Source organism: Leiobunum rupestre, chromosome 4 (genome assembly GCF_980474605.1).
Source record: "Leiobunum rupestre chromosome 4, qqLeiRupe1.1.hap1, whole genome shotgun sequence".
NCBI lineage: Eukaryota > Metazoa > Arthropoda > Arachnida > Opiliones > Sclerosomatidae > Leiobunum > Leiobunum rupestre.
Genome location: NC_143387.1, coordinates 53,704,366 through 53,848,544, shown reverse-complemented (window position 1 = coordinate 53,848,544; position 144,179 = coordinate 53,704,366). Strand labels below are relative to the sequence as shown.

The following is a 144,179-nucleotide window of genomic DNA, read 5'->3' as shown; positions in this document are numbered from 1 at the left end:
GGGTTTCCCCGAGCATCAATCACTTCGAACTAGAGAGAGAGAGTCCGTCAAGGTCATTTGTACCACGCATAGAGATAGACCCCCCCCCCCGCAAGTTATCTGGAAATCTGGCCGACCGAAAGACACGCGCTTTAGTTTTTTTTTATGACCTTGAACGACTCCCGTCAGCCTGATCGGTGAACGGGGCGTAATATACCTTGGGAATACCGGTCCTCTAAAATTTACAGTCCGTGCTTATACCAAAGAGTATAAAAACTACGTAACCTAGAGATATAATGACGGTCGAAAGCAGTAAAGGAAGTTGTAGCAACCGGGGGGGGGGGGGAGGGAGGCACTCAGTGAATTTGCACTTCAAATTTCGGTACCGCAGCGCCACTACGGCAGTTTTTAGTACAATAAATAATAATACCGGAGAAAAATGGCAGTTACGGTGTTGCGGAGGTGCTAAATTTGGCATTTTGGATATTTAATTGTCTAATATCTGTCAATTCAAAAAAGTGACAGTAATTGGTTACTGTTTCGTGATTTTTTTAGTTAGAATTTGTGGATTCGTTGTTTCGGTGTTTATTTTCAAAAATTGAAGAATAAGGCGTTTGTTTTCTAACCTTGCCAAGTCCTAAAGGTAGCCAAGTCCTTAAGGAATTTTCAAGAATGTTGAACTAAATCAAAATGATTGCCACTTAAAACTGCCGTAGTGGCGCTGCGGTACCGAAATTTGAAGTGCAAATTCACTGAGTGCCTTCCCCCCGGTTGCTACAACTTCCTTTACTGCTTTCGGCCGTCATTATATCTCTAGGTTACGTAGTTTTTATACTCTTTGCTTATACTATAAGCATAACCTCGAAACACACAGACGGGTTAGAGAAAGGACAAGATTTTCGTTGAAAACCCCAAAAAGTGCGTGGCAGCATTTTAGACAGATTTAATCGGCGTCGCGCTGGAAAATAATCGGTGCGTACTTCGGCGGCGTCGGGGTCTAGCTTATAGACGCAAGAAACGCAAACACAAAAGTACCGTCACTGCGCACAACGTGATGCGCTTCAAAATTTCCTCCGTAACCATGGCGACAATGTTTAACTCGCTTGTCAGATGGCGCGGATAGCCCGATTCCACTCTAATGGCAGCCTTCTAGCTTGCCCGTTTCCCTTGGGATTGGCGCAAAGCGCAATGGTTCTAGTCTCATTTGTATTTCTATGGTTGTGGGAGACTCCTGTCACGAGCCAGGTAGGAGCCATTGAATTGGGAATAGTACCGCTAGAATGGCAATTTCAATCTGCCTTCCGCGAAACAAATTTTTCAAATTAGAGAACTTTATAATTTGTCGGTAGCGCCATCCACTGTTAGAGGCGGGAACTATATCCCATACAATTGAATTAATAGTACTAGTGTACTTTGAAAGTGATAGATGGCCCCACCCGTATAATGATAGAGATGATTGAATGCGCCGACTCGAAATTTCAGAATTTGTTTTGCGAAACCACGGCTCCCGAACGCGCCTTTGTCATTCTAGCGGTACTATTCCCAATTCAATGGTAGGAGCTCGCCTCAACATTTCGTATCCTCTCTTGTATTGTCCTTGCTAGCAGACTCCAAAAAAAAACAACCCAACTGAATGCTAGGTGACATAGGCGACCACTGCACGATAACGCCATCTATCATTATTACACTTCATTAAAACTTAAGTAATAATTTAATGCGTAGAATTTTCAGTTTATTTTATTTAAAAACCAAGTAAGACAATTTATATTGCAAAAAAATCAATTAAACGGCACCATTTTAACCTCCTCCAGCAGCGGCTGCTATTATGGTCATTAAAATGATTGGTCCAACAGCTTCAATACCACACTAAAAATAAGGTAATTTACCATTAAATGTTTGTTAAATATAAATATAAATTTTAACATGAACATAAATTAACATTTACCACCATCATATCTCGAATACACAGTTGCTGTTCAATACTCAAGGTCTAGGAACATTCAAAAAGTAATAATTAAAATTATAATAGTTTTATTTGAATGTTTACTATTTAAAAAGAAAACCGCACCGAATTATCAGAAGATGGTTCAGCAGTTTCCAAACAGGGCGTCATTTCCATAAAACACTAAAGGTTTAAAACATTTCTAAATTTTATACAAAGAAACCATCAACTAAGAAACGTGTCTATGACGAAACCCAAGCCTGGTAGCTAGCTTATCCCTGCACATCGGTGTTGCGCGTATGAAACACTTCTACAGGCGTTAGTAGGTCAAACATAGACATTCTTTAGGGAGCGTACACACCTCAATGGTAGATTTTATAGCGGAAGGCGGAGTAGTGTGGCTCATAAAATGCTTAATTCTTTCAGCCATGGCACCGTAAATCCCTTCAATTTGCATATTTGGATAATCCGAATTTCCACCTAGATCTAATTTTTAAAAATCAACGAATTAAAGAAATTAAAATATTTTTTATCCTAAGAAAATTAATTTTAAGCACACGCCAGCCTCTATACAATTTCGGATAATTTGAAGACCACCTGGATCAAAAAATTTACATAATTCTTACCGAGTGGCGAGGATTGGCTCGAAACTAAAAATGATAAAATATTATATTTAATTTAGGCTAATTTTCTAAATTTACATGTCCATTGAGAGCGGCGTTTTTCTTACCGAAGCCTTTACTTCCAAAAATTCCGAAGCAAATAGCCATAAAGAAGGGTGTTAAGATTGCAAATATTTGATGGCTACTTAACTCCATGGCTGTTAAGGTATTATCTGAATTTATTTCCGTTTGGTAGCTCCCGATTACAAGCATCAAGTAAAAAAAAACAATGCTGGTGGCTAACGATTTTTGAAATGGGGGTTCCCATATTTATAAAGGTAAATGAGATATTTATGTAATTACTCTTATTAGGTTTGAAGCGCCCCTGCTATAAAGAGTAATTTACGAGAGGGCTGTGGGTAATCATACCTGAATTTTATATTTATGGATTACGCTTATCTCAGGCGTGTACTATATTTTAGATATAACATCCTCATAACCATTGTGGAAAAGTTAAGATAATCTTTATTTAAATTGACTTAAATTATCTTTTAATATTGGCTAAAATTGGTTAAATGATACTGATGTTACGTTTAAATTTTATTTCTTACGGTAGAATTATAGAAATAGGATAAATCAAGAATGAATTTAAGTACCTAACAATAGAGTGTTGTCGTCTGATACGATTTTGAAAACTTGTAACTTCACAGCTGTAGTGTTAATAGTGGCCGCTATGACAGTTACCGTTTTTCATCAATAGGCAAATTACAATGGTGACGTCGCAGGGTTTCAGACGACAACACTCTATATGGGGCAATAAGTATTAGCCCGAAGGGTCCTACATTTTAAAATTTTGCGTACGGGATTTTTAATCTCAAAGTTATTTTTAGGCTGATTTCGATAATTTGGAACTGATTGCCGTTCAGATATTGAAATTTTCAAGTGTATTTCAAAATGACTAAACGCATTTTTTCTTTAGAGTGTACGGGATTTGTACGAATGTTGGACTCCTGATTAGCCACTTTGTACCTAGGAGGATGGAAATACAGGAGGGGAAATATGGGATTCATAGGCCTGGCAATGTGGGGAATTCGGACATAAGATACTAGAGACACCTAGCCGACACCGTAGTCAAAATTGCGTACGCGTGTTCGTTGGGACTTGGTTAGAAATGCGTGCCGGTTTTAAAATCATGTTAAAGATTTATTTATTTTGTCTTCAAATTAAATAAACATCTCCGAAATTAGTTTCGTAGAATCCAGGTAGAATATTCGTGTTTCAACTTGTACAAAAAATGAAAAGTAGGCAAAATTTATAGAGACAAAAAATTCCGCCTATTTTTACGATGGCGCTACGCTCGTATGTCCGAAATTGTATAGCTCTCGCGTTGCCGAAGCTAAAATAGCGAGTCCGTGATGGAGGAATACAAATTTCTGTTCCAGGTACGCAGTATTATATTCCTAGTTTGTACCTCCCTAGTAGCATTCTTCGTATTGAAAGTTCGTCTGCTCTTTAATCACGGAACATAAACATAGATGGAGATTGCCTGTGCGAAAGAGCGTTACCAAAATTAATAGCAGACGAACTTTCGCTATAAAGTATAAGAGGGTTGGATTTAGAATTTCTACATAAATGCATTCTTGAACAAATATATAAGAACCTAACAAAGGTAACCAAATTTTTTAGACATTATGATAATAGTTGTGTGAAACATTGTAATCACTCAGTTAATAATTTACAGAGGAATATTTATCAAGAGTATATTGATTTATACTTATTGAGTAGAAACGACACCAGCGTACACGTCAACCGCGTCAGAAGAGTTTTAAGGAACCAATGAGCAGTGCTGCCAATATTCGAAAGTTGTAATTCCCAGTGCTAGATAGTAAATTTCCCACACCCCTATTTAGCCCCGCCCCTAACGAAAACTCAACGGAAAACATGCCATAATTTTCAAAATATTTGGAAAATTAACTTTTTTAAATAAAATTTTATTGAAATTACCATTTTTAAACATTTTGGGTGTTAGGCCTATGTATTGATTGATTGCAGTTTTAGGAGGCGCCTCCTTTATATTATCAGGAAACTATATAGGTATACACTTGGAATGTCTAAGGAAGATTATTACGGCCGTGATGAAGCTCGTAGAAATGGGCGTGTCTTAAAGCGGGAAAACTCACGAGAAAAACTCTCGCGCCTCGCTACCCTAAAATTCGACGAAAACTCGTCATTAAGCCTAGTCATGGTTATTATATTATTAGCTTACCTGATTATCTCTTTTATAACCATACAAATACCTGAAATTAGGTATCACTACACTTCTTTCGCGAAGAACATTATAATTACTTCAAAATATTAAGTACGATAACAAATTGAGGTTTTTAAATCCATTGATTTTAAGCCTATTTTGCGCAGGAAGATCGCCTATTTGTTACCATGACGACGCATTATTTTCGCGTCAAACCTCGAGCCAATGAATTTGAAATGTCGTGTTACGTCTTACACTTGACGTAGTTAAGCCCCGCCTTTTTCTCGACGCGCTTTCGTATCACCGTCCCAATGGAACCTTAGACATTCCAAGTGTATACTTCTATAGTTTCCCGATATTATTTATAAAATCACAAAATTCATGAAAATACACTGCTCTAGATAATTTTGGGCTTTCTATTGATAGTCAAATTAAAAAAAAAACATAACATAAATACCCGCAGACATGAAAATCCCCACAAAATCAACGTTTTTGAAAAAATTTACCTTTTTCCCACAGAGCCAAAATGGACCCCAAAAATTCCCACAATATGGGAAATTTCCCACAATCCGACAACACTGCATAATCGTTCTTCCAAAGTATATAAATAAATATATTCTTGATTTTATCATAAGTTTGTGGAGATTATATTTTGGATCCAAATTTCTGAGGTCCAAGTGTATTCAATTTCAATTTGACATTTATAAACTCAACCTCTTGTTCGATTACCGCGGGATTTATTCTAATCAAACTACAAACTTGCAAATACTCCATAATTGCATCGACATTTATTTAGTTACAATTCTTTTGGCTCGTTGCCAGTGTGCCATGATCCGTAAAATGCAAAGCCGCAAAAAATATGAATATATCTTTCCGGTGGTATATCGGTACGGTAATCAATCAATGACAAAACGGGGCAAGCTCCGAATAACATAATAATAATGGCGGTGGGTGCATCATTTAGAATTTATTCATCCGTTCAGGAATCTATTCTAATTCTTCTATAAATCATTATCCTTTCCCTAAAAGGTACGTTGATCTAGACAGAATTGTCTGTTCGTAAGCAGTTCGGAAGCTATTCGTTTATCTACGTTACCGAAAAGCTATCCGAATAGTATTTGTCTTGATCCATATGGTTTGGTTCGACTTCCAAGGAGCCGGATTACACATGCGGTTATAGTTCCGGCAATCTAGTGTTACGAACCTCAGGATTTCTATAGAAATTGGGGTGATCTATCACGTCGTGCAATGTCTCCCCCAATCAGCCGCTAGAAGTAAATCCGCCATCTTGGAAAATGGACAGTCAAATAGCTAAGAAGCGTGTAACACATGATGACGCCATTCAATTGCTTTTAAAAAAACATTGAATACAACTTTCCATCGTGGTTAAAAGTATTTTTTTATACAGATAATGATAAAAATTTTACATTCATACAATATGCACGTCAGTTTCGCCTTCAACCAATATACCGTGGTTATTATAGGTACAAGCATAAATAACATAAACACGTATTAGTATGCCTTTGTATAATATCTCGATATAAATATCGCGTACGGGATTTCGAAATTTCTGTGATTTCGCGATTTCGTCAAAGATTTCGCGATTTCGTTGGAGATTTCGCGGTTTCGTCGGAGATTTCGCGATTTCGTCAAAGATTTCGCGATTTCGTCAGAGATTTCGCGATTTTACTAGAGATTTCGCGATTTCATAAGATTTCGCGACTTCGTCAGAGATTTTGCGATTTCGTCAAAGATTTCGCGATTTCGTCAAAGATTTTCCGATTTCGTCAAAGATTTTGCGATTTCGTCAGAGATTTCGTGATTTCGTCAGAGATTTTGCGATTTCGGCAGGGATTTCTTCTGAAGTGTACGGGATTTTGTACAAATGTCCGACCCCTCGCTTTCAGACGTTAATAGACCTTTCTATAAAATAAGCTGTATGCTGATCTTGTTATTATGTAGCTCATTCGTCACGAAATACGTAGAAGTTCAGTTCAGTTTATGCTTAAAAACGGAGTGCCTCATCGAAATTACTCTTATGTCCAGGACAATTCGTACTAAAACGTCATCGACACGTCACCCGTGACACAGCAGCAACATAAAACAAGTTGACAAGCTTGCCAAAATATACCTCTCCTCGGAAGAATTTGCCCTTGGGCGTATTAACTATTGGACACGGCACTCAACGATATTTCGCCATATTCAAAGCGTCCTCCAGAAAAACCCAATCCCCGTTCTATCCCAACCAGTATATTTTTTTATTATAATTATAATAAATCTTACAAATGTTATTGCCTTAAACAAATTTCCAATATCAATAGAACAAAAACCAACTTTAGACCGAAAACGTTAATAAATTAACAAAGCAACAAAATGATAAATATAAAATACAAAATTTTAAATTATTAGAACGCTAACGAAACGAAAAATATACTATTTTATAGACAAAAACCAACCCATTGTATTATAGGTCTTAAACAATCCAATGTATATGGAAAACAAAAGTTAAAGTGAAAACCAAAACTATAAGTGAAAGCACTAATAAAAACTGCGTGGGCTCATGACGACAACCCAACGAAGCCGATAAAAATCAATGCAAATAAAAAATGGTAGACATGAATTCTTCCCCACATTATCAACACTTTCGATAGACGAAATAAAACAAGAAAAATAACCAATAGAAAAATATATAATAATAACCCAACCAAGTAACAAGTTAATTAAAATACTTAGGAATCAATAAAATGTCAATCTAAATACCCACAGTACAATAAACCTTGTATTAACAGAAATATGCAATAACAAATATATAATAATAACAAAATCAAACAACAAGGTAATTCAAATACTTAGAAATCCAGATGATGACAATTCATATACATCAACATGGAAGACACCGTTCTAGTCTATTTTGTTGCGTATCCTCGAGCAAGCGTCAGAGGTGCAAGCGACGTTCTCGGATTATCGACGAGCTACGTGTGGACCACTCTTCACAATCACAACTTCCATCCGTATCGAGTGACCCTCCACCAAGCTCTGCACGAAGGAGATATGGAACGTAGATTTGATTTCTGCACCTGGCTAATAACCATGTCTGATGAGAAACCAAATTTCATCAATCAAATGCTGGTGACCGACGAGTGTTCCTTTGGGAGAGATGGGCCTTTCAACCATCAAAACACCAACATGAGGTGTGACGAAAACCCTCACTGGGGTTTTCCTCACCACCATCAACAATAACTCCGACTGAATGTTTTGCAGAACGAAATAACAGACGCTTTAGAAGATATTCCGCTGGAAGCTTACAGACAGATGTGGTACCAACATGACGGCGCATCACCCCACGTAGTGGAGCATCTTAACAACGAGTTCCCTCAGCGTTGGGTTGGCAGGAACAGTCACGTTCGATGGCCTGCGAGGTCTCCAGACCTAACTCCGGTGGACATTTTCTTGTGGGGGTTCATCAAAGCGCAAGTTTACGTGACGCCCGTTGAGAACATCGAAGATTTGCGTCACCGAATCATTGCAGCCTTCGAACTTGTCACTCCTGATATGATCAGACGCTGGTTTCAAAACATACTTCATCGTGCCTAAACATGTATCGCGGCAAACGGAGGTATCATAGAACCTCACTTGTAAAATTCTTATGTTTATCTCTTTACCATCGCTCCCTGCGGAGCGTCTGACACACCGAATTTCTACCCAGCCTTCTTGCGGTCTACCCTACCTTCACTGGAGATTATCGAGGACCGTTTCCCACCGGGCCAACTTACCTTTTTCCTTCGAGCGTGGCGCCTGGCCCAGGAATACAATCTCATATGACTTTTTCATTACTCCAGGGAACATCTCCCTCGTCTGCGAACACCGTTGTGGGAACCACCAGCGGCCACCATCATTCCCCGTTGGCTTTCTTCTACCAAGGGAGACCTAGCATCTGACGCGCTTCGCCAACTCTTTCTTGCGACCCTCGAACCTTACGCCAAGGAAGCTATGGTCATCTATACGGACGGCTCGCTCTCCCCGGACTGGCACTGGACTCGGGTGTTGCTGGTGCGGCTTTCGCCATTCCCGCCCTCAGCGTCGGCGCGAGGTCCTTCGTGGACTCCGGGCATCCTATCAACCTTGTCGAGCTCCTCGCTATCCAGATGGCTCTCTCCTACGCGGTGGCAAGGGTGCGAGGTGCGTTGGTCGTCTGTTCCGACTCCCGGAGTGCCCTCACCGAACTTATGACGTGCTCTACTGATCCGGTGGTCAGCATTATCCATGACCTATGTGACAATTTTTCCAGCCCCGTCACTTTCCTGCGGTGCTCAGCTCACGTAGGAGTGCCAAGCAACGAAACGGCGGACAAACTTGCCGGGGTCACCCAGCTTCCACGCCCTCGTTCCCTCGACACCCTTGGAGCTAAAGAGTGTCTGTGGGCGGGCGATCACCACTTCGTGGACTCGCACCTGGCGGTCTCTCTCAGACCAGTGGCTCCTCCTAGCAGCGAAGCCGAACCCTGACTCTCGCACTGTTCTGGCCTTTCGATTTTCCCGGCTTGAGGACACCCTTCTCGCGCGGCTTGGTTGTGGCAGACTTCCCACTAAGGCGACTCTTCATCATTTCGGGCTTCGGCAATCCGACTCCTGCCCTAGGTGTGCAGTGCGGGAAGACGACGCGCATGTCCTGTTCGTTTGTGCCTCCTTCGCGGAACCGCGGCGGTATCTTCAACTTTCGCTCCGAGCGCGGGGTCTCCCAGCCACTGTGGTGGGCGTTCTTACCGCTGTACACGCGAGTTGGCAAGATGCGATTTCGGACACTTGTCAACTTCTTCGTAAAGCTTTTCCGCGCTAATTAATCCTCTTTTTGTATATATCTTATGTGTTTGTCTTTTTTTTTAATTTTTGTGTGTTTTTTTATTTTTTTTGGTTGGGTAATTTTTCTCCCTGTGCGCCTGGTGTAAAGGTCTTGTTGCCATGTACACCAATCCCCGCTTTTTGTTATTCTGTCCCTGTCCCCCCCCCCCTGTGCCCATTGTCTTCTAGTTGTATACTTTAGGCATACTTTTTAGGGTTTGTTATACAGATGCTATGTTTTGCTATTTTAACTATTGTTAGATAAGATGTGGGCTAGTATTGCTATACAGGTTTTGTCAATGTTTTATTGGGTACTTTCGGAGTTTATTTTTATAGGCGCCAATTTTCTTATACAGGGGTAGTTTTTTTCTTACGCCAGTGAAGCAGTTCATTGATAAAGCTAATTTTTCACTGATCGAATGACAAGGTGATTAGGGTCGTAATTAATGAACTAGGTTGTTGCAAAAGTGTTTTGATTATGTTAAATGGTAGGGTGATTGAGTTATTGTACAGGACGGTTTATCATTTTCTAAACATTCCTTTTCGATTGTTATACATAGTTTGCATCCCTACGTCATCAATAACGCAGTTCCAAGTATAGATATATGGGTATTTTCCCATTGCGCCGAATCCCATTAGACCGAATTCCGCCAATGTTTTTGATGAAATTAGCCCAAAGGCGGGTTTTGTATTTTTCTAATCGACCGACGCAATATTCACAATTGAGCGACCGCAAAAAAAAATTGTTTTTCTTTCTACTCCTTTTGATTTTTTAGGTTAGGTTAGGTAACACTGCATGCTGTTCTGACAGATGCTGAAACGGACAAAACCGAATCCTAAAACTGGAGAAGTGCGGGTTTTTCGGTCGAGTCGAATGGGACAATCCCATTAGACCGAATCCTAAATCCGCTGAAGTGCGGCTTTTTCGGTCGAATGGGATTGGGTTCGGTCGAATGGGATTCGGCGCAATGGAACAGATTCGATACATGCACCAAGAATAAATATGTAATATTTGTAATTTGAGTAAGAATGAACCGTACAATAACGCCATTTAGCTGGTGTAGATTTCTTACTAATATGCGAGGGATAACAGTTTCAATCGTCTGTTTGCGGATTTTAATTATTTTAAAATGATTAAGAATTAAGTTTCACGTTAAAAATGGTTACCTGCCTTGTTAAAAATTGTTCGATTAGTTCAATTAGAAAGAGAGACCGAATATTGTCATTTTATTCGATACCGAAGGTAATTGTACAAGGGATCACCACAAAGGCCTAATTTGATCAACTTGGCCATCTTCTTCCTGTCGTCATTTGCTATTTATTTAAATAGCCCGGGTTTAAAATCTTATCTGGTTTTGCTTAAGGCCCATAACGATATTATTTAAAAAACTTTAAAGTGTATAAATCTAATTTTCGTCAGTTTTGTCGCTTCAATGAGATATCCAACAAAATGGATACCTATTTAGTAGCTATCGGCGAAATGTGTTGAGTTTTTGAGCCCCCTCCCGGTTTCCATGGAGACCATAGGCCCCTCCCTTCGGTGCAAACTATGTATAGTGATAGAAATATTGTTCCATATGAACAGGGTGATTGATATAGCGTTGTAATTAATTTTGTGTGGTAAGGTTACTCTTCGGTTGTCAATAATTAGTTCCCGGTTTATGTTAAAGGACAGAGTGATAGAGTTATTGTACAGGGCAGTTGATATTTTGGTGAATTTTACACTTATGTTGCTATAGTGCGCTTATTAATTTAATGTACGGAGTGATTGAAATACTGTTTATAAGCAATGGACAGGATAATTAATAAAGCGTGGTCTTGGTTTTTATGTGAGTTAAAATTACTCTTTGGTTGTTAAATGACTGGGTTATTGAGATAATGTTTTTAATGTACAGGTAGGTTAGATTGATATAGTGCGCTTATTAATTTAATGTACACGGTGATTTAAAATTGGTTCAAATTTAAATTTAATATTAAAAACATATTTAATACATCGGGGGGGATTGTGTATACTCAAATGTCAGTGACATCTTGTTTGACCTAGATTTCCTTTACTATAGAAAAAGACAAGGAATAATTCTTATGGAAAACGAAGATTACCCCATCTATTGGTAGAACATCGAAGTTCTAGATAATATTATTATTATACGATTAAATGAGCAACTTTTATAAGCAGCGTATTCCTTTGTATGAGCAAAGGTTCATAATAGCAAACTTCAAGTGGGCAAGTGTCCGACTACCCATTCCACCTAAGTTAATAACGTGTATACATCCTTCTTACAGCAATGACTAAATAAATTACGTCATGATAACGGTCTGATCAATTTTACCCGATTTTACCTCAAAAGTAGTATATTGTTCCAAAGTATTTGTTAGGGGGTCAGACTATGTAAAAGCCCAGGGGGGGGGGGGGGTTAAATTTATTAACAGTCAAATTTCAATTTGAAATACAGACAGTATAAATGTTAAAATGTGTATTCCAAAGGTTTTAATTAATTTAAAGTTAAAATAATTCCACTTCCTTAGGACTTGTGAAGCTAATTGCCGGTGGCCGGCTTAAATTGCGTAGGAGGGTGGTGGAAAGTCCTTCAAGCCACGCGAGCCAACTGTTCCCTACACTTACTATTACCGTTAACCCCAGTAAGTTTTTTGTTAATAGTCAAGTTAAATAATTAAATATTAAACTGCACTGTAATTTACAAACTTTAATACACGATTTTTGAAAAAATATCCTAAATTAAAATGGAATTTACTTTAAATGTTTTTTGAAAACGCTTCAAATGTCAACTATTCAAAAAATAGTCTAAATTTTCTTAATATTAATATGATAAATTAATATGATAAAATCTTTAATATCCACTTGATAGGGTTTATTACTCTTATATACGATTATAAGCATGACCTCTTACAAGAACGCTAATAATTTGTTCGTCCTGTAAATGAATTAAGTCTTGTGGCTAACTATAATATCCACCAAACGACTCCGGTCTATTTTTAACCCTTAACAGATGGATCAATGTTTTCCCAAATTGAAAGAGTAAGAAGAGCACGAGTATATATAAATGTATCCTAAGCCAAATTATAGTAGTTAATAGGAAATTGAAATCTATTTCCTAGTAAACGCGTTACTACCAAAATATACAACCTTCAAAACAAGGCGAGCAATAATAAAAAAAGGTTTTTTAGGGAGCATTTAAATCTATCTCATTTCCGGATAAAACTCATTTGGAAGCTACGAAATATCGCCCTACTCTTTCCGAGAATCCAAATTTAATAGATTCGTTCGCTAATGAAACCTTGTATCATTCTCTGTCTCATTTGCGTGTCCCTGTCGCGGCGAAAATGATCGCGCGAGATACGGACCATCATCTGGAACCCCTGACCCAAATTAAGCCTTAGCTGGCCAAACTAATAGTTCGAATAGAAACGCGTCAATCTTTTAAAATATGATAAAAATTACGTTTAGAAAACCAAGGAAAAAGTATTCATAAATTGTAAATACCCTAATCACCATTTAGTTTTTATAAAATATCCGTTAATTTTACTTTTACCAGCAATTTTAGATTACCACGTAAGCCTTGGCGCCATTAGTTTCCCGATATTTCGTAACGCGGGAAATATCCTTTACAGTTAACATACCACTGACGAATAAATAAGTAGCAGGGCGCGTCCCGAAGTTGCGAGCATCGTACTAGTAGCGTCGTCTGCTCATCGCGTAATTGATTATTACGAAAAATGAACGAGCGCGGTCCAGCCCTCGCAATCTTCGGGAGACGCGTAATTGCATTAGTCGGATGGCGTCTAGATCCTTATCCGTCCGGCTCGGCTCGTTGCTGGGCTCCTTTCAAGAATAGCTATCTATCTCGGCTCGTTAGGGACGTTTGATTAATGGGGTTCACGACGTCATCTTCCACGTTTATTTATCGAGATAATTACCGCTTAAATAGCCTCTTTTGTAAACGGAGACTCTTTTGTTGGGACGAAACTTAGTCAAGTCCTCGAGATTACCGACCATGCATCACGTTTCCGACGTTGAGTTTTTTCATTTTACAAGATTTTAGTCGGTTTACATCGCTATAGCCGTCTTCCGAGAATTACGCGAGAATAATTAAATTAAGGGGAAAATTTAAAAGTATAATTCGTTTAGTGGTGCTATCCGCGACGCGTGTTAATTGGCGTTTTACCTCGATGAACGTTATCTCGCGTTATAACGACAAAAGTATGTTCAGTCAGATATATATGCTGTTGAGGTTGAAACTTGACATTTTGTATTATAAGCGTTGTTTGAACTCGGCTTGTCAAAAGCTTACAATGTAGTGGATAATTTCAGAAACGCGTCCTATCCAATACAACTTAATTATTGTGTGACTTAAATTATTTATTTCAAATTCTTTATTTATCCGGCACGTTCTCAACATGTTTTGTCCTGTTTGTATTATTTCTTTTAAAAATGGTGAAATGGATTTTCCTAATTTTTGACATATTGTTGATAATGATAAGTTTTTTATAGAACCTTTCGCGTAATAAAGTTTAATTTTTTTGTTGATTTGACTTATGTTTTTAAATTTGTAATTGGCTATTATTTGTTTTGATTTGAAGCAACTATTTATAATTTGTAGCTCAGTTGAAAAAATAATGCATTTTGCGATTCTAATGCGTGATAAGATAATTTGACATTTGCAAGTAGAACTAGAACATTTACTTTTCTAGAGTTGTTTCTAAAGAACTAGCAATTTTAAAATATTGAATTATTTTTTTTAATTTAAAAAAAAGTTAAATCGCAGTAGGGCTTAGAAAAAGGCGTAAATCACTGACTTAAGAATGGGCGTATGACTTTAGTAGCTATGGAATTGTGCCAGTAGCCGGTCTTTTTGAACTAAAGAAACCCATCTCAAATAAGTGTAACACCTATACCATATTTGAACCCTAAAATGCCTTCACAAATGCCTATAAAACGACCGCCAAAGATTTGGCTATATCATAACAACGGGCTTAACCCATAGCTACGATAATAATATTATTAACATAAGCCAATTTAAGATAATTGATGTTTCGAAAGTGTTGTTCTTCCACGACGGTTTTTCAAAGACCATGTCATACCGCAACTGAAACAATCTTTCAGAGAAGCTCTAATTTTTCCTTTTCACGCGTCTAAGCCTTCTATTTAAAAATCTAGTCAATCTAATATGAGAACCGAAATCAAACCATTTGTTATTAACTTTAATTAAATAGCTTAGCAGACCGTTTTAAATAGACTGACTAACATATTTATGACGTAAAAATGCAGTTATTGTCGTTTCATTACAATCTGGTTGTGGTTTTCTGAACTTTGTCCGTCTCTTAAAGGGGCTTTAAACCAAAGACAGGAATCCATACCTCTACTTGGAATGCTTATGCTGCCGTATCGCGTAAGGTAAGATCACTCTGAAAACTTTGGCCCCGCCTACGAGAAAAAAAATCTCCTTTGCGCGCACTCCTCTCTCACGTAGTTGTTTGTTATGTTAACATAGTGACGTCAAAAAAAAATCGTCAGCCACATCGAGACAAAAATCTGCCGCGATAAGCATTCCAAGTAGAGGTATGAATTCCTGCCAAAGAGTATATAGGACTACGTGAACTAGAGATAAAATCCCGGAGTGGGGTGTAACTTATGATGAGGAGCCTTAGAGCGAGCTTAGAGGAAATGACTATGACACCAAATCGCCGTACCGCAGCGCCACAATCGGATCCTACAGTAATGTTTACGATTATTAAAATCTTTTCGTTCGTGAATATTTACCTCCTTTAGTTTTCTTTCATTTTTCCTGGTTTGGTTTGGAATATTTGTGATCTAAATCCATCTTTCAAATCTTTCTCAATAACTATAACGTGTCGACGTGTTTCTTAATTTAAATGACGAGCGCGCGTCTCCGAAGGCTCCCGTAGTGGCGCTGCGGTACCGTGATTTGGGGTTTTAAACATCGGAGTTCCATCCCCCTCTAAGGCTCTGTCATCTTTAACCGAATCCATCCGATCATTTTATCTCTAGTTCACGTAGTCCTATTTACGTTTTGTTTAAACTGCGTATACATGAAAACTAACCGAGAACAAGCTCGTAATGTAGTTCTCTTTATTAGCAGAATGACCACCAGGCTACACTGATGGAGATAACCCGTTTCTGATCTCAATAATTGATGATCGTTTCGCAGTGGCGTAACTAGGAAACTCCCGTGCCCCCCCGCGAAAAACGACTCGGGACCCTTTCAAATAGCACAGATTTTAATCATAAACGTTTGGGGCCCCCTAGTTCTCGGGGGCGCTATTTACGCCACTGTCGATTCGCCTCAGTATCCAATCTAAGGGAGTATGAAATAAATTTTAAAAAATAGTCTGCTAACAAGCGATACGACTATAGCTTTTTAAATTAACTAGCACCAATCAATTCTAGTATCTGTTCAAACTCCCTTAAATTATCAATAGCCCTTGGTGTCAAGCAAAAAATCTATCTGACGATTGAGATTCTTCGTCATCCTTTCGAGGAAGCTAGCTCGTATGTGTGAACTTTTATTAGGGGTCAGGTGGGTTCATTGGCCTTCAACGCTCAACTTGTTTTAAAATATGGGCTGCGTTCAGTAACTCTAAAAAAGCTTAGCGCTGAGCTCAACGGTCAACCGGGAGTAGTGGCGTACTCCTGTAATCCCAAGCGTCTGGGAGGCAGAGTTTGTGTATGACTGTGTGAGGACGACTGGTGGTTGGAATACTTCCGCCACGTACTCCCACCAGTCACAATCACTATTAATAAAAAAAAAGCTCAACGGTCAGCCGTTTTTTGACTTCCGGTTTTGACGACACGTTGCCCGTCCTTTGAGCTGGTTTTTCCGTTTCTCAACGGTCACGTGACGTCGCAGCACGGAGTAAGGCTAGTTGCAGACGCCGCAACAGACGATATTCTACAAAATTTACAACAAGCGTAAAAAGCGACGGTCTCAACGAAAATAATTTTTCAGACACTTCGTTGAGAGTAACTGAACGCAGCCATGGATTGTTTGTACTCGTTCAAAAGCGCGCGCGAAGGCGAGTTTAACGGCTGGAAGTAAAATAAGATTTCTGTCGAAATTGAATTTGTACGTACTTTACTTCGACGCACCAGTCAATATGAAAATGCCTCAAGATGGAATAAAGAGTTACGGCGAAGCTTTCCGAATTAATTAACAAATGAGCGCTAGAGCTTTCTCGAAAAGAGCTTAAAATTCTTCGTTCTTGGAATAATTATCGGTCGGAGTGAAAAGGGAGGCTGAGTGTAGCCTGACAGCTTTCTGAATTAATCGGGCCAGCGAGGGTTCCGGGCGGACGCTAAATCAAAAGCGATTCGTCCTCGGGAGCCCCGTAACAAATAGTCAACACAGATGTTACACACTAGTATATATACCACCTCATTTTCAACAAAGGCCCTTCGAAACTTATATTTACGAAAGAACGAGGCTCGAACGAGGCCCGACAGCTAATGGCAAAAGCGGAACGCGGCTTAAAGGAATGACGGCGGTTCCGCGAATAAAACCGGCACGAGCATTACTGCCAAGTGACGTAACGAACAACGGCAGGTCGTTTCGGACGTCTCTCGAAAGTGCGCCTAAAACTTCTCAAAATGTCCGATTCCGCGCCGAGCAAAAAGAGCGGAACGTTCCATCAATCAGAGATGCGGAACACCTGGTGCCATCTTGCCCTCATATTCCTCAATCTTGGGACTGAAATCCCGGGATTTATCAGGGTTTATCGGCGTTCGCTTCCAAAGAAGGCGGCTTTAAATTAATTAATAATTGTATAATCGACGCGTTCTCAATTGGAGTCAGTGTTCATCAATAATTTTCGATAATTCCTCGCGTTAAAGGAAATACTATTTTTTAAAGTCAGCTTACCCGTTTAAAGGGCCTCAGAATCTTTTGAAAATTTCGACCCTAATTTCCTCCCTTTCTATGACTCCCATCTTATTCTGGAATTTTTGCAGTCCTATTTCGGGAACCTAGCGGGAGGAGTTACCCAAATTCAATTGATTTCGTGCACCGGGATTTTTGGGATAGGTAGGTCGAGCTAGGAGGATGGAAATACGAAGTATTATATTCCTAGGGTCGAGTATAGAAGAGCCCCCCTATTTTATTTCTTAGAAGCATTTTGAAAGCCTTTTTGTTTTCTAAAACTAGCAAAATATGGAGATTCACAATCAAGCTATGCTACTTTAATATTTTTCTGTACAATTTTAAGGAATTTAAAAGTTTTCGCTTATTTTTTGGAGTCCCTTTTAAAATTTCGTGGTATACCTGGCCTACTCTATGGCGCCGCCACTAATTCTGTGGCCCTTTAAGGCCCCGTCAAAGATAAATAGTTTCGAAATTCCTCCGTTTGGGGGTTTCGAAAGGAAATAGTGTATCGTTTTCCAAAAATTTGCGTTTTCAGTTATCTCAATGTGAAATTACACTGGCCAAAGTTTCGTATCTTTTGAAACCGCATTTTTCGAATTTTATCTTAACTACCGACGCTTAATGGTTCACCTACGCAACTAAAATTCGAGTCTTTCTCACAAAGGCTTAAAAAGCTTGATTGCCGTCCGAGAGAAGAAAGGCATTTCTCTTGGCTCGCTTTACAGTCGCATCAATAAAACGGGGGGGGGGGGGGCGTCAGTGCCATTGAGGGCCGAGCAGGTACGCGACGGTGTGGCGGGACCCGGGGAGAGGGCGGCGTTTGGGAGTGAGTGCTTTAATCTTGGCGACGGACATAAATCTGGCCGCCAAAATAAAGAATGTTTACTCAACGCGGACGGATTCGTCCCGTTGCAGAGACTCGAAATGGTTCTCCTTGTTCTCCCTCTCTTGTTTCTCGGCTCGAAGTGAGACAAAAGCATTTATATTTCCGCGGCGGAAAATAAATGACGGAACCTTCGCGTCATTTGATACACGCGAGCCTCTTTTACCTCCGCGCGATTACAAAACTTCAAAGCCCAACTGCGATCAAATCAATACGTGGGCTGATGCTTAAAGTCAGATGAAAGAGAGATTTAGAATTTAAATTTTCGTATTTAGGTTACTGAGAACGTACTAGTTTATCCCCCAGGCGCGCTAACATGATCTACTACCTAAGCTCCTCCCTAGAAGGGAAAACTTATTTTCCCCCGAGGGGCAGATCACTAGCATGATTATAAGGTCGCCATCAAATGATTAAATCGGCTTTAATCATGATTGAAATTATTAGATCGGATTAAATCACGATTGAAATTATTAGATCGGATTAAATCATGATTGCAATTATTAGATCGGATTAAATCATGATTGAAATTATTAAATCGTGATTGAAAGGATTAACTCTCGATTAAAATGATTATAATGATTAATTCTCGATTCAAATTATTAAACTTATTAAATTGTGAAAAAAGTGATAAAATCGTGCTTAAAATGATTAAATCGTGATTAAAATGATTGTATATTTACATGATATAGTATTTTACGAGGTATTTTATTAAGTTCATTGATAATATTTTTCGGTCCATAATTTTTCATTAAGCCGTGATAAAAATTGTATATTTACTCGATATTTACCTGAAAAACTATTATTAAAATAATTGATATTAAAATTTAGACTACTAATTAAGTAAAATATGAAATTGAGATTGAAAAGATTAAATCGTGATTAAATTGATGAAATCAAGATTAAATTGATTAAATAGTGATTAAATTGAATAAATCGTGATTATATTGATTAAATCGTGATTATATTAATTAAATCGTGATTATATTAATTAAATCGTGATTATATTATTAAATCGTGATTCTATTGATTAAATCGTGATTATATGGATTAAATCGTGATTAAAATGATTTAATAATAAATAAATGTTTAATCATTTAATCATGATTGTTAGGCCACTCTAAAGCTTATAGTGATCTGCCCCTCTATTTTTCTCAATTGTATAGCACCATCTATTATCGATCGTAACAACGTTTTCATTTCTATTTTTGGAAAAAAACTAAATTAGTTACGGAAAAGGTCGATTCGACTTCGAATTCCTGCTACTTTAATTAAAGCTGAATTTAATTATTGAATTAACATAATTCATTATAAATATCAAAATAGTTGGTATATTATTATGTCTAAAATATTCTACAGGGCAGGCTGAGAAATAAGGAATTTTTTAAACTGGACCTGTGGCCAAAGAGCCTATTTAGTTTAATGAAAAAACTGGCTACCATTTTTAACCTTCAAAATCAGGCTTTCACAATTTATCTACTCTTGACAATATGTGCTTCGTAGGTTAGTTATTTCAAAATTTTGGAGTGTTAAATAAAGAACTATAAATCTGCTTAAGCAATAAGTAGAAACATCTTTACCTCCAGGTTATCTTCCCATAGACGCTAATACAGTCAAAGACAGCAAGCTGCCGTTTCCCTATCGACCCGACCCGAACAAGCCTACTGAGAGAGAGACTGTTTATATTTCTTTTTGCTAACTGCCGAATTCGCTTCTTCTATTCTGTGTATAGAGTGTAGAGTAGACAGACTCACGACACCTAGTCACCCACCCATACACACAATAGTCAACATAAAAGCCAAGACCAAACAAATTTAGGGATTAATATTGTATTTTTTTAATGAACTAAAATCTTGAAGGGAAAAAACTTTGAATTAATTAAGTGGTCACCAGGGCCACTAACATCCCAAGCATTTAATTTTGAAACTGGCCCAGCTAATTTTTAAACTGGCGATTGGCCTGTGATAGTGCCTTATTTCTCTCATTGCTTAAAATTGTTCCGACTCTCCGTAAAGAGCGCGCTAAGGGTCATATTTCCTTTAAAAACAAGTCTCCGGTTACTGTTTCAATTTGAATTTCAATTTTCAGTCGTGCCTAGCTACATTCTCAGTAACCTAAGTACGTTCTTGATCACGTACGATAGGCAATATATGGCGCGAGTAATTTGACTAGAGAGAAGACGATCGCCGTTGGCGAGGTCAGGCGGAAGATCAACGATAAAAAAACAGGAGCGCTTCAATTGCGCGTCAGCCGGAAATCGAAAAGCGAAATTTGAATGAATATCCTTTCCAAATTGTGAGCGTCGCAATCCGCTTCCTCCGCGCACCTCCTGTTTCCGGAAACATTGCCGCCCTAATTGGACACCCCAAACTTTTATCATACCAAACAAGTCTCTTCGGTCGGCTCAAACTGATATTTGATAATATTTTGGCTTGTGGAGTCGAATTTGTAAAATGAGAGAAGGATGGTCACGAATTTGAAGAGCCGTTTTTAACTGTATAAAAGTTTCGAAAATGAAATGTTATCATTTTCAATTCTTACATTATCATTTTCAATTTTTACATTATCATTTTCAATTCTTACATTATCATTTTCTATTTTTACATTATCATTTTCAATTCTTACATTATCATTTTCAATTCTTACATTATCATTTTCAATTCTGATATTATCATTTCCAATTCATATATTATCATTTTCAATTCTTATATTATCATTTTCAATTCTTATATTATCATTTTCAATTCTGATATTATCATTTTCAATTCTGATATTATCATTTTCAATTCTGATATTATCATTTTCAATTCTGATATTATCATTTTCAATTCTGATATTATCATTTCCAATTCATATATTATCATTTCCAATTATTACATTATCATTTTCAATTCTGATATTATCATTTCCAATTCACATATTATCATTTCCAATTCATATATTATCATTTCCAATTATTACATTATCATTTTCAATTTTGATATTATCATTTCCAATTCATATATTATCATTTCCAATTATTACATTATCATTTTTAATTCTTATATTATCATTTTCAATTCTGATATTATCATTTTCAATTCTTATATTATCATTTTCAATTCTTATATTATCATTTTCAATTCTTATATTATCATTTTCAATTCTGATATTATCATTTTCAATTCTGATATTATCATTTTCAATTCTGATATTATCATTTTCAATTCTGATATTATCATTTCCAATTCTGATATTATCATTTCCAATTCATATATTATCATTTCCAATTATTACATTATCATTTTCAATTCTGATATTATCATTTCCAATTCATATATTTTCATTTCCAATTATTACATTATCATTTTCAATTCTGATATTATCATTTTCAATTCTTATATTATCATTTTCAATTCTTATATTATCATTTTCAATTCTTATATTATCATTTTCAATTCTGATATTATCATTTTCAATTCTTATATTATCATTTTCAATTCTGATATTATCATTTTCAATTCTTATATTATCATTTTCAATTCTGATATTATCATTTTCAATTCTTATATTATCATTTTCATTTCTTATATTATCATTTTCATTTCTTATATTATCATTTTCAATTCTTATATTATCAATTTCAATTCTTATATTTACATTATATCAAAATAGGTTTGAGTTCTTTTTTCTTTTTTTTATTTCTTTTTTTAGGCCTAAGTCATCAAGCGACTTTTGAAGCCTTTAATTCAGGTGGCCAGGCTACAATGCGTTCAATAGAACTCTAACCTAAATGAATATGTTCATGAAATTTAAACAAAAGTTTATAGTTCCAGTGATCAACTTGTTATTCTTTAGTGGTTAACACCAGGAAGTGTTCATAACTGACACACGTTTTACTCTCCGTAACACTTTCGTCCCCTCAAGTTCTAATAATGTTCAAGTTAACTAATTCAACTTATTAGGTTATTTTATACCTAATAACGTGTTAGTGAAATGGTTTTTGTATGGTTTCTCTTAACAGGGTCATCGCGATTGCTGCCTGGGAGCTCGCGAAACCTAGCGCAGGGCATGGCTACACTTCAATATATATACAACGTACCGGCGCAAAATCATCAAACGGCTTAAATTGTACAAGATTGTTCAGCTGTCCCCGAGAAAACAGTTGAAATGGATGTATATGCAATTATGCAGTTGATACGTTTATTCGTAATACATTTATTGATTAGTGTTTAAAGTTTGAAAACGTATATTATTCAACGAAGATAAGAATTTTTATTTAGAATTAATACGGTTTAGAACCTTTAAAACTTGAATGAATCCAAAAATAGTTACACCGGTGGAAAATATATACAACGACATAAATATTAAAATTATATATTGGATCCATGGAAAATCCGCGAAGAATAAAATTTTAAAGGAGGAAACTCATATTCATTTAAATAGTTTTAAATTTATTTTAAAAATGCAGCAAATTTTCAGCCCGGGGGTCTCAATCAAAGTTATATAAAGACGCCTGAAAGCAAAAAACACGTAACAAGAATTACATAGTTTTGGCTTTAAAGAGGTAAGATATTTGATATGGTATTAATTCAAACTGTCTGGAGATCAAATATGCGCATTCAAAAAAAATTCGAGATGGCCGACAAGTTTCATCCGGTACCGCCTATTTTTGATACTGGCTCATGGACAAAGTTTTGATTGACCAAATTGTAAAAACAATTCATTTTTATCCAAATGTGTAAACCTAATAATTTTCATACACATAACCTTTTGAACAAAACTTAATAATATTAATATTAAAAGCCTTAATAATATAAATTGTCAAATTTTATCGCAGTTGCAATGGCGGATTAGCTACCACACAGGCCACAAGTTGGGAAGCTGGTGAAGGTCAAGCCGATGGGCGCAATCGTACCCCTGAAAAGCGTGTTTGTGGGTATTTTTCCGTGGGGCCCAGGGGATTTTGCGCCACCTACCCCCTCTAAACGGCCCTAGGTTCATCTCATGCCCCAATACCTTGTGGCACGTTCCGTGCCCCTAGGCCTAAGTGATTCCGTGAGTATTGGCCTAGCTGATTATTATTATTATTATCTGTGCAGATGCTAAGAACATACGTATTTTTCCTTTTGGGAGAATACGGGCCTCTCTCGGCCTTCGCAATAGAAAATTCATGGCGTAGTAGTCTTTTTAAATTGCAATTTTCCGGGGAAGCTTCAAATTGGGGCCAGCGTATAAGCCATGACAATAAACGCCATCGAGCGTCCAAATTGAGAATCCGAAACTGAAAAAAAAAATTCTTCGGCTGGATTCACCGTATCTCGAAACATCGCTTTCCAACTAATCCGCATCTTCACCTTGAAAGATGGAAGCACCAATAAGGGGTCAACACGAAAGGTGGATTCAAAAATTATACATTTTTCGATCACGGCTACAAAATTTACCACGACAATTACGTCGTTTGAGGATGTGTTAACCAGAAGTATTGAATAATTAATAGTTACGTTTTAATACATCTGTTCAAAGAGTTCGCTCCGTGCTTTAGTAATTTCACTTCTCCTTGAACACCGGAGTGCTGAGAGTAGAACACTTGTACAGGCGCTAATAGGTCAAAAATAGACATAGCTTTCAAGAAATTTAGTAATTTTAACACGGTTAACGAAATAATCTTCTATTCGCGACCGAAACGAGTTTAGGTGGCGTAACGGAGCTAGCATCTCCAAGGTAGCGCCTATGATCTAACGTCTGCTACAGACAAATTAAAAAGCCAAAAGAACAGTTTTTTCTTAAATAAACTTATCAAAATATATGCAAACGATGCAAAAATTATATTAAAATGCAAGTATCATTATTTTAAAAGTCAAATTTGCGAATAAAGATGAGGAAAAACTAATAGCGTCTGCTTTAGCCGCAACCTATCTAGCTCTCAATGGCGAACCAAAGGGGGCCTAGCGATAATTTTCGTTGGCGAATAGCTTAATCATACCTGAATCCAGAACAATGTATGGAAATTATAAAGTATTTTTTTAATTAATTTTTCACAGATGCTTAAAACACACAAAAATATTTATATCTATTAACTAAACACATTTAAAATATTCACGTAAAGTACACTACTATAACAAAACAAAACAAAACAATATCTTTGTAAGTTCCCGCTGATTTTCCAAATAATTGTTTTGGAAGATTTAAAAGTGAACAACAGTGAAAAATACATTGTTATAGTGATTTAAAATTATCGACTACATCTTGCGCCGTGATGCGGTCATTAGCGTGCCAAAGGGGGGGGGGTAGAGGGATTAACGCCAATATCAATTGTGTACTTACCCTTGAACCAAAATCCTGTATGCGGATTAGCTTCCACGGAGTGGCAAGAAGTATGTCAGATTCAATGAGGATGATAATTTACCGTTAAATATACGACACTGATGTTTGTTACTTTAAAAGCCGATAGATGGCGGTCTGGTTATTCAAACTAGCTGATTGGCGACCACTGAAATCTGCTCTAGTTGGATACTGAACGCGCTTACTGGAACCCGCGACATTTACACTCTAGTTGGATACTTCAATATGAACATTTTTAAAGTCCATGGTATTAAGATAATTAAAAAGAAGCACATGGATTTTAAAATTAAAATGCATTTAAGAATACCCAGGTTGACGGTATTTTTGGCGCCGTAAGGCCTTTATCAATCTAATATAAATTTTAGGAGAGCATGTAACTAAAATGAAAAAAAAAAAGAATCAATATTTGGTAAAAACGTTGCAACAGACTTATTTTTCCTCCAAACGGTCTTCGACTAAATTTATTTGCTTAGTATGTTTTTAATATATAATCCTAGATAAAATTTTCTTATAAGCCAGTTTTTATCCTAGTCCACGATTTCCACCCCATTCCAATCTATTTTGTGATCATATTCCACCCGAAATTTCACATAAACCATTTTGAATATTACCACTTCATTTTAGTTTTATCATTTTGCCTCGTTTTATTTTTGCGAACGGGGGGGGGGGGGGGGAAGTTAAAACGTTACCGGCGTGCGCTTCAATCGTTTGGAAAGACGTCAGTTTTAGGGAGCCAACGGGATGACTGGCTTATTTTATTTTTTCAGGGGGGAGGAGCTTATTGCTAGACCGTGAAAATCTTCTCAAGATAGTCATTCTCAGTAAGTAGAGATTAATGTAAGTAGACTTAATGGCTTTAAAAATAAGTCGCTCGATGACTTAGGCCTAAGGTGGTACCTTAATTGGGTATTAGCCTAGATGATTATTAAATACATTCTGGGTTATACTTAATTTTTATCCCTAACACAATATAAAACTACAGACCGCTGTTAAAGTTAATTTTGCGCGTGAAAATGCACCCCCTTGTGAGAGCAAAAAAGGAGGTAAATAAGCCTGCTATACCTCACATTGTAAAGGTACTGTCACGCGCCAAAACGTAATTTTTAAATCGGTCAATAGGTGTTTCTATAAAATACGGAAGGTCACGTGTAAATGTTTTTTCTACTTCACTAGCTATAATTATTGAAGATGGAGAGCACGCGCAAGAGTCGATAAAGATTTTGGAATTTGAAGTCCACGTGCGAAACGCGCGTGCCAATAAAGTACTAAAAACCTTAAGCTCGTGACGCGGAGAAAAACATTTTTATGGTTTAATTTTTTATTTGTTTTATTTTATAGAAACACCTATTAAAAATATTAGCTATACTTTCTTCCGGATAGTTGGAGTAAAAAAATTGTTGCTTAAGTTTAGCTTTATCGACTGTGGTATTTTAAACCTTTAACTAAACCTAATATTACTATGGGTAGAACTTGGACTAATTTATACAGTGACGTTTCATGCCACTCAATTTCTTTAGATAGCCGCTTTCTAAAGAAATTGAGTGGCATGAAACGTGAAAACTCTTCTAACTATCCCTCTAGCGGGAAAAATAAGCGTAATAGCAACTGCGCAAGTGCAAAGGTATCACAAGGAGAGGCCAGTAGATGCTAATCCTGTTTTTTTTTTTTTTTTAAACATGGCTGCTTCTTGTGATACCTTCGCACAAGCGCAGAGTGAATTACTCATTTTTTAGTCTAATGATTTTGGGGACTCTATCTACCTATGATGGCATACTAAAGAGAGCATTTCAAGCAGAAAAAAATTCCATTCCTCCTTTTCCCTTGAAATATTTGTCTTCCAACCATTCCCATTCCATTTAACATAGTTTTATCATTCCCGCCCATTCCCGAAATCCACATCCTCGATTTAAAGTATCGAAAAACTATTCCCGATCATTTCCGAACTCAAAATTACCGTTTTCTTACCAAACAGAAGATATCAATAGTTGATTTTATAAAATGTCTTTACGCTTGCCCAACTTGTTGAAATGTTGCCCTGGAATAGTTCAGCCAATGCCTAAGAATGAGTTCATAAACACTTTAGTGAGAGAGAAAACGGATCCACAGCTGAAGCGGGGAGGCAACATTTCAACAAGATGGCCAAGGTTATTTTATAAGAAGAACTATAGGATTCCCGCCCATTTCCACGGTTACCGTGGTAAATGGAAAAGAAACCGTTTTCACGTAGCTCTCTAATGGATACTTCTTTCTCAAGAAATATATTATATACTTCTGTTAAAATTCCATACCACCCTCACATATTTTTACACGTTCGCTCAACCTTTGACCCCGCAGTTTACCGGAGTCACAGCGTAAACCGGCTGGTCTTATAATACATCCTTCAACCGCCCCATCTAGCGAGACGTTCTAACAAAGAAAAGCTGACGATTAAACAGTCACTCAGCGGACAAACTACAAACCCCGGCAACATTTTCCACCCGTCAGAGAGGGTCCGCGTTGACAAACCTTCCACGTTAACAGCTCTGTCTACAGGCCGGGGAATGCTCCCGAATTTCCGCCCATCGCCCCCCTGACAACGAGCCGTGTCAAAGAGACGATCGCCTCCTTTTAAAAAACCGGCAAAAAAGCAGCGTAGTTAAGCCTAAAAACGCGTTGCTTCCCGCTAGAGTGTCCCATTGAATATGATCAAATGTTTCCTTCTGTAAAGCAAGCAGCTGTCATGTTTAAGTTGGCAACACCAGCAAGAACGTCTCTCTTCCGTTCTAATGCTTTTGGCGCGAATTCTTCGAGACGCGAAAAAAACCGCCAGGGGGAGATGGAGGCGTTGAGATGGAACACGCGCCGCGTCTCGAAAAATGCCGCGTCACAGCGCCTACTAGCGGTCGATTTTTACGAAACTCGTAAAGCGAAGGCGCGAACGAACAAAAAAAAACCACAATGAAATATGGCCATTCTTCTTCAACTTTCTAAAGGAATCTTTCTCGCTTATTAGAGTGGAATTTTTCTCGTTCGCGTTTCTTTCATTTTTGCTTTTGAAAAGCTTATTGGCGGAGGGTGACTTTTTCATTAGGCTCTTATTGATTGTATGGCGTCATTGATATAATAATTATAGCGTAATTAACTCCGGAGGGTTGTCTGAACAATTTTAAAGGGTCTTTTATTTTCGTAGGATTGAATGGAATTACTTTCGGTCTGGTGGTAATTTTATTTCTAATTTTCGCATGGGTCCACCTGTTTTATTTCTTTTCATCAAGAGGCGTGTAGGTGGGTGGATCTAATTAAGTCCATTATGGTTTTGAACGGATATTAATGTTGCTTCTTTTATCGAATTGAAGAAATATCCCAGCTTGAGGCACTGGGTGAAAACTCGGAACAGCTCCTTCCGCGTTGAGTTTGCCAGTTCTCTCTCCACTGGCTTAAGGGGTTTTCCGCCGAGCTCTTCGGTTTCCTTTTCCATAAAAACTTGTTGAGGTTAACGGTAATAGTTTAGTGTAGGAAGCTGTTGGCTATCGTGGCATGAAGGGCTCGCCACCACCCTCCTACTCATTGTAACCCGGCCACCTGAATTAATGGCTTTAAAAGTCGCTTGATGACTTAGGCCTAAGGTGGTGCCTTGGGTATTAGCCTAGCTGATTATTATTATTATTATTATTATTATATGTGATAATATTAAATCTTAATTGTGAAATTTGTTAGAAATATAACTAATCAAATTGTCTCGGATTTATTACCAATAACGTTTTTATTTATACTTATAGGTACAATAACTACATTGAGACAATTTTTAGAGTTTATCGCAATCCACCCCTGGGGTCTGTCAGTATATTACTCGATTAACTTATTGTTTTTATTATTTGACGTAATTTCAAATTTTAGTCTCGTTATTTTTGGAAATACAAGCAATTGTTAAGCCACGGTCACACTAGTGCTTAAAACCCAGTTTACGTCAGTTTGAATGTCAGTTTTGACGTGCGAAATAGCTTCACTCCCGTTTTCTTATAGCCAAGGCTTAGCGTAATTTCCAATTATGACAAGAATTTTGAAAATACTAAAATGTATCCCAAAAAAAAAAATAGTTAATCGTGTTTACTATACATACAGTAATATTATTTGACATAATTTAGAATTTTATTCCCATTATTTTTGAAAATACGAGCAATTTTACTTCCCCGCCTCGTCGTTTTGAAAGCGATTCTAAGCGAACCGACTTGTACGAGTTGCTTCCCGAACCAACACGAAGCGATTTCTCACGCTGGTTTTGAAAACTAGTTATCTAAAACTAAGCGCTTTTAGGGGTAAGTGTGATCCTGGTTTAACATTTATCTGGGAGTTTCAATACCGCGAATAATTAAAGACTTCGTCGCTCCATACCCTTTTCACGAGAAAGAGAAAGATACTTTTATGTAATAGATCCAGACAAAACATTAAAAAAAAAGGAGCGTTCGACAAAAAATGAACTCGAACCGCCGTGCTGCCACCTAGGAGCAAGAAACACAGCACCTCACACAAGGAGTACGCAACCAGTCAAAAGTCGCTCATTTTCTTGTGTACAATTTTCACTGGCTAGACGCTTCAGCGCCTGCTGCCGTCGGAAGGGGATAATTGTCTTCCCCCTTTCCGTAAAACGTGTAAAGGCTCGTCCAATGAAATTTGTACACAACACTGCGTTAGCGTGTTTAAAGGCTAGCGGCGTTCTCCTTGCGTGGGGTGCTGTGTTTGTTGCTCCTAGCTGTCACTAACCCAATCGACCAACGAAAATAAACACGACTCGAAAATAACCAGGGATCCCCTAGTAAATAAAAAAAGAAACAAAACTATAGTTAACAAAGTGAGGTAAGGTAGGAGAAGAGGTATAGGCTAAAGAACAACCGTTAGAACCGCAAGGGTCGACGACGTGAGCCATCTATAAAAGATTTTGTTGACAGAACCCGGGATTCTCCCGGAGTTAAAAGCCGAACTGACTTTGAGGGGCGTTCTAACTTCTACAGAAATCCTTTTATTTTCGAGATACGATGTTTTTTTTTTATATTTATCGCTTTGGGAGACTGTTTGCTAATAGTTTCAAGTACCGAGAAACTTTGCCATTATCCGCCTTTGGCCGGCTGACGGAAAGAACTATTTCGATCGCGGCGGGGATGATCGGCCCAGAAGAAGAAGCTAGCCGAACAACGCGTCGGACTTCGATTTATTTCGCGTTCCCCCATTTTTTTTCATTCGCTACCGGATTTTTTTTATATTTCTGTGGAAAAAGGGGCAACAGCTGAAAGTGAACTTCCACACCCGAATAGCCACGATTCGACAAATCCCGTCTTAACAGTTCTCCAAGGTGATTCTAATCCCATCGAACCCGCCAACCTAGGTCCTTGATTCGGACTTACCATCAAAATGAAATTGGTATTTGGCGCGTTTACGCATCTGCTCCTGGCTTTTTATTCGTAAGTGTGAAACAAAACTGGAAAAAACTGCAATTAGAAGAAGCGCGAAAAGAAATTAATATTTTAACCAAGAATATATTAAAGTTAACGGACAGTATGAAAGATTCTGTTTTTGCGATAATCTCCTTTTACAGAGAAAGTGCCCTCGATCTTCCCGGAAAAAAGATTAGGCGGGGAAAGGCGTGGTTTTCTTTGTAAAAATCGCGAGGCGAACATACTTTCTTGTCTTAAAACATCTGTTCAATTTAGCGGATTTATTAGCGAAATCATAATTAAAAGAGCTTTTCTTTAATTATACTCAGAGGCAGGTTAAGAACTTGAGGCAAAATATCTAGTACAGTTGGCGGGAAGATACTAGCACAGTTGGCGGGAAGATACGAATTCCCTTTAAATCGGCGGACGGAATTTCGAATTTAACGTATTTTCTGTTGAATTCCTAGAGGTTATATTAATCCATTTTAGAAATGTCTATAGCGTAAATTTCAAAGTTATCAATAAATATTTAATGTAGATTATTATTTTTAAGCCTCAATATAGCGTATTTTCAACCACTAAACTCATCAAATCGCACGTTTATGTAAGTCAACGTGGTAATCTCGGCTTTGCCTGTTCTATACTTACCCTGGACTCACCAAACAGATTTATTTAGGTATGCCTTACTTGTAGTACTAAAAATTAATTATTAAAATTGTTTTTAAATCTTATCTATGTTAATTAATTAATTATCACTTGGAAATACAGTATAACGCAATAGACGGTATTTTCCAAAATTATATAACGCGCGCGCGGGTATACTTAGAAATTCAACCATAAACAGGCCAAATACTAAATTTCGGCCGCTAATTTACCGGAAATTCCTGCTAGTATCTTTCCGGCAAATGTACTTGATATGTTACCTTTCTTAATAACTTGCAACTATGCAGGGGCGTACCGAAGAGAGTACTTTGGGGGGGAGGTAAGTGAAATTTGCCAAAAAAAAAAGTTTGTCAAGTCGTCTAAGTTTGGATTGTTACGGTAGATTTCAATTTAAATGTTTTATTAAAATTAGTATATTTTATATTTCGCGAAACCACGACTACCGAACGCGCCTATGTCATTCTAGTGGTACTATTCCCAATTCAATGGCGAAAACGGTTCGGCGTCTGGTTATACACTCTTTTACGAAGTCGGCCATTTCATTACAGGCCTAATTTAAAATAGTACAGGCAAGGGCGCCTGCACGTGCTCATCAGCTCGAGACGTCGCGTGCACTTGACCGCGTGAAGCGGCCTTGCATGCACTATTTGAAATCAGACCTGTGATAAAATGGCAGCTCTCACAAATAAGGATATAAAAGATTGTATAGTGAGTGAAGCATTTGCGTACTCTCTTTATGTATAAAGCGAGATACACGAAGAAGAAAAAAGAGATTGAACGTTGCTACAGCAATTTAAAAATTCCATGAAACCCGCTTACTATTTTCTCGTCGTGTATCCCGCTGTAGTAAAAAAAGATACATTTCTTCCTGACGAATACTATAGTTGTTGTTTAACTGAACTGCTTTGAATAACTGGAATTTTTCATACCCAAATATAACATAAACAATTCAAACACTTATTACTGAAATATTAACGTAAGATCGACCGACACTGTATCACACGTTATCTTTACCCAACGCAACTTTAGGAATATTGGCTTGTAAAATTTTCACTTTCCTAAAGAATATTACTATAATATTCACGACTTACTTAATTTACCCTAAGTAAAAAAAACTGTAACATCTCCTATAGAAATTAAAACTAGGTATTTTTATAAATTTTATACAGATTGCCAAATTTAACGTAGAAAATTAACACTGAAATAATAACGAACAGCCCACCGATATGCTCTATCACGGGTCTATCTGCCTTTGAATTTTATAAGGTGCTGTAGGAAAAAATCTTTTACCACAAGACTGAATTTAAGTTCCGACACACTAGCTGCCGAGCATAGAAATCAGGTCTTGTAAGTTATACATAAGGAGAAGCAACTACAGAGAAATCTCAAACATAGTTAATGACTTTAGGGAAGTAAATTGCTGGGAAATCTAAATGATTGGTTGCAACATCGTTTACAATCGATTTAGTAGCTTTTTAATTAACAAACATGTTTCATAATTTTCACCTCGATTTGCCAACTCTACAAAGTTTTGGGTTGGGAGCCTCCCACAGCCCCCCCCCCCCCCCCCCCCCAAAAGGTACGTCCCTGCTTGAGAGTATCCGAGGTGTTTATTGCCGATTTTGTTCAAGGTCGGCCGTAATGTAGAACTATATGAGATATGAAATTTCCCAAAACCATTTTCGGTTGCCACGGCAAATCGAATGGGTAACGCAACGTCTCCTTTTGGGAAATTTCATATCTCATATAGGTCTACATTACGGCCGACCTTGAACACAATCGGCAATAAACACCTCGGGTACTCTCCTTGTGAGTATAAGAGAAATACCGTAACAACGTGTGGGGTTTTATAAGGTATATACGCTGGGATGCTCGTCCAAACGAATTTAATTAAGATATGGTGGTTTCGATAGCAATTGAAATATTAGTAAGTTGAGAAAATAAAATACTTTCGTTTGACCTTTGGATTCGAGATTCAACCCTTCACACCTTAAAGTGTTGGTTGCACGAAATTTTAGCTATGGCTAATTAATGGTTCATTAGAAAGAGCAAACATTTTATAGCAAGTACAGAAAATTTCATCAAAATCGGTTAAGTGGTCTTTGAATTATTATAAAAAGAAGTCGAAATGGTGGAAATCGAGTTTTTCGGCGAATTTCCAGACTTCTCGGCACCCATGACGTCAGAAAATGCGAAGCGTATCATTGGCTAATTGTCTGTAATACATTTCTTTACATTTGGGATTAAAAGCAGGTTGATTTAATACCCAGGAAAAGGTCTTATGCAGTAGTAATTTAAATAGGCATACACAAGCCTACGTAGTAGAAAAACGATATGAAACCGAAGGCTCCTTGTAAATTCTTATTAACACGTCGGGTGGCGCGCGCTGCGTAGCGCGCGCGTAAAAAAATATTTTTATTTCGATAATAAGCCTAATATTATGATTAAAAACCTCTGGTTGGAAAACTTCTACAAGTAAACAAATCCCTCCACTTCAGTTCCTTCTATTTTAGGAATAAAACTACAGCTTTGATTTGCCCCAAATTGCTCGTGCTACGGAGGAGAAAATTCGCCGAAAATATCAGGATTTTGGGGAGCGAAAAAGGTCAGTTTCGGACTCAAAGTTAATACACTTAGGCTTGGAAATTTGTTTCGACAATGACATTTTTGGAAAGAGAACGTCCTGGGCTTTAAAACAAGCCCGCATTCATTCGTTTTTATTACTATCGATTTTTCGTGCAACCAACACTTTAAAGCTTCTTAGTGTACCGTCGAAAAACCTACTATTGGCCCGCTTATTGGGAGAAAATACAGGCTGGTCCAAGCTTGGAGGAATAAAACAAGTATACAGGAGTTGCGGAGTGCTGCGAAATCGGTTTCGTCAGTGACCGTGAACTCGCGCGAGACGGAGGGGTTCAAACGCGACTAGCGCCAACTGCATTCGGAATTTTGCAACTATTCTCATTTTATAGCATTGTTTTCGCGTCATCTGCAAAATTCCGTATGCAGTTGGCGCTAGTCGCGTTTGAACCCCTCCGTCTCGCGCGAGTTCACGGTCACTGACGAAACCGATTTCGCAGCTCTCCGCAACTCCTGTATACTGGTTTTATTCCTCCAAGGTCCAAGGAGCCAGTATTTTAAGACGAGAGAAACTTTATCGGGGTCCCGTATCCCGTTTTATTTCGAGCCACAAAATTAAGATATCGCGTTACGCGACGAAGGTTCCTTAGCACACCAGTCGCTTTCGGAGAAACGGGACGCCTTTCGTCTCCTCGCTCCGTCGACGAAGCGGCATTTGGCGTCGGGGTCAAACCAACGAATGAGCGAAGGGTCATCGACGCCACGAGCCTCGCGACCCCTCCGCCACGCGGACAGATAAGAGAAACAGTAGCCATTCCGACCATTCATCAAAGCCAGGAGCCTCGCCCGCGATATTGGATCGTCGAACAAGGAGACGTTTACCCCTCCCTATAACGTACCCTTCAAATACTTGGGGTCCTCATTTTGTTTACTATGGCAGGGTGTCAAGATAGGGACCAAGTAGAGATACGCGGGACCGGACTTACGACAATATATAAACTTGTACTTTTTGAGCAGCCGAAACACTCGTCTCGTATCGATTTTTCCAGCGTAGGGTTACTGACGAAAGAGGCCCGGAGTGCGTATACGCTATTTGAATTTTGAGAGCTTTTTCTCGGCAGCCCGTTCTCGTTTATGTATTCCTCGAGTTATCTTTTTCCTGTCGAATATTTAACGCCAAGTATTGGAAAAGTTTCCAAGTTTACCGTTCGTCGTTGTTCCACTACGTAATCCGTAAAAGCGTGCGGCGCGACGTACGACGGACGCGTTTACGAAACGCGACCAACCGTTCGTTCCGCGAACTTTGAAATATACGAATGCGCTGTAAAAGCCACCATACCCGTGTCTTTAGAACCAGGGCTTTGTACTTGTAAAATGCCAAATATTACTGAGTCTTGTCGACTATCACTAGGTGGGGTAAAATAACACGGGGAGGAGCTGTGGCATTTTTCAACCCCCCTCCCAGAGATTGTTCAAACGTCGATATGCGCCTTGAAGACGTTGGACCTTTTCGCTTTAAGGAAATATGGAAATAAAAGGTGTCTAACTAGAACGATCCACGCCCACCCCTTAATGGCTTTCGGATGCAATATTCATGCTTAAATTGAAAAGCGGCATAAAAGTAGTGTTCTTGGCAGATAATCAATACTAATTTAGCAACTACAAAGTGTCTCCGATGTTGAAGTGTCCTCAACGTGTACTTGAAAATAAAAATTTAACCTATGTACATCCCAAAGTCGCATAGACCAAAAGTCCAGCAAGTCGACACGTGACGTTTGAAATAATTTAGAAATAATAATCTATATAGTGTTTTGATATTAGGCTGACTTATTAATTTATTTTGACATTATATTATTTAAACCTTATTTATTGTATATTTCCTTTATTGGTAGTATATTTCTTTTATTAGTAACGCATTTCCTTTTTTAGTAGTACATTTCCTTTATTAGTAGTATTTCCTTAATTATTAATATATTTCCTTTTTTTGTAGTATATTTCCTTTTTATTAGTATATTTCATTTATTAGATTATTATTAAAATTATTATTATTATTATATATCTCCCTATCCAGCTAATGCTTGAAACATATATCTTCCCGGGTTCCCGTTGATTTTTTAAAACGCTTTTGGAAGAAAACATAGCACGACTGTGCGAGGCGAAACTTATCATATGGCGAGTTTCTAAAACTATTACAGATTGAAATTATTATTTATAACATTTTGCATGCTTAGGAAAAATAATTTGCGTGGTAAAATTTGAGCCGTAGGTACGTGTTTCATTTGTATGGCCTGTGTGGTTCCTTGGGTAGTAGCTTAGCTTGTTGTTGTTATATATATAAACTTCTATTATTAATAGAAATATCTTTTTCAATGGGATTCTTTATCATTCTTAGACTTGCATGACGTTTGCGCTCAAGAATAATATTTTTCCAATAAGAACCAAAGACTTTATTATTTAAGTCAAATTTAATACATTGCCCACTAACAAACTACTGTGATTCAGTGTTGCTCATCGTGTTTGATTTGAAATGGCACCGTCCACGGTTTGGCATAGCAATTTTATATATTGTTTCCTACGCGAACCCGTTAAGATAAAACTTTAACCTACTTTTAGAAACATAGGCTTTATTTGGCACCAAAACGTAGGCGCCGGCATTTTGAACAAATTGCTATAATGGTTGTTACTTGTTTGTTAGTAGATAATATATTTTCTTTGCATCTAGAAGTACGGCAAGAAAAATATGATTGGTTTTCTTAATTTGATATTTACTAACTCGGCAGTCAGAAGGTCTATTTCTTTTATATATCTAAGGTAGCCTACGTGAAGAGATTATTTTTCAAAATAAAGCAATACTACGAATGGACTACTTACACCATCAATGTGATATCCTTATTTCATTGAATACAATGATTTGTTTTAAAATAATCAACGGTCAAATTATAGTTTTTTATTTAACGAAAAGTTGATACTTAAATTAACGGTTAAACCACATTTCGTATTTTTGACCCTTAAATTAAAGGTGAAAATACAATTTGTTTTTCTACGGTAATAAAACACCAAATGAAAATTTAAAACGTACAATAAATTTATTCAAAATTTTCCATTACCGTTGAGTAGCTAGTATCAATTAGAAATTATTGTTCAATACATGCAGAGTAGGCTTGGAACTGGTTAAAAGGTAGGGTGGCCCAAGCTAGAGCGATGTAAAAGTGCCCTCTAATAATATGCCAGTCTAGGGACCCGGGTGGTAATTAACCCACCACCGAATTATTGATGTCGACATAAATATCGTCACGCAGTATCATCGGATGGCATGAAGTCTTCGTGATTGATTTCCACATGGACCAACAAATTCTTAACACATCACAAATACTAATTCGTGAGTTCAACAGTAAATGTTGTAAAATTATTAACGGTTCAAATCTGTAAATTTAAGAACAATATTTGGTTTACCATTTATCTTAACCGATTATTTATATAAAAGTGCGTAATAAATGAAAAATGTATAACCATGAATGTATTCATTTCAGCCATGAATATCGAACTGCATTAGTTAGTCTGGCCTCAGTCGCCAGGATGGGAGGAGCTTAGTTAGTATGACGTTGGGAACGCGCCACCGCTCAAAAATTGTATCGAAGTTTGAAACTTGACTAGTTTTCACTTTTCAGTGCCAAGGTTTAGCGATAAATTTAGTTTAAAAAATTTGAATACACATCGTTTTGATTGAACGAAAATAGGTAAGCATATTAATAATAAATTCCTTTATTTATGATTACCAAGTAATATTGCGAAAGTACATGAATTTTTCTAAGAATCACGAGTCATTATCTTCGCCGGTTAATTTGGGTTAAATCATGCAATAGAGTACCGTGAGTACGAGCGATTGACGCGCAGCGCCTCTAGGGGCGAGCTCGCGCGTAACCTGGTTATTAAAAATAAACTACAATAGTTCTTTATCGTTTGAATACGACACCTAGTGGCATATTTTCAAACTAGGCCGGGAATTATGGGAAATCACATTTTACCCAGAGTCGTTAGGAATATTTAAAATAAATGTCGTCTGCTTTGCTGCAAATTCAGTTTAAGCCTTGGAGGTTCCTGAAAGCCGTGATTGTGATAGCTACACATTTTTAATGAGTAAGTGTTAAAATAATTATTATTGTTTAACTCCTTATTAGTTAGTAAAAGTGTGTGTTTTTTTTGCAAAGCATGGATAGTGAGATTAGGAAACCAGATATTCCAACAGGAAAGTGGACCAAACAACTAATAAGATTCCCAAAGACGTTTAATGAACAGAAAATTATAGACCATAAAAATAAACATAAAGCCGGGAAACATTATACAAAAGGATACAGAATGGCCAAATCTAAAAAGGTTCGGAACATTGTAGTTCATTATGGTCAGAGTCTAATTTGGGCCAAGACTTTAATACAGTCTTCGTACTCATTACCAAAAATGTACAACCCTGTAGTATGGATTGAGTACTCCGGAAAGATATCTGGTGGATATTGCACTTGCAAGTCTGGTGTAGGTGGGACGTGTTGCCATGTTATCGCAGTATTGTTTATAGTTTTAGATAACCTTAACTGCTAGAATAATTTCATTATCGAAGATATTTCTGACAATGCATCCGATAAGTCATGTACCGACAATAAATGCGTGTGGTCTCAGCCAAATTTGAAATCTCAAAATGCTAATCAAACCCCAATCGCATTTTCAACTTTATATTTTGATAAACATGACCCAATTAAAAAGGAGAAGAATTACAGAGATTGCCTTGCTAGAAGGAAAGAGAATTCGGCTTTAACGTTTGTTGAAGTGAAAGAAGAGTCTTTAAAAAGATTGTCGGAAGACACCAGCCTCACTCCTATGTTTTCAGACATTTTGAACTCTCACAACTTTAAACCAGATTTATCGAAAAAAACTGTATCTTGCGCCACTCATGCATCCGATAATCCACATTCACAAAAAGAAAATGAAGATAGGCTAAGAGTTCCTCTATATGAAATAAATATTAAAGGATTTTCTCCACAAGAACTTGAACTTTCAACAGATTTTTTTTAAATGTTGATACCCATAATACCTAGCGAATCCCCAGTAGATGGCGCATCTCAAACGAAAAAGGTCTATTCCCGTTGACGCTAACGTAAATGTAGTGATGATTTAAAGTAAATTAACAAATCGTTTTTTTCGAAAAAATATTTGATTAACATTTTGCCATAATAAATGAATTTAAAAGAAACCAAAAAAGCCTTTAAGATATATTTTATCGTTTTATTTTCGAAAAAGGCGGGCTCAAAGTTCACGCGTATGCCTAGATAAACATAGGGAGAGAGGGGTGATTCCCGGTGTATTTAAGTACTTCTATCTTGTACAATCTAGAGTCATATTTTATAGAAATTATATGACAAATAAAATTAAATTACTTAAATTAATTGTTATATCGTAGACTTTTTTTATAGTCACTGACGTCTCTCGTATGCATTGCCCTTGAACTACGTAGATATTTTCTAAGACGATTTAACGACCAAAATCCCACGTATTTCGTTATTTGTTTCGTATTACAATTAGCGATCGCCATCATTTAACGATAGTAATCGGGTTTTTCCGTTTCAAAATACGCGGTAGATTAAACCGAGGCTTAAGACTGGGCAAGATTCACCGAGTTAAAATTTTGACCTACTTTAAAGATACATTGTGAACGAACCAATGGATGAAAAGTTATGAAACTAAAGCTTTTAAATAAACCTTGAAACTTATTTCAAGTCATATTTATAATTGACTGATGACAAAATTCGTGAAAAGTATTAATATCGTTCCGAATTACAACCTACTTTCTAAAATCTCATTTTGCTTTCTAATACGCGCGTTTACAACGCAAACAACACCTAATCGAGCAGCTGTTCGATTATCTACATGACGCGTTAAAAATATTATTTATTTATAAAGCGATAAACGATTTTTCAAGACGATTTTATATTACATTTAAGTTCATATAAACGGGAAAAATTGTCAGTTGGAATATTTCTTATATCATTTGGTAGGTTAATTAACGTTTAATTATCGCCAGCTTTACATTAATTTCAATGGGGCTAGGAAAACACTTTTAACCAAGTTACGCGCGAGCTCGCCACGAAAGGCGCTGCGTGTAATTTTCGTTTGAAACCGACAAAACGTTTTGTGGATGGAGTCAACGACCATCGCCTGTCTCCTAATTGGCTCAAGTGATTACGTAAGACGCAAAAGGCACCGCCCATTTTAGCCCCAGATGCTGGAAAGGGTAATGATATAGTTTGATATTCATGGTTGAAATGAATACATTCACGGTATAACGTAATGAAAATATTTTATCAGGCGTCTATTGTGTAAATCCTAATAGAGGTATAATTTTAATCACAGCTTACGCGAGAATTGTTTTCTGTTGAAGAATTGGAATGTAAGATCATATTAGGGATATTTTTAGTTTACTTCAATTTAAATATTTTTGTCGGTTGCCGACATTGACACGTCATTAACGCCCTTTGAACTTTAGCTTTGGACTGTCATTGATGGAAGTTGATTGTGTATATTGGATATTGTAATTCATCTGGTTGTGTTAAACAACAATTTGGATGTTTACGAAAATCTACAGTTTACGCATTAATCATAGTACTAAAAGAGTGGATAATCGTATATTATTTTTCTTTATTTGATATTCAAGGATTGAAATAAATATATCTGTTTTAGAGATTTTGATTTTACGTGTTGATTGCGTTTAATTTTGTAGGAGAATGTTAAGCTAACGATATGATAACTGTAAAATATCTAAAGTTAAAGTTTGCGCGTATTATTTTAAGGGTGTAGACCAAACAGGTTGGTATAGTTTGAATAGTTCAAACCGTATAATAGCAGCGCTAAAGGAAGACCCGACATTGAAAAATTTGCGAATAGAAAAGCTTTGAATGAAAGAGTGCTTTGAAATTGAATATCGCTGAAACTTCAAAATAAGGGACCCAATTAAAACGTTAAAAAAGAGTCGAGTACGAAGAACTTGCCATAATTGGGTAAGTGGCTAATAATAAATCTGCGAGCGTAAAAGGAAAACATCATTAACCATTTCAAGATTGTAGGAAAAACTTCAGCTAGGTCAAGCCAACCGTGCGTCCTTCGCCGACGACAAGAGGCCCGGACAGCAAATTCAGATGATGCTTGCTAGAGTTTCAAGAGGAAAAAACATTTTTATTTATTTCAGTTTTATGCTGACATAAATATGTTTTAATAAATATTTTAATAATTATTGAAAAAGCATAAATGTACTTATTAGGAGTAATGAAAAAGGTCTAAAATGAAATAGACCTGCAGTGGAAACTAAGCAAAACGGATATTTTTTGGGTCGACGCTCACCGTCGCGAAAATATTGCTTTAGTGAAAACCAGCCCTTAGTTCATCTATTATTAATCTCGTAAATGCGCCCCTAACAATAGAGTAGTTAAGCAAAACCCAGTTGAAGTTTATAAAGGAACTTCAGAATGATATGACAGCGCTGAGAAGTTAGGCGGACTAAACTTGGGCGATTGCGGTAGCCGTTCTCAAAGTAGAGCGCTTAACCTCTCCCGTAAGAACCCAATATCTGTATAATCCGCCTTCAAGGTATAAGGCAAACTCGTCAGGCAATGCGGACTTACGCAATGCCTGGAAGCAATCGAAGCAACCAAACTGGGCGGATAAATATAAAAATGCCAGTGTCCCCCCGACTGTAGAAATCCCGACGAAAAGAGCGAACATCTAAAGACGTTACGCGTGCTAGAACTAACTTCCGCTGATTTTATATCGCGCGGGGACGAGGCCCCTCGAACAAAGGATGCAGCTGCATTCAGCTGCCGCTGGATGATTGTTTTTACGTAATGGCGCGGGCTCCCAGTCGACCTACTTTCCTTCGCAAACCGTACCCACCCCTGGAGTTTGTTCGACGATGTCCGGTTAGACGCGTCATCCGACGGCCAGCGCGACAGTTGGAGTCAGCCGACACTATGTTGTTCTATCAATGACTTTATAGCGAGCGGAGGCAAACCGCGGCGAGGGTAGACCATGAGTGAATAGAGCGGATTTCACTTAGCCCGTATCGAAGAAAACGCGAAAAAAAGAGTGGAAAAATAAGCGTGCGCAACGGCGTCGTATTACCCGTCTCCGGGGAATTGACCGAAAATAGAAGAGATCGGAGGGAATCTTGTTGTAGGGGATTGCGGCCTTCTTCTCTATAACAAGAAAAGCATCTTAGACGGGTGGCGTTTGAAAGAAATGGACATTAACGAGAGCATAGATTTCAGCGGAAAAAATATTTTGTCCTCAGAAAGGTACGCCAAGAGATGAAGCGATAGATTGATTTATTCCGCGTCCGCAGAAAGCTTTCAATTTGCTTCGATTGGAGTCGTAGCGGATAAAACGAACGATTTGAGCTCATTTTAAAAGCGAAACGCCAAAGCAGCGATTGGAAAAAAATTCCTGCCATCATTTTTTTATCCAAAAACTCATACACTTAAAACTTAAGCAAGAAAATGTTCAGCTCTAAATCTTTATTACTTCATTTTAAAAATAAAGTGTTTTTACGAATGGTACATAAAATTAAAACCTATAAAATTAAAATCCATTATTGTTTAAGTTTTAAAAGTATTCTTTCTAATATATATCACCCGTCAATTAAATTAATGGGGTGGCAGAGTAGTTAGCACTTTCACCTAGCAGTCAGTGGAGCCACGTTCGATAAAAACTTGTGGCACTGGGTGAAAACTACAAACAACTCCTTTTCCGTAGTGTTTGCAGGTTCTCTCCCCACTGGTTAATGGAGTTTCCCCCCGAGTTCTTCGGTTTCATCTTTCCTTAAAACTTTGTAAAGGTTAACAGTAATAGTAAGTAGGGATGCAACGGATAACCGGAACCGGAACCGAGAAGAACCGAGTAAATTCTAGGAACCGGAACCGAAACCGGAACCGATAATATAAAAATTTGATAACCGTATCCGGAACCGGAACCGATATTTGTAAAAAAATGATAACCGAAACCGGAACCGAGTTTTTCTTGGTTTTAAACGGTTTTTAAGCGGTTCTATAACTTTATTTACCAACATTAAGCGCATGTTGAAATTTAGTAATTAAACTTCCAAATTTACTATTAGTTTTTCATATAAGCTCATCTTTATCCTATATCACTCTATGTGGGTTTTTACGTACTGTCAACTGACCACCCTTTCGTATTCTCAATTGAAAATGGGCTCGTCCTCCAAATGTTTGCGAAAAAACTGGCATAATCCGGAAATCCGCTATAGTTTTAGTTTTATTTTCTTCAGTCGGAAAACTCGACACAAAAAATAGTTGTCGTCTACTGCTACTAGTGTGCCTTTCGAGCAATTATTTAGTGGGGCAATGGGCAAGCATACCGACTTAGAGGAGAAACTGCGGAGAAGCCAGTGGTGTAAATAACGCCCCGACAGACTCCGCAATGCGGGGGGACTTCCATCGAGGGGCCCCCAAATTGTCTATGGGACTGTGTACAGTCCAACCGCGCGAGGCCTCGTCTAGTTTTTTCTCTTGTCAGCTCAAGTTAATGTTTTACTTGCTTCAAATATTTCAACGGGCGCACCCAAAACTTTATAAATACAACCACAATAACCGTCGCATAAATATCCAAACAACGTACATAATGAAAGTAACATACTGAAGTTTGAAAAGTATCGAGACACGTGTTTTATAGCAGATCGTTAAACCTTTAAATTCAGAAACACAACTTCGTTATTAATTTACAAGTTTTTAAGGTAAGGCTAATTTCGTTTGCTGGCCTGGGTAGTTTTTGTCTAGAAAATCTAAAATTTCAACTTATGCATTTGCTTACATTTCACAAATGACAATGCTTATTGAACCAAATAATATGGACTCCATTAAGAACGATATACTCAACTGAAATCAAAACGAGTCATAGAAATCCCGTCATTTTCAATGAAATAAGGCAGGGGCGTAGGAACCAGGGACAATGCCCCTCCCTAAAATTTTGTTGGGAGGGGCCACTAATGTTATTTCGCCTTCAACATTTTGGTCAGTTGAAATCTTTAAAAGCTAAAATTCTCAATTTAAAAGCATATAAAGCTTATAGAAGCTCAACTGTGTCTTTTCCGGCCAATTTACATAGTAGTCAAACAATAACACATGCATTCGGTGAAGCTTCACTCCTTTAAAAATTCAAAACCATTCTCATTTTATTATTGTGGATTTGTGTATCTTAAATTCATAAACGACTCTAAAGACTAAAATACACTTCGTATGATAACTGTTATTACTGTTAATGCATTTATGACATTCGCGACCGATTACTCACTCTACATCCGGGGTAAGCTCCTCGACCCCCGTTTCGTTTCTCTTTGCCCCCATCCAACTTCTAAAACGTTCCTACGCCCCTGAAATGAGGAGCGGAACGGAAGGCAATGTCTCCCCAAAACTTGAAAGTACATCATTCTCTCCCCCCCCCCTCCATCTTGAAACGATGAAACAGTGGGAATTTTCAAACAGAAGATATCATTTTTACCCTACTTTATTGAATAAACAAATAACGCGCTTACACGACTTCCCTACGAGAGAATAGTAGCAATAATTTTTTTAATTTTTTTCCATTAAGTCATCTAGATCGTGATTCTGGACGGACTTGGGAGTCTGAACTCCAGACTAGTGCTCGGATTTCGATTAATTTTTATCCACGAATAAAATAAGCTCGGCGATATTTAAATAATAATTATTTAAATAACCAATAGTTGAATAAAAATTGTAAAATGTTTAAATAATCGAAAGTGAATAATCCTATTATTTAAATAAATGCTTGGTTGCGTAAAAAACATAATTAAATAAGTTATAATGATATTCTTTTTACCAACGTTTTTTAAATAAATCGGAAAATTCGTGGATAATGAATAAACAATTCCGAACACTACTCCAGACTTGCAAGTTCTACCAGAACCTTTGTTTTTAATGCTCCAGACGCTGATTGCCGTGATTTATCTTAACCGTTTCACTTAGGTCTTAAAGCCATTTTTAAGCGTTTTATATATTTAACACGCAAGTACGTGTTAAATCTAATTGTAGAAGGCGATACATGTTAATCGCGACTCGGCCTTAATGATATCGATTATAAGGGACCCCAAAACAGTTTCGCGGGAGGACCCCGAACCCATAGCTACATCACTGAGAAAGCTACTATTTTTAAAATATAATTTATCAAAAAGAAATTTTATATTCTAAATAAATAAATGTGGTGGATTTTATTTCTATTTAAAATCATTTCAATTGCTTGTGTATTTAACTTTAATTAATACTAAACACACTGGAACCGTATAGGAACCGTTTAGGAACCGGAACCGATCGGTTCTAAATTTTGAGAACCGGAACCGAAACCGGAACCGATAAATTAAAATTTTGAGAACCGTAACCGTAACCGGAACCGATAAAGCAAAAATTTAGGAACCGGAACCGGATCCGGAACCGAGATAGTCCAAAAAAGTGGAACCGTTGCATCCCTAATAGTAAGTGTAAGGAGCTGTTGGCTCGCGTGGCATGAAGGGCTTGCCACCGCCCTCCTACGCAATTTAACCCGTCCACTCGAATAAAAGGCAATAAAAGTCGCTAGATGACTTGGGTGCAGAGATGGGCAAAAACCGAATTTTCCGAGCTCGCGCTCTTTAATATTGAGCTATATGGCGGCGCTCGCGCTCGCGCTCGCACTCTTCTGTTTTTTGGCCCGAGAGTGGAGCTCACGCTCAAAAAAACTCTCGCACTCTTTGGAGCTCAGAGCGCGTCCATTGTGAATTCTGATGACAGTCTGATTGACATTTGACAATGACATTGACAACTGACAATCTATTGAAAGGGTATAAAATTAAAAGTAAGATACAAAATATGTAAAGAATAATGAATTTAAATGCATATTAATACATAAACATGCAATATTAATTATTAACATTATTTTTTACTTACGTTTTAATTAGATTTAATTTGTAACTTGAACGGCCAACAGTCACGTGCCTAGAGGTCGGGGATGGTTAACTTTTATTCAATAGATAAAGCTCTCAAAGATATTCGTAAAACTTTTTTTATCAAGTAATTTATATTTCTGTATTATCCGATTAATTTTTTTATAAATTTGTAAAATTAATCGGAAAAACGACGTTTTTTTCGATAAAAAGCTCCAATTTTACGAATAATACATATTTTTTAATAATTTTCCGAAATATTAACCGGTAAATTTCTTTGTTTACATTTTTTTCTCAAAAAATCAATTTAATCATGGATAATGATTAACCGTTACCGACCTCTACACGTGCCAAGATCCAATCTGAATTCTAGACAGTCGGCCAGTCTCTCTCTGGAGTCGGACACAAACCCAAAAGCAAAGACTAATAGACTAGACGCTTAGTCTTTGGCCGAAAGCCTATCGCGTGGCGGGGTTATAACCATAAACTGATTTTTCTCTGACGGTTTTATTTTTTTTTAAATTTTGCTATAGTGTTGTCGTTTCATACGATTTTGAAAACTTGTAACGTCACAGCTGTAGTGTTAATAGTGGCCGCCATGACAGTTACCGTTTTTTATCAATAAGCAAATTACAATGGTGACGACGCAGGGTTTCAGACGACAACAATCTATCGTCTGAAAAAGTAGGAAAACCTCGCGCTCTTTTCCTTACATGTAAGAGTCCGAAGATCACGCTCGCGCTCTTCTCTTTTTTGTCCGAGACTGGAGCTCGCACTCGCGCTCTTCTCTTTTTTTGCTAGAGAGGGGAGCTCACGCTCGCGCTCTTCTCTTTTTTTGTCGGAGAGTGGAGCTCGCGCTCGCGCTCTTCTCTTTTTTGTCCGAGACTGGAGCTCGCACTCGCGCTCTTCTCTTTTTTTGCTAGAGAGGGGAGCTCACGCTCGCGCTCTTCTCTTTTTTTGTCGGAGAGTGGAGCTCGCGCTCGCGCTCTTCTCTTTTTTTGTCCGAGACTGGAGCTCGCACTCGCGCTCTTCTCTTTTTTTGCTAGAGAGGGGAGCTCACGCTCGCGCTCTTCTCTTTTTTTGTCGGAGAGTGGAGCTCGCGCTCGCGCTCTTCTCTTTTTTGTCCGAGACTGGAGCTCGCACTCGCGCTCTTCTCTTTTTTTGCTAGAGAGGGGAGCTCACGCTCGCGCTCTTCTCTTTTTTTGTCGGAGAGTGGAGCTTGCGCTCGCGCTCTTCTCTTTTTTTGTCCGAGACTGGAGCTCGCACTCGCGCTCTTCTCTTTTTTTGCTAGAGAGGGGAGCTCACGCTCGCGCTCTTCTCTTTTTTTGTCGGAGAGTGGAGCTCGCGCTCGCGCTCTTCTCTTTTTTGTCCGAGACTGGAGCTCGCACTCGCGCTCTTCTCTTTTTTTGCTAGAGAGGGGAGCTCACGCTCGCGCTCTTCTCTTTTTTTGTCGGAGAGTGGAGCTCGCGCTCGCGCTCTTCTCTTTTTTTGTCCGAGACTGGAGCTCGCACTCGCGCTCTTCTCTTTTTTTGCTAGAGAGGGGAGCTCACGCTCGCGCTCTTCTCTTTTTTTGTCGGAGAGTGGAGCTCGCGCTCGCGCTCTTCTCTTTTTTGTCCGAGACTGGAGCTCGCACTCGCGCTCTTCTCTTTTTTTGCTAGAGAGGGGAGCTCACGCTCGCGCTCTTCTCTTTTTTTGTCGGAGAGTGGAGCTCGCGCTCGCGCTCTTCTCTTTTTTTGTCCGAGACTGGAGCTCGCACTCGCGCTCTTCTCTTTTTTTGCTAGAGAGGGGAGCTCACGCTCGCGCTCTTCTCTTTTTTTGTCGGAGAGTGGAGCTCGCGCTCGCGCTCTTCTCTTTTTTGTCCGAGACTGGAGCTCGCACTCGCGCTCTTCTCTTTTTTTGCTAGAGAGGGGAGCTCACGCTCGCGCTCTTCTCTTTTTTTGTCGGAGAGTGGAGCTTGCGCTCGCGCTCTTCTCTTTTTTTGTCCGAGACTGGAGCTCGCACTCGCGCTCTTCTCTTTTTTTGCTAGAGAGGGGAGCTCACGCTCGCGCTCTTCTCTTTTTTTGTCGGAGAGTGGAGCTCGCGCTCGCGCTCTTCTCTTTTTTGTCCGAGACTGGAGCTCGCACTCGCGCTCTTCTCTTTTTTTGCTAGAGAGGGGAGCTCACGCTCGCGCTCTTCTCTTTTTTTGTCGGAGAGTGGAGCTCGCGCTCGCGCTCTTCTCTTTTTTGTCCGAGACTGGAGCTCGCACTCGCGCTCTTCTCTTTTTTTGCTAGAGAGGGGAGCTCACGCTCGCGCTCTTCTCTTTTTTTGTCGGAGAGTGGAGCTCGCGCTCGCGCTCGCGCTCTTCTCTTTTTTTGTCCGAGACTGGAGCTCGCACTCGCGCTCTTCTCTTTTTTTGCTAGAGAGGGGAGCTCACGCTCGCGCTCTTCTCTTTTTTTGTCGGAGAGTGGAGCTCGCGCTCGCGCTCTTCTCTTTTTTTGTCCGAGACTGGAGCTCGCACTCGCGCTCTTCTCTTTTTTTGCTAGAGAGGGGAGCTCACGCTCGCGCTCTTCTCTTTTTTTGTCGGAGAGTGGAGCTCGCGCTCGCGCTCTTCTCTTTTTTTGTCGGAGAGTGGAGCTCGCGCTCGCGCTCTTCTCTTTTTTTGTCCGAGACTGGAGCTCGCACTCGCGCTCTTCTCTTTTTTTGCTAGAGAGGGGAGCTCACGCTCGCGCTCTTCTCTTTTTTTGTCGGAGAGTGGAGCTCACGCTCGCGCTCTTCTCTTTTTTTGTCGGAGAGTGGAGCTCGCGCTCGCGCTCTTCTCTTTTTTTGTCCGAGACTGGAGCTCGCACTCGCGCTCTTCTCTTTTTTTGCTAGAGAGGGGAGCTCACGCTCGCGCTCTTCTCTTTTTTTGTCGGAGAGTGGAGCTCGCGCTCGCGCTCTTCTCTTTTTTGTCCGAGACTGGAGCTCGCACTCGCGCTCTTCTCTTTTTTTGCTAGAGAGGGGAGCTCACGCTCGCGCTCTTCTCTTTTTTTGTCCGAGACTGGAGCTCGCACTCGCGCTCTTCTCTTCTTTTGTCAGAGAGTGGAGCTCGCGCTCTTCTCTTTTTTTTTGTTGGAGAGTGGAGCTCGCGCTCGCGCTCTTCTCTTTTTTTGCTAGAGAGGGGAGCTCACGCTCGCGCTCTTCTCTTTTTTTGTCGGAGAGTGGAGCTCGCGCTCGCGCTCTTCTCTTTTTTTGTCCGAGACTGGAGCTCGCACTCGCGCTCTTCTCTTTTTTTGCTAGAGAGGGGAGCTCACGCTCGCGCTCTTCTCTTTTTTTGTCGGAGAGTGGAGCTCGCGCTCGCGCTCTTCTCTTTTTTTGTCCGAGACTGGAGCTCGCACTCGCGCTCTTCTCTTCTTTTGTCGGAGAGTGGAGCTCGCGCCCTTCTCTTTTTTTTGTTGGAGAGTGGAGCTCGCGCTCGCGCGTTTCTCTTTTTTGTCGGAGAGTGGAGCTCGCGCTTTTCTCTTTTTTGTCGGAGAGTGGAGCTCGCGCGTTTCTCTTTTTTGTCCGAGAGTGGAACTCGCGCTCGCGCTCTTCTCTTTTTTTTGTCGGAGAGTGGAGCTCACGCTCGCGCTCTTCTCTTTTTTTGTCGGAGAGTGGAGCTCGCGCTTTTCTCTTTTTTTTGTCGGAGAGTGGAGCTCGCGCTCGCGCTCTTCTCTTTAGAGCTCAGAGCGTTCCCACCTCTGCTTGGGTGGTGCTTTGGGTATGAGCCTAGCTGATTATTTTTTTAACAAAATGTAAGTCGATGTCTTCAGAAAACTCTGTAATCATTAATTTTTCTTGGCTACATGCATTACGAAGATATTTTAGACTATCTAGCATAACTTAAGATAATTGGGTAAAACATGGTAAACGACGAGGCAATTTTCTGTTTAGACGAATCCATCGAAATAAATTTTAAGCTTATTCCATCTTTATGTTACTTGCATATTAAAAATCAAAATAACTTCTGTAAAAAGACTGATTTCAGAGCAAAATAAGGGCAGTGAGTGTAGAAATTGTTCCCTGATTGCTATTTATGCTCAGTTTTACATCTGTAGATTTAAGAGCAAAATAATTTTTTTTTATGAATTCTTTGAACCAACGCGATAACGATGGAACGTCACCTTCGTTTTTACGGAATTAGTTTCGTCTATTAATGTACAAATTTCTTCATCAGTGAAAAGTGTACTTTTAATCGTAGCATTTTAGTCGCCAAAACATGAACATGAAACATACGTAATTGTCCAGTCAGTTTCTCAATTTCCAAAAGTATACTTACTAATAATAGATATTAGTTCTGGAACTTAATAAATGAAATTAATTAGGCAGAGGATCATCTTTCTCAATAAATAGACCAGGAAATATTCGCATTTGTAAGCTTATTTAATATGAACATAATTAGACGTGGCTCATACGGTATTTCGAAATACGGAAGGTATAATATCGCGCGCGGTATAGCTTCCGTATCTCGCAATACCGTACGAACCACGTATGACCAAGAATGTTTTTATTTATACATAGTGGGAATCCATACCTCTACTAGGAATGCTTATCGTGACAGATTTTCGTCTCGATGTGGCCAAAGACTATATATACGCTTCGCTAAATAGACTGGCGTATTCAATGGCTAAACTTGCATACGATGGCAGACGCTGGTCAAAATTTCCCCGTGCTTCAGCAGTGCTACTAGTGTCGCGTCTAACGGCTGGTCAAAGGCTTCTCCCGTGTTTCGAAAGTGTTAACAGGTTTCTTGTATGGAGACGGCTGTCTAGTAAGCGAAGCGTATATATAGTCTTTGGATGTGGCTGACGGTTTTTTGACGTCACTATGTTAACTTAACAAACAACAACGTGAGAGGGGAGCGCGCGCAGAGGGTATTTTTTCTCTCGTAGGCGGGGCGAAGACCGTCAGAGCGATCTTACCATACGCGATACGGCAGGATAAGCATTCCTAGTAGAGGTATGGATTCCTGTACTTAGGGATAATTTCAGAGCTTCTTCCAATACGTGAACCACGATCTAATGATCCCCCGGGCCCGAGAAGAGGGGAAAGTAAAACGGCACCATCGTGTGTGTCAATCGCGTCGGAAGACGTTCGTTTTAGGGAACTAATGAGATACCGGGTAGATTTGATTGACCTTAAAGAGGAGGGGCATACTGGCAGACCTCGAGGTCCATTGAGAGAAACGCCAAAAATCGTGTAAACCCAGTCATTCTACATTATTGATATTACCGTATATTATTAGGACAGCCCCAAAGATTGGCCGTTCATCCTTCATCGAGAGTAAAACATCACGATGCTGGTGCTTTCGTGGCGCATTTTGTAAATCCGGATCACACGAGGGCGGAAAAATGACCTTTATATTTGGGTAGAGTGGGCTGTTAGGCGCGTGGGTGGCCCTCGTATTTAATCATTAATAATCGAAGCGACTTTCGTCCGTCTGTACGAGTTTGATCTGGCCCAGAAGATGTTAATCAGCTTCTCTTCAAAGCTCGCTATTTACGGGGAAAAAGATTTACGGCAGATTAATCAGCTGCGCAATTCAGTTGGAGCGTATGATATTAGGCGAAATTTGCGCAATAAGTCAATTATAGGAACTAAGACCGAAAAAATACCTCTCGGTTCATAATTGAATATTTCCTAAGCACTCCATGTCCCGAATACGATTATCAAAGAGCCTATTTTCAAGCTCCCACGATCGGAGAGCAATAATAGAAAGTAATTATAAGAAGTGAAAAATACAGGGCTTAGATATGACGAGGTCACTTAACCACGACGAGTTAAAAGCAAAATATTACTTGAGAAAGGGATTGTCTTTCAATTATCGCGTTTACTTCAATTTATTAAGGAAACAGGATTCTTAATCGCGTGCTTAAATTAGGTTGATAAAGATTCGACAGTTTTATTTTGAAAAATCTCCATGTTTTTGCGTTTCAATCTTGATCGAAAATGGGACTTCACACTGAATAGTTTTTGTCCTATATATAAGTAAATTTGCGGCTAATACAGAAGCTAATAAGACGATAAATTAGTGCTTAAGAAATTACTTATCTATTGATTCGCAAAATGTTCTAATTTTGTTCCCAGAAATATATTTTTAATTTTTAATTTCCTATATTAACCAACGAGATGATTTTGATTTAATTTACTAATCCGTAAAAATCGAGAATAAACTTGATATTTTACTTAAAAAAGTTATTTAAGCAATTGAATAAAATCAACTTTTTTGATTATTTAATGATCAGAAAGCGTAGTCGTGATTATGTAAAAATATTAGGAGCGGACGAAGATTTTGTACCCAACTTACGCTGGACTGGCTATTGACGGAATTAAACGGAAGAACACCGAAATGTGCTTCTGGTAAATTGCTTTCATACGCGGCTCTTTGAATTGTAGTAATTATTCTATCACGATGGGGACGAAAGAATGTTCGTAATTACGAGAAAGTTCCAAAACGGGATTTTTATTCTTTCAGAGCGTCAATATACAAAAGCAGTAGGAAAGTGCCGGTTCAAACAGGTATATCCTTCCGTCAGGACGCAGAGCAGAAGGGCGGATGCACACTTGCACAGAGGAAGGCGAGAGAGAGTACAGATTCGAGGAGGAAGTGAAAGGAACTAAAAAAGTCAACGTACTTTGATCCTTAATCCCACTGTGAAATTCAATGACGTTATTATTGGCTTGTAGAACCACGCAATCATATAGCCGAATCAGGTGATAGTATCCATACATTTATGGCCATATCCATTATTTGATGGTCATATCCGTATTATAATAAGAATGCAGCTAAACTAATCGACTTTTAAAGCCATTAATTCAGGTGGCCGGGTTAAATTGCGTAGGAGGGTGGTGGCAAGCCTTTCATGCCACGCGAGACAACAGATCCCTGCACTAAGGTCATATATGGTTATATTGACAAAAGTTTTCAAAGTCATTCTAGTTAATATTTGTAAATAAAAACTACATGATTTCTGAAAAACATTTATTATATTATTTTTACCAAAATTTTATATTTACACCTATTACCAAAGGCATTTCTGTCATTAACCATACAAATCTCATTCGGCGTATCAACATACCATTCCCCCAATCTCTGGGGTAACATTTCAACTCAAAAAAATATATCTATCTATATATATATTTTCTTGCCCGCCTCTACTCTAACATTTAAATATGACTCTGCTATTGCTATTGGAGGTAACAATTTTTAAATGAGGTTATATATACCCGCGTACCTCATTATGCGGGCGGCCAAGGTAAAGCCAGGTCCTTCACCTTCTTAAACTATGAGTTCTAATTTTCGTTAATTAGTTTACCAAAGTTCCTATTTTATAATACTATAAATTTTAAATATAAATTAAGTCGTAAGCTCAAAAACATTTGTTTTAGTTCAGCCTCCAAAGGGACGGCCACTCCCCAGTTCGCGCACAGCCGCCGGAATAAGGATAGTTGCTGTAGCACCACCGACAGACACCCAGCTCACATAGAACGGAAGTAAACGCCGGGAAGTTAACATGTGACGCTTAATTTTTATTGAAAGTATTTAATTTAAGAAATAAATTTTAGTATTACTATTTCTAGGATATGGTCACACAAACACTGATGATGCGTATCCACATATGTAAACCTTTATTTTTCAGTAGAACCTTCTTTCTCACATCTGTGAACAGGGCCGGCGGATCGTGTTAATCTCGGGTGGGTAGTCAGACGAGGGGGGGGGGATTTATTGGGTTATCCTACATAAAACGATAGGCCTATATAATACTAATTAAGAGAAATTGATAGAGGTAAAAACTACAAAAATTTAGTATTCTCAAATTTATTATCACATAGTATTAATTGTGCAATGCAAAAACTGTACTGCGCTTTGCATTTTCGGAAATGAACTGATTCAACAATTTTTCCAAATATTTTGACGCGTGACTTCATGTAGGTCTTAAAATTCATATGACTCTACGTGTAAAGATGTTTGAAGGATCTGGGTACAAATATTTAAACTCAATTATATAGAAAGGTAGAGACAACGTTATAAAACGTAGTACTGACAACTGTGGGTACTTTCCCTACCCCAGTTTGTGGTAGAAAAGGTCGTTCCTTTAAATTAAGCAACGATTATTTAAATTACAATTATTTAAAAAATAAATGGAGCCTTTATGGCTTTGGTGTCAAATAAGCAGTTTTGGGAGAATCAGTTATTTATTATTTGAACACTTACATAATCAACTCAATATCATATAGGTCATATACATTTAGTATCGTTTACCTTCTAAAAGTTATAGTCTACGCACTTATCAATCCTACTTCACAACGCGAGGTAGAAATGTAACAGCTGATAACTATTTTATATAAATGTTTGATACAGAGAGACTAATGACGACAAACATTAACGTTAAAATACACTTATGAAAATTATGCTTTTATCATTTTATGTATTTTTAAATTTTGATTTTGATGATTTACTTCAATCTATTTTAATCGGGGCAGTGCATAGTTTTCAACATCACCGATATTTAAAGCATGAGATAAAGATAGTGTTGTATTGATCTTCCGCATCCCTTCCCGATATAAGTCCGTCTTTACCGTATTTTCAGAAATAGAAAGGGGATTGACGCGAGGGAAATAAAAAAAAACTTGTCAAAGGTCTATGTTTAAATTGTGATTTGCCCTTTTGCGAAGACTGCGTTTTATTATTAACGCTTGTCTCATTAAAATTAATAACATATTTAATAACCTATTTTACAAATTTACTTCTGCAGTTTTTATACTGAAAAGTGTCACGCGTTACTCGGATTCACTCCTACAATGGGAAGAAGAAGAAGGTGGGGAAAACAGGGAAAGCCGTTTTTCTCTCAGTGACGAATTTTTAATTGTGGCCGGTACAACGAAAACCATTAAATACGATCCCGTTTATGAACTAACTTCATCAAGGAGGGGATAGGAAAAACACGTAGTCCCGGGAAAATGGTGCAAATGATTTTGTAGGCGGCATGGCTCTATTATTCGTTGCAAAACCTTTTCGAGGAGAGTGGAAACATAGCTATTCTGTGACAATGGCCGTGGCTCTATCCCCACAGTACCGACCCGGAATTTCCCGGGTGGGTACTTCTACCCACCATACCCACATTATCCGCCGGCCCTGTCTGTTAAAATTTAACTCGGTATTCTTCATGATTCCCATCGGCCTTGCTTTGAATTTCAACTTAGAGATAGCCATATCAGAATTAAGTATATAAATGAAACAATTAGTGTACTACTTAGCTTAATTTTTAAACTTCCCCGTGCATTCCATGAAATTTTTGAAGCAGATGTTAGGCAGACGACGGTAAAAATAGAGGTCACAAATGATAATAGAGGTTAGAAAAATTAGTGTTCCGAGGTCAGTAAACACGTATAATGGCGTCACCCGGTTTTTAAAATTTTTGTAATAATACTAAAATTTGTGTTACTTAATTTTAATCACGATTTATATTTTAAAGGTTTTTATTGTCATGGTGTTTTATTTTGAATTGAATTTAACCCGGTATTTAATTCGAAGTAATCTCTAAGCCTTGGTTGTACCGTGGTATTATAACCGGTTGAAACTAGTTAGTTTTTACTTCCAAATAACCAATCTTAACTTATTTATTAAACCACCACGAAGACCATCGACATCAATGATCAGTTGTAAAAAATTCATCATCATAATTGACTAACAACTGTAAGTCTACAGGAAATGTTGGGCCTAATTTGGGTTTATCAGCCATATTTCCCTAATAACATACATACAAATATTAATATTAATTAAATATCTTGACAAAATAAATATAAATAAGAAAATATAACTGTTACATACCTTTTTCCAAGTTCTAACATATCTCCAAAGCCTACTACGACTTTTCTAAATTCCGGGGTCTTCTAAAAAACGATCCATCGACCAATCGCCTTTCGTCAGAGGATTGTTTTTGGCTTATCGCCACTACTTTTCTTATTTACCTCGTAAATTGGCCGACGAAGTCATGTGATCGTTGTAGCCGCGTTACCGAATAGGTGTTTTCATAAAATACCCATCAAAGAACTGCCTAGGAGGTGGTATACTCTAGGAACGGACATGTAACAATATATAGCCTTTGGTTTTTATAGAATTTTTGGGAAACATGTTGACCAGCTGGTTGACGTACATTCATGCGAGTCGCGCCGACGGTCTTAGAACTGGAACGTACTGAACTGAACTGCCATCAATGACTGAGGGGGCAATTCTGGTCGGGGGGGAAAACAACATAGCCGGATTTTATGAAAACACCTATCAGCGCGAAAGGGGGAAGGCACACGAAATTACATGGCGCACGAAAATTCTAAGTAGTATACTTCTTGTTTCATTTATACACTTCTGGCCATATGCAAAGCTATTTGTAACAGGTTATTTTTAAGACCCCTTCGCAAATTCTTAATTCACATCGGATGTCCAAGCCTATCTCATTAGTGTCATATTTTTTGTTGTAAGATTGTGATTCTCTCTAAGTGTTTGTGCGCGGCACGTGTTGACTTCGTCGTTAGCGACAAATAAATCCAACCTTTTTCTCTCTCTCTCTCTCTCTACCCCTCAATCGTCAATAGCGCGCGTGTCAATTCCTTTTGTATGAAAGCGCCAAAGACCATTGAAAGACGCTCCTCTCATCGCTTCGTTAAAAGTGCCTCCGGGCCAAAGAATGGCCCCCAGGTGGGAGCATATAGCAACTACCTGGTTTCCTTACCGTATTCCAAACCTTATCTCTTCGGCCTCGTTTCTACAATTATTATACAGCCAATACCTCTACCGTGCTCCGCCTCTTCAAGAATATCTTTTACCTTTGAACTGTTCCAATCGCCAGCTTCAACTTCTTCCCAATCAAAAATAAGTTGAACAAAACTACGCTGTTACGCAAAATTTGACAGACATCTCCGGTTGGAGAAACAAGAAGTAGTCTCTCTTCTGGTAGTTGGATAAGTCCGGTAGGACTAGGAAAAACAGAAGAGGACTTTAGTAACGTTTTTGAACAAGAAGTCCTAGGGAAAGAGTTCTAGTGCAAAAGAGTTCAAGGGCATAAATTTGTGATCCTCAACTTTGCGATCGGAGCTGTTCCTCAAAAGACTTCACCAAAAGACTTCTCCGGTGAGCTAAAAGCTATGACAATTTGTTTTTGCGACCTTTTGATGCCATTTCGCAAATTGCAGAATAAGATTGTAAGATGGTATGACAATTTGTATTGGAGACCTTTTGGTGCCATTTTGCAAATTGTAGAAAAGGATTGTATGACAATTTGGATTGAAGCCCTTTCGGTGTCAGTTTGCAAATTGTAAAATAACAATAACATTGTTGTACAATTTGATACTGTTAAGGTTATATAGCCCTAGCTCTTACTGAAATAGGAGCCAAAAAAATAAATCGCAGGGCTATCGTGCACTGCATAATTTCAAGGTTCAAGGTTTCCCGCGTCACGGCCAACACTGATAACTGATTTTGAAAATTTAAAATTACATTACGGAAACATAACCTAAAAAAATGGAAAACCCCGACTTAGTTTGCGACAGTCGGGGTCGGGGACAAAAGTCTGGGATCCCCGACTTTCGGGGTCGGGGTCGCGGTTCCCGTACGAACACCAGTAGAGGCTAGGGTCAGAAGACCACAGAGCCCATGAGATAAGATAACAAGTTGGCAAGCCAAAATATACCTCTCCTCGGAAGAATGGTCCCTAGTGGTATTAATTTCTCGAGACGACCCTTAAAGATATCTCCGCAATTCAGAGTTATTTATTAAAAACGTAATCCCGGTTTTATCCCGCCCGGTATAAAATTTTAATTTTAATTTAAATAATTGAGACGAAACAACCGAGTTTAATTTTTTCAGAATAATATAAATTTAGTAGTTACCACAGCGAGTTAGATGAACTAAAACAATGCACAATTGAATTTAACCCTATTTACAGAACAAGTTTATCATTTAAATATAATACGAAGCAAATTTTAATGAAAGAAATATCTACAGAGAGTATTTGTATTTTTCTCGCTTACGAAATACTTGCCGCATCTTTAACGCTCATTTTATTTCAACACTCGCCCTTGATGAAGATACCGCAGAATAGCTTTATTCGATATGTGGTAGTGGAAGACTCGTAGACTTCCTGTGGACGTTGTGACACATACCGCATGAAAAAGACCAATACCATCCAATTTCCAATATCATATCATATAATGACTCGCACACCCAGGAAATCAATGACTGCATTAGGAATCGTAGATGTCCAAGTATCCACACCAATAAAAAATGTATTAACAAGAATCGAAAAACTTACCATCACAAAGCACAGAAAGCCACTTGACTAAACCACAGCTCGTATATCAATAAATGACCGTAGACGGAATAGTTAGTGCGACACCTTACCATTAACAAACAGGAATTTTCGACGTTATTATCATGAAACCGAATAAGCTAAGCAACACGACCTACACACTATAAAGTCTCCTCCAAAACTGTACGTTTTCGTGGAAACAAAATAATCTCAAAAAACCAAAGATAAAAATATAAGATCAAAGAATAGACAAAAAACAACCGGCCGTATTCTGCCCTCTTCTTTCCCCTCTTGCTTGGCCAATTGAAGGGCTGCTTTAGTGTGACGTATTTCTTGTTTTGAATTCCCAACTTCCGGTGAAAATTTTCCGACATTTTTAATTTCATTTTTAAAGTGAATTTTGCCGAAACTGTAATGGGAGTTATTGGTGCTGTCGTGGGAATTGAAGCGATAGGCTTAGCGGAAGAAGTAGAAATTTATAACGACGGTAGCATGGAATTGAGAATGTTGAACTAAGCGCATCATTGGAGAAGCAGGTATTTAATATGTACGTTATAATCGTGGAACATAAGGTTTTAATTGGCGTTATTTTTTACAGATAAGGTTCTTTTCAACGTGTTTTGTCTAGTAAATACGAAACTGGGCTACGTTCAGTAACGCTCATCAACACATGCGGCTTTCCGGTACAAAATTATAAAATTGAAGAGCCAATGGTACAATACTCTTTGTAAATTATGATTACATTATTAATTTGGAAATACAAATATTTTTATTTGCAGATGCATACTACCGAATGAACTCTGCGCACCTCAACAATACACATTCGCATGTATATTTTGGTGATATCTTTGCGCGTTGGCTTAGTGTCCTAACCCACAAGGGCTGGGGCTTAAAAATACGTCAATACGAATGATATTTACTGTTATGTTTTTTTATTTACTGTTAGGGCCGATGTGTCGATGGAATATAATTTTATCCTGCTGTCTCTTGCATAATTTTCCGAACTTTGAAAAATTCCCCTCGTCCTTTTACAATTGGCTAGAATATATTTCAATCAAGAGTACTAAACTCAGTTAATTCATTAGCATTATACTTAAAAGTAATATTTATTTTATCACAATTGCTTTTTACTTAAATTTTTTCCCCTACTCCAGAAGCTTCATTAATCTTCCGAATGTCTCACTCTCTCTGGATGCAGTCAGATTGAACAGGCTGAATGTAACAATTAACAATTATCTCCTCGCATCATTACCACTCTTTATATATTGCAGATTTTTCACAGAAAGCCCCTATTCAGATGTAAATACTACCAGCCTACCAGGTACTCCTCCGTACGACAATTTAAGTGGTTCATTTTTAAGTATGTCTGGATATTGTTCCATTGTTGTAAAATCAGATGAGGAAATTTTGGGGTCTAGCAAAGCAGTATAACCACGAGTGCAACTGTTTCCCATCGATTATTCTGCCTATAGTTATGAGCACTGCTTTTATGCCACTGAAGCTCTTCACGTTTGGGTTCCTTAAGATGGGGAATAGAGGCTTCCACTTCCTCCGCAGTATATGAAGGGTCTTCATCACCCATTTTTCAACAACTGCTTAGTGCTTACCAAAATATTTCACAAATTTCTACACATTATCCAAACAATACTAAAAAACTCTATTTATTTTTGTGATTGGGAGAAAAAAACCTGTAGGTATGGCGAATGGGTGAGCAGTTATTTCCATAAGTTGATTTAAAAGCCATCCCTATTTGAATACTGCGAATTATAGCAACATAAAAAGTGTAATTATCACTGCCGCCTACATTTGGCTGTTGGAAAAGAGCTCCAGCCACCTAGTAACTACTGATAATACAATCACTAGTTCGCTACTCCTGCAGGTTCCTATTTCGATATGGCTTATAGGTGCATAATTTTATATAGCGTACAGGTTCATAATTCTTGCTAGAATATAATTCCATAAAGTAAACGAACTGAAGAATATTCGTCACTTGTTGGTAACTTCACAAAGCTCTTCTTCCGTTTTTCCCGCGCAACTGAGTGGTCAAAGTTGGCTGTAGTTTTATATAAATTTTATTCTGTAAATTGTACACTTAAGCTGAATATGAAATAAAAATATTGTAAAATAATTATTTTATTCTGTTTAAATTTCAAACAAGATTACCATGGAAGGCTACTTTTAATTATTGTTATTATTCTAAAAGATGTTGTTCTAAAGTTAATGAAATTTAAAATAGAAGGCATTGTTTTAGGGCTATTACTTTTGGGTTTGTAAGAAGATGGCATTACAAAAGTTTGGAATAAAAAATGAACACTAGATGACACTGTACGCTTAATTTTGGAGTAGGGGGCGTTTTAACGTTATTTCCGGAACAGGGGTCATCAAGAGTCACGTCACACTAGTGACGTCGCGGCAGCCCTTCAATTGGCCAAGCAAGAGGGGAAGAAGAGGGAAATCAGTGAGCTCTCGTCGAATGGTAGGGCCGAAGCAAGTAGGCGTTTCCCTTCCTACTTGCGGGGTCATGCAGAATACGGCCGAACATACGACCCTTCCTTTGCCTAAAACCCAGATACATATTATATTAAAAAAAAGTATCCGAAAAAACTAAACCTAATGACAATTAAAGAGTTTAACAACGTCATTGAATAATATATTACAGATTTATAACACAACGTAAAAGGAAACAATAACACAGCGGCAACGAATCAAATTCCTAAAACCGCGCTCCCGGTTCAATTCCCGACGAAATAAAAACAATTTCACAAAAATTAAAAAACAAGGTTCAATAAAAAATATCCACAGATATTGTATTCATCCGTTTAGTAACAAAACCCGCCTTATCATAATGGTTCCTTTTCTTTAATACTTTCCCTAAGGAAGTCAATGGCTTGGCGGTGAACTATCCGCATGGTAGCAATGCGACCCGAGTTCAATTCCTGATCACGATCAATTTTATAAATATTTAATTAATATAATTTATAAATATTTAATTAATATAATTTATAAATATTTAATTAATATAATTTATAAATATTTAATTAATATAATTTATAAATATTTAATTAATATAATTTATAAATATTTAATTAATATAATTTATAAATATTTAATTAATATAATTTATAAATATTTAATTAATATAATTTATAAATATTTAATTAATATAATTTATAAATATTTAATTAATATAATTTATAAATATTTAATTAATATAATTTATAAATATTTAATTAATATAATTTATAAATATTTAATTAATATAATTTATAAATATTTAATTAATATAATTTATAAATATTTAATTAATATAATTTATAAATATTTAATTAATATAATTTATAAATATTTAATTAATATAATTTATAAATATTTAATTAATATAATTTATAAATATTTAATTAATATAATTTATAAATATTTAATTAATATAATTTATAAATATTTAATTAATATAATTTATAAATATTTAATTAATATAATTTATAAATATTTAATTAATATAATTTATAAATATTTAATTAATATAATTTATAAATATTTAATTAATATAATTTATAAATATTTAATTAATATAATTTATAAATATTTAATTAATATAATTTATAAATATTTAATTAATATAATTTATAAATATTTAATTAATATAATTTATAAATATTTAATTAATATAATTTATAAATATTTAATTAATATAATTTATAAATATTTAATTAATATAATTTATAAATATTTAATTAATATAATTTATAAATATTTAATTAATATAATTTATAAATATTTAATTAATATAATTTATAAATATTTAATTAATATAATTTATAAATATTTAATTAATATAATTTATAAATATTTAATTAATATAATTTATAAATATTTAATTAATATAATTTATAAATATTTAATTAATATAATTTATAAATATTTAATTAATATAATTTATAAATATTTAATTAATATAATTTATAAATATTTAATTAATATAATTTATAAATATTTAATTAATATAATTTATAAATATTTAATTAATATAATTTATAAATATTTAATTAATATAATTTATAAATATTTAATTAATATAATTTATAAATATTTAATTAAATATAAGATTAATATAATTTATAAATATTTAATTAAATATAAGATTAATATAATTTATAAATATTTAATTAAATATAAGATTAATATAATTTATAAATATTTAATTAAATATAAGATTAATATAATTTATAAATATTTAATTAAATATAAGATTAATATAATTTATAAATATTTAAAATGATGTAGAATAAATTATAGTACCGAACGTTATAACTTTGTAAAGGACATTCGCCAAAGCTATTTTTTAGAAAAACACCGTAACTAAACAAGCGTTGGTGGCTGAGTGGTTAGAGTAAATCTCTTGCACGTGGCAGACCCGGGTTCCATACCCGGCCGGCGCCTATGAATCGCAAATTGATACTAAGACGAATACCGGAAAGGTTGCATGACACTCAGCACTCGGTCGGTCCCAAAGTCATTAAGAAAAAGTTGGAGAGAGAACACCCGCACAAACACAACAGACTCATTATCCACAACCATCATAACACAAATTCAACACCCACATCCGTCATAACACGAACTCAACATTCACAACCCACACATAAACATTACAATAACGAAATATCCAATCAAACTGAATTAAAACTGTCGCGACGGTGAGCGTTGACGAAAAAAAGACCAAACAAACCGCAAATCAATCCGTTAACGCTGACCGTCACACGGTGGTTTTGCCAACCCTTCGAGAAACTGCGAACGCAGAAATTTCGAGACACTGCGTAGGCAATGATTAACCTTTGCACGGATAATGCGAACGCGTTCGCAGGACAGACACTCAGACAGACAGAGACAGATAGACACGGTGATTGTATAACCCCTAAAAATATATAAAAATATATGTCCGACCTCCCACCCAAATAAATTAAATATTAACAAAATACAAACAAAATGAAATACATGGGAGGTCAATGGTCAAAACTAGAGAGAGAGAGAGAGAGAGAGAGTGTGTGTGTGTGTTATTAGACATAAAAGTAGACAGTTATTTAAAAAAACAAGTTTGCAAGCCAAAATATACCTCTCCTCGAAGAATTGTCCCTAGTGGTATTAATTTCTCGAGATAACCCTTAAAGATATATCTCCGCAATTTAGAGTTATTTGTTAAAAATGTTATCCCAGTTCTATCCCGCCCGGTATAAAATTTTAATTATAATTAAAGTAATTGAGACGAAACGACCAATTTTAATTTATTCAGAATATCATAAGTTAAGTAGTTACAACAGTGAGTTAGACGTACTATAACAATGCACAATTGAATTAAACCCTTTTTACAGTACAAGTTTGTCAGTTGAATATAATACAAAGCGAATTTTAATGAAAGAAATATCTACAGAGGGTATTATAACGACCGTTCGCTTTTTGGTTTATAATTTTAACGGAATCGGGCCGATTTTAATTAAACTATAGTTTATCGAAATTTTGTTAAAAGAATATTCCCTAAGGCCGCGCGATAAATTTACGATAATAATTTAACGTCGCCGTTATATCGAAAATTTAGTTGATTCGGGATTGCCAGAACTTTAATGTTGTGGGCGAGTGATTAGAACATAAAATGGCAACCAGAATTATGCAAAATTATAAATGTTTATTTTTATTCAGAACAGTCTATGGAACGTTCTAGATTTAACTTTCATCAATAACCCAACAATATATATCACTTCTACGTAATTGTACAGAACTGGTACTCAAGTGTCTAAGACTAGATTTGCTTTAGTTCATCGTGATTGAAAAATAAACCAAAACATACTTACACATAAGTAAATATCATAAATTATGCTGAGTAATTTTAACTAAATCCAAACTACCTTACTATAAACTCTTGTCTTAATTAACAGCTGAGAGCTGTTCGCTACTAATTACTTCCAATCTACTTAATTAGCCTCACAGGTTGAGTTGATAATTTCAAGGGTATAATTAGGTTATTCCAATTCAAAAAATAAAAACAATCAATTTTATCTTACAGCTGACTTGAGTTAGTTCACAATTACTTTAACACTTTCAGTCTTAAACACGCACTGTTCATACACTTAAGTTCATTCACTCACGTTCCAAATGCAAAACACAATTTCACTCTTTTCTTGACCGAAGACCGAACATACTAATTAAAACCACAGAGTTACCTCATAACTTTTGACCGACACCAGGACCCCGTCCTGTAGTAGTTCGTCTGACAGCCAAGAACTAAGAAAGACTAAAGCTGGTTTCACACTCGACGGAAAATATGCCGGAAAGACGATAATAAACGCCGAGCTGAAAATTGATTCCCATTCGATATACCGCTAACGTTCAACTTTACGCTGCTAATTTTCCATCGAGTGTGAAACCAGCTTTAATCTTCTTAAGTTTACTTCCTGCCCCGCAAATATCCCGGACGGGTGACAGAACAGCCCGCGCGGCTAACCGGCGATCGCCGGTCAGATCAGGGAGAACTCAAATTGGGGGCCAAAGAGGAAAAATTTGGCATTAATGGGAAATGTCTGCCAACACGATTGCGTAGCCGGTGGGGCCAACTATACTAGACAGTCCGTCCCTGGGGTCGGCCCTACCATAGAGCGTACGGAAAAAAATATTTTTATATTAGGGGAAAGCAAGGGGGGCGCCATAATCGGATCTTGCTCCATCCTAAAACTAGCTTCGAGACGGCACTGATTACGCAGAGCGAACATCCATTACAGTAAATTCATTTATTGATGTATTATTAATAACGGTTATATAGCTGAGATTTCAAAGACCCAATTTGTGGTCTCGCATTGGACAATTAATATTGCTATCGAATGAAGGCACCACCGCCGCTACAGACAGCGTTGAAAATAACAGCCTCTTTCCCCTCAACATCGCAGACGGACACTTCAAAGTCCAATCAGTTTTTATGTTTGGCATGTTAAAGGAACAGAGGATCGTGTTTTTCCGCGCTAGTTTTTGGAAATAGAGCTTGAAATAGGATCTGCTAAAACGAGGTGTGGAAACTGAAGATCTATCCAAAATTCGGACAAAATTTTTCAAGTGATTACGTGGCCCTTTAAATGGAAAATCTACTAAGCGTTCTAAATAGGCGAAACTATAACTTGTTAAAATGGGAAAACAAAATCACGTGACTACCATTTCACAGCCAACTTCGATTCAGTACCTTGCGCTCAAAGTTGGCCGTGCGACGGTAAAAAAATTATTCCTTCCAGATGCTGCAGACAGGTAATAAACTTACACGTTTCTTTTACAAAATGTTTTAAATAATAATAAAAATTAGATAATTTAGATGAATCGATTAAAATTTAACTGCCATTAGCAAAATAAAATTAATAATAGTTCGTATTTCTTAGGATAGATGGCGCTGCAGTTCGGCAAAACGTCACGTGACTACCATCTTTTCAGCCCCCCCTGGGGCTCGATTCTGAGATTATCGGTAAGGGGGCACCTTCGCGGAGGCCAATTGATAATATAACAATCGTCAGAAAGAACGGCCAGCATTCAAACTCAGGAAAGATATTTTAAGCGAAACTTAAGGGGGGAGAAGCGTGAGAGGGATAATTGTTATTAAGAAAACTTAACGAAAGAGCAATATATTCCAAAACTTAATATTTGGGCATTACATCCTGAGAACAAAAGCTATTTTATCTGCGAACGGCGGTAAATGATTTCCCGAATCGCCTGTAAATTGTTTTCTTATTTCGAGCTTCGTATTTTATCGAAATAACGAAAATTATTTTTTAAATATTCACTGTCTGTAATATATTTAAGGTAAAAATTTATGGCAGGTTGTTCTTGTATGAAATTCGTGAGCACTTTCAAGTGTTATGTCTTGTTTGTAAAATGGTCAAATATTGCATGTTCGTTAAATGTGGGATCTCAAAAAGCGCCAAGAAATTTGAAAACGGTGTTTTTACACACAATCCTTAGGGATTTGTGTGTATTAAGATCACGTACTGTGTAGCCGCCGCCGCCGCCGCTGCCGTACACACGATTGCTCGCGGTACGTTAGTGGTACAAAGGCGATTGATATCTCAATCGGTAGGCACTATTATAGCCTCGACGGGATTTTCGTAATTTTTGGGGTCGGAGCCCGAGAAGTGGGGCATTTGCCCCCTTTAGTGTTTTTGGTCGATTGTCATATTTGAATTTCGTGCCAATTGATACTCGTTCGCGTTTCGCTACCTTATTTCCAAAACCAGGTAACTCGAAAAACTTGGTTCTTATAAAAATTAATTTAAATGAACGTGTTCGCGTTTCGCCACCTTATTTCCAAAACCAGGTAACTCGAAAAACTTGGTTTTTATAAAAATAATTTAAATGAACGTGTTCGCGTTTCGCCACCTTATTTCCAGAACCAGGTAACTCGAAAAACTTGGACCTTATTTCCAAAACCAGGTAACTCGAAAAACTTGGTTTTTATAAAAATTAATTTAAATTAACGTGTTCGCGTTTCGCTACCTTATTTCCAAAACCAGGTAACTCGAAACGCTTGGTTTTTATACAAATTAATTTAAATGAATGTGTTCGCGTTTCGCCACCTTATTTCCAAAACCAGGTAACTCGGAAAACTTGGTTTTTATAAAAATTAATTTAAATTAACGTGTTCGCGTTTCGCTACCTTATTTCCAAAACCAGGTAACTCGAAAAACTTGGTTTTTATAAAAATAAATTTAAATGAACGTGTTCGCGTTTCGCCACCTTATTTCCAAAACCAGGTAACTCGAAACGCTTGGTTTTTATACAAATTAATTTAAATGAACGTGTTCGCGTTTCACGTCCTTATTTCCAAAACCAGTTAACTCGAAACGCTTGGTTTTTATACAAATTAATTTAAATGAACGTGTTCGCGTTCCGCCACCTTATTTCCAAAACCAGGTAACTCGAATAATTCTTTTCCGATAACATTCCTCTTGGGTTTATTAAGTTAATACATCAGTGGGATTGTGTGTACTCAAATGTCCGTGACATCTTGTTTTCATTTCTATTCCGAAACCACCATGGATGTCGAACGTCGCAGAAAATGGTTAGCACCTGTAAATCGGACAGGCATAAAAGTAACTGATGTGAAATCATATCATTAGGTGTGTTCTAAACACTTTCTTGGTGGGAATGGACCAACCAGCGAGTGCCCTGATCCTGTTCCAGAGACTATTCCAGATAAACAAAATGTATTACTCATTTTACGTTAGTTATTATTGTTTCAGTTAATAAATTTTTATACAGTAATAAGGTTGGATTCTGTATTTGAGTGAATACAGTAAGCAACTAAAATATCTAAAATACTTTTATGGCAAATACAACAAATAAGAAATAGGTAAAACAATACCTTTTCAATAAGTTATTCTCTGCGAATTTGCTGTTTTTTTTTTTAATAATTGAGATAATTCATGACCATGTTAATATACCTAGCCCTAAAAATAAATTGTTTACTTAACTGCCTAATAGATGGCGTCGCGTTCTACTAGCCAGAGGAGCGATTCCAGTTACATTCTTCTCCCCTTTTTCTGACCTCCCCCCCCCAGTGAAGACACTGAAGAGGGGGAAAACTCACGTCGCGCTTGAAACAAGTTTCCCCCAAAAATTATATCTCCAGTGCTTCTTCCTCCATGGTCTCATCTACTCATGAAAATGCGTAACGTATGGAGAAGTGAAATACGATGCCAAAGAGATGTTGATTAAGTCTAAACGACGTGTTTCACACTTTTACTAGTTTTAATTTATTTTATTTGACATATGTTCACTTACCATCTGTTGATGACTTTGATGTTAGGAAGTATAATCATTCAAATAAAAGACTTTCGAGAGCTCATAATACAAGTCATGCCCATTGCGAGCAATAGGGTACTATAGCGCTTCGAAGATTTAGCCATGGTTGCCAGGCGAAAAAGCGTGGTTGAAGTTCTATGACGTCATAATGAAAAGTTCCTATTATTTCCAAATCATCGAAATAAATTTGACACGAGGAAAAGTTCACATCACTTCACATGTCGTAGAACTATAAAAACCTTTCTAGAAATTTCAATATTTACTTCATTTAAAGGCAGCTTGTTTACATAGTTTGCGGTGTTTTAACTGAAAGTTGGCTGACTGCCTGACACATCCGGTACGTAGTCAGTTAAGTGGAGAGAGTCAAAGATAAACACGTTTTCGCCGTATCATAAATTACTACTATAACAAATATTAGATCAATCAAATGAAGCAATTATTATTATATGGAAAAGCTTTTCGACTAGGATTCCATTAGCATTCCCACCTAAGAGCCTATGAATTCATCCATCGGCTCTAACTGAACTGGTGCCTAGGGTATTAGCCTAGCTGATTGTGATTATTTTGATCGTCCATGCCCTTTCTAGGCGTTACATTCCTAGGATTAAATTTTGAGTTAAAATTGCATCAGATATGTCGAGTGGCGGGTCCATTAAAAGCGCTTTCAAACCCCGGGGGAAGAAGATTTGAGAAGTGCCGCCGAAGAAATGGCCAAACGAAACGGAAGGAGAGAAGCTCATTTCCACTAAAGTACGATATTTCCACCAGTTCTCAAAACAGCATTAACTCCTAACTTGACTTATTTCACGTATACTGGAATAGTCGGAAGCCAACGATTTGAACATAAACCAACATCAAACGTAAATGAAAACCAAGAAATTACCTTCGATATCCAAGTTAGGGTGAAAACCGTACAACCAGATGGACTTTACCTAAAAACTAACTTTATAACAGTAAAGTTCTATATTAGCTGGAAAACTAATTTTTACATAGATTCTTTAGTGATTTTTTAAACTTTTTGTATCCACAAGAAATCGCCTACCTTTGATAGGCATTTCTATAAGCTACCACCAAGAATTAAAAAATTTATACCTAGGGTGAATAACTATGTTGAGACGATATTTAGTGGATGCGTTTGTGGGAGAACACAATATCACACTTCAACCTAAGCCTTAAGATAAGTTATTTATTCTATCGTACGCCAACCCCTCCATCCCTTAAGATTAAACAATGGCATATTGCCCAGAAAATATCATAACGAAAGATTTCACCTAATATAAAGATTGGAAACGTTCGTCTCGAAGTAAAATTCGCGGAACATGGCCGACTACAGTTAAAGTGACTTACTATCAAATTTTTGGAGTGTAGGTCAAAGTAGGCAAAGGGGTACAGTCGAGGCGCGAATATTCAGGTGGGGAAGCGTAGGTTCCCCCGGGTCCCTCCAGCCCTCTTTCCTCCTCCAACCGCCATACGATCCTTGCGGAGGATAAAACCCTTTGAACCAACACTTTCCTACTACTAATAAGGACGTTTTCGTAAACAGAATATTTGGATGCTGTCACGGTAAAATGCGAATTTAAGTGTTTCCCAAGCGTATACGGAAGCTCTGGTTATTGAAAAAATGTTTACAACATCGGTAAAAAAGTATAATCCGGTCGATGTATATCCCCCAGTATGGTTGACAGAAGTTCTCCGTTAGATACGAGACGATAAAGACATTTTTATTTCATGATATAGAATTCACGACGACATTTTTGTCCGATTTGCGATGGATTTCGAAGGTTTTATAGTAAAGCTATATATACGTTACGCGAGTCTTCGCTGCGTTGGACATTTTGGGGTTAATACCTCGTAACAGGCTCTTAAAAAGCGGTTGAATATACCATCAATGGATTATCCTTGAACAAAAATATATACAGAACGAAGGGGCTATTTCTACAGCTTCGTTGCATCGCGACGAACTAATTCCGAGAAATATCGTCACATTTCGGTGAATGGCCGACTCCAAAAGAAGCTCGATGCGAATAGTAAGAGTAATAACCGTAATGAACGTTACAGGGTTGTCGTACCCGTATCATTTCATTTATTACCATTAGAAACACGGATCAATGGCCATAGCAACACGGCTCAGTAGGTGGTTTCTTTTCTCACGGACTAAAAGTGTCCTCTTTTTAACCTAAAACGTTTGATTCGCCTGTTCCGGGGATGAGAATTCGCTCGTTCCGGAGTATTAGGACTACTGTTTTTACACCTTCTGTAAAGGAGGTGTCAAGAGCGTAAATTGGCTTTTTTCATCTGCTATCCAGAATTTATCCGCTAAAAAGGCAGCCGTTTTGGAAACACGTTTTTACCCCGACTCCAACTATTCTCCACCACAGAAGCGGAGTAAAATGACGTCATAGCGTTACTCTTCTTACCCTGTACTCCGAAACCTCGGAACAAGCGAAAAAGAAACCACCTAATGGTTATCTAACAGAAACTCGCTTAGTTGCTTCCAACGATCAACTGATCAGGCTATTCAGGTTGTAAATCTCAGATATCCGAAGATAATCAGTTAGTGAGGTCAGGTTAATATTTTACATTCCCCTCACCCAGAAATCTGATCTCAAATTGTATCTAATTCATTATCCCAAGTACCCGATCTGAAATGATCTTTTAAAATTCATAGAGTCAGGGTCGTAGGAACCGGGAGGGGCAGGGGGGGGCAATGCCCCTCCCTAGAATTTGGCTGGGAGGGGCAACTAATGTTATTGCCCCCTCCAACTTTTTGGTCAGTTGAAATCTTCAAAAGGCTCAAATTTTCATTTTGAAAGCATATACAGTTTATAGAATCTCAACTGTGTTTAAATTTCAGTATTTTCCCGCCAATTTACAAAGTACTAAAAAGTACACATGCATTCGGAGAATCTACACTCCATTAAAAATTAAAAACCATTCTCCAGACCCCTTTTCGTTTCTCTTTGCCCCCTCCAACTTCTAGAACGTTCCTACGCCCCTGCATCGAGTCAAATTCAGTTACATCTGTTGTTTGAATTATTCGTTTAGTATTATTATCTCTTGAAAAGCAAATCGAAATAAACATTATAAATTCGAAATGAATTTAATCGGGGATATGTAAAATCAAGAACCGTGAGACATCACAAATTTTGCTCATCTTCTGTCAGTCGGCTTACAATTAAAAATCAACAGATCTGATAATATATAATCCGATATCCGATTAATTATCTCCTCGAGTCAGGAAAAACAGCTGTTATCTGAGAGTCGCTAGATCTTAACTGGCTTAACTCAAATTGCGATATATTTCAATATTTCAAGTATACAGCCCCGAAAAAAGATACTTTAAAATGAGATTAAAACAGCGGATTTTCATCGGAACATTTCGAGAATTCCGAGAGTGGGATTTCAGTGGTCAGTATGCAACCTTCGGGATTCACATACCGCCCATATCTTCCGAGTCAAACACGCTTTAACGAGAATTGCGAAATTAAATTATTCGCTGTCCATTCCTAAACTCTTCGCTTTATAAGTACGCTCCGTTGGTGACGAAACTAGCCCGAAATAATGGGCGTTGAATCGCGGACATTGTATCGTGTATGGACAACTTACGGTAAATCTTCCATTAACGAAGTACCTTAGAGATAAAGACAATGTTTACCAGCGAAGTCCGTAAGCGTAAAACGGACAAATAACCCAACGGAAAACTTTGAATAATAAGCCTCGGTTTGCCACCAACATTCTCAATCCACGGCCGGCGGCTAAAAGAGAACCGCCATGGATTCGAGATAAACTGACAATTGTGAGTGCACTTTCGGTGAACAAACTTAACTTTCCAAGTTGATGGCTGTAAATGCCGACTTAAAGCGTAACGTATATCAAATTAGTGAAAGTTGCGAATACAAACATTTTAAATGTTATCGAAAAGTATACCGTTTACACGCTTTCAATTATGTTAAAGAAAATAATTTAAATAATATAAACAGTTTTTACGTCTCATTATTTTACACAGTTGCCACAATATTTTCAGTTTCAAATTTTACAACTTTTCCGTCTTTTTTCCAAACAAAATCGAAAAATATTTTACTTTATATTTTACTTCGGTAAATTTACTATGAACGTTGACTCTTAAGGTTATTTTTAGCTAAACAAGCTTTATTGCAAAATTGGGATTACAAAGTTTAAAAATATCAGAACACTCTATTTTAAAATAATCACAGAATAAATCGCTTTTCAAGATAAATTTAAATTCCTCAACTTTTTACAAATTCTTAAAAATCCCCGATCATTCCCTCCTTTTTTACAGATTCTTAAAAATCCCCGATCATTCCCTGATTTTTTACAAATTCTTTATAATCCCCGATCATTCCCTGATTTTTTACAATCCCCGATCATTCCCTGATTTTTTACAGATTCTCAAAAATCTCCAATCATTCCCTGATTTTTTACAAATTCTTTATAATCCCCGATCATTCCCTGATTTTTTACAATCCCCGATCATTCCCTGATTTTTTACAGATTCTCAAAAATCTCCAATCATTCCCTGATTTTTTACAGATTCTTAAAAATCCCCGATCATTCCCTGATTTTTTACAAATTCTTTATAATCCCCGATCATTCCCTGATTTTTTACAATCCCCGATCATTCCCTGATTTTTTACAGATTCTCAAAAATCTCCAATCATTCCCTGATTTTTTACAAATTCTTTATAATCCCCGATCATTCCCTGATTTTTTACAGATTCTCAAAAATCTCCAATCATTCCCTGATTTTTTACAAATTCTTTATAATCCCCGATCATTCCCTGATTTTTTACAATCCCCGATCATTCCCTGATTTTTTACAGATTCTCAAAAATCTCCAATCATTCCCTGATTTTTTACAGATTCTTAAAAATCCCCGATCATTCCCTGATTTTTTACAAATTCTTTATAATCCCCGATCATTCCCTGATTTTTTACAATCCCCGATCATTCCCTGATTTTTTACAGATTCTCAAAAATCTCCAATCATTCCCTGATTTTTTACAAATTCTTTATAATCCCCGATCATTCCCTGATTTTTTACAATCCCCGATCATTCCCTGATTTTTTACAGATTCTCAAAAATCTCCAATCATTCCCTGATTTTTTACAGATTCTTAAAAATCCCCGATCATTCCCTGATTTTTTACAAATTCTTTATAATCCCCGATCATTCCCTGATTTTTTACAGATTCTCAAAAATCTCCAATCATTCCCTGATTTTTTACAAATTCTTTATAATCCCCGATCATTCCCTGATTTTTTACAATCCCCGATCATTCCCTGATTTTTTACAGATTCTCAAAAATCTCCAATCATTCCCTGATTTTTTACAAATTCTTTATAATCCCCGATCATTCTCTGATTTTTTACAATCCCCGATCATTCCCTGATTTTTTACAGATTCTCAAAAATCTCCAATCATTCCCTGATTTTTTACAGATTCTTAAAAATCCCCGATCATTCCCTGATTTTTTTACAAATTCTTTATAATCCCCGATCATTCCCTGATTTTTTACAATCCCCGATCATTCCCTGATTTTTTACAGATTCTCAAAAATCTCCAATTATTCCCTGATTTTTTACAAATTCTTTATAATCCCCGATCATTCCCTGATTTTTTACAATCCCCGATCATTCCCTGATTTTTTACAGATTCTCAAAAATCTCCAATCATTCCCTGATTTTTTACAAATTCTTAAAAATCCCCGATCATTCCCTAACTTTTTACCAATTCTTAAAAGTCCATGATCATTCCCTAACGTTTTACAAATTCTTAAAAATCGATGATCATTCTCTGACTTTTTACCAATTCAAAACAATCACCGATCATTCCCTGACTTTTTACAAATTCTTAAAAATCCCTGATCATTCCCTGACCTCGGGTGTCCCGAGGGGTGTCCAATGGCAAAAGAGTTATATGCTTCCTTAGAAATAAACCCTAATTGCTACTACTATCAAAGGCTAGACGGGCCCTTGTACAAGTAAGCTTTCAACTGTAAAATTAATTTATACTTCGAAGCATAGATCATTCTACCATTGGAGAAACCGAGTCCCTGGTATTGTCCACTGTCTTAACGTGATGGGTCTTAGACCTCTTGTTGAGCAATAAAAGAACTAAAGAACTAAAGAACTTTATTAATTTACAAAAAAAAATCTTGAAAAACGTCGCTCTGAAACAAGGTCAGTCAATCAAGCATCTGACAGTAACGTGATTGAAACATTGAATAAGCAAGTATCATTAGTAATAAATGTAGGAATATATTGAGAACGTGACGTCGGATTGTCGCGATGCTCGTGGGTGTAGGCGGCGCTCTTCATAAACATAAAAGGGTCATTTGGAAAAGGACGGACATCGCGGCTCTTATTTCCGCGTTTAATGGGCGCACTAAATCTTGATTCGAAGTCACGAACGAAAAAAAGCAGAGTAAAGACGTTTTTTTTGCTCACCAGATCAAATCTGAGTAGTAGTACGCGACGGAGCCCAGCCCCGCCCCCGAGCCAAAAAAACTCGGAGATCTCTCCCCTTTTGCCGCAAATAAAAGCCAAGTTGGAAATCGTCCCGGTTAAAGAGACATTTCGATAGATAGATGACCACTATAAACGTAACTACCTCCAACTGGCAACCTCCCCCGTAAAACGCGAAGCCCGGGGTTCGGTACCTAGGGACTACGAACCTCGTCGCCCTTCCATTGTAAGGACACTCTTTAAGCCGCGCAGACTGGAACGTTTCGTAAGGTTGAACGTAAACTGTCCGGCGCGGGTTGTTAGAGACGTAATGGACGATGCGGAATAAATAGTAACGTAGCGATTTTGGTCAGTTGGGACGGATTTGGTGGCGGAAAAACTGAGCTGATGAGTTTCGATACAGCGCGGAGCTACTTTTAAGCCTTCCACGAAGCTTTCCAGACCATTACGAGAGTAATCTCTCTATTAATGATTACGCACCTACAAGGTTACTTTCTAATTGATGTTGTATCACGAGAGGCACATGAGAGGGCTCTAGGAACGGTGTACATCTCTTAGAAGTGTTAAGGCTGGTTTTCACTAGGGCAAAAACGCCACGACGGTGAACGTCGACGCGAAAAATTCCCGTTAGGCCTAATGTAATATTTTTGCGTCGACTCTCACCGTTGTGGCGTTTTTTCCATGGTGAAAACCAGCCTTAAGCCGCTTGAAACGTGATACCTTCGCGGGTTTTCTAAATTTATTACACCGGGAAAATATAGTTTATAAAGATGAAAATATTCGAAAGCTTAAGGCTGGTTCACACGGGCAGTGTTTTCCTGATTTTCTCTATTTTCTCGTTTTACCACCTTTTCCCGTTGTTCTTGCGCACGGGAACACGACTGTACACACGGACAAAATTTGCCGGATTTTATCACAGCGAGCGCTGCCGGGGAATGAGAAATCGGATAACCTTTTTTTGAGGGGCGTTGGGCTCGACCAGTCAGCGAGCGTTATGCCGTCACGTGGTAGACGCAAAAATTCTTAAGCCTACTTTTAAAGAATTTCAAAATCCCGTGACAGCGAAACGCTCGCTGATTAGTCGAGCTCAAAGTGCTTCAGAAAACCGGGAAAAAAAGTAGAGATATTTCAACATTTTTTTCTCCGTTTTCTCGTTTACCGGCAGCGCTGACGGAGGAAAAGTCCGTTTAATTTTGTCCGTGTGCACAGTCGTTTTCCCGTGCGCCAGAACAACGGGAAAAGGTGGTAAAACTAGAAAATAGAGAAAATCAGGAAAACACTGCCCGTGTGAACTAGCCTTTAGTTTCCACTAGCCGTAGTAATAATGTATTTCTCTTTACGCGCGTAAAACGTTTTGTACGTCCCAAAGTTGAGAGGCGCGCTAGTGGAAACTAACCATAAAAAGGTGTAATTTTTATGTGTTGCGTCATTAGGGAGAATACTTTTGAATCATAACTCTATAATTATATTCCATAATTGTGTCAGTTAGACGAAATACTTACTGATAGCTATGTGTCAGTTAGACGAAATACTTACTGATAGCTATGTGTCAGCTAGACGAAATAATTACTGATAGCTATGTGTCAGCTAGACGAAATACTTACTGATAGCTATGTGTCAGCTAGACGAAATACTTACTGATAACTAATGTTTGGAGTGATGTAGAATTAACGCCATACCGATAACGACCAGCGCCTCTAGCGATAAAAATAGGCGCATTAAAATTATCAATCGGCGGTCCTAAGCTCCGGCTCACTACGGCGTCGTGACAAAGAAAACTTAGTTAAAAGTCGACAAAAAATGTGTGCTCATTCTAAAAATGCTTCTGAATAAAATTTTAACACTCGGAAGATTGGAAACCGTCACGCTAATTATGTATCATAACAAATATTTATTATATTACGAATGTACGCTTCCGCTGTTTCACTGGAAACTCGCGTTTAAATCGGAATTAAACTTAAAAACCATTGTAAGGCCATAGTATCGTCGATAGTAACAATTCACGAAATTTGATTATAGGCGAAATGGCTGATATCGAACGACACAGAACGAACATATCCAACCCAAATATCACACGCTGCCGCCATAATCATAGGTCCGAAAAAGGCTGTCTGTAGAACGGGGGTGGGGGGAGGGCAGCTAGATTGAGCCATTGTGGGAACGGTACACAAACTCCACCCTATAATTTGCATCGCGGCCAGTCCATCGGGTCGGACAATTTGACCCGGCGCGTACAGGCCTATACGATATATTACTTTTAAAAGGAAACACGTTATATGTAGAGAGAAACGCCTCTCCCTCTAGGAACCCTACCAGCCACGTGACTCGAGAGCGCGCGGTAGAGAGAGAGAGATCCTTCAGGCGAGCGTCAGATGAAACTATCCTCTGACGGAAGAACAGGAGGATTTCAGTTCGCTTCACTTTTGGCCAAAACCGCAACTCCGAGAGCGAAACTGCCCCGCGAGAGAGACTCCGCTTTTCCGGACACAGCGTGATCCGGCGCGTCTTTTCGCGCGACGCGATCCGGACGCAATTTGACCACTCGTTCCGGCTTGTGACCGAGGCCTTTACCAAAAGTAACAAATTTGTTTCGAAAGATATTTCAAGAGGTTTAATCCTAATAATTGAGGAAACTCGAGATGGGCTTCTCTGCCGGGGAACTGAGCGACGAGATGTCCGGAGAGAGTCAAAGTGAGTAGATTTCAATGTATATAATGTCGTTTAATAACTCGATAAGCGCTACGAAGAGGTCATAGCCTCGCTGTTCAAAGAGAGTTTCATTTCCTCGATTCGAGTCAATTTCACTTTGATGTTTCATTCAAATTCTTCGTCCGACTCGCTCCAAATTTTAATATATCAGTCTCTAAAGAAAGTTCAAAGATTCCGTCAAAGTAATATCGCTTTAAATGAAGTTGAATATTTGTACGTGACTTTGTAGCCGGGTAGACCGTTAGGGTGTTTACCCGAGTTTCAAAGGTAAACACTGTTGAAGTTTTCGATATAAGGCTCCCGCTCTATTTTATCGGGTGAAATGCGTCGGTAAAATATTCGATTAATAAACCAATGAATAATACGAAGATAGAGTTCCGTTTCGAACTTTACGCGATTTGACAACGCCATTAACTCAACCGATAGAGCGAGGTCTCGTCAAAGGGAAAAAAAAGATAAAAATGTTCGCTTTTACGGAAAATCGGCGAGTATAAAGAAAGGTACGTTAGTGTCGGGGGAGGTTGAGGCGGCATCTCAGAAAAAAGAGAAGAAAATCCCATATTAACAAGCCAAATAACTCGGGCCTGATCCGACGAGGATGAGCTAAAAATAAAGTAGAAACTAGAGACTCCGCGATGTTCGGAGCCGCGGAAAAAACGAATCAACGTAGGTTCGCCGCGGGCTGGCAGCGTTAAACAAATAAGCGGGAGTCTACCTGCGCCGACACTTGGCGTTGGCTACTTTTATTTGGAGCGATATGTAAACAAGTTGTATAGCGTCCGTATCCGCCCTTATTTTGAAAGATCCAACGCTTTACATCTTTGATAGCGATTTACTAGGGAATAAGCAGCGTCGGGTGGTGTCGCTCAAAATCGGTTTTTATTTAAATGGATAAGTATAATACGCGGAAATTAAAAGGATCGACGCGTAAGCGCTTCTTTCTACCAATTGGAGAACCCCTTAAAACAGAAGAGTGGAAACGAAAGCGGCGAATAGAATATGAAAATGGCTTTTTACGAAAATATTGTTACGATGGATCATTTTCTGTACAGGCGTACCGTTTTCTGTAAAAGGGTACCGTATTCTCTGACGGTGGATCATTTTCTGCAAAGTTGTACCATTTTCTGAAAAAGGGTTCCATTTCTCTGAAGGTGGATCATTTTATGGAAAGTTGTACCATTTTCTGAAAAAGGGTACCATTTCTATGAAGGTGGATCATTTTCTGTAAAGGGGTACCGTTTTCCGTGTAGGTGGATCATTTTCTGTAAAGGGGTACCGTTTTCCGTGTAGGTGGATCATTTTCTGTAAAGGGGTACCGTTTTCTGTAAAGGGGTACCGTTTTCTGTGAAGGTGGATCATTTTCTGTAAAGGGGTACCGTTTTCTGTGAAGGTGGATCATTTTCTGCAAAGGGCTACCGTTTTCCGTGAAAGGATCATTTTCTGTAAAGGGGTACCGTTTTCCGTGAAAGTGGATCATTTTCTGTAAATGAGTACCGTTTTCTGTGAAGGTGGATCAATTTCTGTAAAGGGGTACCGTTTTCTGTGAAAGTGGATCATTTTCTGTAAAGGAGTACCGTTTTTTGTGAAGGTGGATCATTTTCTGCAAAGGGGTTTCATTTTTTTTGAAGGCGGATTATTTTTGCTTACGTCTTATCATACAAGCCTCGTTTTCACTAGGGAAAAAAACCGATGCGACGGAGAGCGTCGGTGCGAAAAAAATATTAGTTCTTAAGCTTGTTTTCCACTAGCGCGCGTCATAATGTTATTTTCTTTACGCGCGTAAAAACGTTTGAACGTTTCAAAGCTGAGAAACGCATCGTTGCGCGAGCCAGTGGCAAACAAGCATAAAGCCCCATTTTCATGCTCGCTGGTAGCGTGTAAAAATCGACAAAATCCGCTTCCGCTACACACTTTTTCACTTTCCGCGTCGATCTGTTTCAAACAGATATTTTAGCTTTATTTTCACGCTTGCGAGTGGCGGATGCGAATTTTGACGATTTTTATCCGCTACCAGCGAGCATGAAAATGGGCCTTAAAGCTTGGTTTCCACTAGCGCGCGTAACGGTGCGTCACTCAACTTTGGAACTTCAAAGATTTTGACGTGCGTAAAGAAAAATACATAATGACGAGCACTAGTGGAAACCAAGCATAATGCTTAGTTTCCACTAATGCAAATCCCAACTTTAGAACATATATATATTATTACGCGCGCTAGTGTAAACTAAGTTTGTTTCCACTATCGCGAGTAATAATCTATTTTTCTTTACGCGCGTTACCACGTAAAAACATTTGTACGTCCTAAAGCTAAGAAACGCGCGCGTTCCACTAGCCCGCGTTGTAATGTTAATTTTTTAACGCGCGTAAAAATCTTTGTACACCCCAAATGAGAATGACGCTAGTGAAAAGCAAGGCTAACGGAGATTTAATATCTCTAGCAATTTTCATTAAGTGGAGAGCTAATTTCTCTTTTCCAGAAGTGCTATATCTGGGACAGACTCCTGCACGTCCACCATATATTTGACAACGCAAGCCGCTCTATCTTTATTATAGTTAGTGAACCATCAGTTGGTTTACTACCTTTTTATATCAAACCTTTCATACTAAAAAGAATTCATAATCTATACTTATAATACAGAGGTATAGAGCGTTCAATAAAATCGGCCCAAAACCGGCCAAACTTTTCATACAAACTATAGAGCTAGTTCAGCAGGACTAACAATTTTTGTTATTCTTTGGCTTATGTCCTGTCTTTATATGAATATTTTAGAGACGTACCTTTTAGGAGTTGTAGAAGGGACCCTAGGTGTTGAAGTATGTTTGAGGTTAAGAATATTTTAATGATCTAAGTTTCTTTTTAAGCCCGTGGATTTGGGACTAGTATTTTGCTTATTTACCATCATACATTTATTACAAAAATCATTTAAAATAACGAAAACGGCGCGGAAAGCCGGAAATTAGTGAAGCCTTGGCTAGCAACTACGCTACTCCTAAAAATCGACTGCTCTCAATTTCTTACGGGTTTGCATTCACCTCCTTCGAACTCAAAAGGGGGAAAGCACACCACACCGATTTTATAGAACGCTCTATTGAAACAGTCAGGTCTCCATTTTTTTAAGTTGAACTGTTCCGCGGAACTATTATACGATGGCTCTATTAGCTGCCGCTCATTGCGCATCGTTAAGACAAATTGCCAAAAAAGGAACAAAGAGTCTGTTCGCGCCTAAACATCTTCCCCTTCTACCTTGAATAAAAATAAATTTATTTCGAATGTGAACTACTATAGGCAGACGTTTTTCCCGAGTGCGAACGGAGCCGTCTTCGGCAAAGCGCGTAGTTAAAAGATAAGAGAACCAAGCAAAGTACTCCGTTAGTTGGCTGCCCATCTCCAGCTTGTCTCAGAGACACACGAGTAACGTGGAACCTCGTTAGCCATTCTAAATTTGAAATTTCACAGCGAATACGGTAATGACTGTGCAAAATAGGCCACTTTCTGAGAAGAAGAAACGCGGCCACGCATTCCGCGCCACACTCAACTACGCTACAATTATTATTTCAAGAATAACTGGTGGAACTCATTTTAAAAGAACAAAATTTTTCTGGAAGCTACTAAATTATAAATTGGCAAAATAAAAATCGAAATCGCTCGTAAAATCCTTCAATGAAGCAATTGCGGACGGAGTATCGTAACTTCGACGACACCGAGAGGTAGTTTGGATTTTAAATAATAAATGTTTGGGTAATATACTTCCAGAATCCGCAGTGTTTATTTAAGAATCAGGACATGTCACATCTTTACGAAGAACATTATATCGAACACGGTAGGCGTGGCTTATTAAAAAATGTCCTTCAACCAGAACTTTCTTTCCGTGTTACTGAGCAGAGAGGAAAATGATGTAATCGCTGGCCCTTCTGACTGAAAGTTCAAAAGGGTGCGTGGGGGGGGGGGAGGTACCGGATTTACTGAAGGAAGGGCCCTAGGCAGATTTTGGAGGGGACCTTCGTAAGGAAAGCTTAATAACGCAAAACTCGTATGTCCCGAAGAAAAATCCATTGATGTCATCTGCGGGGGGGGGGGGGGGGGTCTTCCGTTGGCGGGGGCCCATAGGCCAGTGCCTAGTGGGCCTAGTCCTTAATCGGGCACTGAGTACGAGCGTTGTTGCGGGTAAGAAGAACCACCTTTGGTCTCGACGATCTATTTGGTCCGAGTTTCGCGTCTTAATTTTCTGCTCGAAGACCTAATGGTACGAGTAACTTGCAAGTTTTTTCATTTCTTTGAATTTGGTTAGGGTTTAGCTGTTTTTTTTTTTGCCCCTTTGCATAGCGGGTTTCTAATAGAATACTGGTGGGTCCTTTATCCCCTCAGCTCTATGGGATCCCCCCCCCCCTGGCTGCACGACTCTGCTAGTAAAAGCCAAGACAATGGAGAATAGATTCCAGGAGACGTTAAAAATATGGCTTTTGCGGGATAAACATCCGGTTCGTAATATTTGAATAGACAACGCTTACGTCATAACATTACCGGAAATGAGTATCTCTAACATATCCCAAGGTGACTTTCTTAGCTTCTAATTAGTTTTTTCGTCACGACTCCTTCGTTTAGCGGATAGACCGAATGACGGAGCCTAGGTGAAAGTGGGGATGTGGGTCAAGTCGACGAAAACCCCTTAAAATAAGCGTAAATGACGCGTTTATAAGTTTGTTTTCAATAGAGCGTCCGGGTATTCTGTCAAGCTCTATTCGCCGCTAGGGGTGAAAATGGCGTTTCGCTTTACCTGTTTCGGGATTAAGCGCTCGTGCTTCTAATTAACTCCTTAATTACTCGGCTCTCGAGTTTCTTGCTCTCCCTTCTCTCGCTAGAGGGGACCTTCGCGCCCACCTCACACGATCCCCTCCCCCTCATTTCACTTTAATTCTTTAGTTCTTTCAATTTAATGAGGGAATATTTCGTTAAACTGGCCAGCGCCTCGGGTTGACTATAGAAAATTTCACGAATACGGTCTTAATGTTTACAATGGCTGTATGCTCTACCTATTAAGACGACATTTCGTTTAACATTAAAGGACTTATGGCAAAATGCATTGTGTAAAACGATCAAAAATAATAATCTAATTATTTAAAAAAAAAAGGTTTTTATTGCACATTGGTAAAACCAATAAAAATAACCGACTTTAGATTCAGGGTAACAATGTGGATGGCTTAGATAAGCCTAAACTATAATTGATTTTATCATTGTGCAATAAACACCGTTGTTTCTTAAAAATAATTAGTTTATTATTTCATGCACAAGTAGCCATAATAACTTAAGCGATAAAAATAAATAATTTTTAAGTTAAACAACAAACATTTGAACTATTAAATATTCATAGCGATATAACGCAGCCATCATGGGCGAGTTGGATTTTCAATTTCCTAAACGCCAATATTAGCGTTTAGAGAGAGGTTAAGCATTTTAGGCTTTTTGAACGGGAACGTATAACATCCCGCTACGCTACGCTGGCATTTCGCGAAGCTATCTTTGACAGTGTTTCGAACATTCCGACGCTTACGTTTAAATGTTTACCCGGAAATTGCTCAATCTCTCTAATAAAAGAGAGTAGATAGAACACAATGTAAACGCGTTATCGCGGCCGCGTCTCTCGTATAATTGTCTGAGGTCGGCGTAAAGCGAGACGCGGACGAATATCGAAATTAATTACGACTGCGATGCTAAAAACACTCGTAAAAGGAACACGCGAATAAAGCCTGCCGGGATGAAATGATATTAAGCGAACCAAAATAAAACGTCTGTAAAGATGAAAGTCTATTCCCTTTTATATATCCCTCCTTTTTCCCCAATTTAATTACCTTTCAACATTCCAGCGCTATTCCTCAAATATTTCCCTCAAATTCATCGATCAGAGTCGCTTCGAATCAAATATTACTTACAACTATAAAAGTCATTTTCACTTGTAAGATCATAACATTTTCATTCTATTGAATGGAAATCTTCATTCTATTTCTGCATGAAAGGTTTGTTCACAATAGAATGAAAATCGTCATTCTATTTCTGCATGAAAGGTTTGTTCACAATAGAATTAAAATCGTCATTCTATTTCTGCATGAAAGGTTTGTTCACAATAGAATGAAAATCGTCATTCTATTTCTGCATGAAAGGTTTGTTCACAATAGAATGAAAATCGTCTTTCTATTGCGGTTCAAATTTACATTCTATTGTGAAGAAGATTTACATTCTATTGTGAAGAAGATTTACATTCTATTGTGAAGAAGATTTACATTCTATTGTGAAGAAGATTTACATTCTATTGTGAAGAATATTTACATTCTATTGTGGAGAAGTTTTTCATTCTATTGTGAAGAAGATTTGAATTCTATTGTGAAGAAGATTTACATTCTATTGTGACGAAGATTTACATTCTATTGTGAAGAAGATTTACATTCTATTGTGAAGAAGATTTACATTATATTGTGAAGAAGATTTACATTCTATTGCGAAGAAGATTTACATTCCATTGCGAAGAATAATTACATTCCATTGTGAAGAATAATTACATTCTATTGTGGAGAAGTTTTTCATTCTATTGTGGAGAAAATTTTCGTTCGATGTTGAGTAAACATTTCATTTTATTTTGAAGATAATTTTCATTTTATTGCGAAGAAAATGTTTATTCTATTGTGGTAAAAATGGAATGATAGTTATTTATACAAGTGATTTTATGGCACCATCTAAGAATTAAAAAAATAGATATGAACTATATATCGATTTGAGCGCTGTAAAAATGTTCATTCTGTTGTGGTTAAAATGGAATTATTAGTATTTTATACGAGCGATTTTATAGCACCAGCTAAGAATTACAGTAAAATACAAGCATAAGATCGTTGATCAGTGTCAGTCACGTACAATTGTTTTTCTTTTTCAATTGTTCCGCCCCCCCCAAACCGAAATTCTGGTTACGTTACTGGTCAGTGATATCATTTCATAACTTGGACAATTTGCTTAAAAATGTAGTACTGCAATTCTTAACACCGTAATAAATTATTAGCATTTAAAATAATTATTAATTAAGTGCACGCTAATTTTGACGTGTTGTAAATAGCCGTTTGTTTATGTTAAACGTTCGGCTTTTTCTCCAGACATTGTAGTAATTAGCCTTAGTATTTCTCAATTTTTAATCCTTTCGTGAGATAAATAAGTAATCCTATGCAGGAGTGTAATTACGCGTATAAATTAATCGTCAGGTTAAAGGGAATATAACCTCAGGTATTTGGTGTGGAACACCAACGTTTGTAGCTCTGGCCGCTCTTGCCTTTGGCTTTAGAAATGTTTGGCGCCACTGTACGGGAAATTTGAAAAATTGAAGGGGTCTTCCATAAAGATTGCTTTGCATGTTATATTCCCTTTAAGAAAAGGATTTTAATATTCTATTAGGTTTAATGTCGATTGGGTCGTTCTGCACTTCTGCCTATATAACTTTGGTGGATAGACTAGTTTAGGGTGGCTTAGATTAGATTACGATAGATTACGTTAGGTTAAGTTGAAATTTCACAATTATTCCTGTAGTATTTAATGTTCAACTACTGCCATGAACCCTGCTTTATAAAACAATTGGCAGATCTGCTAAACTTCCATTTATTGTCGATAAAATCTAATCAAAGGTTTTATTATTCTAAATAACGTTCTTTTAAAAATTTTCACCGGTTAAACTCGGGGGGTACACCACGTATGGTTGTATGTACAATGTTTAACTTTTTTATTAAATTGTGTGCGCCGCCCCCGAAACAAAATTCTGGCTACGCCACTGGGTAAACTGTTATCGATATAAGATAAAATAAGCCTATAGTCTAATCTCACTAATCAACTGACTAATATTACCCATCATATGGCTCTCGTAACTGGATTTTGGATGTCCAGAATCGAACACCCCCGCCCGGATTTGGGATCATTAGTACGGAATTAAACCTTTCGACTAGGCTCTCATAGGGTCTTAAGACTTAATAAAATACGTCACTCTAATTCGAAATATACCTATAAACTTTCAAAACTTTTTGCACTTGCAAACAATAAAATTCCCTGACGAAAATGGATGGTGTATAAAATTGTATTCCAAAATAATAACCAAAATTTAATTTCAAAATAATAACCAAAATTTTTCAGATATAATTTTAGAACAGAAATTACATTCCAAAATTTGTTTTTTTTTATTATCTAATTACAATGTAAGAAATTCGACTTTATTTCGATTTGGTCCAACAGAATATAATTCTATCGCAAAGTTTCCAAAAAGATAGGTTCATCGTGGGATAGGCTCGCAATTCCTCGACACTCCCACATTTCAAATAATCCTGGGCGCCTGTAGGGAAAATATCCTAAACAGAAATTGGGGCGACGCTTGTTAAATTCGCTATTTACAAAAGCTCAATTTTTTGCGGTCATATTTGGCCTACGTTTTTGTCATCAAAAACGGAAAATGATTTCCGCGAATACAGGGCGTATGCCCGGCACGTTTCAGAGAAATTTTCCGACGGAGGTTTACATGGAACACACGGAATCCTGGGAAAGAAGAGACCGAGGGAGAGAGAACCAATGTTTTCATATCATTTAAAAAATGCATAAGGCCACACCCGAGCCCTTACGAAAGATAAAAAAGGCCGACAAGTAGCCTATATATATTTTCTTGTCATTTCATCCTCTCCATTGTCTCTCTGGAGCACTCTCTATTTTGGCGCGCGTCGATGTTAATAAATATTCAGCTCTCCAGAGACAAGGTCGACGACTATTTTTAGATTAGATTATATTCTACCCCCCCACAACCAACGTCCTATTTCCAGGTAAACACGCTAGCTGCATTCTATCGCGGGTGAGAAAGCGCGATTAAATTAAGTTTAGTGGCGATATGGGCGCAGTTTGATTAATAGCGGATGGTACCGTAACGCGAAGAATGTATATTTGGGTTTACGGAGAATATGTAGCCGCTACTATAGCTTCTTCCCCCACTTACAGGGAGAAAGAACGAATGATTAGGCGAGGGAAGCGGAGAGGCGTGGTTTATCACGAGCAGAGTGCCAAGTATTCGTATTCTCTGTTCTCTTGAATGCATTCTTGGTAACATCGCAGCGACACGCGTGGGTGCGCGTAGCCGTTGGTATCTCCAGGCCTTAAAATACAAAAATTAATTATTTTTATATCGTACACTCTTAAAAAAAAGGGTGATTTAATGGTATATTAAGGGTGTAATATCTGTAAAAAACACTTGAATGTTAATTTAAACGCCCTAAAGGGATTTTTATTGTCCCAAATTAAAAACCTGAAAAGGTGTATAAAGGGTGTTATATTACCCCGTAAATTGAGTGATTTAACTCCTGGTAAGGGTGTAGCTCCCTTAAGGCAGTAGTTTAGTACCCTAAAAGGAGTATTTTAACACTTTAAATTGAGTATTGTAGCACCCTTAAGGCAGTAGTTTAGAACCTTAAAGGGAGTAGTGATAAAACTTTAAAGGGAGTATTATAGAACCCTTAAGGGAGTATTGTAGAACCCTGAAGGGAGTAGTGTAACACCCTGAAGGGAGTCGTTTGGTACCCTAAAAGGAGTCGTCTTGTACCCTAGAGGGAGTAGATAATAACCATGAAGGGAATAGTTTTATACCACAAACTGTTAACAAAGGAACCAAAACGGAGGACATAAGCACCCCAAACAGTGTAAATAAACACCCTATAGCAGGAAAACTGCTTTTTAAGGTGTAGAATAACATCCTTTATAAACCTGTTAAGGTGTTAAATATGGGACAAGAAAACACCCTTAAAGGTTTGAAAAGACACCCTTTTTTTAATAGTGTATGACGTTGCAATAGCCTCAAGTAACCGCGAGGGGCGCCTATATCGTTTGGAATGTAAGAATCGTCTGCTCGATATTAAATTTATACGTTTACAAGAGCAAGAGGATGAATTTTCGCCTGTTCGGACAAATTAATAAATATTTTGGTAATCATTTTATGGGGCAACAGGGACTTTAAATACTGTACGTTTACTTTTTTACGCTGGTTACCTCGATTTATTTATTTTTAGGCTTACACGAGCTATATCTAGCGTAAGCCTACTATGGCCGTCACCTGGTCCGCCGCCGCCGCCGCACCAATTCGGTAACGCACGCACGGCACTCGGCCAACTGCGTTGTCTGTACTAGGCATTCAATCTCTGTCCGCTCGTGTGAGCCTACTCATTGGGACTGCATGGGCCACTTGTTTACCTATCACACGAACCCAAACCTTAATGTTCACATTTCCCTGCTGCTTGGTTTTGCGCTTGTTGCAGCCTACTTCCATGGGCTAGTAGGCCACACTTTGAAGCTCTTTGGCGATCTTTTACTCATCGTAGGAAAATGGGGGAAAAACAGGCATACTTCTCAACTCACCCCTACAACTCCGTAATTTTTTTGCATAACCTTTTGAAACACCCTGTATAAACAAAAATAGAAGACCAAAAATCAAAACAAAAGGAAGGACAATATTTGTAAAAAAACTAATTACAATATGTACAGTTGAACCGAAAAGGAGAACATTGGCCAGTGAGTTATCGTTTATCGCTAAGGCAACGTTTTAGTTCTAAAGCCATCCCAACGGCTCAGAATTCTTTTCGTGACTTAGCAAGTCTTGCCATTTCGCGCTACCCGCTCCCAAATCCAAGAAATACGCCACGCAGTCGTCCGAATTGTCCAGTTCGTTGGCGTAGATGTATTCCCCCCGAACATCTTCGAATGCCGGACATTCAACCAGGACGTGGCGAATGTCTTCCACGGAGCCACCACAGAGCGGCCACTCCGGTTCTCTCCGAAGATGTCCGTGAAGGGGGCTGGCTCTGTCGTTATTGCAGCGAGCCTCTACTTTGACTTCTTCCTTTCTGTTCTAAAGGAGAGACTCCGGTGTTTGTCGATCTCTTGACGCCACTTCCAAAACTGCTTTGTCTACAACATTGATCCAATCAGACACCGTCTTCACCTCTCCGCGAGAGTCACCGTAACCGTAAGCCCGATCCATGGTTCAACACGTTTGATCCGCGCGGTCGGAAGACCCGTTGCCCGTAGATATCGGTAAACATTGTTTGCGGTACTTTCCGGAGCCATATGAACGAGTCGACCCAGGTAGGACAATTTATCACGAGCTTCCCGCTCAACAACAGTTGACCAAGCCATCTTGCCCTTTATCTCCACCTACTCCGTCATGAAATTGCCCCACTGCGGCTTTACCCACGGAAAATTGCGCTTGTTCAAGTTTTCAATTTGTTGGTTTCTTAAAACAAAGGACATCGTTCGCGTACGTAAGACTAGGTACAGCGACTGCCTTCCAGATGGTACGAGAGACAGTGTACGGGCTGTAGGAATGCGAGCCTTTGTGTTTGATCGCGCCCTGAAGGCGACCAGATTTTAAGCGAATCTAGATAGTCAATCTCCGTACACAAAGAGACTCCTAGGTAGTCGATCTGAGTAGCGAATTGAAATGGCGAGCCCTGAAGGTACAACGGTTAGAGTTATTATCGCCTGAGAACTGAAGAATTTGACATTTTTCGTTTCCAAACACGAACCAGTGCTCTGTAGCGAACCTACCGCCGATATCTAGAAGTCTCAGATATTGTATTCACATCATCCGCGAAAAATTGTCCAGGGAAGGTGTACGAAATTTCCGCTTGAGACGGATGTTGGAGATGAAATCCAAATCCCGATCCGGATGGTGCACGATCGAGTGGTTCCAGGTATAGGGCGAAGAGAACCGGGGACAAGGGGCAACCCTGTTTCAGGCCGACTTTGGATTGAATTCAGGACGTCAAAATATCCCCGGACCAGTATCTGATAGTCCTTTGAGGTGTATATGGCCCGAAGATGATCGAGGAATTTGGAAATTGGAGGGGATGCCAATCTTAACAAGATAATGAATGAATGAATATTTATTAGCTCAATGTACTGTACAAGTCCCTTTTCAAACAAGGAGGAATCCATTTCTGGACCCTACAGCAGTGTAAGGCCTGTCGGGAAAAGGCCCAGAAGTATGCTTGTTATGCCCATCGCCTTACCTTTCACTAGCACCCATCCCAGTTAATGGGGTCCACGATGACATAATTGGCCCCTAGAGTCCCGAAATGTCTCAAAACGGCCCTACCAAAAACGGGTTCAATTTAGAGCGGCGGATCACCACCCAGAATTTCTGGCAAGAGGAGGTGTACACGTTTATTCCGAGTTAAGGAAGGATTTTTCCTCCGGTATACGTGACCGAGAGATATATTTCTCTTTTATTGGATTTCTGGTGGCCGCCTTCGAAACAGTTCATTTGTAAGAAACCTCACAGACGACAATGAAGAAATACTAGCGGACCCGTAAAGACGAACTGCATTCCTTCTGGCACAAAAAAGTAAAGAAATCCAAGCAAGTATGGAAAAGAAAATTAGATTTGTCTAAAAGTTGTTCCTCGGAGAAGCGGCCGGTTTTTCTTCCGCCCACCAAAACAAAATTACGCTTTTTGTAAAGTTCCATTTTTTTATATCCCCAACGCGAAATATGGATTTATAGGAAAGTAAAATTTTCCACTATTTCGCGAGTTGGATGTGAACAATGGGTTGTCAACTTACGTTCCAAGTTACGTGATTTCCAGACTCGGAGGTTTACTAGTCGCTATAAAAGGGAAACTCTGTTTACTTAACGGTCATGCAGTAGATGGGCTTACATACGTCATTGGGATCCTATTAACATTCACGTTATTTTCAAGATTGAAATTGGGGCTGCGTAGCAACGAATTTGATTGGACAATTCGCTCGAAACACGTACCAACGCTCATTGAGTTGGGAATATTAATCTAGGGATCCAATCAAATCTGCTCCCCGCGAAACAAGTTTTTGAAAATTACGAATATGCCGTCTCCTCTAAAATGACGAGAAAACGTTATCATATGACCCGTGGCGCCATCCATTATTTTTATAAAAAAAAATATTTTTGCCGGAAAACGCGTCTTATTTGATCGAACCATTGAGAGATAGACGGCGCCACGGGTAGAATGATAAAGTTTTCTCGTCATTTTAAATTGGGAGCAGACGGCAGTATTCTTATTTTTTAAAAACTCGTTTCGCGAAATACTGAAATCCGACGTTTTGATTGGACCTCTAGATTAATATTCCCAACTCAATGCCAACGCGGGCTCCCGTTGATTTTTCAAAATACCTTAGCGACGACCACCAAATATTGGTCTTTCAATACTATTTCATCGGTAAAATATGGTTTATTAATATACCAATATCCCTACGCAGTGTAAGTTTTACACCTTTAAGAGAAGTAATAGATTCGGTAAATCTTAAACCGTGATTTGGCCATTTATCTTCTGCAAAATGGCAGAAATTAATATCAAGAATGTCGAAATAAATTCTTGGGACGATCCTTTCACCAAGGCTTGTAGAGATATGACTGACAGACTGGATTTTTTATAGATGGCGCCAGACCGTATTAAGGGGGTAAAAGGGCCAATTGCCCCCGGGTGCTATCCAATTCGAAGAGCGGAAGTAATTTTACTTTATTCCTATCAAATCATGAAATCCATTTTTTTAAATAGCAGCGGTTTGATTCGTGCCCTTTTGTGTTCTTCTGAGCTTATTTGGGGGCGCTCACTGAGATATTGCCCGGGGCGAAACTTTGCTGAAAATGGCCCTTGATTGCACGGGCATTGCTATGGATCCCCTACTAATATCTTATCTTTTCTGTATAACAGTGAATTATTTATGTAGCATCTAATTTTTTGGTTTCATTTGCGAGGAAATTTCACCCTCGATTTTACGATTTCAATTTCCCGATTTCCAAATTACGTTTTTCCGCGGGACAGTACCTTTACATTATGAGGTATAACAGACATATTTATCCGCTTTCTATACCCTAACATGGCGGCGTATTTTCACGCGCAAAATGAATTTTAAGATCCCCTAATTTCTTGAATAACGTAATTAAGTGGAAGTGGTTGTTTTTGTATATAAGCCTTTTATACGTAATAATTTTACGTATTTAATACTTTTATTCAATAGCGCAGCGGTTCCCAATTTTTTTTGCTATGGAACCCTAAATTATCAAGCTAATTCTGGCGGAACGCTATGTTTTTTTTTACTTATCTTAAAAGACTCTTGACACAAACAAAGATGGCCGTGCTGCGAATTCTCGGAACCCCTGTGATCCTTACATGGAACAACAGGGTTCCGCGGAACACCTTTTGGGAACCGCTGCAATAGCGTAAGGCGTTTCCATTTATAATGCTTATAATTGTTGATATTAGATTATAATTAAAATTATGATCACGTAAAATTGAAAATTCATAAATTTAAAGTTTGTTTTCTGCCTTTTCTATTTCGACGCGTGTTTCTACAAATGAAATGTAGTCTAGATACAATACAGGGCCTTTGAGGTTAATAAAGAGCACTCCATAAGTTGGAACAACAACGTCGGGAGTCACGTGAACATTTTAGACGTTTTTCTTTTCCCGTTTGTACTTAGGAGCCGAATATTTAGAAACTTCAAGACGACGCCATATTTTCTGTCGATCTTATTTATATATTTATAGCGTTAAATTAAAATACTGGTCATTATATTTTACCAACTCAACAAATCGAGACCGAGTTATGACAATTTATTATTTATCCAGCAGCGTTCTCGTTAAAAAGCGTAAATACTTGTGTGAATTGAAATACTCCTTGTACAATTCTATAAATTAACATTGGCCTTCCGGTTTTGATGTTGCTGCGGCGTCACGGGTGACGTATCGATGACGTTTTATTAAGAAAAACCCTGTTTTTAAGCATGCGGAAAGCTAGGAGCAATAAACCCAGCGCCCCACACAAGGATAACGCAACCCGTCAAAAGTCGTGGATTTTCTCGCGTACAGTTTTCATTGGTTAGACGCTTTAGCGAATGCTGCTGTCGGAAGGGGCAAAATTTGAAATTGTCTTCCCCTCCGCCCGTAAAACGCTCAGCGTAAAGGCTCGTCCAATGAAATTTGTACAGGCTAGCTGCGTTCTCCTTTTGTTTGTTGCTCCTAGGCGGAAAGCACTGACCAAATGATTAAGGTATTAAAAGTCGCAAGATGACTTGGGCATAAGGTGGTGCCTTGGGTATTAGCCTAGCTGATTATTATTTATTTTCTTCATTTATTAAAGTGTGGGAAGATCCTAGTCTTTCAACCATTTCTCCGAGAGAAATAACAATCCTCGAGTACTTTTACATTAGACTGACTCATTACTTTATTTTTAATGCTTTCACCTTCTTTTTTTGTATTTTGCAATTATTAGATTTGTATTGCAATTATTCTAGATTAAAAACTATAAACCTGTTTTTCTCAAAATGGTTCTTTTTGACTAGCTTGACATTCGCTCTCAGGTAGCGAAATGGTCTTAGTCGAAACCAATTAAATTAATTTCATACAATAGGGTAATATTAGTTTGAAAGCTATTGAGAGTTTCAGCGTTTATCCGATCTTTGATCGCATTATCCATATAACGTTAGATTAGCGCTACCAAATTGAATTGGGAACGTTTCTAGAGTTCAACGATTGACGTTACGTAATTAATCAGATGAAAAATATTTCAATTAACTAATTTACAGGCGTGCGGTATTTAGATACGATTTATAATTCGAAGTCAGCTTTCTCATAGACACGTATACGGCGCTCTTGGGCAGATGGTTAGCATTAGCCTACATATAACATAGTGCTATGGACTAAGCCATAAAGCTTAGTTTCCACTAGCGCTTACATTAATATATTTTCCTTAATGGGTGTTAAACGTTTGTACATGCCAAATTTGTTAATCGCACCCTTGATAAGCATCCCTTACTAAAATGGTTGATCAAATTTTGTCAAATGATTTTATCAAAAATTGGACCGATTAAATGGTGATAAAAAATTTATCAAATATTTTTATAATTTTATAAAATATTTTTATAAAAATTTTATCAAATATTTTTATAAAAATTTTATCAAATATTTTTAACAAAATTTTATCAAATATTTTTATCAAAATTTTATCAAATATTTTTAACAAAATTTTATCAAATATTTTTATCAAAATTTTATCAAATATTTTTATCAAAATTTAGTTAAATATTTTTTATAAACAATTTAATAAATATTTTTTGTAAAAATTTAATCAAATATATAATGCAAAGAATTGATCAATATTTGATTAAATTATATTTCGATCAAATAACACTTCTTTTGATCAATATTTGATTAAATTATATTTCGATCAAATAACACTTCTTTTGATCAAATTTTTATCAAATTTCCAAAATTTTATCAACCATTTTCGTAAGGGGTAACACTGATCTGAAGTGGTAAAGAGAGTACCGCGCAGGCCCGGACTGGCCCGGGTGGCTGGAAATATTTGGCATTAATGGGAAATGGGGCCAACTACTAGGCAGTCCGATCCTGAGAGTACGACAATGCAGGAGCCAAAAATTGTAAAACGGCAGATAGCGTAGTTTAAACGTTTGGTCTGAATTTTTCGTAAATGCTGAATTTTGAATGAAAATTAGTTTTTTCTTAGTCGTCCCAGTACTGACCCCAGATGTTGATCTTTCTAGCTCGGTTTAAAAACTAAGCTAAATATCGCTTTTTTGTGTCTGACACAGGGAAATGTGTGTTGACCGTTCTCCAATAGCGATGCACCCTCATTCAAACACCGGTTGCGTAAAAAGTGCTTCCAATGGCCAAATGATCAGGTTACTCGGTCGTAATTCTCATATATCTAATAAAATCAGTTAGTCAGATTAGGTTACTCTTTTACATTCCCCTCAACCAATAATCTGATCTCTCAATTGGATATGATTCATTATCCCAAGTACCCGATCTGAAATTATCTGATATAATTCCTCGAACCAAATTCAGCTACAGCTGAATAGTTATTTGACTAAATTCGTTTAGTAAAGAAAATCAAAATAAACAGTAAACGGGGATATAAAACAGATAAGCGTCGGCTTACAATGAATGCAGATTAGTTTCGGGTTTAAACTAAGTTACAAGAGACCACCTATGGACTGTGAATATACTATTCTCCACCACACTCCCCCCTTTTCGGCTTTCCGTTGCTATGCAACGCGTTTTGAAATTTTTAATGTTTAGGCTTCGTTTCTCCTTTCGATATAACAGTCGCCAGCCAGATTTCCCGCACGGTACTGATGAGTTCCAAATAGAACGAAACCGGTCTACCGTTGGAATTTCTGGCTATTTTATTTAGTTTTTATGTAGTTTATTACTCGAAGATCTATTTGATCCGAGATTCGCTCGAAGACCTATCGGTACGAGTTATTAGTAAGTTTTTTTAATTTCTTCAAATTTGTTTAGGATTTAGATATATTATCCCTTTTAATTATGGACTAATCTACTTTTTCGCGTATTTTATCGGGTTTAAACTACCTGATTTGAATTTTGACCAAAATCAACTGACCAGATAATATCTGAGCGTAAATCCTGCAGTTTATCTGATATCTGATATCGTAATTATTTCCTCGGGTCAGATGGGTCGGAAGCACCAATCCCGAGGACTGAAAATGTCTGACGTTCGTAATATATTCCGCGCGGTTAAGATTAATTAATCGCGTTAATTAGTTGTTTTGTGATAATATTTCCATGTCGGGATTGTTTCTTTGTTTTTTAACATTTTCTCATTGGTTTTGTATTACGGTGTGAAGGTCAATAATCTTGTTACTTATAAATAAGCTGGTCGTGACATTTTCTGGTGCATAGAAAGGTTGAAGTTTCAGCACAAAACCCGAAAAACCAAAAGTAGGTTGCTATTTCCCCCTACATTTAGTTGACAAGTATTAAAGTAGATGGCGCTATTTTCACCTCGTACGAAAGTTCTCACTTCTTCATTGATATAGCGACGTAAAACGAACCGTTCAAAATATGCAATATTCCAGTTGACAAGCTAAGCGAGCTATATAATTTCGCCTTCGGGGTGACATCAAAGTCGCGTAGGTACCACTCGGACCAGCGGCGGCGGCCGGCAAAGCGAGGGTTTTGTAATAAGAACGACTGAAGAGTCGCGTATTACCTTAGGCCTCTTCACGTGTCAAAGAAAGCGGCGCAAAAAGAGAGAGACATACTCCCCGAGTTTACTTTCATATATATTAGCGGCGGGTAGTCCGGCTCTAACTTGGTTCCTCGATCGCGGTGGGGGATACTTCGCGGGCAAGTTCGACGTGGGTGTCGGGTAAGGCGGGCTGCTCTCGCCGACCTCCGCTTTTTGGTTAGCAAGTGGAGCGTCTAAGCAAACCGTGGCCCGTTCGATAATACCCTTCACTCATTTTGTTCGTGTCCGCGCGACGTTCGTCGACAGAGAAATCAAGGACCATGGTCAGTCAAATAGAGCCGCCAGAGCCAAATATTGAAAAGTTTCAAAGGGATGGCCTACGTGATCAACCCTTCCCTCCGCGACGCCCATATATACTTTTCCGTTTAATTTAAACCTCGGGGGTGTCGACTGCTTTCCAAAATTCCACGACTGTCACATCCGAACGATATTTTATTTAAATTCACGCCACACGTTGGGAATATTTCCAACCTTTTTCCAGTCTACAAATATATTTTCGAAAACTAACGCGATTAATATCAACATAAGTAACGTAATAGTCTTAAGTGTGGCACCTCCAATTGTAGGGCGCCACTCCGTCCATTATTCATTTGGGAATAACATTTCTGGTCTTCACAATGTCAATCATATAGGCATTTTCCTAATTGTCACTACCATAAGTAACGTATTAAGTATGGCACTTACTATACTCCCGACGATAATTGGTTTAATGGTAGGTAGACTGTTTAGCCAACGACAATATAATTCATTAATTAACTAAGGACTAAGAACTCTCTCTGGGGTAGTGTCAGGCAATGGAGAAATCATCCCACTCACAAGGAGACATCCCGAAGTGTAACCCACCGATTTTGTTCAAGCTCGGGGGATTGGTAGCCCTTCATGTATCATGAAAAATCCTAAAGGGAATTTATTCAATGGGCAACCGTTTTGCCATGGCAACGAAAAATGTTTTTGACAACACAAAATATTAAATTTTCCCATTGAAAATAACATGGGATTTTGACCTCAAATTGATCAAAAGTTGATCAGTTTTGATGTTTTTTTTGTAAATTTTTATCTATTTTTTCTATTTTTGGCATTTTCGAATTTTTGAAATTTGTTAAAATGTTTCACAGGGGGGCCTAGGAATCGGTCTGAATCCCATGTTATTTTCAATGGGAACATTTAAATTTTTTGTTGTCAAAAATATTTTTCGTTGCCATGGCAAAACGGTTGCCCATTGAATAAATTCCCTTTAGGATTTTTCATGATACATGAAGGTCTACCAATCCCCCGAGTTTGAACAAAATCGGTGGGTTACACTTCGGGATGTCTCCTTGTCAGTCTATTTTAAAGATCAGCTAAGGTTTATCGAAATTTGTAACGCTTTCAACAGTAATAAAAACGTATTAATGATACATTATTGAATCGAATAAAAAATTATTTTTTAAGATATTGCTCGTTTCTGAAGGTATTTATTTTCGAATTTTAGCCCTACCCGCGTTTCCACTCGTATTTATCGCCAAGACACTAACCAGGCGGTAATTTTACTAACAAAGATAGTAAGGTGTGTTCTCTCTTCCCAAACTTCCAATTACTCAATCACTCCGCGACAGCGTGACGATTTTAATCCCGACTCCTGCCTTACAGACTGCGAGAGAGTCCCAACCAATCATCTACAAAAAGGGTTACACACTGTTTAGACTTTATCCCGAGTTTCCATTCGCGTAACCACCACGGAGTTAGCGAAGTATACTTAAACATGGGTCATTTGTTGTCTAGGGGTATGAATTTTTTTGGCTTATACTAAACTGAAAACGAGACTATGAGAGTACCAAAACATTTAATAATATAAATAAAAAGTAGAATTAAAATGAAACGTTATCAAAACAAACAAAATTAAATACACTATATTAATCATGCGATATAACATGCGGGGAATGGGACATTAGGGATTATTTACATTATATTTACAAAATTAGTCCTTTGTATAGTTTGATAATAGGGTTGGTGTCCAATTCTTGAGTTTTCGGTTGATGGGTGGGCGCTGATGCGGGTGACACGTCGATGCGGATGATTTTATGTCCTTTTAGGGAAAGGGTGGCATTTTAGGCACACCTGCACTACGACCGTACAACGGTACACGCAGTTACTTTTGCGCGACTCTGGTTAGCGTCTCTCTTTCAGGGCGCTCACATTTGTCCACAGTCAGAGAGGCAGAGTTCAGGCGTGTCCACTCTCTCGTTGCGCCACGACCTTCTTTTCTTTTGCGCAGCACCCGGTATATCCAACTCTTAAACTGAATTTCAACTTTATCTTATGTAACTCTCCATCGCGGAAATTTCCAAACGAATATAAATTATTTTTTTAAACCAAAAACCATAAATTGTGTTTTTTTTTTAAACCATACCAGTTTGATTACCTAAGTAGTTCATCAAATACATATTCAATGCATTTTTTAATTAAAAAACGACTAAAATAATTTTGTCCAGCTTTTAGACCTAAATACCCCACTGTGCCGCGATGACATAAATTGCCCGTGGGCCCGAAAGATCTCTGCACATCCCTGTTCGTGAAGGTATATGGGGCAAACCCCCAACTGAAAAATTACCTCTCGAGCTAAAGGATATTAAAAACCTCGTACATCATGGTTCTTAGATATTTATTTAGTTATAGCCTTATCAAAAATGTGTGTATTTATTCTTAAGGAGAGGGTGCAGACGATCCACAAACGATTTTCCTTTGGAAACATTTGGAACGAAAATCCACGATCGGGGTCCTCGAATTTTTTTTAATGAAGTAGAACTACCATATTTTTGGGTGGGTCAACGAATTCTACAGTTATTCCACCAGATTTAACAGATTGGCGCTATTTACGTTAAAAACAAGTCGTAGTCAAAAATCTTCAGATTTAACATATTTGAACTTTAAAAAAAAATAAACTGACAGTGAAATTTGGGTGGGTTTACAATCAAAGATGAACTAGAATAGACTAGAAAATAGATACGCATCCGCTATTAATTAATTCCAAAAATCACTAATTTAGTAGAAATATTATAACGTTTTCTTATTAAATAGATGAGCCTGTTTTCCCTGACTCTAACGGTCTAATTGGCTTAATATTTCTCAGTTGGAACATTAAATTTAGCTCTGCATCAACGTGGTTTCTGTTTTAGGGACGAACCAAACGAATTTATAGGGAAATCACTGGAAGCGTAGAGCGCATTTCCAAGATTTAAATTTGTTTCCTAAAATATTGGTTCTAATTAAAAGGCTACCAAAAACGGAAATAAAATAAAAAATGCAGAAGCTTCCATCGAAATAAGAGGTAATTAAATGAAAAGAGATTTAAAACGGTTTTAAAATTCACAATTTATTTATAAAAAACGTTCCGGAGGAACAGTTCCTCCGAAAAGTTGGATTTTTTAAATAAATAAATTGTGAATTTTAAAACCGTTTTAAGTCTCTTTTCATTTAGTTTTTCACAATGTGCTTCTCTTCACTTCGATTATTAATACTTTATCCCAAATTAATAATAATTAACAATTCCGTTGAATCCCCGGAACCACCTCGCGGAGCCCATAGCTGCAGATACAAGATTTGGGAAATATTGACACGCGAGCACTGGAGGAAGACGCAAGTGTTAAGAAACCAATGTTATTTTCTTTGAAGAGCAGGTGCATACTGTCATACCAGCGTTGTTGATTGCGAAAAACGCTAAAAATCGTATTTATTATCCATAATTATAAATAAATAAATTCTTCGCCTAGTTTACTGTAATTTGTCACCTCAAAAATCTCAGCTCGAATTTTAAAATTAAGACTAAATTTATATAGCACCTTGATATGTCATTCAAATTGGTTAAAAAGAATTGCTAATTTCATATTTTTTAACTAAAAATTTATATTTAATCCGGATTCACTTTAATTAATTTTGTTGGTTTAACACAAATTTATTTATCTTTTTACATGCATTAGTGATACAAACTAAAATTTAAATTTTTTATCTTAATGACATTTAATTGGTACTTGTAGTTTAGTTTGCTCCGGATTGGCATTGCTACAAAAAATACTTTTATACATTTTCAGTAATAGGTGATTTAAATCATTAATTATTTAAAAGGCCATTTCATTTAAAACGGTGATTTATATCAAATTAATTACTGATAATTTAATAAAATAATTAGATATATATTTTTCTTAGCCTCAAATTATTTAACACGTCTAGTTAGTGAAATATGAAAAAGACATGCCTCAGGTATAAATGCAATCAAATTGTCGCGGCCGCCCGACGAGAGAACCGTACATCCAAATTAAAAAGGTCCCAGTGCCCCGCTGGCTCCAATAGCGTCAAACATTTAAGCAGAAAACAAGTTGGCAAAAGCCAAAATATAGTCCGGCACTTAAATCGCCATCTATATTCGCGTAACCTAACATTTAGCGAGATAGCACAGTAATGATAATTTAATATGAATTTAATTTCATAAATATAATCTGAATTTTAATTTAATAATAATTCAATTTAATTAATTAAATCTGAATTTTAATTTAATAATAATTCAATTTAATTACTTAAATCTGAATTTTAATTTAATAATAATTCAATTTAATTACTTAAATCTGAATTTTAATTTAATACCAATTCATTTTAATTAAATAAATCTGAATTTTAATTTAATAATAATTCAATTTAATTATTAAATCTAAGTATTAATTTAATAATAATTAAATTTAATTATCAAATCTAAGTATTAATTTAATAATAATTAAATTTAATTATTAAATCTAAGTATTAATTTATTTATGAATTTAAATCTAAAATTATGCTTTCGAGTTTAACACTCGAGCTTAACCTCAAGCTCCACATTCCTAGAACAGACAACGGCGAAGCCCATAGTGCCGCTTGTAAGAACCTTGGTCGAAGCCCTCTATATACTCTTCCGATATACCCTTGGGGGCTGGGAGCCCATCTGTGGCTATCCAAAGGCCACACTACCTATGGAAATAGTGTCGACCAGAACCAAAACTAAATTTTTAGGAAATTGGCTCGGGAATTTGTCCTTTATCGCGGTATAATTCGGCGCCATCTATGATGCGCCGGAATAAAAAAACGCAAACTAAGGACGTCGCGAAATTCAGCGGGTCTGCTTTGATATTTTGAAATTAGTCGATCCAACTCGATGACTTGAGAATGGAAAACTTTGCGAGCTCATTGAAAACTTCGCCCCGGGAAAAGAAAAGGAAATTTCCACTTCGAGTAGCGTACGGTTCTTTGTCTTTCAGAAACAGTTTTCTTTGTGCCAATCAAATAATAAAAACTCGAGTGTCTCCTTTCTCAATCTAGAATAGGAAAAACGTCTTCCCAATGTTTGTCATTGTTGCGACGGAGATAGAGATTTAAAGAAGGAAAATTGATTCGCGATATATTTAAATTGCTTTAATATTAAAAAGAAATCATGTGGTATTAAAGGGAGTGTGAGCTTCTATGTTTCTGGTGGATCCACGAATTTCGTATTTCGACCACCAGGTTTAAATGGCGCTAATTACGTTAAAAACAAGTCGTAGCGGGTGTTAGCTATACCTTTATGTACAACCGTAATAAGCTTACCCTAGTCTTTTATCTTTGTTAATTATTCGCGCGAAAATATCTAATGGGCTCAGGGGATTTTGAAACTTTCTACGTAGAAAAAGTAAAATATTATAACATTATTACACTATCGTAGTGCTCGGCATTCGAATAATTTTTATCCATGAATAAAATAAGCTCGGCGATATTTAAATAATATTTATTTAAATAACCAATAGTTGAATAAAAATTGTAAAATGTTTTAATAATCGAAAGTGAATAAGATTATTATTTAAATAAAACAAACAATTATTTAAATAAATACCACTTTTATTCAAATAAATGCTTGGTTGCTTAAAAAACATAATTAAATAAGTTAAAATGATATTCTTTTTACCAACGTTTTTTAAATAAATCGTAAAATTTGTGGATAATGAATAAACAATTCCGAGCACTACACTATCGCTTATGATAATGTTGTATCTGCTTGACAGTAAAATAGAATCACAACCCCGTAGAAACCAAAACCACTTTCAATAATAATTATAATAATCAGTTAGGCTAGTACCTAAGACCTAAGTCACCGCGTGACCTTTAAAACCACTATTTCAGGTGGAGTCACGTAAAATTTCGTCCTTTAGAAACCATTATTCCAAAATGATACGTAAGCCGTCCAACAATAGAATTCCGTCCAAAATTAGAATATTATTCCCGAGTCGTTTTAACGTTATTTAAACGCCTTCCCTCAAAAAGGAAATTTTTCAACCTTCAATGTCTCGAGGGTTACGTAGTCCCCACTACTAAATTTTCTAAATTTTCCTAAACGGAGTATAAATTTGTAAAATTCGAGAATTAACCGAAATATCGTAATACTCTAGCGTATTTTAGTAAAATGGAACCGGAAAGTGAATATAGTAGCTTCAAAGGCAGCCTGAAATCTCACTGGGACCTATCGGCTTAATATAGAGACGTCCGCTGAGCTGTTTGCTGGAAATCTCATGAATAAGGTATCAAAAGTCAGCGCGAAAAACGGGATAAAATGGTTTAGAGATGCAAATTGCCACGAGAGGAATTTTTTAGGGATCCGCAAGCGAGATAGCAGCGTGTCCATATTTTTTTCAGTACAGACCATTCGATTTCTTTTTCGCTCCCTCGGAAATGATCTTTGCCTTCTTTTTTATCCTCTTTACACAAAGCGAACGGATAAGGAACTTGGCTATACTGCAAATCAATGTTACTCCAGGATAGCAGCCTCCGAGTAGAAGGGTTAGTCTAGCCTAACCGTAGTAACAGTGTTATATATATTGTTTATCTATAGGGCCGTCCGTAAAGTTCATATAGCAATATTTCTACTATTGACTACAAAAAATACTCGGTCTCTATATAATATCGAACGTGATCAATAAAAACAATCACAATTTATCCATCTCTGAAGGTATATTCTGCCGTCAATCGAAGGAAACTCGTAAAATGTGAATACTTTTGTGAACCTTTAAAAGTGCAAATCGCGGCTTCGTATTTCGATAACGGGAGAGAAATCTCTTTACGAATGTTCCCCCATCAGAGAATGATTAGCCTCCCCCTTTCGTTGTTTCAGAGTGGGCGCGAATAAAAAAACAAATATGGGGAAAACTAACGAGTCTCGATGGTTACGGACCATTTTCACTCGTAACGGGCAAAGAGAGCCGCCATCGAGGCCAACCCCGCACTTGGCCCTTATAACGACGCCAACCGCCGAAGAAAGCGAAGTCTGTATGAAATTGGCGGATGGACGTTAAGTGAATCTTATATAACAGGTGGCGTGTACTTTAGGTAAAGCTACCGTCAAACAGCCCATTCCATTAACGTCAGCCTGGCCAACCTTTGAGGGCTTAATTTGCGTTTGGCTTTTCAATTCTTTCGAGCGTCAAACTCGTATACGCTAATTTATCCGTTTATTCTCTCTCATTCCACGTCAACGCGCCGAGAGAAAATATCATCAAGTAGTGCTAAATTTATCACCGCCCGGAATTCAATAGGAGTTTGCCGTCGGACTAAAAGGACGTTGTTGTTTCTGGGAATTGGCTTTCTAGTTAGCGCAAATAAATGGCTTTAAATATAAAACACCATTATAATACCGAGAATGTATTCGAGTGAACTGAGAATACGCGCGTAGCATCCTGTTCGCCTCGTGTTTTCGGTACGGTCGTTGACACACTCAAACTCTCTTTCCCTCTGTGTAGGTGGAATCATTCAAACCGAGCCTATAGTGGCGGTTACATATTCTCTGTTAACCTACATACATTCTTGGTAAAATATTGTATATGTCAACGCTTTGGTGTTTAAATATGCTAAATAAATATTTGAACAAAAAAGTCCCTGAAAATTAACCATTGATATTAAGATAAGCTCCAATAATTAATTTAATTAAATTGTTAATTAGATTTATTTCATAATTTTAAAAAAATATTTGGGTTTTATGCTGTATAAAACCCAAATATTTTGAAACCATTTTAAAAATGTGGAGGTTATTTCCGGGTATTTTGCAGTCGTATTTAGGATATGTTGAAGCCCTTTAAAGTGTTGGTTGCACGAAAAATCGATAGTAATAAAAACGAATGAATGCGGGCTTGTTTTGGAGCCCAGGACGTTCTCTTTCCAAAAATGTCATTGTCGAAACAAATTTCCAAGCCTAAGTGTATTAACTTTGAGTCCGAAACTGACCTTTTTCGCTCCCCAAAATCCTGAAATTTTCGGCGAATTTCTCTCCTCGTAGCACCTAGGAGCAACAAACACAAGGAGAACGCAGCTAGCCTTTAAACACGCTAACGAAGGGTTGTGTACGCATTTCATTGGACGAGCGTCACGAGCCTTTACGAACGTTTTACGGGCGGGGGGGAAGACAATTTCCGAATTTTCCCCTTCCGACGGCAGCAGGCGCTAAAGCATCTAGCCAATGAAAAACGTACACAAGAAAATCCACGACTTTTGACGGGTTGCGTTCTCCTTGTGTGGGGTGTTGTGTTTGTTGCTCCTAGGTAGCACGAGCAATTTGGGGCCAATCAAAGCTGTAGTTTTATTCCTAAAATAGAAGGAACTGAAGTGGAGGGATTCTGTATACTTGTAGAAGTTTTCAAACCAGAGGTTTTTAATCATAATATTAGGCTTATTTTACGCGCGCGACCCGACTTTTTAAGAAGAATTTACAAGGAGCCTTCGGTTTCATATCGTTTTTCTACTACGTAGGCTTGTGTATGCGTATTTCAATTACTACTGCGTAGGACTTTTTCCTGGGTGTTAAATCAACCTGCTTTTAATCCCAGATGTAGAGAAATGTATTACAGACAATTAGCCAATGATACGCTTCGCATTTTCTGACGTCATGGGTGCCGAGAAGAATTTTAGAGGTCTGGAAATTCGCCGAAAAACTCGATTTCCACCATTTCGACTTCTTTTTATAATAATTCAAAGACCACTTAACCGATTTTGATGAAATTTTCTGTACTTGCTATAAAATGTTTACTCTTTCTAATGAATCATTAATTAGCCATAGCTAAAATTTCGTGCAACCAACACTTTAAGGAAAATTTCGAGGCCCACACCATGGACTAATTAATTAGTCCATGCCCACACTCAGGAAATATCCAGATAGTCTACAGCCTATCTCAACCTACTTGAAACGGTGCCACAATGTCTAGATATTGGTATTACAATATCGTATGAATTTAAGAACTTTTAGTTTAGGTTCCTTTCAAAAATATATATTTTCAGCTTCTTATATGGAATTTTTATTCTGTCAGTTTATATTTATTACCGACAATTTCTTTATGCGTCAATTGATATTGATAGTGTGCGAGGAAAACCGTCCACTCTATTATACTTATTATAGCAAGACTGCATTTATTTATACTTAGAGGCAGAAAGGAAAATATCATGGTATTTTGATACATATCACGATATATTTGATATTTTGATAAACATCCTGATATTTTATATTTTGATAAACATCATGATATTTTATATTTTGATAAACATCATGATATTTGATATTTCGATATTTTGGTAAAGATCATGATAATTGATATTTTGGTAAACATCATGATAATTGATATTTTGATATATATCATTATATACAGGGTGTTTTAAAAGGATATGCAAATATTTTAAGGAGTTGTAGGGGGTGGGTTGAGAAATATGCCTGTTTTTCCCCATTTTCCTACTATGAGTGAAAAGAGCAGCAGAGAGCTTCAAAGTGTGGCGTACCAGCCTCTGGAAGTAGGCTGCAATAAGCGCAAAACCAAGCAGCAGGGAAACGCGAACATTAAGGTTTGGGTTCGTGTGATAGGTACAAAAGGACGTTGTAAACAAATCGATATAACCATTGTAAAAAAGTAACTTAACAGTGTTTAAAGTCCCTGCTGCTTGGTTTTGCGCTTTTTGCAGCCTACTTACAGGGGCTAGTAGGCCACACTTTGAAGCTCTCTGGCGCTCTTTTAATAATCGTAGGAAAATGGGGGGAAAACAGGCATATTTCTCAACTGAACCCCTACAACTCCTTAAAATTTTTGCATAACTTTATGAAACACCCTGTATTTGATATTTTGATATTTTCGATATTTTCAGCTATTTGGTTAATATCTTCTAATAATTTCCAAAAGTGGTTATACAATTAATCACTTTGCTCTTTGGTTGGTTGGAAGTTCCAATCTCAAGAATGCAGCGTAACCCCAAAATTTCTCTAAAGGGGTAAAATTCTTACTTCCTTCACGTATTTACAAAATTACTGTAGTTACATTCTTCCCGCATTCATTGGAAAATATAAAAAATATCGTATGTTTTCCCGAATATATCAATGATATTTTCGATATATCTTCCCAGACCCCCCCGCCACAGCTTTTTAGTTCATATTCAGTGGTTGAAGAAAATTAGGACGAACATTCGAGCATGAAGGCCGCGGATGGTCTCATACAAAGAAATAAATTCTTGGTTGTACGTTTTCCGTGGAAGAAACCCGAGAATTTGAAGCCCCTTATTAAAGACGTAAAAGATCGTGGTCGAGAAAACACTGCGAACCTTAAAATTCCGAGAAACAATCGTTTATTTTGGAGGATAAAACGCGATATATTGGGCGGTGAGTCGCGATAACTCGAATCCCGGAGTGGATTTTTAGACGCTTCTTCTAGATTTTTCGTCCTTCCTTTAAAGGCATTTGTTCGAGGAAATGCCTTCCTTATCCGGGTGTGGCAGACGCCGCTCTTGGTCATTGCGTCGCTGACCGATTACCCCGGACATCGACGGAACGCGTCTGACCTGCCCCCGAAACCATCCAAGCTCGAAAAATACACATTTATTTCCAGAAATAAAGACGCTTTTTTCTATCATTTTTACGTTTCAAGCGAATAGAATTATTATACAATTTTGGAAAAGTCACGTCGGGAAGCCTTCTAAAGATTCTATTTCAAAGATGAATTTAATAATGATAGAAATCAATTTCATCGTAAAAATGGCACAACGCTTTTCGTCAGAAAAACTATTTTCCATTTTCAATTAACCAAAATAAATTAGGTTTGTCGGAATGAAACAAAACCTTTTTCATCGAGCTCTATTCGTAATTAAATTGTTCTAAAAGTCGAACTTTGAACGACAAAATGTAGTATAAAACTATTCAAATAACTGAACATGGCTTATTTATCAAGATACTTAAAACAAATACGCTCTATATCTCTTTCTTACTCTCCGAGACGAATTAATTAAGATTCCGTAATCAGTCAAAGAGGTACGCCACCAAATACTTCCATTATAAATTCACCGCAACGTTTGATCGAAGAGCGGCCATATTACTGGTCAGATCGAGGCTCATTTAAGCATAAACGTACGCCTCCACATGATTAATAACCCAGCGAGTTTCCCCTGGGAACCCCACCCGAAGAATGCGGCCTCATCCACGTTGTTCAAAATCCATTCTCGAGCGCCACCAAATTCGACTTTTTGGGAAGCGCGCTGTCCCGAGTCTGTCAAGAAGGCTGGATCAAAAACTAGGTACAAAAATATCGGATTTTGATCCTTTATTCCCAGGGCGTCTGCATTGTTATTAGCGCGGACGCCTCTTTCGCTAAATTATCTTTCAATAAAAGAAACGCCGCGATTCTACGGAGAACAGGCACCCTCCCTCTTGAAAAATGAATGATGTTTGGGAAGTCTTTGAAGATCAAAAGAAACTTGGAGCCTTCATCTACTCTATTTCTGTTAACGCCATTTGACACGTTCACTCTCGATTACTATTCAAAATAGAAAGTGCTATGCAATTTTCAAAAGTTTTCAAAGTAGTTTAGTAGGTCAAAGAATACCGGTCTAACACCCAGATTCCGACCCCGCCGCGTAATCGATGTACACACTTCCCGTAATGAGTACGTAAGCACGGCGTAATCCGAATAGCAATCGCACTTTCCGTCATACGCGTAAGCGTCACGTAATCCTTTGCGTGTTCTGTGTAATCTCTAAGTACTAAACGTAATCTTTACCTATTCCGCGTAATCTTAGCGTATTCTATTTGATCTCTAAGTATTCTACATAATCAATCTTTAAGTACCCAAGTAATTATCGCATACTCCAAGTAATCTCGGCGAGGTGGTTGCAAGAGGAGCCGGGTTCGATCCCAGCTTGTGGCACTGGGTGAAAACTCGGAACCACTTCTTCCGCGTTGAGTTTGCAAGTTCTCTCCCCACTGGTTAAAGGGGTTTCCCTTTTCCAAACGGTAATAGTAAGTGAAGGGATCTATTTGCTCGCGTGGCATGAAGGGCTTGCCACCACCCTCCTACGAATGGTAAGGCATCTGTTTAAGGCATTAAAAGTCGCTAGATGACTTAGGCTTACGGTGGTGCCTTGGGTATTAGCCTAGCTGATTATCATCTTCGAGTATTCTACGTAATCTCTAAGTAATTCACGTACGCTTTCCATTATCCTCGCGTAATCTCAGCGTACTCATTGCAGTACTCGAGTATTCTACATAACTTCACCGCACTCTGGGTAGTCCGCTTACTCATTGCAATCTTCTCGTATTTTTCACGACCTCGCTGATTACGTATTTGATGTGTGGGCAAACGTTAAGTGATCAACTTCTCGCCTACATTTTTTAAATGAAACTTCGAGGCCTATACAGGGTGTCCACTAAAATATTAACCAGGGCGAATATCTCAAAATATGTTTTAGGTACGATTTTGAAAGTTTCAAGTCGTATACAAGATCTAGGGGGAAACCTAATGCGAAAATGTCGATGACCTTGAACCATGTCTTCAAGGTCATCCAAAATCTAACTCGAGAACCGTAAGTGTTACAAAGTTGGTTCCAATTAGAAAAGTGTTCCACGTGACTGTTTAAGTACAAATAGCTTTGACCTGATCGGATTTGACCAATAGGAAGCCGAGAAATGGTAGATGAAAAACAAGAAGATCGTTAAGTTGATAACGTGTCGAAAGCGAGGTTCGGGAGCTGATAACTCTAAAGATACTTGTGTTAGAGTACTGAAATTTGCTACAAATCCTCATCAAGATTGAGGGTCTTTAGTTTAAAAATTAACGCGAGAACCGTAAGTGTTAGAAAGTTGGTTCCAATTATAAAAGTGTTCCACGTCACTTTGTAGGTCTAATTAGCTTTGATTCGATCAAATTTGACCAATAGGAAGTCAAGGAACTGTTTTTCAAAATCCCAAAGGTCGTTAATATGAAAATTGAAAGAAAACGCACATAACTCGAAACCAATTCGTGTTACATCGAAATTTGCTAGACAAACTCTTTATGGTGGGAGTTCTTCAAGTTTGTAAAATTGGATGACCTTGAAGACGTGGTTTAAGGTGTGGAAACATTATCTCGCTATCCTTTGGGTTTAGAAACTAGTTTTCAATAGGAAATTTGCTAATCACCACTTTCTCGTCAAAGTAGTTTTGAACCATGTCTTCAAAGACATTCAAAAATGACCTTGAGAAATTACTAATTGGAACCAACTTTCTAACATTTACGGTTCTCGCGATAGCTTTTGGATGACCTTGAAGACATGGTTCAAGGTCATTGAAATTTTTAAACTAAGGACCCTCAATCCTGATGAGGATGTGTAGCAAATTTCAGTACTCTAACACAAGTATCTTTAAAGTTATCAGCTCCCGAACCTCGCTTTCGACACGTTATCAACTTAACGAACTTCTTGTTTTTCATCTACCATTTCTCGGCTTCCTATTGGTCAAATCCGATCAGGTCAAACCTACTTGTACTTAAAACGTCACGTGGAACACCTTTCTAATTGGAACCAACTTTCTAACACTTACGGTTCTCGAGTTAGTTTTTGGATGACCTTGAAGACATGGTTCAAGGTCATCGACATTTTCGCATTAGGTTTCCCCCTACATCTTGTATACGACTTGAAAATTTCAAAATCGTACCTAAAACAGATTTTGAGATATTTGCCCTGGTTCGTTTTTTAGTGGACACCCTGTATGAGTAAAATCAATTTTTGAGAAATTACAATTTTTTTCCCCGAAATCAAAACTTTTTTGTTTTTGTTTTCTTCGGCAGTCGCCTTTGATCCGTGTTCGGAGAACGAGAAAGACCACAGATTGTGTGGCCCTGAAGCTGGCTGCCAGCCCAAAGGAGACAGCTACATATGCATGTGCGCCATGGATTTACAGAAATTTAATCCCAAGACGGAATCTTGCGAAGGTAGAAGAAAGGGTTTTACAACTATTAAGCTGAAGAGGGCGCTACGCGACACTAGGGGGCTTTCCCTCTTCTAATTAATAACGGCGCGAGACGCGTGCTCCGTGGCACGTGTTAATTTGATAGTGCCAAGGGGCACGCGTCGTGCTCCGTGATTAATTAGAAGAGGGAAAGCCCCCAACATTTCGTGGCGCCATCTTCGTCTGGGTGAAAATCATCATTGTCCGCCATCATTTAATGTTTATAAATTTCCGCAGATGACTTCGAAACGCGTCAGAATTACGAGAAGCCGCATTCGGAAAAAACACCCGACGAGTTTCAGAACCAAACGTACTTTCGGACGGATATGACGCTGACCAGGGTGGCCGAACCGGCAGCCGCTCCGGGGGACAACCAAAACGTCAGCGACCACCAAGTCCACCCCACCGACGCCGTCTTCTACTTCGATAAAATGAAGTCCATCTACAGCTCACCGGAAGGGGTAAAATCCATCATAGTATTATAATAATGGGGTGGCGGAGTGAGTGGCACTTTGGCCTCGCAGCGAGACGAGTCCGGTTCGATCCCAGCTTGTGGCACTGGCTGAAAACTCGGAACAGCTCCTTCCGCGTTGAGTTAGCAAGTTTTTGCCCCGAGTTCTTCGGTTTCCCATTGTCATAAAAACTTACGGTAGGGAGCTGTTGGCGTGGCATGAAGGGCTTTCCACCACCCGCCTGCGAATTTAATCCGACAATAAAAGTCGCTAGATGACTTGGCCCTAAGGTGATGCCTTGGGTATTAGCCTAGCTGGTTAAATTTATCACTGCGCATTTGCGCTTATATTAAAACGCGTAACATCCTATAGTTAGGGATTTAACAATTGATTTGGGATAAGCATGGTTATTCGACTTATATGAGGTTGGATAACGACGCTGTACACTCTGTTTAAAAAGTCTTCGACAGGTGAAATTTTCGCCCTCTTTTTAATTCTGCTAGAAAACTATAATAGATAGATCGATGAAACCAATTGCGACTATTATTTATTTTCCAATATCTTTCGTTATTTATCGGTTTCGTGCGCCAAAAATTAATAGTTTGGCGGGAACCATCAAAACTCATTTTTGACAACTTTTTAAATATTGGTTATATGGCACTGACTCGCGCGTTTTTGAATTCACAATGGTCGGTTCATATTTAAAAAGTGGAAAAATTATCCCTCTACAACCAACGGTTGAGAAGTTATCGCGTTTACAAACTTTCGTCGAAACTAGGAAACTCCTGAAATGCATCAAGCGATTATTAAAACGCAACTTTGACAGCGGTCCAACAACATATATTTAAATTAAATAACAATTATTATAAACAATTTATAACGCAAATAGCTTTTTAAAAGCTTTAGCGTATAAAAAAGGATATTCTTAAAACCACTTGCCAAGTTGTCCTAGGAATTTGGTTTTTTTAAAACGGCCTTTAATTAAATATATTTTCAATGTTGTTGGATCGCTGTCGAAGTGGCGTTATTAATAATCGCTTGATGCATTTTAGATGTTTCGTAATTTTGACGAAAAAACGCGATAACTTCTCAACCGTTAGTTGTAGAGGGATAATTTTTCCACTTTCTAAATATGAACCGACCATTTTGAATTCCAAAGCGTGCGAGTCAGTGCCGTAGAACCAATATTTAAAAAGTTGTCAAAAATGAGATTTTGTGGTTCCCGCCAAACTATTAATTTTTGGCGGACGAAACCGATAAATAACGAAAGATATTGGAAAATAAATAATAGTTGCAATTGGTATCATCGATCTATCTGTTATAGTTTTCTAGCAGAATTAAAAAGAGAGCAAAAATTTAACCTGTCGAAGACTTTTTAAACAGAGTGTACCAGTAATAGCAACGCGTCCCGCAAAAAGTGAGACTCCCAGTGCCAGGGGTGAAGGAGGGGGGATTTTCAAAGGTTTGTCAACAGCTATAGCAGATAAATAGAAGCTCGTAAAATTAAAAAAAAGAACAATAATGCTATTCCTACCTCAATGGATTGGTCATTACCGGCGTAATATCGAGAAAGACGAGATCAGCTAGGCACCACCTTAGGCCCAAGTCCTCAAGCGACTTTTAAAGCCATTAATTCAGGTGGACGGGTTACAATGCGTAGAACGATGGTGGAAAGCTCTTCCTGCCAAGCGAACCAACAGCTCCCTACACTTACTATTACCGTTAATCTCTACAAAATTTTATGGGAAGGGGAAACCAGCGACTGAAACGGGAGAACATTCAACTGCGTGAAATGATAGAAGACCTATCGGCCGAAGTACCGATTTCATGTATCTTCCTCCAAATTGTTCTTTACTATTTCGAGTAGTTTAACATGGCTAATAAGTCTTTGTTAGCCACACTCTCTATCCCCCAGCTGTGGCTTGCGTCGAGGGTGCCACTGTCAGTGGTAGGGTTCTATTGGCCATGGCTTTTTTGTCAACTGTCCGGGTTAGTGGAAGCTGGCGTTGGCATAATGATGAGTAGGCTGATTATTCGCTTGGCACACCGGTATTTAAATATCTAACAACACATGTCCCAAGGATAGCGTTGAAAAGTAGTACCTTCTATCATCTGCTAGTATGGAGTATTTTCTGAATTAGGGTATTTTATAACCATTATCTGAATTAGGGAATTTTATAACCATTATCTGAATTAGGGAATTTTATAACCATTATCTGAATTAGGGAATTTTATAACCATTATCTGAATTAGGGAATTTTATAACCATTATCTGAATTAGGGAATTTTATAACCATTATCTGAATTAGGGAATTTTATAACCATTATCTGAATAAGGGAATTTTATAACCATTATCTGAATTAGGGAATTTTATAACCATTATCTGAGTTAGGGAATTTTATAACCATTATCTGAATTAGGGAATTTTATAACCATTATCTGAATTGGGTACTTTCCGCCGCTCTAGCTCCTGTTGACGATTTATTATAAAATTCTGACTAATCATAAGGGCGTTATCTATGCTAACAAAACAAGGTACCACCCTTAAAGACACTAAACCAAGAACCTTCGCGTGAATAACGAAAATTATGAAGTAATTTTACTCGAATCCGCGGAACAGGCTTCGAAAGACGTCACGCAATGATCCTATCCACACAGCACCGCGAGTAAGAAATTAGAATGAAATGGTTTCATGTTTGTTCTTTTCCGCGCGGACAGAACGGCACTCAGCAAAACGTGACTCTGCTGGAGCCCAGGTCGGGGCTGGACACGAACGTCTCCGTGCACCATTCCATTCCCATCCCGGTCCTCTTGTTGACCATCGCCGCTTCCGCTCTAGTCTTCGTGCTCGTGTTATCCACAGCCTGCCTCGTGGGACGATATCGCAGACGACGAAGATTACAGGTAATATACTCTTCTCAGGACCTCAGCCTAAGACGTATGGATTAGAGATAGATCGGAGAATTGTTAGTAAAGCGAGTTAGTCTCATTGGATTTCCCGCCTCCTCGACATAAACCGTCGCCGTTAAAACAAAACCACGTAATTTGAGATACGTGGTTTTGTAAACATTTACATATTCAGATTCTACACCCCCAATTTAAATATATAACATTAAAAACATTAATAGGTTGCAATTGAATTTCTTTTTTTAAATCGAGAAAACATTTAAACGTATCTTTGATATTCACAACGCATTTCGCGCAAAAGCACGTATCTCGCTTATTGTCAGCTCCTATCTCACTACATGACGCGAGACCACGTATCTCTAAAAATTCCCCTTTAGCAAAATATTTTTAATTTAAAATCCTCATAAATTCAATATTGAAACGAAATTATTTAAACTATAAAATTAACTCGCGTGTAAAAACCTAACACGCAATTTCACAAGTCCCTGCAAAATTAAAAATCCATTTTTCTCAAAAAGGCCACCGAAAAGATACATTGTTTTGTTTTAACGGCGATGAAACGCGTAGAGGTATATTAAGATAGTATACCATTGGACCGTATCCCATTCAACCAAATTGTACCATTAGGCCGAATCCCATTCAAGCGAAAACCTCTTTTTGAGTGGATTTTCTTAAATTTAATAATAAGCAAGGTTTCGTTTGCCTAGGGAGCATTTCTGTTTAAAAAACCAAATTTTAGACCCAACCTATCCAATGAGAAAGACAATATTACCATTAAAATAACAAGTTCAAACTTAAAACCCCTATTTTTAAGCCTGGTCCCGGTTAGATTGTTGTTTTTTTTTGTCTCTTGTAAAACAAACGCACTTTTATCAATTTCCTAACTACTCACACCGAAATGCATTAGGAAAAATAAGCATTAAATTTACTAAACTTAAATCGAACCAACGAAAGGTTATCAGTATATAAAACAAGTTGGCAAGCCAAAATATACCTTTCCTCGGAAGAGTTTCTAATTTTCAGTAAAGCGTAACATGTATCCGTGGTTCTGTCGTGCAGGAGGGCTCGGATTCGAATTCCGCCTGATACTAGCGCAAATTGAAAAAAAAATTATAACAAAAAGTGGGGTCTTTTGGAAAGAGCTTTTCCCTAATTCATTCCAAAAAACTGCGAACGCAGTGATTGCATTTAGCCCCGAAAAGGCGTACGCGTTCTCAGACCAGACAGACAGACCCACAGACAGACAGACACGGTGATTGTAAAACCCCTCCTAGGGGGGAGAGATAATTATCATTCAACCGAATCCCGCCATATTGGGCTAGAAATGAAAATACATTACGAATATTTTCTGGTCAATGGGATTCGGTCCAATAGGATACAAGCTATATTACGGTTAAAATGACCAGGAAGGCATTTTCACTCGAGAACCAATTACGGTGCCGGACAAAATAGAGTGAACCCAAGGCAGCGAAATAGGTTTTCTACGTTTAGGAAACGTTAGCCTATTGAAATTAGGTTGAACGAGACTCCGTTTTGGGCAACAAATAATAAAACCGCAAAAACATTGCCACTAGAAATTGTTGTTCCGTAGTTTCGAAGAACGAAATTCGCCTTTTAGCTCTCTTAACGATTACTACAATAGTTCGTCCGCTTTTTCACCACAAAACGCAAACATAGAAGATAGTGATCGTCTACGCGGGTCGGTTGCCCTATAACAAAAAAGACGCTTTGTTGGAAATAAACCTTTATTTTTAATACTATCGAAGGGTTTGTGATCCTTGTACGTGAAAGCTTTTAACTTTATGTAAAGTGGGTTTCTATAGAGAAGGATATTAGAAGATCTTCCACGAAACAACCGAAGCTTGAAAGAGTGTTACCAAACCTCAAAAGCAGATGATATTTCCCTGCAAAGAGCGCTCGAATGGGTTTTAGAATATTCGCAGTCCCATATAGTTAGATCCCAAAAGTCGGTGGTGTCAATTTCGTTTCTACAATAGTTATAGTTAGATTCCAAAAGTCGGTGGTGTCAATTTCGTTTCTACAATAGTTATAGTTAGATTCCAAAAGTCGGTGGTGTCAATTTCGTTTCTACAATAGTTATAGTTAGATTCCAAAAGTCGGTGGTGTCAATTTCGTTTCTACAATAGTTATAGTTAGATTCCAAAAGTCGGTGGTGTCAATTTCGTTTCTACAATAGTTATAGTTAGATTCCAAAAGTCGGTGGTGTCAATTTCGTTTCTACAATAGTTATAGTTAGATTCCAAAAGTCGGTGGTGTCAATTTCGTTTCTACAATAGTTATAGTTAGATTCCAAAAGTCGGTGGTGTCAATTTCGTTTCTACAATAGTTGGATACTTTCACTTGTTCCTGGGTTTCGTAGTAGGGTAAGAAAATTAACCCTACGCCGTCATTGTACTCCGATTCTGTGGTGGCAAATAGTTCGAGTCGGGTCTTTTTAGCAGATAATCAGACGATTTTATCAGTTGACTCTCTTTACACCTCCTTTTCAGAAGGAGTAAAAAGAGTAGTCCTAAATTAAAGGAACAGACGAATAGTTTATGATGTAGAGTAATTCTCAGCCCCGAACAGGCGAATAGTTTATGATGTAGAGTAATTCTCAGCCCCGAACAGGCGAATAGTTTATTTTAGAGTTAAAAGAGTACACCTTTAGTCCGAGAACAGGCGAAAAGTATTCACCTATTATCTCGTGAAAGCATAACGTCGTTCCTTCCGTCGTCTTCTCTCGCACTTCCTCTCTCAAGCTTAAGGGACTTTCGGAATCGATCTATTCTGATGTACCTCATTTCATTCTTCGTGAAACTAATAACGAGCGAGTCCCAGTTAGAGCTTTTTCCATTTCACTGATCCAGATTAATTCGGAATGCGTCTACGAACTCATTGATTTCGCTCCGATTGGATAATAATGGAACGTGTTTCGAAGATTCGAGCGCTTTATCCCGCTGTTGAAAAGGAACACGCGAACCAATTTAAGGCTATCGAACCAAGCGCGTTGGAACCCGCGATACGTCGAAGTCAATCGGCAAATCGGGTATGAGCGCTCGAGAGCGGTACACGAAACTTGTTGAAATTGCTCGGAGCTGATTCGAGCACGCAAATAGAACACGAAATGCTGATCATCATGGTCTAGATCGTTAAAAACCTTATTCTTTATAATTTTAAAATAGGGCTATGTATTAGCTTCGAAAATTATTATAAGAGGTGTGAACTTTAACACGAAATTGAGCCTGTTGGTGTTACCATCGCGAACCAAATGCTAAATAGGACTGTTCACGAGCCGAGCTGAGCGACCTTTTTGGTAGCTCGGCTCGACTCTACTAGCAAAAGCAGAGGCTCGACTATATATATATTATCCCTTTTAATTATGGACTTATCTACTTTTTCGCGTATTTTATCATCCTTCTCACAGTCCATAGGTGGTTTCTTCTAACTTAACTTATCGAAAATAAACGAGCCGAGCTGAGCTGGCTCACTTTAAATGCTTGTTAAAAAAATATCAAGTTACTAAGATTTTACGAATTTAGAAATTATTGATAAACATTTTTTAACATTTCAGAATTATTTAAAGGGATAATGAAATGGTAATATATCCTACTTTCTATCGAAATGTCGATGAAAAATACAAAAATTATGTTTACAATCTTTGATCGATTAAAACCAAATTTTAATTAATTAAAAGCATCGTACAAAACTTGGCAAAAGCTGCAGACGAAATTGTTCTCAGCGGTTTGAGCACGAGGATTCACGAGGACCGTCGAATATTGACAACCAATATGTTAAACGGGTGGGGTGCATTTGGCCGACTCCTCATTTCAAATTCATTGGCTCGAGGTTTGACGCGAAAAGAATGCGTCGTCATGGTAAAAAATAGGCGATCTTCCCGCGCAAAATAGGCTTATAAAACAATGGATTTAAAAACCTCAATTTCAGGTATTTGTATGGTTATACAAGAGATAATCAGGTAAGCGAATAATATAATAACCATGACTAGGCTTAATGACCAGTTTTCGTCGAATAGACCCATGATGAAAGTTGGGGGGCCGAAAATTAACATTTTTACCTGGCAACTCAGCATTTGGACGGAACATCCGTTTCCTTACTTCCGCCTGTATATTTCAATGGCGGTCACGTTGCTCAAAACGTCACAAACAGGATGTTCCGTCCAGAGGTCTCACTTAAGCCTCGTCTGCGGCCCCTCTTTGGTTATGGGTCTATTAGGGTAGCCAGGCGCGCGAGTTTTTCTCGTAAGTTTTCCCGCTTTAAGACACGCCCATTTCTACGAGCTTCATCACGGCCGTAAAAATCTTCCTTAGACATTCCAATTGTATACCTATATAGCTTCCTGGTAGGACTTTACTAAATAAAAATTACTAGCACCCCCTATTAAGGAATGTATTGGTATAGTAAATATCGAACGAAACGTACTGTACATGTAACATTCCCACGGCTAGGAGAGTGGGAAAAAATATTTTATCACGCTTTATGTCGCTTAAAAGAAAAACAACAACATTATTGGTGGAGAGAAAGTGGGAGGTATCAACTCCAGCCTTGGAAATAAGCGGTGGTCGCTGGGTCAAAGACCAGTTTATTAATTGCTCGGACCAGTTTTTTTATTCAAAAGCTAGGGGTTCACTGGTCCAGTGTTCAGTTTATTAATTCAAAATTATCTACCGTAATATTAACAAACTGCTCTACGTGACCACTTAAATAATTCAAGAGTTGGGAGTCACTGGCCAAATAGACCAGTTTAGAAATAAACCTTATTTCCAAGCCTGATCAACTCTCGCGGTATTAGGGGGGGGGGAGATTTCTCCCACACTCGACAGAGGCGCTGGTTTACAGACTTACCTATTTATTAGCGCGGGTGTGTCAATAACCTCGCGAGCCAGCTCGTGAGCCAATGTGGCTCGATACCAATTGGCTAGGCTTGGCTCGGCCCAAAAAAGCTCGCCCGTTTAATAATAGAGCCGCCATTGAGTCACGAGCCCGAGCTGGCTCTAGCTCGTGAACAGTCCTAATGCTAAGTCAAACGTCACGTTGGGAATGTTTCGCTCGTATTTCAACGAATATACGAAGTGGGTTTAATTAAAACTTGTCGTTGTTTGGCAGGCTACGGGTCGATACGGCGCCAACGTGGTGGAGACCGGGATATGTTGTCCGCCATTCGGGGTCAAAGGGGCATCGCCTCCCCCTTCTCCGTTCGGGGCATTCGGTCCTTTCGCCAGCACGGCCCTTGGCGCTGACTTGAGCAAGTGCCTGAGACAGTACGTCACCAACCCTAACTACTACTCCAGTTCCCCCGACGGACCGGCTTGGCTGAGATTGGTGCAGGACATGGAGATCCCAGCCGAGAGTCTCACCTTCACCCAAGAGGTCGGAGAGGGCTTCTTCGGCAAAGTACACAAAGGTGAGGAACATTCAAAATTAAAATATGCACGCTGTTCAATCGGAAACAAAACCAAGCCCATTCGCCATTCTAGTGTAATCAAGGTTGGCACTTTTTTTTAATAAAAATCAAAACTAATTTTTTTTTAATTGAATTTCATGATTTTTATACAATTAATAGCTCTTTTAACCGATATTTTACTTTTATCAGCTAGCTAATCTTAAATTAAATGACATCTTAATTAAATTAAATTACTATTTAATATTTTAGTTTGCTCAGATTTTCCCTGTATTTTAATATTTTATGGAACTATTTTTGCCTTTTTTTATTCTTCCATTTAAATACATTGCCCAATTGAAATCAATGATTTTTAAAGCTATTCACATTCTTGGTTACTGGAGGGATAATCACCTATTCAATAAATAGCGTGAAATGTCGGGCGAATTGTTTCGTTTAGCGTTAACCAATGGTTCCTTTTCTGTCGGGCAGCGGAGTATCGCCGCGGAGACGGCAGTGCCATCAACGTGGCCGTCAAAATCTTGAAAGACGGAGCGTCACCGGAAGCGCAGGCCGATTTCGAGCGAGAGGTGGAAATTATGTCCTCCTTCAACCATGAGAACATCTTGCAATTAATGGGAGTCGTCATACAAGGTAAACCCCGCCATCTTCTCCCGCTTAAACGAGCAAAACAATACGTTCTGATCCTACTCATTTATTCACGAGGTCTCTACATTTATTTATTTTTATATTAAAAGTACCGCGCTATTGAATAGCTTTAGAATGGAAATTGCGAAAATAGTACGTTTGAACGTTAATCGCTCCCATTTGAAATTCATCAATGGCGTTCTCTTATTAACATCTACCAGCTTAAAAATTCAATACGGGAGTTTGAAGCCCTTAAAATTTCCAAATTTAACTCCTCGGTGTTGCCAGATACGACGGGAAACCCGGTAACTGAAAACCAACGCTTCAAATTACGCTTGGCGACGACCCCCCATGTTAGGCACAGAGTTTTTTGGGATCTTCTATTTCAGGAAATTCCCCTATTAAAAGTTTGCGCTATTTTTGGAGCTGCGCTTTAAGGGTGATGCCCTTTGTGGAATCTACGTTTAAGGGTACAGTTCCTTTTTTGAGAACTACGCTTTAAGGGTGATTCCGTTTGAGGAATCTGCGTTTAAAGGAAAAGTCCATTAGGGAACTACGCTTTAAGGGTGATTCCGTGTGAGGAATCTGCGTTTAAGGGAACAGCCCTATAGAGAAGTGCGCTTTAAGGGTGATTCCATTGGAGCAATCTGCGTTTAAGGGAACAGCCCTTTAGAGAACTGCGCTTTAAGGGTGATTCCGTTTGAGGAATCTTCGTTTAAGGGAACTGCGCTTTAAGGGTGATTCGTTTGAGGAATCTGCTTTTAAGGGAACAGCCCTTTAGAGAACTGCGCTTTAAGGGTGATTCCGTTTGAGGAATCTTCGTTTAAAGGAACAGCCCTTTAGGGAACTTCGCTTTAAGGGGGATTCCGTTCGAGGAATCTGTGTTTAAGGGAACATCCCTTTAGAGAACTGCGCATTAAGGGTGATTCCGTTTGAGGAATGCGTTTAAGGGAACAGCCCTTTAGGGAACTGCGCTTAAAGGGTGATTCCGTTCGAGGAATCTGCGTTTAAGGGAACATCCCTTTAGAGAACTACGCTTTAAGGGTAATTTCATTTGAAAAATCTGCGTTTAAGGGAACTCCGCTTTAAGGGTGATTCCGTTTGAGGAATCTGCGTTTAAATTAACAGCCCTTTAGAGAACTACGCTTTAAGGGTAATTCCATTTGAAGAATCTGCGTTCAAGGGAACTCCACTTTAAGGGTGATTCCGTTTGAGGAATCTGCGTTTAAAGGAAAAGTCCTTTAGGGAAAAACGCTTTAAGGGTGATTCCGTTTGAGGAATCTTCGTTTAAGGGAACTGTGCTTTAAGGGTGATTCCGTTTGAGAAATCTGCGTTTAAGGGAACAGCCCTTTAGAGAACTGCGCTTTAAGGGTGATTCCGTTTGAGGAATCTGCGTTTAAGGGTACTATGCCTTAAGGGTGATTCCGTTTGAGGAATCTGCGTTTAAAGGAACAGCCCTTTAGGGAACTGCGCTTTAAGGGTGATTCCGTTTGAGGAATCTTCATTTAAGGGAACAGCCCTTTAGGGAACTGCACTTTAAGGGTGATTCCGTTTCAGGAATCTGCGTTTAAAGGAACAGCCCTTTAGGGAACTGAACTTCAAGGGTGATTCCGTTTGAGGAATCTGCGTTTAAAGGAACAGCCCTTTAGAGAACTACGCTTTAAGGGTAATTTCATTTGAAAAATCTGCGTTTAAGGGAACTCCGCTTTAAGGGTGATTCCGTTTGAGGAATCTGCGTTTAAGTTAACAGCCCTTTAGAGAACTACGCTTTAAGGGTAATTCCATTTGAAGAATCTGCGTTCAAGGGAACTCCACTTTAAGGGTGATTCCGTTTGAGGAATCTGCGTTTAAAGGAAAAGTCCTTTAGGGAAAAACGCTTTAAGGGTGATTCCGTTTGAGGAATCTTCGTTTAAGGGAACTGTGCTTTAAGGGTGATTCCGTTTGAGAAATCTGCGTTTAAGGGAACAGCCCTTTAGAGAACTGCGCTTTAAGGGTGATTCCGTTTGAGGAATCTGCGTTTAAGGGTACTATGCCTTAAGGGTGATTCCGTTTGAGGAATCTGCGTTTAAAGGAAAAGTCCTTTAGGGAACTACGCTTTAAGGGTGATTCCGTTTGAGGAATCTTCGTTTAAGGGAACTGCACTTTAAGGGTGATTCCGTTTGAGGAATCTGCTTTTAAGGGAACTGCCCTTTAGAGAAGTGTGCTTTAAAGGTGATTTCGTTTGAGGAATCTGCGTTTAAGGGAACAGCCCTTTATTGAACTACGCTTTAAGGGGATTCCGTTCGAGAAATCTGCGTTTAAGGGAGCAGCCCTTTAGAGAAAAGCGCTTTAAGAGTTATTCCGTTTGAGGAATCTTCGTTTAAGGGAACAGCCCTTTAGGGTACTGCGCTTAAAGGGTGATTCCGTTCGAGGAATCTGCGTTTAAGGGAACATCCCTTTAGAGAACTGCGCATTAAGGGTGATTCCATATGAGCAATCTGCGTTTAAGGGAACAGCCCTTTAGAGAACTGCGCTTTAAGGGTGATTCCGTTTGAGGAATCTTCGTTTAAGGGAACAGCCCTTTAGGGAACTGCACTTTAAGGGTGATTCCGTTTGAGGAATCTGCGTTTAAGGGAACAGTCCTTTAGGGAACTGCACTTTAAGGGTGATTCCGTTTGAGGAATCTGCGTTTAAGGGAACAGTCCTTTGGGGAACTGCACTTTAAGGGTAATTCCATATGAAGAATCTGCGTTTAAGGGAACTCCACTTTAAGGGTGATTCCGTTTGAGGAATCTGCGTTTAAAGGAAAAGTCCTTTAGAGAACTGTGCTTTAAGGGTGATTCCGTTTGAGGAATCTGCGTTTAAGGGAACTGCCCTTTAGAGAAGTGCGCTTTAAAGGTGATTCCGTTTGAGGAATCTGCGTTTAAGGGAACAGCCCTTAAGAGAACTGCGCTTTAAGGGTGATTCCGTTTGAGGAATCTGCGTTTAAGGGAACAGCCCTTAAGAGAACTGCGCTTTAAGGGTGATTCCGTTTGAGGAATCTTCGTTTATAGGAACAGCCCTTTAGGGAACTACGCATTAAGGGTGATTCCGTTTGAGGAATCTACGTTTAAGGGAACTACGCTTTAAGGGTGATTCCGTTTGAGGAATCTTCGTTTAAGGGAACTGTGCTTTAAGGGTGATTCCGTTTGAGAAATCTGCGTTTAAGGGAACAGCCCTTTAGAGAACTGCGCTTTAAGGGTGATTCCGTTTGAGGAATCTGCGTTTAAGGGTACTATGCCTTAAGGGTGATTCCGTTTGAGGAATCTGCGTTTAAAGGAAAAGTCCTTTAGGGAACTACGCTTTAAGGGTGATTCCGTTTGAGGAATCTTCGTTTAAGGGAACTGCACTTTAAGGGTGATTCCGTTTGAGGAATCTGCTTTTAAGGGAACTGCCCTTTAGAGAAGTGTGCTTTAAAGGTGATTTCGTTTGAGGAATCTGCGTTTAAGGGAACAGCCCTTTATTGAACTACGCTTTAAGGGGATTCCGTTCGAGAAATCTGCGTTTAAGGGAGCAGCCCTTTAGAGAAAAGCGCTTTAAGAGTTATTCCGTTTGAGGAATCTTCGTTTAAGGGAACAGCCCTTTAGGGTACTGCGCTTAAAGGGTGATTCCGTTCGAGGAATCTGCGTTTAAGGGAACATCCCTTTAGAGAACTGCGCATTAAGGGTGATTCCATATGAGCAATCTGCGTTTATGGGAACAGCCCTTTAGAGAACTGCGCTTTAAGGGTGATTCCGTTTGAGGAATCTTCGTTTAAGGGAACAGCCCTTTAGGGAACTGCACTTTAAGGGTGATTCCGTTTGAGGAATCTGCGTTTAAGGGAACAGTCCTTTAGGGAACTGCACTTTAAGGGTGATTCCGTTTGAGGAATCTGCGTTTAAGGGAACAGTCCTTTGGGGAACTGCACTTTAAGGGTAATTCCATATGAAGAATCTGCGTTTAAGGGAACTCCACTTTAAGGGTGATTCCGTTTGAGGAATCTGCGTTTAAAGGAAAAGTCCTTTAGAGAACTGTGCTTTAAGGGTGATTCCGTTTGAGGAATCTGCGTTTAAGGGAACTGCCCTTTAGAGAAGTGCGCTTTAAAGGTGATTCCGTTTGAGGAATCTGCGTTTAAGGGAACAGCCCTTAAGAGAACTGCGCTTTAAGGGTGATTCCGTTTGAGGAATCTGCGTTTAAGGGAACAGCCCTTAAGAGAACTGCGCTTTAAGGGTGATTCCGTTTGAGGAATCTACGTTTAAGGGAACTACGCTTTAAGGGTGATTCCGTTTGAGGAATCTGCGTTTAAAGGAAGAGCCCTTTAAGGGTGATTCCGTTTGAGGAATCTTCGTTTATAGGAACAGCCCTTTAGGGAACTACGCATTAAGGGTGATTCCGTTTGAGGAATCTACGTTTAAGGGAACTACGCTTTAAGGGTGATTCCGTTTGAGGAATCTGCGTTTAAAGGAAGAGCCCTTTAAGGGTGATTCCGTTTGAGGAATCTGCGTTTAAGGGAACAGCCCTTTAGGGAACTGCACTTTAAGGGTGATTCCGTTTGAGGAATCTTCGTTTATAGGAACAGCCCTTTAGGGAACTACGCATTAAGGGTGATTCCGTTTGAGGAATCTACGTTTAAGGGAACTACGCTTTAAGGGTGATTCCGTTTGAGGAATCTGCGTTTAAAGGAAGAGCCCTTTAAGGGTGATTCCGTTTGAGGAATCTACGTTTAAGGGAACTACGCTTTAAAGGTGATTCCGTTTGAGGAATCTTCGATTAAGGGAACTGCGCTTGAAGGGTGATTCCGTTTGAGGAATGCGTTTAAGGGAACAGCCCTTTAGGGAACTGCACTTTAAGGGTGATTCCGTTTGAGGAATCTTCGTTTATAGGAACAGCCCTTTAGGGAACTACGCATTAAGGGTGATTCCGTTTGAGGAATCTACGTTTAAGGGAACTACGCTTTAAGGGTGATTCCGTTTGAGGAATCTGCGTTTAAAGGAAGAGCCCTTTAAGGGTGATTCCGTTTGAGGAATCTACGTTTAAGGGAACTACGCTTTAAAGGTGATTCCGTTTGAGGAATCTTTGATTAAGGGAACTGCGCTTGAAGGGTGATTCCGTTTGAGGAATGCGTTTAAGGGAACAGCCCTTTAGGGAACTGCACTTTAAGGGTGATTCCGTTTGAGGAATCTGCTTTTAAGGGAACTGCCCTTTAGAGAACTGCGCGTTAAGGGTGATTCCGTTTGAGGAATCTGCATTTAAAGGAACAGCCCGTTATTGAACTACGCTTTAATGGTGATTCCATTTGAAGAATCTGCGTTTAAGGGAACTCCGCTTTAAGGGTGATTCCGTTTGAGGAATCTGCGTTTAAGGGAACAGCCCTAATGGGATTGTCCCATTCGACCGAAAAACCCGCACTTCTCCGGGTTTAGGATTCGGTTTTATCCGTTTCAGCATCTGTCAGAACAGCATGCAGTGTTACCTAACCTAACCTAACCTCACCTCACCTCACCTAACCTAACAGACTTAAAAATATATTAAACCGCTTCCATAAAAAATCAAAAGGAGTAGCTCAATTGTGAATATTGCGTCGGTCGATTAGAAAAATACAAAACCCGCCTTTGGGCTAATTTCATCAAAAACATTGGCGGAATTCGGTCTAATGGGAATTCGGTCGAATGGGATTCGGCGCAATGGGAAGATACCTAGGAATTAAGTGGGAAATCTTCTAAATTTCTTTCTCTCCACAACAATTAATTACGTCAACAATGGATAATATTGCGGGGAAGTAATTAACAGTTATTTTTTAGAATTCTGGGTATAAAAATCTATCTTATTATGTACCCAAATCACCAAATTCAAAATGTGTCGAAGCTGACACTATCTCTCTAAGCGATTCTACCCTAATGAACTCTTTCAATCGCGTTCAAAACCTAATTAAGGATTTGACCGATATAATTAAGATTTTAATATAATCATAAAGAAGCTTCCAGTCTATTGAGCTAGAGAACGATAACTTTATTTTACCACTCTAAAATTGTTAGAAACATTTATTAAATAGTTGATTTTATAAAACAAAAAGTGGTCTTGCCCAGCTTGTTAAAATGTTGCTCTTACGTCACAAGACACAGCTTTATTAGTATATTTTGCGCACGAGCGATTTGCACGTGCGCGCTAGAAAAACCTATATTCCTCGCGACTGTAGCGCGCGCTAGTAGGCTTGTGAAAGTAAGATAAGTTAGAAGAAACCACCTATGGACTGTGAGAAGGATGATAAAATACGCGAAAAAGTAGATTAGTCCATAATTAAAAGGGATTATCCCTTTAATTATGGACTAATCTACTTTTTCGCGTATTTTATCATCCTTGTGAAAGTAAGAGGCTGTGACGTAAGAGCAACATTTAAACAAGAAGGCCAAGTTAGTTTATAAAAAGAACTATTCGACACAGATTTACGTCCTTTTGATAATTGATATGGCCGTCCTTTATTGGAGAATTTGGAGTGGCGAATCATACGCTTTGGCTATAAAAGTAATTATATATAAATATAAATATATACATTATCCTATTAAGGGTTTATTTTTGACGTGTAAAATTTAAATTAATAAAATATCGTTCTTATAAATAATTAAGTGCATTTCGTAAAATTTCCCGGTCGATATAACTAACAAACCAGCAAACAATCGTAAAATAATAACGATAAATTTGCGGATAATTAGGCGGAACTGTTTTTTGGCGACGAAAAATAAATTTAATCTGGCGGAATTGGCTTAACAGAAAAAGAAAACTAAAACTTTCTTGTAACGAGTATATTTTATTTCTAATTAAAAGAGATATTTTTTCCATCGGCAATTTGAAGCGTCAGCTCTGTTTTCTTCAATAAAATAATCCTCACCATTCATTAAAAAATTTCTGGACAAAACCTTTTTATTTCTTTTTTAATTTTATTTTCTAAAAAGAAAGCTTCATTATTCTGTTTTCCGAAATGTTCACACTCTCGGAAATAATCCTACAAGACAAAGATTTCGCGCGGATGCAACGCGAAGGGAATAAAAAGGAAAACTCGAAAACTTTCATTTTAAAATTTCGATTGTAATAAAGAGATAAGAAAATGAATGTGACAACCCGACCTAGCGAACTTATATTTGTCCGGAAAGACGTTTAGATTAAAACTGAGCTTTTAAATTCACCCGCGCCAAGTAATACTAACTTCAAAAATTTATTAAATAAAATGCTGGAGTAAGTCCGACTTACAAAAAAGGAAAATTACCTTCTACGTTTAGCGCTTCCAATATTAAGCCCGATTGGTTGACATTTTGCGACTGAGACCTAAATATTTGCAACGGAACCTGTGGCGTTTGCTGTAGAATATTCAAAACTCTCCCGCCGTTTTATAACCGATGCGAATTTTATTTCGAAAATTATAATAAATATCTTTTTGACTGAACAAAATTAAGTTAAAATATGAAAACGAACATTGTGTTTATCAATAGAGATGGTAATAGATTAAGTATTTTTTAAGGAGTTAAAGCTAAACCTATCTTAAAATGTAACGTATATTAAAAGACGCTAATATTGCGTGGTTTCAGTTAATGGGCGATTCAGCTAGAACTATTTTGAACCATTTAAGGAAGTTAAGCCATTCTCATCATTAGGAAAAAGTGTATTTTCTTGGGATTTTAAAAAAGGAGAAATTTGCTTACACCACGATAGAGCAATAAGAAAACTGTTTACAGGGAAACAAATATTCGATTTGAATGCTCTTAACAATACTAGATGGCGCCAGTTTAAAGCATTTGACGCGAAGGGAATAAAAACTCGGTAGTTTATTTTAAAATCAATTTCTATCCCTATTTGAAGCGACGTTTTATGTAAAGAAAAGCTCAACTCGTGGAAAAATTCGCCGTTAATAGAGACGCGAAAACCTTCGATATAATTTAAAACTTCCGCGTTTCAGACTGGTGGCACCATCTGGTAAGACTTTGGGTATTTCAAAATCGTCCTCTAATGGCGCTTTAGCCGCGAAAGGTACCGCTCTTTAGGCAAAAGCGTAAACCTTTAGCAATCGTCCTAAGTAGCGGCTTTCACTTTTATCAAGAAAAAGAGTCACGATAAACAACTAAAAGTATTTTTTATCGAACGGAGGTAGAAGGTCATTAAACTTTTTTCTCTTTTATTCGCGAATGGGCCAGACCATAACACGACTCCGTGGATGGTGTTCGAATTCATGGAGTTGGGAGATTTGGCCGAACTACTGAGACGAAATAATCGATGGTTGGGAAAACCGGCAACGCTCCGAGCGGATGAGGAGGACGACCGCTTCTACCGCCTCGAAATGGTACGCCAATCGGCTGACCAAGTTTGATTGAGGAAATTGCGATTTTTACGGACTTTTTCCTCGTTTCTCCTAACGCAGGGGGATCTGATATGGGTGGCCACCCAGATCGCCAGCGGCATGGTTTACTTATCCGCCCAGCATTTCGTCCATCGAGACCTGGCCTGCAGGAATTGTCTGGTGGGAACGAATCTCTTGGTCAAAATCTCGGATTTCGGCATGTCCAGGGATATCTACACGTGCGATTATTATAAGGTAAGGCTTAAAATCGAGAGCAGTTCGCGGCCTCGAATTACCGCCACCAATTGTAATAGGTTTATAAAGCAATTCGAGGATGATCCGCTTTGTAACCGCTGGAAACCGAGTCTTAAAAAAATGTCAATTTTCCTTCGACCTATAACGGTAGCCACGGGTCTCTAGCGGAAGACAAAAAAACTCGATCTAAGACCAATAATTGGGAAATAAGCTTTAAATAGCGCGTAGTTGGGCATTTTCTAGTTCCTCGGGCCAATTCATTCTCCGAGGTGGCGCTAAACCAACCGGGCAGTCAAACCTCGACTCCGAGGGTAATATGGGCTCAAAAACTAACGGGGCGTAAAATTGGAAGCGGAAGAAATTTGGCCTTGGAGGTCTCTGGGGAAATCCGAAACCTTCTTAAATGACTAGAAGAAGAGAAGGAAAAAAACGCTGTTCTATTTCTATAAATGTAACGCTGAGGAAGAAAAGGAGAACTCGCTTAATGTGGCTTTCTTTGAAAAAGAAACTACCTGGTTGATCGAACGAAAAAAGAGTCTTGGCAGCCGGATGAGGTGACACGTACGACTTCAATCCGACCTAATTGGCGCATTTGTTTATCTTCAAGTAGATAAAAAAAATCTAGTCAAATAGGAAACCATAGGGTATCGCTATCGAAGAGAATGACACGAAAGTTCATTTAGAAACAAATTGTCTATTTCGGTTCTAGTCCAATTAATCGGTTTTAAATTTAACAACATAAACCTTATTATACGTTTATTTTTAGACGTTTAATCGGAATAAACTTCGAGTAAAAACTAAGAACTTTAAGTAGCGATTAGGAAGAGTGGAGGGCCGAATTTCTCGAGAGAAAAATAGCAAACGCTGACCTCGTAGAGACTCCAAAGATTAACGGATTTGATACCTTCCGCTTTTCAGCTCGCTCTACTAATTAACGCTATTTCTATCGAGGCTCGAATTTCAGGCGGTTTAGGGAGATGAGACTCGCGCTCAATTAGACCAGCGTTTCTACACAACCCGTACTCTACCGATCAAGTTTCCTCGTATGTTTTGTCAAATTATAGCTGAACTCCGTCGAAATTTTTAATAACTGGGAGGTTGCTAGGTAATTTATTCGAAATATTTAAACCTGTCCTAAGCATTAACGTTTTTGAGAGCGGAATATCGAGTGAGCTGAAAAATCTTTGTCCGTCTATCCAGATTGGTGGATCCCGTTTGTTGCCGGTGCGCTGGATGGCCCCGGAGAGCATCATGTATGGGAAGTTCACGTTGGAGTCGGACGTCTGGTCGTACGGTGTCGTCCTATGGGAGATCTTCACGTACGGCAAGCAGCCCTACTTCGGCAACTCCAACGAGGACGTCATCAAGCTGATTCTACAAGGGGTGTTGCTGTCGCCGCCCGAAGAGTGTCCTCCGTTCATCTGCACCGTCATGGCCGGCTGCTGGCGGACGGAATCGCGGGAACGACTCCGTTTCGCCGACGTCTTCAACCTACTCGTGGCCAATTGTCCTTACCGGCAAATGGCGGAGTCCAGTTGCAGCGACATGTTCCAGGAAGAGTTGGACGCCGACGATTACTTGCTGCCCAAGGCCATCGGGTTGAGCTCCATCAGATAGAAAGTAGGCTCCGTTCTTCGAAAAGACAGGCGCGCTTTATTTATTCCATTGGTTTGTCTCTAGTATCGATACTCCGGTATACTCCCTTAATGCCCTGTCTCGTACGAAAGCTATTCGTACACTTTTAAAAACAGTTTTATACCGATATTTATTTTACCAGTGTTATATTACTTCGAATAAATAAAGCGAAGGAACATTTTTGTAAGTGATGACGGGACATTTGGTCAAATCGTTGGTTTGAACGTTGACTGCGGCCCGTAAAAGGAGCGCCATTATTTCTAACACCGTTTTGCTGCTACGCGGAAATTATAGAGCCATAAATTATGGACGCGTAAACGCGTTGCGGGTCTGCAATTTTGACGAGCTTAGTAATTAGATATTTCTTTCCATCTTACAATTTCGCTTCCAATTTCTCCCTCCATCGCATTCGCTCTCGAAACACTTCGACGAAGATTGTAAACCTATTTATGTAACTGTACCGATATTTTTGTTTAACAGTGATCTACCTGCCATTGTACAGTCTGTGATACTCATTAAAATACTCAAGTAAACAATTTAACGACAGAAACTACGATATGTAGGTACAACTTGTAACTTACAATTTTAACGCTTACCCCGAGCTATCGCGCGATATGCCATTTAAAATTTTATAACGACAGCTAACGTTGAGTCCGAGGAAATTGTACTATGTAGTTTCAAGATCGAAAACGAAATTAAATGTTCAACACGATGAAATGTTTTCAAGAATTGTTTTCAATTTAAAATATGCCACTGTACTCTTCTCTTGCGTAATTACAATAAATTAAATTTTAAATAAAATCTAAGCTATAAGTAAGGAGTAATTTAAATCATACGTAACACTAGGAATTAGTTGAATCTAGAACATTTCGAAGTAAGATCCAACTTCGTAGTGGTGAATATTTGCAAATGGCAAGTGCACCTTGTAGTTTCGAAACTTTCGCGAGAGTTGATTATCAAAGACCTGGTTTTTGAATGATTAGGCTTAGCTTCTCTTTTCGGTTTAGTTAGTCCGTAAGTCTATAATATTGTTTCGTAAGTTTGTCACTTTGGGGAATATTTGACTGAGAGCTAGTAACGAAGTGACGCCATCACAAGAAGAAAATCTCCCCCTAGCGAGGCGCTGTCAAAGGCTACGTGTGACGCCGGAGCGAGCAGACCCAAAACAGTAACGAAGCCCGTAATGCAGTCTGTCTTGTCATGTACTACGAAGTACTATAATTAGTCAATGGTCTTGTGAATAGCTCTCATTAAAACTTTTGAATGTGAAGAATAGGAAGTGTCACACTTATGTTATTATATTGAGCGGTACTGATGAGCCCTAAATAGGGCTAAGCCGGTCTGCCGTTGGAAATTGTGGATATTTTAACTACTTTTTAATTCGTTTTTGAGTCGAAGGGCTATTTGGTTGGAGTTTCACGTCTTTATTTAATTCGCGAACACTTATTGGTACCAGTAATTCGTAAGTTTTGTAATTACTTTAATATTTTTAGGGTTTAACCTGTTTATGGAACCCTTTTTATTATGGACTTTCCTTTTCGCGTGTTTAAGGTCAGTATGGTTAGGTAAAATTGGGAATCGTCGCTACGTTAGTCACACTTTTTAAAAAAGAACAAAATTTGTGCCTTGTTACGCCTAAAAACACGGAAGATGAATAAAAAATAGGACATTTTATCTTACCAAGAATGTATTTATTTATATTTAGGAAGAATGATTATGTTGCGACAATCGCCGAGCACATTGAACGCCTTTCCCCCGTCTTGAGCGGGGGGGGGGGAGACAAAACGTCACCGGCGTTTGATTACCATCCCGTTAGGTGACGTAAATTTTAAGCAGCCAATGAAATACCGGGACTATTCATTTTATTTTAAGTGGAGGAGCGTACTGGGGGGACCAACGGGTGGATTGAGAGAAAGGCTAAAAACCGTCTAGAAATAGACATTCTCCCTAGGTATAAATAAATACATTCTTGATCTTACTAATTCATAACACCCGATTATTTATCAGAAAAAAAGGTGGTGAAGTATATGTCGTAACAATAAATTAATCGTTTTATTTTAATTTATTACTTGCTTGGTTAGGCTAACGTTGAAGTCAAACTTCAACACAAATCTAACAGGTGTTTATCGATTTTTGCGTTTTCCCGTTTGTGACGTTTCGATAAGTATAGGAAAAGGAATCAAATGAACCCGCTCGACGATAAGTTTTTTTCTAATACGTTTAATAAACGTATGGACTTTTAGCGCTCAACAACCTTTCACTTTACGATTAGCGACCGAAAGCTATCGTTACGGCATCTTTTGGTTGTCATCGAAAACTAGACAAGTATTAGCAGCCAGTAGCGTAAGCACTTTTAATTGTACGCAATTACGGGTATAGAGAGTTATGATATAAAACGTTGATATTGGCATTTAATTTTAATTTTAAACTGTTTAGAGTGTCCTCCATGGTAAAACGAAGAATTTACGCCCCCGAGATTTAGGAATTTTTATCTAATTTGACTAGTTTCGCGAATAAGCAATATGAACGAACGGTAACCCAACCCAAAGTATCGGGTTATTTTTCGATTTTGGTTATTGAACGTTTGAGGCAAATTAGCTTCCGGTAATGTTATAACTTGAGCCTCATCCATTTCAATATACATTAACCGGAAGTACCAAGGTTAGATCTTCGAGATACATTTTAAAGCCTTGTCGAAGCCACATTTTATATTCCCCTTCTATATTTTATTCTTTATTTCATATTTCTATTATCCTTCTACATTTTATTCTATATTTCATATTCCTATTCCCCTTCTACATTTTATTCTATATTTCATATTTCTATTCTCCTTCTATATTTTATTCCCCTTCTACATTTTATTATATATTTTATATTTCTATTCCCTTCTATATTTCATATTTCTATTCATTTCTATACTTAATTATATACTTTATATTTCTATTCCCCTTCTACATTTTAATCTATATTTAATATTTCTATTATCCTTCTATATTTTAATCTATATTTCATATTTCTTTTCCCCTTCTATATTTAATTATATATTCCATATTTCTATTCCCCTTCTATATTTTAATCTATATTTCATATTTCTATTCTCCTTCTATATTTTAATCTATATTCCATATTTCTATTATCCTTCTATATTTTAATCTATATTCCATATTTCTATTATCCTTCTATATTTTAATCTATATTTCATATTTCTATTCTCCTTCTATATTTTATTCTATATTTGATATTTCTATTTCCCTTCTATATTTTAATCTATATTTCATATTTCTATTCTCCTTCTATATTTTAATCTATATTTCATATTTCTTTTCCCCTTCTATATTTAATTATATATTTTATATTTATATTCCCCTTCTACATTTAATTATATATTTTATATTTATATTCCCCTTCTACATTTTAATCTATGTCTCATATTTCTATTCCCCTTCTATATTTTAATCTATATTTCATATTTCTATTCCCCTTCTATATTTTAATCTATATTTCATATTTCTATTCTCCTTCAATATTTTATTCTATATTTCATATTCCTATTCCCCTTCTACATTTTATTCTATATTTCATATTTCTATTCTCCTTCTATATTTTATTCCCCTTCTACATTTTATTATATATTTTATATTTCTATTCCCTTCTATATTTCATATTTCTATTCATTTCTATACTTAATTATATACTTTATATTTCTATTCCCCTTCTACATTTTAATCTATATTTAATATTTCTATTATCCTTCTATATTTTAATCTATATTTCATATTTCTTTTCCCCTTCTATATTTAATTATATATTCCATATTTCTATTCCCCTTCTATATTTTAATCTATATTTCATATTTCTATTCTCCTTCTATATTTTAATCTATATTCCATATTTCTATTATCCTTCTATATTTTAATCTATATTTCATATTTCTATTCTCCTTCTATATTTTATTCTATATTTGATATTTCTATTTCCCTTCTATATTTTAATCTATATTTCATATTTCTATTCTCCTTCTATATTTTAATCTAAATTTCATATTTCTATTCCCCTTCTACACTTTATTCAATATTTCATATTTCTATTCTCCTTCTACATTTTAATCTATGTCTCATATTTCTATTCCCCTTCTATATTTTAATCTATGTCTTATATTTCTATTCCCCTTCTACATTTCACTAATCTATCTATCTATCTATCTATGATTAAAGGTCAACAGAATTGTTCGGAAAATTTGGATCTAATTTATGTAGCTCCTCCTATTTTGTCACATGATTCAGGTACGTGTACCTTCCCGCTTTTCCAAACGCGGGATTCTGTAGCGCAGCACCAATACTTTGACGAAAAGTATTTCTTTATCCGTTTGCCATTTCGTGAAGTATATCTCTTCCTTTAACTCGTTTATTATTTGAGTCCAAGGCTTACTAAAATATTAAATGCTTCCAAAATGAAAGCTATTGCTTACTTTCGAAAAATAACGATGAATTATTGAATTGGACAGACCATACTCGTTTTGTTGTCAGTGAAAAGTGTTTTTGATATCAAATTTCAACGCCAAGCTGGTATTTGTAATAGTAAATTTTATGCGCCGATTTAATAACTTTTCATTATTTCGCCGAAGAAAGGATTAATTAATGGTGAGGGCCATGTGTCACGGCCCGCTGGAACGTGAGTGACCTCCAGCGGGATATTTTAGAACGGGATATACAAATTTTAAAAGGCCAAAAGGCGGCTTACGCAAAAAGCAATTCCAACTCAGGTTTTGTTTCCATAAAATTAAAACAAGTAAAAATAGTCTAAATATTTTTTTTTATTTAATGTAAGTATACTTGAAAGTGAAATAGAAAAAACCGGTGATACTAACCCAAGGTTCGTAGAGAAAAATACACTATTATACTATACTAACCTCTTACCTTAATATTGTGACCACGAGTTACTTAAGCCTTTGACAAAATATAATTTCGTCAATTAAAATGTTTTTTATTTAAAAGATAATCTGCTGCTTTTTATATGGGTTTTGAAAGAATGAATTGACTTATTTATAACTTAGAATTAAAATTAACCTTATTTTAAATTATCACATCCGAAATATTCGCGAATCACGTCAAAGTACCTAAAAGATTAAAAACACGAACACTTTATGATTTTTTATTTTCTCACCTACTCGACAGGCGTCGCTTAAACGTAGTACCCCAGGAATATGGAACAACTGCTGGTTGTCTACGTCGCTTCCGTATTAACCGCCGTAGAATCTTGGGTCTATATTTCTTTATTATGTCTAGGGCTATGTGTGTGCATCCGGCTTTAGGGGATTTTTAATGCGCTCCCTGTGGCACATTCTAATTAACACGGGAAAGCGCCATAATGTTGTATAGCGCCATCTAGGAGCAACAAACACAAGGAGAACGTAGCTAGCCTTTAAACACGCTAACGCAGTAAACCATTATTTCGCCCCCCCCCCCCGCTAACGCAGTGTTGTGTACAAATTTCATTGGACGAGCCTTTAGGCTGAACGTTTTACGGAAAGGGGGGAAAAATTTCCGTATTTGCCCCTTCCGATGGCAGCAGGCGCTAAAGTGTCTAACCATTGAAAAATGTACACAAGAAAATGCACGACTTTTGACGGGTTGCGTTATCCTTGTGTGGGAACTGTACAGATTAACTGTGCAGGTCTGCAGATAACTGCAACCTGCGCAGGTCAGGTCAGATCAGATCACGGTAGAATTTTTTTTGCAGGTTGCAGGTTGGACAGGTGAAAAGAGTGGCAGATACAGGTTGGGTAGATCATGTTATCGCAGATTTGCAGGTTTACCTGCCAACCTGCCATATATACGAAATGTCCCCTTTACCGCAACATCTAACTAAGAAAACGAGTATGCAATATTTATACTATGTTGTGACCTGGTTAGGGTCCTCGCTAAAATAACCGCGGGGAGACTGGAAATGTGTTGCTTCTCGGATTACGTTTTCTCTTACTCTCTCGACGAACCTTGCGCCAGCTCCAGTCTCCGGTCTCTAACTCTCCACGCGGTGGCGCGCCTCGACTTAATATCATTTTTCGAAAGCTGGTGTTGTTTTTGACACTCTAGTCTCGTCACTCGTTTTATTTTGGAGACCAAGAATTAAATTTCTACGGTGCCGGTGACGTTGGTTGATTATTTTCTTTGTAGGTTAAGACGTCAAGTGTTTAACAGACCAGTTAATATTTAATATTAAAATAATATCCCAGACTCGGATAATATTACAATAAATATAAAAAGACGTTTAAATGATTGAACTAATGTACTTGCTTACTCTTTAGCATTTACTTCAATAAAATATATATTAATACTTCTCTACATATGTCTTTTTTAGTATTTCTGCAGGTGATATGCAGGTTACCTGCGCAGGTTGCAGGTTGGACAGGTGAAATAGCCTACAGGTGCAGGTTGGGTAAATCATTGGTTTTAGGAAAAATTGCAGGTTGCAGGTGGTATAGGTTAGAAACTTGGCAGGTGCAGGTTGGACAGGTCGTCGCAAATTGCTGCAGGTCCCACCTTTTCTCTTGGGATTGCCACTTTTGTTTAAAAAAATTATCCTTAAAGTATTTGCGCTTAGCTTTCAGATACTCGAGAATTTTAGCTCGAAGACGAGAAATCCCACACATACGCGTTTGAAAATGAGTAACTCCGATTCAATAAGTTGAATAAGTGATCATTATTTTGTATTTTGGCAAAGTAGGCGTTATTTTTACTTTCGAAAGAGTTTTCATCTCCCCGTAAGCCTTAGCAGTACAGTAATTAAAGAGGAACATTTTCTGATAATTAAACACAGCGGTAAGTTCGTTTATATCCGTCGTTGCAAGTTTTAAAACGTCCGCGCATGCCTTGTGCGACGTGTCACTTAACGTACTAGCAACGGTTCTCAATTTCATTGGTCAAAAATCCTAAAGCAACCATGGGCGCGTGAAAGTGAGAATCCTCAATTCTCAGAATTTCGACGGTCTTTCTCACAGGATGTGACGTCATCTCTTCTCACTAGTTCTCTTGAGAAGAGTGAGAACGCCTCAAAGGATTCTCACTTGGTTCGAGGGATCCCCGTTAGTTGCCATTTTGAGAAGAACGAATTATCCTGAAAAACACCTTCTTGGAATTTTGACGCACCCAAAGTACACTCTGTTTGAAAAGTCTTCGACAGCTGAAATTTTTGCCCTCTTTTTAATTCTGCTAAAAAACTATAATAGATAGTTCGATGAAACCAATTGCAACTTTTATTTATTTTCCAATATCTTTCGTTATTTATTGGTTTCGTCCGCCAAAAATTAATAGTTTGGCGGGAACCGTCAAAACTCATTTTTGACAACTTTTTAAATATTGGTTCTACGGCACTGACTCGTGCGTTTTTGAATTCACAATGGTCAATTCATATTTAGAAAATGGAAAAATTATCCCTCTACAACCAACGGTTGAGAAGTTATAGCGTTTCCAAACTTTCCTCGAAACTAGGAAACACCTAAAATTCATCAAGCGATTATAAATAACGCAACTTCGATGACAATTTGGAAACGCGATAACTTCTCAACCGTTTTTTGTAGAGGGATAATTTTTCCACTTTCTAAATATGAACCGACCATTGTGAATTCAAAAACGCGTGAGTCAGTGCCGTAGAACCAATATTTAAACAGTTGTCAAAAATGAGTTTCGACGGTTCCCGCCAAACTATTAATTTTTATCGGACGAAACCGATAAATAACGAAAGATATTGGAAAATAAATAAAAGTTGCAATTGGTTTCATCGATCTATCTATTATAGTTTTCTAGCAGAATTAAAAAGAGGGCAAAAATTTCAGCTGTCGAAGACTTTTCAAACAGAGTGTACACTAATTTAACTTAACCTAAATTAATGAAAACAACACGATAAATTCACGATTTTCATAGACCCCGGAAACTCTTGTGGGCAGTGACGATGCCTCACCTGAAATATGTTATAAAATTCCTAGTTGAGGACGAAGCCACTAGAAGGTGTAGATTTATAACTTATGATAACACTTACCACCTAATAAACGTTCACGGGTGTGTGCTCGTTGAAAAATTATATTGCTTGCTAATTATTTAGGGGTCAACCAGGTTCATAGAGCTTTTAAACGGTAGTAGACGCCAAGTGATTTTTTACCACTTAAATCCAGAACGTTCCTACTCACTTGATCCTTTTATGAAGTTATCAGTAGCAAAGATGGTAGAACGATTTCTTACATAAACAATACAATCTTGAACTAATTAAAGGGAATATAACCTCTGGTATTTCTGTCGCCCTCCGAGGGTTCCAATATTGTCCGCTGCCTCCCATGGCTTTTCACACTTGCGGCGCTGATAATCACTGATTGTGAAGGGAATAAAGGAAATTGATGGGGTCTTCCATAAAGAACGCGTTTTAGGTTCTATTCCCTTTAAAAGGAACGTTTCGGTGCTGAGTAATTTCGTTAGCAAGAACGAAACACTCTACTTCCTAGCCATCTATCGGGGAAAATATGCGTAACGGCGACTGCTCCCTCTCAACGGTTGAGCTTCCCAAGGACTGGATACGTGCCTAAGGGTGACCGTTGGATCTTGGAGGAGAGAAGGGGTTCCGGGAGGGGAAAATAAAATACCAAGAGCATAGGCGATAGGTACCCGAGCGCGGGACAGGGGGAAGGCAGGGGGCGGTAATTTTTGGTTGGACTTAGGTTTTTAGTCGCATCTAGCGGTGGATAAATTTATTAAAATATTCGAATTAGTCGTCTGCACGTTTAGAAGACGTTTTTAGATCACACAAGGCTTAGGAATGCCCAACGGTCTTTTACGCGTTAGTTTAAATATTAAAACTTTTACAATTAATTCATTATTATGGGAGAGTATTGTTGTTATATAGAGTGTAGAAGTGATTCAAGATTTCACAAGAATATAACTTTTTGTCCAGTACCTAAACCCGGAAAGAGAAATGCTAAGTTAGAGCTCACCCAAAAATGGATTTTTAGTATTAACCGAAACTCCATTACTGCATCAACTTTAAAAAAACATCATTATGTTTGCAATTTGCATTTCATTGATAAACGAGGCCCAACCCAAGAAAACCCATATCCATATCCATCTCAAAAACCAATTGAGGATATTGATGTTACGCGTGATGAGCGACCAGTTTTTGTTTTAATTTGAAGTAAACAAAAATGGAAATACAGTTGTAATTATGCTCTTGATAAACAACCGACTTTAAAAAATATTTCATCTTCCGTTTTAAGTTTATAACGTTATCAAAAACTGTATAAAACATTCCGATCAACATTCTAATAAACTTGCTAGTCGCGATCTGTGTTGTCGGTCAAGGCAAAGAATATAAAGCCCCAGGAATGGAAGGTGTAGCTCCGTCTAGTGGAACTTTTGCGCCTCTCGTTTTTAAAGAGAGACCGGCTTGCGTTAACCGTTTCCGGTTACTCTGATTTGCTTTGCCGGAAGTTTCTAGAGCAGCCAAAACACGCGGCCAATAATATAAATCCTTCCATTCCTGAGGCTTTATATTCTTTGGTCAAGGTCAAATAGGAAAAAGTAATATATAGTTCCAAATTCCCCTCAATGGTGGCAGCATTTAACGAGATTCCGACCAAAAAAAATAACGTCCCGAGCTATGGTTTTCATATTTTCCCCTCCAGGAACCCCTTCTCTCCTCCAAGGTTGGATGATCCCGACGAGTATCGACAAATCTCATTCATAACATTTGCTATCACCCAGGCTCTGTATGGGTATATAGCCTGGAAAACATTCGGCGTAAAGGTTTGTCCAATGAAATTTGTACAACACACTGCATTAGCTTGTTTAAAGGCTAGCTGCGTTCTCCTTGTGTTTGTTGTTCCTAGACGGCATCACCTCTACCTTAAGCTTGTTTTCCACTGGCGCGCGCAACGACGCGTTTCTCAGCTTTGAAACGTTCAAACGTTTTTACGCGCGTTAAGAAAATAACATTATGACGCGCGCTAGTTTAAAACAAGCTTTATATATCTTTGCCGACGACGTGGCCCTGTAAAGCGTTGCTCGAGTTTCATTGAAACTAGAATTACAACTTTTCTTAAATTTCGGCAACGAAAAAATATGTATCACATTGTACATATTGCTGAGGGGGGTGCACGTCTCAACGCTTACGCCACTGGTTGGAACCCTTTGATGAGTCCTACAAGTGAGATAAATTAATTCGCCAGTTAGGGAGCACCTTCGTTCTATCAAAGATAATTTAAACTCTTACGATTTTAAATTATCTTTGGTTATATGTCCCACTTTACTTATATTTCCGCGTTTACAACACCTTTACCACTATCATTGTTTGTTGAAAGTGTTTATTTGATGTCAATGATAAATAAATAAGTAAATATTGAATAAATACATTCGCCTTCTGGAAATTTAAATTGTACCGCCGCTAAAAGGGGAGCGCATTCGCGTTTTTGCCCGGCGTTCCTTTTGAGAAAACTTTCAAGCTCTCTTTCTCGCGCGAGTGACGTAGCTGGTTGACGGTTTTCCCGTAGACACGGAGAGAAGGGTATCTTCTAAGTACCGTGTAGTTTGTCTGTCCTTCGTTAATAAAAACAAGTTGGCAAGCCAAAATATACCTCTCCTCGGAAGAATGGTCCCTAGTGGTATTAATTTCTCGAGATGACCATTAAAGATATCTCCGCAATTCAGAGTTATTTACTAAAAACGTAATCTCGGTTCAATCACTGCCCATTATAAAATTTTAATTTTAATTTAAATAGTTGAGACGAAACAACCGAGTTTAATTTATTCAGAATATTATAAATTAAGTAGTTACAACAGCGAGTTAGACTTACTAAAACAATGCACAATTGAATTTAACCCTATTTACAGAACAAGTTTATCACTAAATAATACAAAGCAAATTTTAATGAAATAAATATCTACAGAGGGTATTTGTATTTTTCTCGCTTACGAAATACTTGCCGCATCTTTAACGCTCATTTTATTTCAACACTCGCCCTTGATGAAGATGGTAGTGGACGACTCGTAAACTTCCTGTTGACGTTGTGGCACATACCGCATGAAAAAGACCAATACCATCCAATTTCCAATATCATATAATGACTCGCACACCCAGGAAATCAATGACTGCATTAGGAATCGTAGATGTCCAAATATCCACACCAATAAAAAATGTATTAACAAGAAGCGAAAAACTTACCCTCACAAATTACAGAAAGCCACTTGACTAAACCACAGCTCGTATATCAATAAATGACCGTAGACGGAATAGTTAGTGCGACACCTTACCATTAAAAAACAGGAATTTTCGACGTTATTATCATGAAACCGGATAAACTAAACAACACGACCTACACACTATAAAGTCTCCTCCAAAACTGGACGTTTTCGTTTAAACAAAATAATCTCAAAAAACCAAAGATAAAAATATAAGATCAATTAAACCAAAATTTCATACTCTATTAAATACGCTTCCGATAAAGCTAATTTTCAATGAAGCGTAATAAGCGTCGGTGGTTCTGTGGTAGAACGCCCGTCAAGCAGGCGGTCTCGGGTTCGAAACCCGCCCGATGCGATCGCAATTGATACTAAGACGAATACCGTGATCAGTTGGTGGAAACCCTGCCATTGGACGTTGAGAGGTTGCCATAACACTCAGCACTCGGTCCGTCCCAAAGTCAAATAATAAGAAGGAGTTGGAGAGAACGCAACTGGCGCGACGGTGAGCGTTAACGAAAAACAAATGCAACCACACGTAACGTAATCGCAAATTTAGCCGTTAGCCGTTAACGCTTACCGTCACACGGTGGTTTTGCCAACCTTTAAACTGCTAAAACGACAGTGATCCAAGAAACTGCGTACGCAATGCTTACCCTTTGCCCCGAAAATGCGAACGCGTTCGCAGGCCTGACTGACAGACAGACCCACAGACAGGTGAGGTAAAAACTGTGCATAAATCATAAATGGGGTGGAATTGCATAATCTTGGGAGTATGTCAAAAAATATAAATACGTTGGAATTATTTTTGGGAATTTCAATTATAATGGTTGGACGAGGTCAGAAGTAAGAACTATATTTTTTACTAAAACTTTTCTTAAAATCAAAAAATAGGAACATTTTGATATTAAAAAGGCACATTTTGAAATTTATTAAAAAAGTAACATTTTGAAATTCATAAAAAAAGAATATTTTGTTTCGTTTAAATCTTTCAACTGAACAAAAAAGGCAGCTTATTTTTAAAACTAACTACTTATTTTTTTAGTTATCTTATCTTTTTTCCTGTCTTGGGTCTCAGCAATAGTTTTGGAATTTAAATATTTCATTCTGGTTAGAGTCCTCATTTTTAAGTAACAAAAAAACCGTATCTCTTGGATATTTGGAAAATAATGGCAGAAGTTCATTGGTCAGGTAATTTATAACTCCCTTTCCACCACTTAGTAATAATTTATTTGTTCCTCTTTCTCCTCTTTTGTGAAATTAATTGAAATTTAATTGAGTCATTTTTAAAATCAAAACTTGGCATGGTTAAGGCTTCGTAACTAAGATGTTCTACCCAAGATGGAATATTATAGTTATGGTTACAATTTAAACTAATACTTGGGTACCTATTGTAAAATTCCATTGGCTTCAGAATCCGGTGATATCTTTGTCGCATAAATCATCCGAGGTTTTTTCTGTAGGTGTGGTTGATTGACTAGAACCGTTAATGGGTGACATATTCTGACAAAGAATACTTTGGAAATTCTTCGTTAATTGATATTTCGGTTAATTCCGTCATTGGGCGTTTCTTTGGCTTGTGATGATTAATCCTGAACTAAGTTTTTCTGTAATATTTTAGTGGGTACTATCTCGTGAGCATCTTGCTAAAGCTAATGTTGACTGGCAGGGCAAATCTTTAAATGACAAGTTTATGGAAGGAACACAATTTGATTTCAAACTTCTTTTTGGTATTCTGTTTTTCAACCATCTTATTATCCCACAATTTGTTTCTCTAACGCAAAGCTATAGTACTTAATTTTTTTTTACTTAGCGCGTCAGAGAGATGGAAAAGGGAGATCAATTCGCGCAATGATCAAGAGAATCCCGCCAATAGTGAATCTTCAGACACCGAAACCAAGTTTAGAGAAGAAGCGTCTACGCTAACGTCAATCTTGAGCCCGAAGCGATCGGCCGGAAGAACAGTGTTCCTTCAAACCGACCGAGCCCTTCTCCGCGACGGCGAGAAGCCTGAATCATCGCGACACGTGCGATGCCTCATCGACGGTGGAGCTCAAAGAACTTTCGTCAAAGAGTCCATCTCCCGAAGCCTCAACCTCAAGGTGATAGGAAAAGAACGACTTGGAATTTTCACATTTAGGGACCCAGCACCAGTTATAAGCTCTCGACGCAGAGTTGAATTACAAATACAGAACCGAAACAATCCGTTAAAAATGATTACTATAGAAGCCATCGAAATTCTGTATAGAAGCAGCGCTCAAATTTCTGTACCGGATGAACAAATCATCGACTATATGGAAACCCACGGACTTCAATTAGCGGACGATTCAACAGAACTTACTGAAATAGATTTCCTTTTAGCGTCTGACGGATTTGGCGCATTTCCTCGGGAAAGTATCACCGAATAACATCTTCCTTGGTCGCGTCAGAAACTATTTTCGGGTGGACAGTACAAGGCCCGACCGAAACATCCGAATTCGCAGCGATAGTCCATAACATCGCTGCCCTTAAAGCTGTAACGTCAACTGACGAGCAACAGATATCAGCTCAATTGAAGACCTTCTGGGATCTAGATACAATGGGAATAACCGACGTTAGTAATTCCGTAGTAACCGACGATCACACTCTCGAGAACTTTGAAAAGTCCATAGTCAAGATCTGCAAACGCTATCAAGTTCGCCTCCCATGGAGAGAAAACCGTGACGAATTAAAAGACAATTACCAAAATGCTGATCGACGAGCCTTACAACTAGTAGGGAGGTTTCGCAGAGATCCGACTCTCTTGAAACGAGATCGATAAATCATTCGCGATCAGCTTGAAAAGGCAGTTATCGAAATAATACCCAAAGAAGAATTAGGTAACCAAAATACGCACTTTTATCTTCCACATCATCCTGTGATTCGTCCTGATAAACAAACTACAAGTCTTCGCATTGTTTACGACGGTTCGTCATTTGTAGAGGGTTCGCCAAGCCTGAACAATTGTTTAGCCGCAGGACCAAACCTCAACCCTGAATTATTGAGCGTTCTTTTGCGCTTTCGAAGTTACGCCATCACTTGCGTGGCAGACATAGAGAAGGCATTCCTTCAATTTTCACTCGAGCCTTCTGATCGTGATGCTTTACGATTCCTATGGCCCACAGACGACCTTGATTACGACTTCCAAGTTATGAGAATAGCCCGAGTACCCTTTGGAATAACTTCAAGCCCCTTTCTCCTGACTGGAATTCTGAGGCATCATATTCGACAATATGAAGATGAACAACCCGACGTTTGTACCAAACTTAGAGCAGATTTATACGTCGACGACTTTACGTCCGGTGATTCGACGGTCGCCAAGACTTTAGAGCTTTCTCACGAGGCACACCGCATAATTAAATTAGCAGGTATGAACCTACGTAAATGGGTGTCTAATTCTCAGGAACTGGAAAAGGAATGGCGCAAGGATTTGGACCAAGGTCACGAAGTTTCTCTACCCATGGAAATTAGTCAGTCACCCGAAACCCTCAAGGTTCTAAGCTTAATATGGAACCCGAAGCCAGATACCTTTAAGCTTGATTTAAACTCAATCTCAGCGCTCACTAAAGACAAAAATATCACCAAAAGACACGTATTGCGAACAGTCTCCCGAATATTTGACCCAATTGGGTTTCTTTCGCCATATACCATCAGAGTAAAAATTATTTTTCAACTCCTCTGGGAAACCGGTGTAAAATGGGACCACCCTCTACCACCTGAGACAGCTGCAAGATTTCAATGTTGGTGCAACGAACTATCTAGTTTAAGTACACTCGCAATCCCAAGACATTACTTTTCTGGACTAAACGACGTAGAATTTAAGGAAATCAGTTTGAACACCTTCACGGATGCAAGTGAAGGGGCCTATGTGGCCGTTTCTTATCTCCGTTATGTGACAAAAACCGGGAAAATGTTTCTCTAACGCAAAGCTATAGTACTTTAATTTTTTTTACTTACCGTTCCTAATTACGTACCGTGATAGCTTTATTTTAATTATACCTTAATTACACAAGCAATTATGTTTAAACGCACACCCTCCTCCCTTTCTATGAGTACGATTTATAGTGATAGATGACCGTCTTACACTCAAAACATATTTTATTTTAAAAGAGTAACTTCAATCTTAGAATTAGTTTACATCGAGGGGTAAGACACTCTGCGAACTCGGTGTACACTGCCGTACCTTTGACAGTGCTAAATGGAACTCGCGAACTCTTGAAAATATGTACCTTTAACAGTGCTAAATGCACGAACTCGGTGTACAGATTATCTGAGACTGTCTTACCCCTTGGTTTACATATAGGAAGGGGTT

General features: G+C 38.0%; 2 protein-coding genes across 2 annotated transcripts; both read left to right on the top strand.

Annotated features, from left to right (window-relative positions):
• The first annotated feature begins 76,389 nt into the window (after positions 1 to 76,389).
• LOC149948284 (uncharacterized) lies at positions 76,390 to 129,398 on the top strand. Its single transcript, XM_090171900.1, has 9 exons — positions 76,390 to 76,646; positions 108,851 to 108,994; positions 109,249 to 109,472; positions 112,183 to 112,368; positions 117,499 to 117,796; positions 118,265 to 118,426; positions 126,601 to 126,746; positions 126,825 to 126,998; positions 128,199 to 129,398. Exons 1-9 carry the CDS (start codon positions 76,595 to 76,597, stop codon positions 128,613 to 128,615), a joined length of 1,803 nt encoding a protein of 600 aa, XP_090028026.1. The 5' UTR covers positions 76,390 to 76,594; the 3' UTR covers positions 128,616 to 129,398.
• Positions 129,399 to 140,675: 11,277 nt separating this feature from the next.
• LOC149948283 (uncharacterized) lies at positions 140,676 to 143,526 on the top strand. Its single transcript, XM_090171053.1, has 5 exons — positions 140,676 to 140,695; positions 141,663 to 142,243; positions 142,300 to 142,601; positions 142,665 to 143,360; positions 143,437 to 143,526. Exons 1-5 carry the CDS (start codon positions 140,676 to 140,678, stop codon positions 143,524 to 143,526), a joined length of 1,689 nt encoding a protein of 562 aa, XP_090027179.1.
• Positions 143,527 to 144,179: the final 653 nt, after the last annotated feature.

What these genes read in the sequence shown, in the direction of transcription:
- LOC149948284 (XM_090171900.1), top strand. Translation starts at nt 76,595, where the DNA reads ATGGGCTTCTCTGCCGGGGAACTGAGCGACGAGATGTCCGGAGAGAGT. An exon ending in GATGTCCGGAGAGAGTCAAA is followed by an intron (nt 76,647 to 108,850) that starts GTGAGTAGATTT and finishes TTTCTTCGGCAG; the next exon opens with TCGCCTTTGATCCGTGTTCG. An exon ending in ACACGTGCGATTATTATAAG is followed by an intron (nt 126,999 to 128,198) that starts GTAAGGCTTAAA and finishes CCGTCTATCCAG; the next exon opens with ATTGGTGGATCCCGTTTGTT.
- LOC149948283 (XM_090171053.1), top strand. Translation starts at nt 140,676, where the DNA reads ATGGTTGGACGAGGTCAGAA. An exon ending in ATCGACGAGCCTTACAACTA is followed by an intron (nt 142,602 to 142,664) that starts GTAGGGAGGTTT and finishes ATTCGCGATCAG; the next exon opens with CTTGAAAAGGCAGTTATCGA. An exon ending in AGTCACCCGAAACCCTCAAG is followed by an intron (nt 143,361 to 143,436) that starts GTTCTAAGCTTA and finishes CGCTCACTAAAG; the next exon opens with ACAAAAATATCACCAAAAGA.